We start from the raw sequence: 142,426 nt of genomic DNA on the forward strand, positions 1-142,426 counted from the left end.
CTCCCTGCAGCCCCCTACCCAGACATTTTTTAGTGTCCTCAGATCCAGTTCAATTTCAGTTTTGCATGAAAGAGTGAATAACAAAAACGAACGAAAGCAGTGCAGAGCTCTGCACTAGGGAAGAGCTCAACAGTGACACTTGGCAGGCAGGCAGAAGCATCTTTAAGGAGGGCCGCCCTAGCCCAGTCACTTCTTTGCGCTGGGGCTTCCCTTGCTGTCCTCCCTTCTGTCTTCACTTCTGGGCTGCCCCCTGGTTCCTGCAGGCATTTGAAGAAGCAGAAGTGGGCCTCAGAGAGGGTAGCTGACGGTGCAGGTGCAGCAAGCGCAGATGTTTAGGACCCTCTGTGCAGGGACACTTCGGGTCCATTTCCTGCTGTCCACGAGATTGCAGTCCACATGATCATTTTGAATAGGATTTTAAGAGTTGGAGACCTCAGAAAGAGTACCACATACAAGGCAAATGGTAAGACCTTCTGGCCATGTCTCCTTCTGCCTAGGCAAGCTAGGCTGAGAAAGCAATGCCCAAGCTCTGTCTTACAGGAATCCTGTCAGACACTGATGAAAATGATTATTCTCCTGAGATTAAAAAGGCATTCGTGGTTCAGATTCTGTTAATTGTTTTGGGCTGGAGTCATCAACCATAAAATGTTGTTTTTGTTTTGTTTCGTTTTTAAACCATGAAAAGTTTTAAGGGCTTAGTTTGTTGTCCCAGGTAGACCTTCCTTTGTAGAGACAGGGAAGTATATGGGCCAAGTCAGACCATTCCACACACGGAAAATGAACACAAGCAACTTCCATGATGGCCACGCATAAGTCAGGCATGGTTTCTTAACCAAACATCAGAGAACAACATGATGCCAAGAGGCAGAACCACAGAGAGTATTGTGCTCTGCCAAGTACAGCTATGGCTGCAGACCAAGGGGTGGAGTACAGCAATACACGGAAGCATGTGTGCAAGGGCTCTCCTCTCTCTCTTCTCTCTCCTCTCTCTCTTCTCTCTCCTCTCTCTCTGTCTCTCTCCTCTCTCTGTCTCTCTCCTCTCTCTCTCTCTCTTCTCTCTCTCTCTCTTCTCTCTCCTGTCTCTCTCCTCTGTCTCTGTCTCTCTCCTCTGTCTCTCTCCTGTCTCTGTCTCTCTCCTCTGTCTCTTCTCTCTCCTCTCTCTCTCTCTCTCTCTCTCTCTCCTCTCTCTCCTCTCTCTCTCTCTCCGTTGAGTGTGCCCTGTATCTGTTTCAGAAACAAACGACAACAGGATTCTGGTTACTCCTAGAGAACCATCTCACATGGAAACTACGTTGCTCAAGAAAAACATGGGGAGATGCAGTATTGATGGAGTTTCTGGCATATCAAAGGATGAATTATTTGTGATCCTTATGCCTGGACAAATTCAACGACCTCCCAGATGTGTTTCTTTCCTAAATCAACAAACATCTACATGGTTCCCCACACACTGGGGACTATCTTAGATGCTGGACACTGAGATTGATTAACCACTGGTCCCTGCCCTCAGGCAGCTACCATTTGGGCGAAAACAACTGCTGTCCTGAGAATACACAGTCATGTATGTTCTGACCTGCAGGCTGATAATAATGTGACCTCCAAATTTTAGGAACCAGGGATCCGTCGTATTTCCCCTTTGCTTGGCACTGTTTTATAATCTGCCTGATAACTTCATTCCTGCAAGCCTCTGCTAGTCCTCCCAGGAACTCTGTCCACAGACTTTTGTTGACTCCCAACTAAATGCCTGAGAACATTTTCCCTTTACCTGCTTGCAGATTCTCTGCCCTCCCACTCACTTACCTGGATATCCATTCCTCTTGCTGCTCTTCCCTGACCCCACACTCTCCAGATATCTGTGCTGAGATCTGAGCCCCGCAAATCTCTTACGTGAAAGGAGGAAACCATGTCTGTAATTACAAGACTGCTTGAAAGGCTGGAAATTGTGACCTTTGAAGAGTTGAGGTCGTATACCACAGGGGCCCATCCTCAGGTCAGGCTGTTCTGCATGGCCTTGAGAACTCAGGTATTCAACTGGGCAGCCTCTCTGTGGACGATGCTGGAGAAACAGAGAAAATGTTTTGTGCTTTTGCTTCCGTAGTTCCAGGTTCCACCTTTTTTCTTCTTTCCACAATTTATTAGATTCTAACTTTCTTTTACTTTTAGTCACGCTTTGGCTAGATTAGCCCCTCACTTTAACTTCTTGTTCTTAATTTAATAATGAACAATTGTGGCTTAAGAATTCTGCAGAGAACTAACATGATCTATTAGTGTAGACTTAGCTGGTTATTGAGGAGGGGGGCTGGAGACATTTCTGATTGTCATGACTGAGAGGGTGCTACTGGAGTATAAGGAGCAGAAGTCAGGGATGCTTCTGAACATTCTGCAGTGCACAGGACAGCCTTCTAGAACAAAAATGTATCCGGCCTCAAATGTCAGTTTTGCTGAGGTTGAGAAACCCTGGACTGCAATATGTTCAAGAGGCCAACGAAGAGTTACATAATTACTTCTCTGTTGCGTGGAGGTTAATCTCGGTGCTCTGAAATTATCACTAACACCTATAATGATTTGGCTAACTCTAATGGTTGAGCTTCTGTTTGCGGGCTTTTAAACACCGCCACCTTAAAGTTTAAGGTTATTGCTCACTAAATACACTATTAGCCAGTTATCCTTAACCAGTGTAAGTATGGACTCAGCTATCCTACACACTCTATAGACCATTCCTTATTGTGCACACATGAAGGCTTGACTTCTTTCGGAGTCGTTGCCAAAATTTGTGATGTTGGCAGAACTGAGAGGAAGAAAATAACAAGAAGAAAAGTGGAAGTAAAAATCTTACATAGTGTGAAAATCCACTGGGCTTGTGATGCCTTAAAATTTTTTTGAGTGAGATAAAGCACAAATGAATAGAGATTCTACTATGGATGTGAAATATGCCAGATTTGTTGAAGAGTTTCCTTTCTTCCTTTCTTTCCATAATCAAGAGCTAGAGAGTAAAAGTTATAGAACTGCAAGACATGAACAATTGGGAATTGTTATTATAATAAAGAGAGGTGTCCAGGGTTAGGGTGGAGGAGAGTACAGCGAGTCTTTTGTGGGAAACCCCCCAACCCCACAAAATCAATAATTTTTTTTTTTTTGAGACGGAGTCTTGCTCTGTTGCCCAGGCAGAAGTGCAATAGCACAGTCTTGGCTCACTGCAGCCTCTGCCTCCTGGGTTCCAGCGATTCTCCTGCCTCAGCCTCCCGGGTAGCTGGGATTACAGGCACACGCCACGACGCCCGGCTAATGTTTGTATTTTCAGTAGAGATGGGATTTTGCCATGTTGGCCAGGCTGGTCCAGAACTCCTGACCTTAGGTGATCGGGCCGCCTCGGCCTCCCAAAGTGCTGGGATTACAGGCTTGAGCCACCATGCCCAGCCAAAATCAATAATTTTTTTTTTTTTAATCTTACTCTTCTGACTTCTGGTGTTAATAGTCTCCTCTTTTCCCATTTAACCAAAAAGAAAAATGTGAGATTTTGATAGGAACTCTGGGCATGTGGACCTTTTAGGCCATACTGAATGCTGATTTTGACTGTAAGGAGGAAGCCATGGCAGGTTCTGAGTTTGGGGGGAAAAGCAGATGGTCCAAGCTGGAGAAATATATCTATAAGAAGAGTATGAATAAGAGAGAAATATTCCAAGCGGATGACAGAAGAAAAAAATCAGTATGAATTTGTCATTCATGGTCAAGTACCAGTTTATGAACTGGTTGTGTTCTTAAACGTTCATCTGACTGTTGGATGAACCGCCCAAGGAGGGCAGAGGGCTGCAGAAGTAATTCATTGGTTGCTGGATAGAAGCTTCAAAAATTCAGTTTAATGCTCTTGTTTTAAAGAGAAAAAAAAAAGCTAGCTCAGAAAAGTTGATCATCTTGCTCAAGACCTCCTTAAGAATTAGAAATAGAGGCTGATTACTGGGATTCCCCAGGCGGTCCACTAACTATTCTGTGTTGTCTCTAAGCAGGAAGGTCGTAAAAACAGTTACTTAATGGCAGTGTGCGGCAGAGGGGAAAGGGCAGGCTGTCCAGGTGACTGAGAAGCAGGCGGGAGAAGAGGAAGTGAAGGCAGTGAAGAAGGAACACTCTCCCAAAACAAGAGGCAGAAAGGGCACTCCGGGTCTGGGTCCCATTCTACCTAGAGAAAACATGCAAGCGCATATTGAGTGAGGGCTTTCTACACGGGGGGTTTTGATACCATTTGTTGCCCAGAAGATATGGTGTACAAGGACAGAAATGGCGACAGATGGAGTCTACAAGCTCTTTCCAAACGGTCACATTCCTCAGAACCTCACCCGTTTTCTCGGCCACAAGAAATTATTAATTTATTTGACAAATATATACAAAATCACTATTTTGTGCTAGATTTTGTCCCAGGCCACATGGCTGTATTATTGAACAAGACAACTTTTTTTTTTAATCTGAAAGTTGCTGGCTAGTGAGACAGATAAAAAGAAATGTATTTTCTGATCAATAATACGGAATAATATGATAGTGACTGGGGGACCAACCTGGAATTGGGTGGTTAGGAAAAGCCTCTTAGGAGAGATGGCATTTGGGCTGATACCTCAGCGATAACAGGCAGCTATGCAGAGAGCTGGGGATCCAGGTGTCTGGATAGAGAGCACAGCCCAGCAAGCCTGACAGGTTCAAGGAACAGACAGGAGACCGGCATGTCTGTAACTCGCATAGCAGGAAGATAAAAAGAGGTCAGCAGGGGTGAGCCAGGGCACATCAGATTGACACATGTACTCATTCGGCAAATATTTATTAAGCACCTACTATGCTCAGGACATTGCTGAGGACACATAAATTAAAAAGAAAAGCCACTGGCTCAAGGATTCTGTCGCCGGAGAGGAACTTAAGACTTTAATAACGTTGATAGAATACCCAAAACAATTCTGCTACAGGTTAGAAATTGATCCATTCCAGAGAGAACCACAATGCAGACATTAAGGGACACACATCATCTAAGGCCGTGAGGTCTGAGGTCAGAGATCCAGCCATCTGCTCCCTCAGGGTAGGGAGGTCAGGCCTCCCCGGGGTGAGTCACGTAGCCCACCTCTCCCTACCAGGCGAGCCTTCTCGATCTTGGTGCACGGGGCAGGTCCGCAGGAAATCCCCCAGCCTAAATCTGCCGCACTCAGAAAACCCAGGCAGGGGAGCCCCCAGGGACCAGGCCTCTGATTAGCACCTGATTCACGGAGGCAGCCGAGGCAGGGCAGCGACTGCTGGTAACCGGCCCCCGGAGTCGCCCCAGGGGAAAAGGCCAAAGGGGATCTGGACACCCCCGACCTTGGAGCGGGCTCCGAGACGAGCGCAGCCGCCCGGTCAGGGCAGCGCCTGCGCGTCCGCCAGGCCCCGCCCCGCAGCCTCGGGTGTCCCAGCGGAGGTGCTCGGGCCGCGCACGCGCTCTGGCCTCCGAGACCGGCCGCCTGGGGACCCCAGCCTCGTGCCTCCCACGCCCCGCGGCCGCCAGCCGGGGTCCGCGAGGGCGGAGTGGGGCGCGGCAGCCAGGAAGCCGGCTACCAGTCCCAGGGTGCGGGCGGGCGGGCCGAGGAGGGACGCTGGGCCTGCCCGGGGCGCACCGGGGCGGGGACCGGCAAGGCGGAACCATTTCCCGGCACGGGCTCCGGCGCCGCTGCCCTGCTCCCGCCGGGAAGCTCTAGGCCGCCGCACAGAAAGCCCTGCCTTCCACGCCGGGTCCCTGGCGCGCCCTGGGGTGCCCGGCCAGTCCCTGCCGCTGACTCGTTGACACTGCGAGCGCTCAGTCCCTCCCGCGCGCCTCGTCCCCGCCCGCCCCGCCGCTCCTCCTCCCTGTAACATGCCATAGTGAGCCTGCGACCACACGGCCGGGGCGCTAGCGTTCGCCTTCAGCCACCATGGGGAATGGGATGAACAAGGTAACGTCTTCCCTCGTTCGCGCCGGGTTTGCCTCCGCTCTCCAGCCTCCTCTCCGACGGGTGCCGGTCGCCCCGTCCTGGCCGCCCGACGACTCGAGCCCGGGGTGCCCCTTCCCGCGGTGGGGACGGGCGCGGAGGGAGGGGCGGCGCCCCTGGGCGGCGACTGCGGAGTCGGGGTTCGGAGGTGTTCCCGCCCCCGCCCCACCCGGCTTCCGGGTAGGCAGCCCCCAGCCGCCTGCCTCGCCAGCCGGTGCGTGTTTGTGGCTGAAACAAGCCGTGCCCTTTCAAAGCGTTGACACTTGTTCTGCCGAGAGATCAGCTGAGCCCCGAATGGATGTGGTTTCTTTTTTGCCCTCCTCTTCGCTCCCAAACTACTGAAGCATCACCACCCCCCTCCACATCATTAGGAAACGGGTGTGCTCTGTAATTTCCTCTTTCTCCTCAGATTCTGTGTGTGTGCCTGTGAGCACAGTAAGTTTTTCTTGTGGACAGAGAAGTTAACAGAGTCCTCCGTCCTGAGCTGTTTCTAGATAAGTGGGAAGGAGAGAAAAGATTCAGAGTTGATCAGGTTATGTGACTTCTGCAACAAGGGCAACCTGTTGCTGGCTGCTTGCGCTGATGAGGCCTTCCAGAAAATCTGTGTTGCTCCGTTTGTCCCGTCAGTTTCTGGGCCCCACCCCGTGTTCTTTTGTTTCCCGCACCTCACTTCCCGGGCCGTGGGATAGCCTTTCCTATCCAAGGAAGTTGCCAGATTCCAGCTCTGGCAGCTGAGAGTTGCCGGGGTGTATTCATGTGAATCACAAGGTTAAGGATTTTGTTACTTGGTACTTGGCTGGTTTCAAGGAAGGATTCACAAGACTTCACAAAGCTCGCAACGAAGACAAGTACCTTTTTACAGGTCTTTGGATGGTCCTGGATTCGATGAGTCGTCTTTCTGCCTCACTTTTTCATTGTGCTCCACCCACCCTCATCTCTACATGCTGTTAGCTTCCACACGGGGTGGGGATGGCAGTGTGGCTGTGTTTTTTTTCATGCCCCTCAGCACTGGGTCAGCAGTGGTTTGGGTGTTGGGGCTGGAGTATTGCAAATGCGGGTTCACGGTAGGGAAGGGAAAATGCAGGGGGGGTCAGTCCAGGGAAAACCTAGCTAACTTTTCACATGCCCATGTCATGTTTATTGTGTCCTGGTTACTCAGTTTGTGAAAGAACTATTGTGTGTTTGGGGCCTGCATATCAATACTGGGGTATTTTGGTAAAGAGAATTGTATTCACTTTTTTTTTTTTTTGGCGAGTGATCAAGTTTGGAAACAGACTATCTCTCTCTTGGATAAATACTTGTATTATATTCCCATGAGCACTGGAATCCATCAGCACCACGAGTCTTCTGCTTTTTAAATTAAAACAGAACACTAAAGATGGTCATCATAAGTTTGTGGGCTCCGTTTGCCTTCCCATTGGTGGTGCTATCTCAGCTTTCCTTTGGTTATTTCTACAGTTTTTCCCACTTGAGCTGTTCACTCTCCACCGTTTTCAGCATTTATAGTATTTGTATAATACAATTCAAAAAATATATTTAGGAATACAGATGGTTGCCTTTTCATGCTTTTCAACAAAAGCAGTAATATTCATATACTTTCTACCTTTCAAAATGGGTAATAAATTTCTTGACTTTTATTATCTTGTGAATAGAGACTCACAGTGTATAAATGAAGAAATATATGTATAGAGAGATTTACAGACTTCTCTGCTTCAACACTTACTGATTATGTACATACTATGAGCCAGGTGTTGTGCTAGTGGGTGGGGAGGGAGGAAAAGGGAGTGCAGTGGTAAATGACCCAAAGCTCCTTCACAGAACCTTCAGTATAGATCAACACTCGTCCAGCACTAATATGATGCGAGCCATATATGTAACTTAAAATGTTCCAGTGGCCACATTAAAAAATAAGCCGGTGAAATTAATTTTAGTAATATATTTTATTTAACAATATATTAAAAATTTGTTTCAACATGTAACCAATATATAAAGTTATTCATGGAAGATTTCATGTTTTTACTATGTCTTTGTGAAAGGAAAAATCTCAGGACCCCCAGATCACTTAACCTTCAAAGCCTAGCATGTATTTTATACCTAAATCACATCTCATTTTGGACTAGCCACATTTGAAGTACTCGATAGTCACTGTGGCTAATGGCTGCTGTGTTGCACAACACAGGGTGTGTATGTTTGTGGCAGTGAGAGAGAGAACAAACACAAGGTAGGGCTGAGTAGAGGCTCCAGAGGATAAAATAGGCAATTTCGGAAAAGTGGGGAAAGCAGAAGATGGGATGAAAGTGGCCTAGAAGGGGCGTTCAGCCCAGGAGAGGAATCCTGCTGCAGTGAAGATGTTTGCCGTGAGATCAGGAGGAGATGAAAGTGGCCTAGAAGGGGCGTTCAGCCCAGGCGAGGAATCCTGCTGCAGTGAAGATGTTTGCCGTGAGATCAGGAGGAACTAACCCAAATCGCAAGGTTAATTAGTGACAAAATAGATCACAGGAGGCCAGTGGCTTAAGAACCTTAACTAGAACTTTCCATATATTACTGTATGACTTGGAACGAGGCTTCATTTGCAAAAAAAAAGAAGAATAGTTGATTTGCAGAATCAGTGGAAGGTGCTAATCCTAGAAAAGGATTTCTAGGAACATTTATAAATATGTGCAGTGTCTTTGGAACTAACATAACTTGGAATGTGTGTGCCCTGAGGCTAGTGGGACAAGATTTCTTTCCAATCTCGTACACATTGGTCATTTTTGGCAAAAGAGCATTTCTGGTCTAAACAGTGCAGACTCCATTCTGACTGCTTTGGGACAGCAGTTTTTATTATTTCACATCCCTATGGTGGCTTTTCTTGTCAGTACATTCCGGTCTCCTGTACGGCAGAATATTGTGCTCGTGCCTGTAATCACAGCACTTTGGGAGGTTGAGGCAGGTGGACAGCTTGAGTCCAGGAGTTTAAAACAGCCTGGGCAACATGGTGAAACTCTGTTTCTACCAAAAATACAAAAAAAAAAAAAAAAAAAAAAAAATCGGCCGAGTGTGTGGTGGCTTGCGCCTGTAGTCCCAGCTACTTGGGAGGCTGAGGTGGGAGAATCACCTCAGCCCGGGACGTCTAGGTTGGAGCCAGTCGAGATTATACCACTGCACTCCAGCCTGAGCGACAGAGCGAGACCCTGTTTCAAAAAAACAAAACAAACAAACAAAAAACAACAACACAGCTGTGAACCATTTGTTTTTTTAACACTTTATAAAATCTCAGCCTCACGGTAGCCCTATGAAGTCAAACGACCTTATATTTGCCCAGGCTGGGGAATGGAGATTTGGAGAAGTTAGGTAGCATAAGTAATGCTAGGCAGGGCAGAACTGGGTTTGGACCCCAGTCTCCACTGATTTTGAAGATAGGAAAAGTCTTTCCTTTGAGCTGAGATGCTAATTCATCCCAAGTAAGTTTTAAAATTCCTAAAAAGTAACTTGAAAAGCTCCTCATAGCTTCGATTACTTGTCAAATGGCCAAAATCACCTCCTCTCTTCCTTCACGTTTGACATTGATAAGGAAGGGGGTAAAAGGCAAGCAACTAAAACTATTTTTTTATTGTTTTTGTTTGTTTGTGTGCAATTCCTAGGTAGATGCCCCACACTGGCCAAAATTATAATCGCCAATGAGTTTGTGGTGTGTTTTGAGTACTTTACCACATAGAGTAAGCCACAACTCCATGAAGTAGATCCTGTTATTTTCATGCCTGTTTTCTGGTTGTACACAGAGGCTAAGGGAACTGCCAGGGTCACCCAGCTGGTGAGTAGCAGAGCCTGGACTCAGAGTGCCTCACCACGCTGCTAAGATACTAGTCCAGTAAATGTCTCTGGTAAGATTAGGGTTAAACTAAACAGGGTGTTGCATGCAAATGTCGTGTTCCTGTGGAACCTTTGAAAACTCCTAGTTGACTCAAAGTTCTCTCGAGTCTGAACCCTCAAATCTTTTGGGGGAGAGCCTATAAACAAAACTCCTATCCTCACTGTCTACTTATTAGTCTCCAGTACTACAATACCCCATTAAAAACAAAACAAACGACTAGTCTCTAGCCAAACATTATGTCAGAGAAGGCTGCCCCAAATGCTTCTCGTGTGCAAGAAGTCTTTATCTTGATCAGCCTAAAAGTGGGCTGAAGCCTTGCATTCTAGGGCAGGATATGAGGACCCTCTGGTTGGCATCTTGCCCTCCACTGTTCGTTTAGCTCATCAAGCATCCGGCCTGCCTGGTCTTGCGGACTCTTCCTTTCTCCCTGCTGTGTGTCCTCTGAAAGCGGCCTGCCTGTGGGAATGGCTGCCATCCCTGTACTTCTCGGGAAGCCTCTCATGGTGCCGGGAGGCCTCACTTCAGTGGGTGCATCTTGTTTCCATGGGGAGCCCACTGTTGCTAAGAGGGGCTGGCTAACAAAAAGCCTGATCTGGGGCACCTCCACCACTGCTGCTTCATGGGTGCGATCCTGAACAAGTCACTTAAATGTTTCTAAGCTTCAGGATTTTTTTCCTTCCTGGATTCATAGATGTATAGAACTAAAAGACCTTAGGTGGTTAGCTAATCCAGTCTCTTTACTGGCTATAAAATGAGGGTAATGATACCTTCCCCAGTTACCAATTGGGTTATTGGGAGAAGCAAATGGGAATTTATTGGAACACATTTTTCCAAACTGTAAAGTGCAAATACAGTCTGTTTTGAGTGTTCTTGGATGTGACTGACACTTGAGGATGGCTCTTGCCCTGTTAGGAAGATGAGGGAGTATAGTTGGGAAAGGATTATAATTCAAGGAGAATGTGTTCCCTCTAGGCATAGACTGGTGTTCCCCAATGGCTGCACCTGTAGACATTTCAGGATAATTACTCGTGAGACTGCCATGTGGATTGTGAGAGGTTTAGCAACATCTCAGATCTTTACCCAATAGTTGCCAGTAGCACATCCTCCCTACCTGTGACAACCAAAAATGTCCCCGATGTTGGCAGATGTCCCCTGGGAGTGAGGTCATCCCCAGTTGAGAACCACTATTGAGGGCTCTTCCTCTCAGAATTTCCTGAGCCTGTGTGATCTGGAACGGGAGAGTTATCAAAAGGTGGAATAGGGCTTACAGGGTTGAGAAGCTCTGTTTTCATACGGGAAGGGTCTGGAAGGTCAGGCACCTTTGTGCTGCTAAATTCATTTGTTTCCACCTGGCAGCAGGTGACTTGGTTGCCTGCATAAGCCAGTCATCCATCCATTCACCTGTTCATCATATTATTATTGAACACAGTCAAGGCACTGTGTTAGATCCTGTAGTGAGTTATTAATATGAAAGACACGAAGACCCTGCCATGCAGATCAGTCCCAGGCAGCTTTGCAGGAAATGAACACTCGGCCACTGCTGCAGGACAGACAGACAGATGGCCACGTGCCGGTGGGCTCTGGTTCCTTTCCTCTACACCACCCCCCAAGGGCTCTCTCTTTTCTCCATTTAATATTACAGTTTTATTTCATGTTGAAGAACAGATGTTAAAGACAGTGTTCTAAGGGCCCAGGAGAGTATTCTCATATTCTTCCCTTTTTATATGCAAACTGGTTAAGTCCATGGCCAAATGGCATTTAAAAAGTCTCTGTGACATTTAACCCTTCAAGGAATCCACCAAAGTTTTCCCCTTCATCCCTAGCTTTGAAACCCAGAAAGTCCTTTCTGACATAGAAAGAATTAAGATTCCGCTGCCACCCCCACCCCACACATGGCCTTGTGCAGCTGCTTGCTCAGGAATTTACTTCTTAGCATCAGTTTGGGTGGGGTTCTTAGATGCCATGCATCCTGAAGGACTAAAATAAATGTTTAAAAAATAAACTCAAAATATTTCCTGCCTTAGAAGCAGTATTCTTTTGTGCTTAAGTGCGTTTTTGTGGCTGAGGATTTGTGTTTTTGCATTTCTGTGAAGCTGGAGTTAGCACAATGTAGTACGTGGGTGTGAAGCTGTCCATCAGGAGGAACCATCAAGCGTGGAGAATCTTTAGGGTGATTTCAAAGCATTTCTGCAGAAGGATTCTGCCTATATTGTCTATGCCCAGACAGTCTTGTAACAGGAAACAGGAATCTTTGACCTGCGGAATGCCAGAGACCGTCTTCCTCTGTGGCCTGTACTGTTTCATCACCACTTATTCACTGACTTCCTCTTAGTGTGTTAGACAATGGGCAGGTTTTAGGGACACATTAGGAGACAAGACAGAGGCACCCCCTGCTGCAAGATCAATCCGAAAGTAAGGAAATGAATACAGCCATTTAGCCACTGATAAATGTGGTGAAGAAAATAAAACAAGGCGATATGAGAGAGAGAGTGCCAGGGAGTTTGGTGGTCAGGAGAGACCTCCCTGGAAACGGTCATCTTGTGGGAGGCCACTCAGGAACAGCGTCCCTAGCAAAGGGAAAGAACAGCAGTTTCAAAGGCCCAAAGAGGATTAGCATCAATTCTGTGCTTATTACTTTAGCATAGTGGGACATTCCCAAGTTGCCTTTACAGATTTTTTTTTCCAACTTGTCCTTGCTTTCTACCAGGTGGTAATGATTTCATTTTCTCTCTGTTTTTCTTGCTTCTGGCTTGAGCTCAGCTCCTGCATGGGCTGACTGGTCAGCCAGGTTGTTCCAGATGAACACCTTGTTTTTCCCAGGTCTCCTCTATAAATCATCTCTCTGCTGGAAAATTATTTGATTTTATTTCTTTTTTTTTTTTTTTTTTTTTTTGAGACGGAGTCTTGCTCTGTCGCCCAGGCTGGAGTGCAGTGGCGCGATCTCCGCTCACTGCAAGCTCCGCCTCCCAGGTTCATGCCATTCTCCTGCCTCAGCCTCTCCGAGTCGCTGGGACTACAGGTGCCCACCACCACGCCCAGCTAATTTTTTGTATTTTTAGTAGAGACGGGGTTTCACCATGGTCTCGATCTCCTGACCTCGTGATCCGCCCGACTCGGCCTCCCAAAGTGCTGGGATTACAAGCGTGAGCCACCGCGCCCGGCTGATTTTATTTCATGTTCTCTTTCTCTGTACTCAGGGATTATACAGCCACAAAAATATCATGAAAGTAGATGGGTCAAAGTTTTTGGGTTTCAAGTCTGAATTATGAAGCTGACTAGTGTAGAAGTTGAAATATTCATGGGCCTTTTATTTAGTCTCCTTGAAACCAGCCCTGCTTAATCTTGTTTGTAATTCTGTATGGAAGAGAATCATACTGTGACTACAGAGAGGGATTGAGCAACCTGCTTTCTATTTCCAGTCTTGAAACTCTAGCTCAATCTCCTGGTCTGAAACATGAAGTTAAAGGTTGACTGACACAATTTGGTCTTCTCTTTACATTACTTAAAAATATTTAAAATGTATATAAAATACTCATCTTCAATTCCTTTTAACGAGTTGCCTCCTCAGATCAGACTTCCCATCCTTGCCAGGACGCTGCTGCAGCAGCTCCTCGGGTGCTGCTCTGCCCAACACCAGGCATGTGCCACAGGTGTGGCCAGGCACCGTCTCCCATGTGGAAATCCACTCAGGGCAGAAAGGGGCAGCGTTCCCTCTCCCTGGCACAGCTTGCATCAGGCTTCACTCATCATCATTTTTTCTCTCTCCTTTCCTCTCACCCTGTTCACACTGTCTGTCTGTTCACTCATTCATTGGAGAAATACTGACTTGAGTACCTACCCAAGGGAGAACCCATGAAGTTCAAAAATATATTTGAAAGAAGATACAGGCAGCAGGTAGAGATCATAGACTGGAGGTCCATGGGCCCTGGTCAGCCCACAGATGGGTTTAGTTTGTCAACCACAGTATTTTCGTGGTTTTTAGATTTAATTGACAATATTTGAAAATTGGGCTCTTTCCCATAAAACAGCCTGGAATTTGGGGGCCCTGGCCTGCATCTCTGCATGGCCATGTTGGTTGGTTGCACCGTGGTCACCTCCTTAGATGTGGGTGAGGTTGGAAAATGCCTTCGGGCTCGGGCTCGGGCTCGAGCTGAAGACATTTGAGGGTCCGCTCCTGAAAGGTCTCCCTTGCCAAGGTGTGTAGTATTTGGGTTTCATGCTGAAAGCTACATGGAGCCCTAAGCTGAAGAGTCACACAATCAACTTTGCACCTGGCGACGGTTTGAGGAATCCTTTGGAGGGACCACTCAGTCTGGAGGTAGGGAGCTCACTAGGAAGCTGCTGCAGGAATTCAGAGGGGAGACGCTAAGAAGCTGAGGCTGAAAGTTCAAAGAGGAGCACATGAGTGGGAGAGCTGCTGTGTGGAAGTAAATGGCAAATGAGCAGCAGTGAAGTCCAGAGAGGGCAGAGTCTCCTGTCAGAGTGATCTCTGGAGGGTTCCTGGTTGAGCTGGTCCTAGCAGGGTGGGTAGGTCTCGGTACTAGAGGCAGGGCAGGAACAGACCTGCTGTGCCTGTGACTTGCCTCAAGATCTGTGCACTCTTCTGCATTTATGCATTTTTCCAGGTTGAAAGCCCACATCAGGGTCCTTGGTTGTAAGCAACAGCATCCAAATGTGGTCACCTTAGGGAGAACAGGACAGACAGCCTGGGAGGCTGGAGAGCCACACTCACGGGCAGCCTTGGCAGGAGCAGATGCTATAACTGGTCAGTGAGAGCATTTCTGGGGCTACCACAAGATGCTGATGCTACAGCCAGTGGACACTGAATGTGCCACCAGCCCTGCTGCCTCTGTTGCCAAAGAGGACACTCTAGGCTGTCCCTGCAGCCAGCGTGCAGACTTGTTAGACACGGGTCACACCCATGTAGCGCAAGGGCTTATGTGAGCAGGTATCTGGCGTTGGCAGCTTCTATACTAAGAGCTGGGCTCTGCTTCCCAGCAAGACTCCCTGGGGCCAGGGTACCCGCAAACCTAGGAAAGGGTTTCAGAGACTGGAAAACCAACAAGATAAATGGCCATTATGGGGTTTGTGATTTTCGAGCATACCCGAGGGATAAAGGACCCCAAACAGTGGGAACCTCTTCCCTGTTTAGAAAGAATATTTAGGGCAAAGAAAGTGCTATTGCAAGGTGGGACCAGTAAGGGGTACTGGGAGAATGGGGATAACCTGGCTCAGCTGGACATAAGAAAGAAGTTGGGGGAAACCCTTCAGAGATTGGTTGGAGCCAACCTGCAGAAGCCATGCTGAATATTTAGTTGAATGTTTGGCCTTGATTTTTTAAGTAAAAGGGTTGTTACTGAACATTTTGAGGTAGAAAATCACCCAGGAAGAATGTGGCTTTAGAAAATTAATTTGATAGGACAGAGGAATGAATTCAGTGTTTACTACTGCAACCCCTGTGTGAACTGAGGCTCTGGGCAAGGCTGAGGAAGGAGACTGTGAGGGGCCTTCTAATTCCCAGGAGGAGGGGAGCAGAGAATTGAGAGAGAGGTGCCACAGCGGTGGGAGCCCTGGGTTTTCATTCGGGGTGACTGGGAGAAGGTGGCACCATCAGGGGCAGGAGGACTTGACAACAGCAGTGGGAAAACAGTGGTTTGCTTGAGGTAGTCCCGCAGCAAGCCAGACTCCAGACGATGAATATAGGAGTCAGAAAATCATGGTTCTACAACATTTGAATGTAGAGATGATCTACTCTCATGCCCTCATTTAATTTTAAAGATAATATAAAATTTATTAATTCGTGCTTAGTAGAGAAGGTAGTAGATGTACAAAGAAAAAAAGCAAAAATAGGCCATAATCTGTTTTCCAAATAATCCCTCTTGATTTAAAAAAAAACATAAATTGGCATAGTGCATGCACAGGACTAGAGCATCAGATGGCGTAGGCAAGCTCAGAGAGAAATGCAGAAGCCGTCCTCCAGGACCCCGCTGTCGCTGTCACAGAGGTGAACATGGTGACGAAGGGAGTGTACTTGCACACAGCTGTACCTTTCCTGTTTTTCATACCATTTTCAAGATATATTAAGTTAAAACGCGTAAGATTGTCTTCCTCACAGCCCCACACATCTTAGGCGTCTTAGTAGTATTCCATTTCATGGCACCTAACTTGGAGTCTGGATAGTGGCCAGTGGCCACAGTGTCTGCTGTGCAGGACCAGCTCCTTGCACTGGCGCCTGCCTTCTCTCCACCTCTCTCCCACTCCCCCCAGTAGAGACAGGACCCTTTCTGCAGGCTGACTGTTCCGCTGTCCCCTCCCTGTCTGCCCACTCCTCTTGGGCTGCAGGTCCCCTGAGTGTCACTGTCCCTAGGAAGCCCTCTGTGACCCCAGAGTGGTCAGGTCACCTCCACTTTCCCTATGTGAGCTGCTTCATGAGGGCAGGGTCCTGTCTCTCTCAGTCACACCTGTACCCCGAGTGCCCAGCATTGTGCCTGGGGAACTTTAGCCACTGTGATACGTTCTCTGACTTTGGGCAGATAAACATGCTTATAGTCTAGAAACATTTTGACTAGAAAATCGCCCAGTGATTGTAACTGTAGAGATATGGAGCCATTTGCAGTCACTGCTGTAAAAAGTGATTCTGACACTTGCTTAAGCCAGCAAGGAAGATTCTATTCAAGACTATTGCAGCAGGGGAAGACTCGACTCAACATGGCATGGCCAAGGGTGGATGGAAAGCCAAGGGCAGGGTGAGGGAGCGGGTGGAATACCCCTCAGGGGAACTGGATTAGACATCGGGGTGGAGGAAGAGGAGCTCGGTGGGGTCTTGGGGGATACACTTAGCAGGTCGCTACTCGCACTGGACTCGGTCGGCCAAGGACCAGGCCTTGTTGAGAAAAGGACTCAGAGGAACCTGACTAAAGTTTGGTCAAGGAGGGGTCATTGCACTGCCAGACAAAAGAGCCATGTGGCAATGATGCTCTCTGGTATCTACTGCCACATCCTAAAAAAGGCAGGAGAGACCCTCGGGAACGAGAGACTACACACAGCAAAGCTCTGTGCAGCCAAGCATTGCCAGAGAACATCAGTGGGATCCACGTCCAGGGCGAACTTGCATTGTTCCTGTGTTTCAAAATAGGAATGATAAAATATAGACTGTTGTCCTGGAGTAATGATTAGCGGAGCCTCTTTTTGCCTGTGGTCCTGGAATGATGATTAGTGGAGCCTCTTTTCGCCTGTTGTCCCGGAGTGATGATTAGCGGAACCTCTTTTCGCCTGTTGTCCCAGAGTGATGATTAGCGGACCCTCTTTTTGCCTGTTGTCCAGGAGTGATGATTAGCGGAGCCTCTTTTTGCCTGTGGTCCTGGAGTGATGATTAGCGGACCCTCTTTTTGCCTGTGGTCCCGGAGTGATGATTAGCGGACCCTCTTTTTGCCTGTGGTCCCGGAGTGATGATTAGCGGACCCTCTTTTTGCCTGTGGTCCCGGAGTGATGATTAGCGGACCCTCTTTTTGCCTGTGGTCCCGGAGTGATGATTAGCGAACCTCTTTTGCCTGTGGTCCCGGAGTGATGATTAGCGGACCCTCTTTTTGCCTGTTGTCCTGGAGTGATGATTAGCGGACCCTCTTTTTGCCTGTGGTCCCGGAGTGATGATTAGCGGAACCTCTTTTCGCCTGTGGTCCTGGAGTGATGATTAGCGGACCCTCTTTTTGCCTGTGGTCCTGGAGTGATGATTAGCGGACCCTCTTTTTGCCTGTTGTCCTGGAGTGATGATTAGCGGACCCTCTTTTTGGCCTGTGGTCCCGGAGTGATGATTAGCGGAGCCTCTTGTCGCCTGTTGTCCTGGAGTGATGATTAGCGGAGACTCTTTTCGCCTGTGGTCCTGGAGTGTTGTGGAGCTTTTTCCTGTGTTGGAGTGATTAGGGCCTCTTTTCGCCTGTTGTCCTGGAGTGATGATTAGCGGTTTGTGTGGTTGGAGTGATGATTAGCGGAGCCTCTTTTCGCCTGTTGTCCTGGAGTGATTGTGGGCCTTTTTCCTGTGGTCCTGGAGTGATGATTAGCGAGCCTCTTTTGCCTGTTGTCCTGGAGTGATGATTAGCGGAGCCTCTTGTTGCCTTGTCCTGGAGTGATGATTAGCAGACCCTCTTTTTGCCTGTGGTCCTGGAGTGATGATTAGCGGAGCCTCTTGTCGCCTGTTGTCCTGGAGTGATGATTAGCGGAGCCTCTTTTTGCCTGTTGTCCTGGAGTGATGATTAGCGGAGCCTCTTTTCATTCTTGGACTGTCCCAGTTTGGCCGATACATTACATGGCCCCTTGGCTGGTTGTCCCTCTGCACAGAGACTAGCTCGGGCCTACCACTGCTGCCCTGACGTGAGCCACAATAGATCCCCTGCAATGACTAGACATGAGCCATCGGTTTTTAGCGAGGCAGCCAGTGGTCAGGAAGATGCTTGAAGAAATCAGCAAACATGAAGAACCGTACTACAGGCTCTTTCAACTTTCTCAGTGGGAGTGAAGGAAGATAGGGGAGCTGCAGGGATGGCAGACAGGGGGGCGAGGCTAGGACATACAGGGATCTGTGGTGAAGCGTCACCAAAACGAGCTGGTTGTATGTGCTTGGAAATCGTGGCAAGTGATACAGTGAGCATACTTTAACGAGTGGTACTGTGTCCTTATTTAAATTTCAGAATGTCCATGCAAAGTGCTGGCAAGACAAGAATTTGCTTCCTATTTCGCAAATCATGGGTGTGAAAGAAACCACCCCCATTTCTCATTGCCAATCTGCTAAATTGTTCCATATGGGGGCTGGAGGTGGAGAGGAGGGCTTGCCCAGAAATCTGTATTTTTAAGATTCTGGAGTTCTGATGGGGAGTCTGGTTTGAGAACCATTGCCTTAGAAGAAGTTGACATTTTGCAACAAAGATGTGTTCTTATTAACTTGCATATATTTGGAGGTTGGATCATTTATTTAACAACCCCTTGTTGACTGTCATCGTGGCCTGACGCTGGGGAGGCAGCAGTGAGCAACAGGATTCGTTTGCTGCCCAAGGCGTTTTCCCTGACAGAAAGATAGGCCTTCACCTGGTCATGCCCTCGCAACAGCATTGCCACACAGGGGACACAGAGGGCTACCAGCACTGAGCCGGGGGCCAACCCTGGACTCGGGGCTCAGGACAGGCCAAGGGTGAGGTGGGCGGGAGTGTAACCGCCTGCAGTGGGCACCGTGTGTGCAGTGGCCTCGTGCAGCAGAGTGCAGAGCTGCGGGGCCGCCAGGGCTGCGGGGCCAGGGTGGGCAGGCGGGGCAGGGGACTTGGACCCTCAGAATGCCCACCAGCACTGCAGGGCTGCAAATGAGGATGACGGGGTCGAAACCAGGCCCTAAACCCAGTGAGTCGATGGGCACCAACCCACAGCCTTCCACAAGCCGCTGGGGATGTTGGGTCACCCATGTGTCTGTCAGGGAGGCGCTGTACTGGGGAAGCGCCTGGCCTTTGCAGGGATCCTGCTGCTGGATGAGGCCCCCTTCTGCAACACCACCACTTAGAGTCTGCCATGCTCATGTCTGTGTCTGTCTCTCTCCTAGATCCTGCCTGGCCTGTACATCGGCAACTTCAAAGGTGAGTTCTTGCTTTTTTATTGTTGTGATAAAATACACATAACATAAAATGTGTCATCTTGACCATTTTGAAGTATATAGGTCAGTGGCTTTAAGTAATTTGCATTGCTGTGCAGCCATCACCAACATCCTTCTGCAGGACTTTTCATGTTCCCAAACTGAAACTGTGTTCCTTAAAACACCAACTCCCCATTCGTCTCCTCCCAGCCCCGGGCAGCCACCATTCTGCTTTCTGCCTCTATGAATCTGACGACTCTCAGAACCTCCTCTTAGTGAAATCATACAGTATTTGTGCTTTGGGGACTGGCTGATTTTACTGAGCACAGGGTCACAGTTCATCATGTTGTAGCGTGTGTCAGAATGGCCTTCCTTCCTTCTTAAAGCTGAGTAAAACTCCATTGTGTGCATAGGCCTCATTTTGCTTCCGTTTACTTGTTCGTGGACACTTGGACTGTTTCCACCAAAAGTGAGTTTACTTTTTAAAAGATCAGCTTTAGACTTCTCATGTGTGAGATTGACAGGCAAAGTGTAGACTCAGTCTACAGTGTGTTCTGGGAGTGGCCCCCACTTGCACCCAGGCCCCTTGCTGGGTGCACCCCAGCCCCTCGACCATCACCTGATGGAGTGGTGTGAGGCTGTGCCCGCTCCAGCTCTGCCCTGGGTCTCCTTTGAACTCTCCACACCGTTGGAACATTATCATCAAAAGGTGTTGGACAACAGGCATATTTAGCAGTCACGTGACTTATTTATAACCTTTTACAACTTTCATTTTTTAGTTACTGTTGAGAAATTTTCAGAAGCCCGTTCTTTTTAAGTCACCCGGGAAACAAGAGTGACAATTTCATCTCTGGCAGATTCTTCTCATCTGGTGCTTCTCTTCTCACACATTTCCTGCCACTTATTCGTACTGATTGATTTACTGTCAGCTATTGAGTCTATTTCCACTCAGCTCTGGAGCACAGTGGTCACTGGGCTTGTCGGCTTCCAGGGAGGGGCCAAGTCCCCCTGCCAGGTGACATTCAGAGTTTGTGTAAGTGAATCACTCAGATGAGGTGGGAAGATAGAGATGAGGGGCCCGTAATAGCATGGGAGAGACCTGGGAAGCTTGCAGGCAGGTCCCCACTCATGTTAGGTTGGACAGAGCCAGGCCGTGTCATAGGCAGCTAATGCTCCTCCTTTCCCTAACAAGTCAGAACATGGCCACTCCTGTTGGCTTTCTGGATGTTGCTGAAATTTCTGAGTTCAGATTCAAATTGATTGTACAAATAATCTTTGTTATTTCTCTATAATGTCTATTTCCACACACGCCCCCATATCCCCCCAGCTCACTAATAGGCCTCAAAGAGAATTGAGCACAGAGAGCTGACAGCTGCTAATTGCTACAAGAACATGTTAAAAATAGTACTGGACTTGCTAAATTAGTAAGCTTCGTCGTTCTGAAAAAGCAGCAAACCCTTTGTGGTGAGTAGGCCAGGATACATTAACGTAGCAAACGTCAGAGTTATTTAGTGAGTTATTAACTGTTTTCATGGGGAAGGGAGTGTCTTTGAGAACAGAGTTTAGAATAAGGTCTTAGAAGTAGAATTGCTAGATGAAAGATTTGAAATTAAAAATTTTAATAAATATGAACCAAATTCAACACTTCTGACAACAGTATGTGAGAGTTTTAGCCTTAATCACGAAAGGTTACCTTTTTTGGAAGGACAGCTTTAAGGAAATATTTAAAACTCTTTTCACACTACAAGCTGTACCTGTTTTCTAAATATTCAGTGACATAGGGCTCCTTGCAAGTTCCTGGATCTTGTGCTTTGTGGTTTCATCTATGAGAGTGTTGTAAACAGCCCACCACCTCTCCTTGTTCATAGGGTTAATGCTGTGTTATTACCTTAAGTTATTCTGATATTGGTATGAGGTTGTGTTTTATTCACTCGTTAGCCAAATATTTATTAAACGCTTTCCAGGTACAAAGCTTATCTAAAAGAAGGGAATGAGAGTACAGTGAATTGGTGAGTGGCTCAAAGGAGAGGAAGTATTTTCCCCAATTGTGCTGTGAATTCACTTGTTCGTTGCACAAGCTTGTCGGGAACACACGATGTGCAGGGAGTTGAATGTGGACCAGCGTCCCTGTCCTCTGGCTCTCAGAGTCCAACAGCAGGTGCAGAACAGGAAGGGCCAGTGTGTGTCCTCACACGAGTTACACACCTGGGGGTGTAGACTGGGAAGATGGCGTCTGTCTCACAGGGCTGTAGCGGGGCTGACCCAGACAATGGGTGATGCCCTCGGTGGGCTCAGTGCCCAATACCTGGTGCCCTGCGAAATAAGCACCCACACACTCACTGCTACTGCCATGGGAGCCCGATAGATGCCAGTTCTGCAGTAGGCAGCTGGGTGGCATTGGCTGGCAAGGGTGGAAACCCAATGTGGAATGTGGCCTCTTTCTTTTTTCCTGGGTGGTGAATCCAGCTGTCATCTGTGCTCTTGCCTGGCATCTCATATAGTCATTTATCCAGCTCTTTTAAAATCACGACTAATATGTGTCTCTTGTAACACAAGAACCAGTAGAGTAGAAAGGAACGTAAACAGTCACTCCCTTCTTCTGTCCCTCCTCCTTCCTCCCCCTCCTTCTCTTCCCCTTCCCGTTTCCGCTCTTCCCTCCCCACTTCTCTCCCTCCCTTCCTTCCTTCTCCTCTTCCCTCCTTCCTTCCAGTAGGATCCCTCGCTTGTCACTCTGCAACCCTTAAAAAAAAAAAAAAAAGCTTTATAATGAATCAACAAATGGTTTTGCAGCACCTGGTGATTTTTCCTCCTGGAGAAGAACCACAAACAAACCCAGCTCTGGAGCCCGGTCTTTGGGTCTTCGATGCTTTGGTGAGAGCCTCTCTGTTGAGGCTCCAGGGTGCAGCAGGCAGCCTTGCCCAGACGCCAGGAGGGAAGGCAGGGAGTGGCAGCCAGAGAGAGCAGCCCCTCCCTGGGCCGGAGGGTGGGTCCATGGCTTCCTTACAACTTGGCACCAGCAACAGTGGATGTCAGCTGACAGAGGAAGCCCTCGTTGTTTGAAGTTGTCCACAGAATTCTAGAAAAGTGGGGACACTCTTAGGTACTGTGTGTACGTGGGTGGTGTGTGTTGAGGCCATGTTCGCAGTCTCGAGCTTGTGTTTTGTGTCTGCCAGGAAGACAGACAGTCCTGGTGGGTACCCAGTTGTTTGGACAAGGCCAGCCTGGTCAGAGGTAGTCTGCTGTCAGCTTACTGAGACAAAATCAGCATGCTTAACAGGTCAGCATATGTCCATCCAGACTTGTTTTTCCACATGAATTCTAACTGGTACCTTCCTGTTGGTTTTATGAATTACTAACCTGTTGCATTTGTGACTGCCAGTTGGGGAGGGGCCCATTGGCACCAGGCCAAAGGTCATTCCCTCCAGGGCTCGGTGTTAGGGTGCACACAACCTTCTGGGGTTCTTCTTAAAGTGCATGTTCTGATGAAGTAGACCTGGGGTGGGGTCAGCTCCAGGTGATGCTGTGCCGCGGCTGGAGGGCCCCAAGTTGAGCACCAAGGCGCTGAGTCCTGCCCCCTAGGTCTGCGCCGGGAGGAGCTAGTTTGAAATACACAAGCTTGTGTCTGTGCATAGTAGGAAACCGCCCTGAGCCTTACAGCTGGATTCCCAGCTCATTACCTCGCTGCTCATGGTTGTAGGTCACCTTCCAGGACAATCAATAATTTGAAGTCTGTGAGAAGTAAAGTTCCAGTGTCATCACCCAGCAGGTTTGATGAAGCATTTTATGCACTCTCAAGTAAGCGGGCAGAGCCTGAGCCTCACAGGAAAGGACGCATCAGCGAACATGGTGCCAGCGTGCGGTGAGGAAGAGGAGAGGCACTGGCCCCGGAGTGCTTCCCTGTGCTTTGGAGTCCAGCAGGCAGTGGGCTGTTGGATGATAGCGAGTGGTCTTCTCCGTTCAGAAATGTATACTTTTTTTTCCCAGGTCACTTTAAAAAGATTCACTCTGTATTATAAAAGCATATTTACCGGGTGAAGAAAATGTTCTAAAGTTATATATTGTGATGATTGTGCAGCCTTGTGAATGTATGAAACCACTGAATCGTACTTGATCAGGGTTCATATTATGGTATGTGAATTATATCTCAATAAAGCTGTTGTGAAAGGAGAAAAGTAGATTGAAACAAATATGGGTTGTTAACATTCAAATGCCAGGTGGAATGGGTGTCTGGAGGAGCCAGGTGGGAGGGTAAGATGAGCTGGCACCGTCAGGCTGCCCCGCCTCTACTGGGTCCCTGCCCCACCTCCTCCAGGTTCTGTGAGCGCCGAAGCTGTGGCTTTGTCTGTTTCACTGTTTGCCTAAAATGCCCATGCTGGTGGCGACTGGAAAATCCCATTTTGGTGTGAATGTGGGGACTGGCTGCCTGTGGCTTCCAAAACGATTCTAGCTTCTGCCTAATTAATTCTAAGCTAGGCTTGCTGGTACCCCAACTTGTGAGGGGTTCGGGGTTGGCAGTGAGTCCCCGTGTGCTATGTAGATGGCTCCCATCCATAGCAGGTGGCTTTGAGGTAACTATTTATTTAGCTCAAGGGGGAATGAAAGGAGACTGCTATTATATTATAGATGCCTTTCTGAGCCTGATAACTTAAAGGGCTCATGTTCCTCGTATAAAAAGTTTTTTTCTTTCTCACTTTGGGTCAAAAGATGAGCCGGTCAGAAATAAACTTAGGCAAAATACTTGAAAACAATAGCCCTAAATTTGAAGCTTGAAAATTTGAATCTGGGAAAGCGATAGCCTGGAATTTGAAGCCTGAGAGGTTGGAGCAATGAAGAGTCTTAAAACTGGTATTTTAATATTACTTAAATTTTTTTTCCTGACATTGCTGAATATTTAGAACAACGTTTCTTGATTTCTGCTTCATCATCAAGGCTTGTTAGAAATGGAGATTCCTCAGCCCCAGGGTAGATCAGGAATCCGCCTTTCTAACTAGCCTCTTGGTAGTTCATAGGGTGTTAAACTTTAGAGCCACTGATGTAGAATACACACACACACACACACACACACACACACACACACACAAACTATAGAGAAGGAAGAAAACCCTTGTAATTCCGTCTCTGAGCTGGGGCTGGCTTTGTACCAGTCCCGCCATGCTGCCTGCCATGTGTTTGTCTCTGCATTTTTATATGTTGGGTTTGTGTCGTATTTATGGTTTGGTACCTGCTTTATATTATACCCTGAGCATTTTCCCATGCCATGAAATAGTCTCCAGAACCATGATAATTAAACTTTTGCCTTTGTTTGTTGTTGTTGTTTTGTTTTGTTTGAGATGGAATCTCGCTCTGTTGCCCAGGCTGGAGTTCAGTGGGGCGAGATCTCGGCTCACTGCAACCTCCACCTCCTGGGTTCACTCAACCTCAGCCTCCTGAGTAGTGGGGATTACAGGTGCATAGCACCACGCCCAGCTAATTTTTGTAATTTTAGTAGAGACGTGGTTTCACCATGTTGACCAGGCTGGTCTCGCACTCCTGACCTCAGGTGATCTGCCCGTCGCGGCCTCCCAAAGTTCCGGGATTACAGGTGTGAGTCACCACGCCCGGCCTAAACATTTGCCTTTCGATCCATTTCTCCTGTATCATTTAGAAAAGCTTGGCCAGGCTGGGATGGGGTGTAGGGCAGTGGACCTCCTCATTTCCTGCTGGCCCCCTGTTTTGTAGATTAGTAGAAGGGTTCCAATTCAGGGGATCACACCATTCGCCACTTTTCAGGTAGGAACATTGGAAGGGAATATAATTTTGTTATCTTCTTAGTTTCATATGGAGATAATTTAATAGCCAACTGATAGCTGATAGTTCTGTTTGGAATTTCCAGAAAAAGTTTCATTTTTTAATTGTGCTTTAAAGTGAATATAGATGATGTAAACCACAGTCCTGTCTGAATCCAGAACTGTCCCTGCTTTTGACATCTGGGGAAAGAAGTAATGGGCAGGTTCCTTTGTCTTCTAGAGTTCGTGGTTTTGTATTTAGCTTTTTAAGAATTCTCATCATTAAGAGGCCATTGAATTTAAAAAATATATATTTTAAATATCCCTAATATTATATGTCTCATGCAAAAAGACTGAGCTAAGGTCATCTCTTACAAATGGTCTCGTAAATTTACCTTCTTGATGATGTAATCCATGTAATCCATCATGATTACAACGTTTATTAATCTAAGTGCATTTCAATTTCTAGATTAACACTTTTGTTGCCTAAAAGGAAGAAGCTGAGGCAAAATTAACACAGAGAGTTTATTTGGGCCAAGCCTGAGGACTGTAGCCTGAAACGCACTTTCAGGTTGCCTTGGGGAGTGCCCCGGAGAGCAAAATAGGGGCTCAAGTTTTTAAAGAAAAAAAGACGAATCAGGAGAGTGGCGATTACAAAAAATCGTTCAGCAGAAATTCTCATTGGTTTATAGAAATAACATTGGTTAATGACTGGCTATACGATATTGAACTATGATGTGTGGCATTTTATGGCTACTTGGCATCAGTCTAGGGACCACATAGCAGATGGCTTCAAGGTAAGCATTTAGCTCAAGGGGGAGTGAGAGGAGACTGCTGTTATATTACAGAGGCCTTTCTGTGCCTGATCATTTAAAGGGACTCTCCTTCCTTATAGAAAGTGTTTTCCTTTCTCACGCTGGGTCAAAAGATGAGAAAATCAGAAATAAAGTTAGGCAAGGCCGGGCACGGTGGCTCACGCCTGTAATCCCAGCACTTTGGGAGGCCAAGGCGGGCGGCTCACGAGGTCAGGAGATCCAGACCATCCTGGCTAACATGGTGAAACCCTGTCTCTACTAAAAATACAAAAAAAATTGGCTGGGCGTGGTAGCGGGTGCCTGTAGTCCCAGCTACTCAGGAGGCTGAGGCAGGAGAATGGCGTGAACCCAGGAGGCAGAGCTTGCAGTGAGCCGAGATCGCGACACTGCACTCCAGCCTGGGCAACAGAGTGAGACTCGTCTCAAAAAAAAAAAAAAAAGAAATAAAGTTAGGCAAAATATATGAAAGCAGTAGCCCTAAATTCCCTACATGTATGGTCAGTTATGAAGTTTCAGGAAAGAAATATGCAAGTCATTTTGTGGGTTTTTTTTTTTCTAGCTAGACTTTAGGAGTAATTAACTTGCGAAGATATCAAAATGTCCACCCCCTTTCTTCTCTGACAGATGCCAGAGATGCGGAACAATTGAGCAAGAACAAGGTGACACATATTCTGTCTGTCCACGATAGTGCCAGGCCTATGTTGGAGGTAAGAGAGCACCGTGGGGTGTGTGTGAGTGTCTTCATTTGTATTCCGTGGGAGTGCCTATGACGTTAATGAAGGCAACCAGGTTCTCTCCAATGCGAACGTACTCCCGTGATCTCTGGCAGCGTTCCCATTGCGTTCAGGCCGTGTTGATGTTAACGCGCTGTCTGTAGCATGGCGCAAGGGCGTGTGCTTTTTCTGATCACACTCCTGCTGCATTGCCACTTTGGCTTTCTTGGCTAAATGCCTAGGAATAAGCTGATGCTGCATTTCCTCTGGACCTTAAGGACATTTAAACCCCATTTTCATTCCTTTCAGAATTATCTCTGGTTTTAAAATCCAAAAAAATTCAGCCTGCTCATTTCCTGATTTTGTCCCATTTAAGCTCAAGTAGCTACCACTGGCATTCAGGAGTCAAAGAAAACAGAAGGTGAATCGTCCCTGGAGGTTTCCCAGGGTCGCTCTAATGTGGAGACTTTCGGTGTAGAAGCTGTTGTGTTTTAGGTTTTCGGGGTAAACAGGGTGTGTCTGCTTGTGCACTAATTCCAAAAACATCTTTAAATTTACCCTAATGGACGGTTTGAGCTGTTGGCTAGAGGTAAAATCTATTTATGTTTATTGGCCTTGACAGAGCCCCGGTTACCTCCTTTTAGAAAATAATGCTGTGTGGTTGTGATGTGTTGTGTTTTTCTATTTTAGGGTGGGGTGTTGGAAAGGGAGGGGTGGCTTGTTCTGAAAGAAATAATCCTGGTACAGGCTGTTTTCATTTAAATTTATATTAGGCAAGAGTAGGTAATGTTTTTTATTTTAAATGTATCTATTTGCTTTAGCCATTAGGGCTGCCAGATTTTAGTTAGTATAAAGCAAGCTAAAACTGACGAGAATGTAGAATAATAAATGATTCTACTAAACATTGTAGTACCAGAGAATCATAGGTGGTGTACAAACCTCAATTAATTTCTCCAGATCTCCGAGCTCCTACTTCCTTGTATTGTTTAGCTCATAATTTTTTTTTGCTAAGGTGCTGTAATTTGTGTTCCAGCATGATTTTATTGGAAATAACAACAACAACAAAACGTTTTTCTGGAGCCTAACAGTTCCTTTGAAAATAACCACTCCATTTTTTAATCTGTCAACAATAGTTTGTATTTAAAATACAGCCAAGCTATGGCCAAGATGGTAAGTTAAACTGCAAACTGGTCATGATTGACTTCCTCTTAAATCACAAGATGAGGCTTGAGGTTTCCTTTATTTTAATAAATTGCAGAGATGCCCTCTCCACCCTCAGCCCCAGGCCTGCCTCCCTGCTTTATACTCCATTTAATGGAACACACTGTCATGTGTGCACATGACCCTTAAATCTGCTCACATTGTAACTTCTGTGTAGATGGGAGATCTGCCAGTGTTAGAAATCAAAGAGCTCCAGCCCTTATCACTCGGGAAACCACAGGCTAGCGAGTAAAGCAGGTGGGGTTGTAACCCAGGTATAGAGAGCCCGCTGATTGTGTAAAACCTCAGAACTGTGGGCAAACTGTGTTCCCAACACAACACACTACACATTCTTTTTTATTCCCTGTGTAGCTCAGTCTGTAAGGACAAATTCTGCCATTAAAAAAAGAGAGAGAAGTGCTACCCCTTTTCTTCACTGGGACGGCTTTTACTTGGAGACACCCTATTGTAGTCTCTGGGTGCTATTATTATCTTAGCTTCATAAGTACTTCCATGTGACTTTATATTTATTGTTATGCCACTATTTTGTAGCATAATGTATTAGTATTGCCCCTCTTAGCATTTTGTCAATCTTTAATTTCACAAGTAATTCATGATATATTCTTATTTTAAAAATTAAAACAATAGCCTCTGATTGTACAGTGGGGAAAAGTGAGGGGCCAAAAGTTATTTGAATTGGTGGCGTCCACAGTAAGTTGTGGTATTAGAAGTTCCAAATCTTTGTTTAGCTGTCTGCCTGGGGCATACAGGCAGCCTTGTCTTCAGTTTCAAATCCAGATCCAGAAGCCATGTCCTCACGCAGCCTGAGATGAGTCAGGGAAATGATGTGTTTGGAGTCAGTGGGGAATCAGCGTACAGGTTTGGTGCTTCGGCAGCTCTGTGCTTTGCCAGCCCTGATCCTGGGAGAGAAATGGGGCAGGGATGAAGGTGAGCGGGGAGACCGTGCGGGGTCAAGCAAATGCAGTGAGCTGACCCCCCGGCTGGTAAGAGCCCCTAAGTGAGGGCGAAGGGATAAATGGTGGGAGAGGAGACAGCTGGGCCTCCTTTATTTTCTGAGATCTTCAAAACCATACGTATTTATTGAGTGGCTGCTGGCTTCTCTGGGCAGCCCCAGGCTGGGGCTTGTTAGGAAGTGGGAAGGTAGCTACTGTCTAAAATGGAAGGGTTTTAGTCCTGCTACATCCATGCAGGTGTCCTGTGAGCCCTGCTGCTGTGAAGCAATGTATTGGGCACTACACTGTGGATACTTCTTTGGCTCATTTCCAGCAAACATTTCAATGAGTTTAAAGCTCTGGGGTACTTAGCATCAATTACAAAGGGCTTTTGGAAACTCTAGTTCTGCCTTTATTGTGATGGAGACTAAGTGAGAGTGGGTATTCATATTGTTGGATGTGGCCAGGCAAGTTTAGAAAACTTAGCACTTTATTCCCCTCTGGAAAGTTCACGGTTGTGTCGTTGGAATAAAGGCTTGAGAGCCCTATTGTGCAGACATGTATCAGCCTTTGTGAGCCGGGAAACATTGTGTGTGCTTGCTTATGTGATTGCTTATGTGTGTCTCTTACTGAGACCGCCATGGAACATGTCCTGTGAAATCCAGGGGATCTAAATAAGGAGGCTCCCATTTTTACTTAGGAAGGAACTAAGGAACTTGTGACTTGGTTGCTTTTGGTTGGATTAGATCGGACCCCATTATTTGGGTAATTTATTGGGGGTTGGGGTCTCCCAAAATAGCATTCATAGAATCTTGTACTCTTCGTAGCAGCCTGGCTGGAAAAAGAAAATAGAAGGTACTGTTATCAGGCCTTCAGAGTGGCTGTGCCTTGCCTCTGGTCAGGGAGTGGCTGGGTGGTCTCTGATGCGTCTTGGGTGGATGAGAGAAGATGTGTTTATCCACTGGACCATGATGGGTGAGGTGGTCAGTGAAGGGAAAAAGGCCTGTGTCTCCAATTACTACCTCTTCAGAAGAGTAGCTAAGGAGTAGACCTTCCAGAATGAAGATCTTAGAAATGTAATAGAAACCTGGGGACCTTCAAGCTCTCTAATCAGCCCTAAATTCACATCTGAGATTCTGAGGAGCTGTGACCCATTTCTATGCCCCACCGCTCTCTGTCGGAGACAGAAATCCCAGCTAAACAGGGTCTAGAGATCAGCAAGCCTGACTCTATCATTGGGTGGACAAAAACCGGGACGTTGGGAGACATGAAAGGACTTGCCTGGGATTCCCATGGCTGTCTGGGTAGCTTGATGGGAAGCTAGGACTCCTCTCCCAGACTGGGGATTTTCCCAGCATGCCCCACTGCCTCTGTTCTCTCCTAGCATGACTGATGTTTCTGATATCCTTAGTGGTATCGGTAGATCTTACTAGATCACCCTTGAAAAAAGTTGTGCTATTTGTGCTTGTCCTAGCAATGTATGAAAGTGCCTTTCCCCGCCATGCCATCACCAGCACAGAGCTTTGCTCTTCTTTCCTTTTAATTAGCACGATTTTTGCTGTTATTTGCTGCAAATACCCTCTTCACACATTCCGTCCCTTTCCAGATAGTTCTTCCCTTTGAAGACAAAGGGTTACTGATTCATTCATTTCTTGAGCTCCTACTGTGTTCCAGGTCTTAGGACAGGTACTGTGGGTAACAGAAATGAGTTCATCCCAAGATCTTCCCCGGCAGAGCCTTTAGTGTATGCACAAGATATGTGTTGTAGCTGCTTTATAAATATTAATGACAGTGAGAGAAGAGCTGTGGCTGGGAGCAGGTGGTAAACCCCATAGGAACAGAGCCTGTGGAAGCCCAGGGAATGAGACCCTTCTTCTGCCGTTGAATCTGGAGACATTTGACTGGGCCTTTGGCGATGCCTAAGAATTCAGAAAATGTGATCCCTGGCATTCCAGCTGGTAGAGAATGCCAGGACATGACTTCCTCTGAGAACTCTGAGTCCAGCAAGGTGGATGGTGTTATTTGGTGCCTCTATGGCTTAACCAGGCTGGTTCTCACATCATCTGTCAGCAAGTGGCAGGGCCAGGGCTGGAACCAAGGCCTTCTCACTACAGAGGCAAGGGTCTTCCTGCCAGCCACAGCCCTTCAGGACTACACTTTTGGTATCAAAACTTTGGAGCACATGATGCTAGTAAAATGGCGGAAAATCATTGCCACGTATATTAATTTCAATAGAAAGTAAGCCCAGACCTGTTTAAGAGGAAAAAACAAAATCCTCCTTCGCCTTTTTCCATGCTTAGGACTTTGTCAGGAAGTTGCTCGTGTTTGCTCAAAAGTGTTCCCTTATTTGTGGGGATGGGTGGGAGCAGTGTCTTCAGTGTCTGCTGATGGCTCCAGGTTTGAGGGTTGGTGAAAACTCCTATTGCAAAGACAGTGCATTTTCAAATCAGAAACCCGATATTGTTTGTAGTTGCTGAGAAAATAATATTGAACAATGAAAGGTTTCTCCCTTCCCCTGAAAAAAAGAAACAGAACTCTTTCTAATGTAAAAATTTCGGTGTTTCATTTTTCATTTTGTGTATTTAACAGAGCACCTGCAGGAAACAAAACTATTTCTCACTATTAACAAAAAAAAAGTTTTAAGAAATATTCTCATGCCTTCACTAAGCTTCTAACATGAAGAACCTTACCCTTTTAAAAGTGACACATATTGTAAGATGATAGTGTAGGATCAAGTAGAGAAAAAATGATTTATACTCATTTATGAAGACCAGGGTATTGTATGTATACCAGGTAGATTTTATGAGCTAGAGTTCAGCTTGGATATTTTCTGTTTTCAGTGTGAACCATTTATGGTATTTTTAAAAGAATGGGATGTTTTCATATGCAGATATTTATTCTTGGTGATTATGTTTATATTTCTTTTAACATTGAAGACATTTTTTGAAGTGTTGGTGCCAAGACTTTAATTGTGTTAGTTTTGTTTGTAGTTGGCTTCTTCCTCTGGTTGTTATCTGTGTGCCCGTACTTCTGTCTTTGTTTACCTGCTTATTGATGAGGAAATTCACCAAGGTGAGACGCCCAGTCTGCTTGGACGGCCCCATCCTTTTTCCCCGGGTCAGTGCCCAGCGGCCACATGGCCCTGAGGCCAAGGGCTCCTGGAGGGACCCTGGTTTCCTGCCACATGTTCCTCTTGCTGATCCACCCCATTTCTCTTGAACAAAAGTTTTGTTGGCTTCCCAAATGTAAAGCAAGCCAGAAGCAAGATGATAAAGGGTGTTTAAAGTTGAAGAAGGCATGTATGTATTCTCTTTCCTCTCTTCCCACCCTCTCTTGCTCACATGAATTCTCCCCTCCCTCCGAGCTCAGACCCAGCTCTCCTTCCTCTGAGAGGGACACCGTCAGGGTCCTCCGAGCTCAGCCCCAGCTCTCCTTCCTCTGAGAGGGACACCATCAGGGTCCTCCGAGCTCAGGACTTCGGCCCCTTTTCTGTAATATCTTCAGTTTGTACTCCCAGTTGGGCCATGAGTCATGTATGCACTGTCACTGCTTCTGTAGGATATTAAGCATCCATTTAACCTGTGCTTGATGACGTAAGTGTTCCTGGCCCATGTCAGGCTCCTGAGCTGGCCTGCAAGCCCACACAGGCAGCTGCCATGCTGGGGTTTCTCTGGCCCTTGCAGCACTCAGCTTGGATCCAGCATACAGGGGCCCCTCTGCAGACGTCTGCTGATGAAAGGCGAGATTTGCACCATTTAGCCCCATTCCAAAGTGAGAAATCATGTCTCATCACGTCTTTGACCACTTGTGGCTCATTAGGATGTGAAAGTAGAGTGGGGTCAAGAGTAATTTCTTTATCATGAGCAATTTGTGAAGCCAGAGGATCGGTTAGTACAATGCAGCCTCGCTTATTTGGGCAGTCTGTGTAGTTCCTCACTTCCTTAGTAAGCAGCGGTGCCTGTGGCTGTCCTGTTCTACAGAGCTGCTGTGGGCTCTGGTTCAGAATGATCTTTTCCTAAGTTATTACAACCAGTAATGCCCTGTGCAGCTCCTGTGACTTTCTGATTGATCTCTAGAGAGCTACCTTTGCTTGGCATTAAAAGCTTGGCTCTACAAAGAGGACCATGCATCCAAGACACAGACAGTGACAGTCAATTAAAGGAGGATTTGCCATGGTCAAGCCCCATGCCAGGGTTGGGACACAGCTTGTGGAAACGCTGTCACAGACTTCATGGAACTTATCCTCATTAGGAAAAGCTGAGAGGACATTCAGGGCACAGGGACTTGTGTTCTGGTTGTAAAGGGAGAGCCTCATTGCCTGTGGCCCTCCTCTAGCAGCCACTGAGGCTGACATGCAGGCCGTCACCTCCAGCCCTACCTTTTCCCCAGGTGACCACAGCAGGCCTCAGCTCTCAGGACCCCAGGGCCTTTCCCCAGGTGACCACAGCAGGCCTCAGCTCTCAGGACCCCAGGGCCTTTCCTGTCCAGAACCTGCAAGTCACAGAAGCTATAGGTTGCCCTTCTCCAGGCACAAGGAGGATAAAGCCCCAAAGCCACACATCTCATACACACAGATGTGTACAGATGTTCAAGTGTGCAGCCATTCATGGCAGCCCTATTTGTAATGGCAACAAATTGGAGCCAACCCACATATTCAGCAGAAGGGGAGTGGTCAGTGCTGGTTCATCCATATTAAGGAATACTCGGCAGCAATTCAACAAGGAAAGGAAGACGTCTGTGTGTTCACAGGGTTAAGTCCACTGTTAAGAAAAAGAAGCAAGTTACAGGATGATACCCATCATATAATCACATTTATGTAAAGTTTAAATTCAATGGTGTATTTCTGTATTACATTTATATGCATGATAATGCACAGATAAGGGTTTGAAAGGACCAGGCCAGACTCCTCAAACTGGTGATTTCCTAGAGAACTAGAATGGGAGGGAAGGGAGGGAAGGATGATGCCCACTTTTTCCTCTATTTAAAAAAAAAAAAATTATTGAGTTTATTCGTCGCAATAAGATCATGTTCAAGTATCTATTCGAGTGAAGAGAGGGGGAGAAAGAAGGGAAGGGGGTCTGTGGGCCATGCTCTGGGTGTCTGGTAGTGACAGGTAGATTTCATCTGAGTGTTCAGGCCTGGCTGGAAGGCGATCTGTGTTTGTCTGCGCTGCGTTCATAGATGCGTGTGTGATTCGTGTTGTCAGGCATGCTACATCCTGTTGTCCACGGCCGATTGGTACAAAGCAAAGTATGTCATCCACTTCATTTCAGTCATCTTAATCTTCAGTCTTCAAAGGGAGAAGATGGCCCAAGACATGTCTTTACTGGTTTAGACTTTATTTCCTGTGTGCTCTATTTCTACCTGAGTGATTGGACACAAAATGAATCTGTGCCCTTTTTTAGGACTTGCAGATCCCCGGGGGATACACCTTGAAGCACTGGGCAAGATTTCCTATTTGTGTTGGCCGTTGTTTCCAGCGTGGGTGAATTCAGCTATCTTACCGAAAAACACTGTGGGTGTCAAGTTGGTAGAAAGGTCCAAGTCTTTTGAAAACCAGTTGCTGTTTGACCTGGAATGGTTTTCAGATTGACAGTTGTTTCCAGCACACCTCAGTTGTTTTCACCTCTCTAGGAAAACCTCTTTGAAGCCACCCAGAATCAGTGGTACTTGCTGTACCAGAAGCTTACAGCAGCTTTCTTGTGTTGAGGCAAATTTGTTTGAAGCCAACCCCAGATTTAAATAGATATGACTCAAATAGAAATGATTATAGCAGGGATCGAAAACTGTCTAGTAATCGCTGTTTCTTGAAGCAAGCTGTATCGAGGTTTCTTGTGTGGCAGTCAGGTGTGTGAGAGCGGCCCTCCACCGGCTGGTCCTGCTGCCGCAGACTCACTTGCAAATGGAGCCCTAGAACTCCTGCATGGCTGGACTCAGAGGGCTTGAGATCTTCCAGTACTTAACTGAGTCTAGGGAGGACACGGTTTTTTAAATTTCTAAATCAAAGAACTCTTTTGGCCTGGCTTCCTAGAGGTGCCCTGTCCTTCAGCTGGGGACCTTGTCTTTGGGGCTCATGCTCACTGACCAGCCTCTCCTTACAACTGAAGACTTCTGCAGGGCGCTCTTCCTAGATGTTGCCTTCATGTTGAGTCCCGGTGTCTGAGCGTTTCCTCCTGACTGCTGTACTTGAGCAATCACCTGGCACAGGTGTGTGGAGGACTCTGCGTTCTTGGAGTGGGTTTCCTGGTTTGCATCTCACCCTGTCCACGGTGGGGAATGTGTGAGGGGCAAGATCTGCCAGGATCTCCAAACCAAGGTCTTGGGAGAAGCATGTAGCGCGTGGGCTCCTCCATGTTCCGACTGAGTGTAGTGTGCATAGACACCACTGCAGCCAGGTTGCCTTTGGGTGCCAAAGTGCCTATCATAGATGGCACGGGCTCTGCCAGTCCATGCAAGGGCTGCATGGCCATGGGCTGGGAGATTTGGGGAAGACTTTGTAAAGAGAGGGGTGTTGAGGCAGCCTCATAGGACTAGTGCGGTTTGACTCAGTGGGGAGGGAGGGTGAGGGGTGTGTCTTCTGTAGGGTTAGTGCTTCAGGGCAGGTCAGGGACGGGGAGATGAGCCCCACCTGATGACAGAGTGGAGACGGTGGTCAGTACGGGTGAGGGTGGTGCTGTCTTCAGTTCTCCTTTTGGCTACGTTGGAAGTTGTTATCCCTCCAGACTCAGCAAACATTTATTGAGCACCTACCTTGTAGCAGGTATTGGGGATAAAATACAAAGAGAAGTGAGATGTGTCCCAGCATTAAGGAGAGACAGGCGTGTAGATCCTTAAAAATGCATACCAGAGGCAAGGGCCCTGGGCACCCAGAGGAGGCGGCTAACACTGCAGGGCAGACAGCAAGGCTTCACCAAAGGTGAAAATTTGGTGTGGTCCTAAATGATCATAGAGGTTTGCCAGGCAGTGATGGAGATGACAGTTGAGTTGGAGGTGCGATTCTGGGTAGAGAAAGCAGTGCGTGCAGAGGTACAGGGTGCACTAAGGGATGGGGCATGCAAGGGGAGGTGTGTCCTGGCACTCTTGAGAGCTCACCAGGGTGGCCAGACTGGAAAAGCAGGCTCAGAGCAGATTAGCAAAGACATTGTTTGTTAAGCTGTGGAGTCTGAACTTCATCTTGCAGTAAGCAGAGACCCAGCAAAGATTCATGAACAAAGCCAGGTGACACATTCCGATTTCTTTTGCAGGATGTTGCCTCAAGGTTAGAGTGGAGTGAGGGAGGTGGGTACCGCAGAGACCCTCGAAAGCTCTTGAAGTAATCCTCGTTAGAAGTGATGAGGGTCTGAACCGGGATGCTGGGGACTGGATATTTTTTAGAAGTGAAAGAGTCAGATTTGATCTGAAAATCTCCCATAAAGTGACATAACAAGGTTGAAAATGAAAGAAGGGGAAAGATTCTCTAGCAAGAATCAAGCAAAAGGAAGATGGCATAGCGATAGTTTTTATGAGATAAAATGGAATTGAAAGCAAAAGAAAAAAATAATTAAAGAGGGAAACTACATTAAAAAAAAAGGAACAATCCATTAAGAAGTTACAACAGCCATAAACTCATCAGACATCTTCAAAATACAGAAAGAAAGTCATTTCTCAAGCTGGGGAGTCAGGGATGCCTGAAGGTACAGCTAATTAGGCTGTAAGTACCCATGGCTCTGCCACCCAGGGATGTGAGTGCTCCAGGAAACAGCCGAGTGGAAGAAAGGGACCAAGCTCAGTCATGGGTGAAAGGTTCATGTGATATTCATCAGTGGATAGAAATACAGGTCCAGGGCTCAGGAGAGAGGTCTAGGCTGGACATGAAGATTTGAGCATCACAGTATCACAGTGTATCTACATAGGAAGCTAAGCCATTGCTCTTAAACCATGCGAGAAAATGCTAGGGCAGCATGACTGGGGAATGACGGTGGGGCCATCCTCCAGCGTCTTGCTTTTATGTGGTATTATGCGATGGAATTTGCAGCCTGTGAACACATGATCTTGGAAGACACACATCTTTGTTACTCCTGTAACCCCTTGTGTGGGTTCTAGTTAGTCTCAGCTCTTCTGAGTACAGTCCTTGGGGTTCCCTCAGGGCACTCTGGCCCCAGTGTAGAGCTTGTGTTTTGCTTCCCCCAAGCTGAGATTCTGCAGCTTCTCATTCAGACTCCAACCCGAGAAGACCCTCGTGTTTGGCTGTTTTAGGTGCTGTGGACACTGGGAAGGGGAGGCTAGGTGACATGAATAGCAAGTCTGGAATGCTTTCAGAGGAGGTGCAATTCTGTAAGGAGTTTGAAAGAGAAGACAGGCTTAGCTTGGTAGAAACAACCAAGGAGAATGTCCGTGGAGAGCATCCACGGAGGGAAAGAGTGTTTCTCGTTCTGGGTCAGGACAGCACCGTGTGTGGCTGGCCGACTAGCAGAAAGCTTAAGCGTCGTGGTGGTGGTGACGGAAGAGGACATCTACTCCAGGGAGATTCCGTGGGTTGTGGCTGCTTGGTGGGGAGGGCCTTCGAGTCTGCAGTCAGAAGTTTGAATGGGAAGTTAAAGGGGTAGGTTGGTTAAGACCCAAAGCCGGGTTAAAGGGCTCTCTGGGCACCGTTGTTGTTTTTAGCTGTAGGAAAATGTGCCCTAGTTTACCAAAGACTGGTTTAAGCAAACTGCTGTTTTCAGGTGCTCTGAATAATCACTGCCTGCCAGGCAATGCAGGTGGACCTTGTGTCTGCCCACACCTGCAAGGGAAGTGCTCCAATCTTATTTTAAAACTCTGAGAGTGAAGCAATAGCACCTAGCTAGTTTCATCACCTCATTACAGGCTGTGAACAAGCTCTGTCCATGCTTTTAAAAATGTGTTCCCCTCTGTGTGGCCAGACTCCCTGGGATGTTTTAAAGACGTGTGTGTGTGTGTGTGTGTGTGTGTGTGTGTGTGCGCGCGCGTGTGTGTGTGTTGAGGTGGACAGTATCAAACCCTAGGTTTGAATTGAGAAGTTATTTCCCTCCTTTCAGTTGTCACCGCAGCTACTGCCAGCGTCAAGTTTCAGCATTCATCACTGAGCAGGGGCATCGCCAGCTAGCTCTGGCCTTCTTTTCCCGTGGGAGAGCAAATGAAATGCATGGTGACAGTTCTGTGCATGGGAAGGAAGTAGGCGCATCTGAAATCTGAGTTACAGCTTCTTTCTCTTGAGGTCCAACTTTTCATTCTCAGATTTTTCCCCAGCTAGTGGGGGTTAGTCCACAAGGCCCTTGGCTCCTTCCGTGAGAGGTGCAGCCACTACCAGTGCAAGGAGAGGATGGGGGGAAGTGGCTCTTAGGGTGTCCCTTTGCCATCTTAGGATGGCTGCAAAGGCACAGATTTTCCTGTCAGTTTGTAACTCTGGGGTGAACAGAGCAGAGCTCAGACCTTGGCGTGAGACTCGTACTGTTGGAAATTATTCCTAAGCAGAGTTCAAGGATCATTTCAGCTGTACTGACCTGGGAGGAGGCAGAGCCTAGCTGGGGTAGAATAGGTACACATCAAATGTATCTATTTTATGAACTACCTTGTTCCAGGAGATCAGCCCCACAGCAGCCAAGTGGAAAGCAATTCGAAATCTCCTTTAGATGATTGTCAATGAGAGTAGATCTAGAATGCAATTAAATTGCACTATGGAATGGCTCCACCCCATGCCCTGAAGAAGAAAAGATCTCATAGCTAGCAAAGGAGGATAACATTTCCAAGTGTTTTTGGCTTTTGGCTTCCTGGTTTTTAAAAACTGTTCCTTGAAGCTGAGGTTTCTGCCTTTTCGGATGAAAACCTCTGCAGCTGCCCCTACTTCAGCAGTGGGCTTGCAGCCGCGTGGCCACCCCAGTGAATGTCCTCTGGCCTGCTTGGTGGCCGGGACACTCTCTTCTCCTGTGCTTCCACATGTGGGCTCTGACTGAGGTGACCTAGGGCCTCCTTCTGTGCCATGGTGCAAGAGGATGCAGCTGTCAAATAAAAATTGCCCATCAGACTGCTAGCAATGGCAGGCAGGGAGAGGGTGGAGGGCTTGGAAGAGTGCCGCCCTTCCTGGGTAGGCCTGGGAGCAGTGACCCACTCATCCTTAATCAGAGCAAGGAACACGCTCCCCCACCCACACCTGCTGCCGCGAACATCAGGCAGTGGGTGCCGCAGAGCACAGGAATGCAGCACATCTCTAATATTAACTTGCTGCGTAACAGAGGGGTGTCCCTCCTGGTGTTGAGGAGAAACAGAAGAGCCGCTGTTCTCACTTCTCTCCACTCTCCCAACCCATGGACATTCTTTCTGCCCTGAACTCCCGTGGCCCTCACCACGTCCAGCCTCTGCATGTCTTGAGCCTCAGCCCTGCCCATGCAGAACTGGCCAGCCCTGGAGGGCAGCACCCTGCTCTGGATCAGTGTTTGCCTCTTTCTCAAAACAGCTTCTAGAGTGTGTTCCCAGAGGGAGGATGTGGTGTTCAGCTGGAGGGATCGTCCGTGCTGTTTAGAAAGGGCTTCCTAGATGCTGCAGATTGTGCCCAAGCCTGAAGACAAGCGGCAGTCTACAAAGCCTGTAACCCATCTGCAGCTGATGGACCCATTCCATCACCAGCGAGGGGCTCTGAGAGCTCACTGACTTAGCCAGCTGCAAAACAGGCACAATGTTCCCAGCAGCACTGTGTGCCTCCCTGAGGGAGGGAGCTGTGTTTAAGGCAGGCTGCCGCATCCTGCCGGGAGGGGGAAGCTGGCTCAGGGAGGTAGGTACAGCATATAGCTTGAAGAGCAGTGTGGCCCTCTCCCTGCTGGTGCCTGGAGAGTCATCTGCCCTGGGCTTCTGCATCCTGGTGTGTGCAGTGCTGTATCTGCCGGTAATTATGCAGATGGGATTGCCCTTGAGGGAGAGTTGCTGGCAAATCCTGTCAACTACCATTTATTGAGCATCTACTGTGTTCTGGCATTGCACTTGGTATTTTTCACATGTCACATTGACTTTCCTTGTTTCAAGTCCTGTGTTCAAGGGAAATCCTTGTGTCCCTCTCTGCATCAGAGCAAAGGAGAACTGAGCACAGCTGCAGATTAAGAATGCTGCAATTCTAAGAAGGTGGTGTGCTGTATCAGATGTCATTTAAATGGAGAAGACAAATGGGATGTGCAAAACAAGCTGTCACCATCAGAATGACTTTGTGCAATGGGACTGTCTAGACCGGGGCTTGGCACGCTTTGGCTGTCAAGGCCCAGGGAGTATTTGGGGCTTTGGGGACTTCTGCTGCAGCTACTGTAGCCTCCACCATGAGGTGAGGGGCCACAGACGATACGTGAATCAGTGGGCACAGCTGTGCCCCGTGAACATGGGCCCTAGTTCACCCACCCTGGGCTTCACTGTTGGGAGCAGGAGTATTACTGAGAGGAAACTAAGAGCTTCCGGGAGCCCAGCCAGGTCGAAGCTTGGGGCTGGGTAGCCCCCAGTTTAATGCAGCCCCAGAAATGCCCAGGATCTTTGCCTTGTCTTTGCCTGTCATGGTTTTCCGTGTGGGAGCGTGCACCCACCGCGTCCAGCAGAGCCCCATTTACAGCTGCAGGAGAGTGAAGGTGGAGGCATAGGCCTGATGAGGCCTGGCACTGGCCAGCCCGCACTGGACGGTGACTCCAGGGCTGCCTGCAGGTGCCGTGGTCAGCCTGGGAGCAGTGCTGTCGGGGCGCATTGGGTTGGTGGCCACATGTTTAAAATTCTGAAATGGCATGTCCCTCCTCGTGCATTCCTTTCTTCCTTTGGAACCGTTTACAGGAGAGAGGTACCAGGAGACTGACAGACGATGACCACAGCCCTGGGCGTTCGAGGGATCTGGGTAGTCTAGTGAGAGACACTGGCCCTTCACACGCAGTGCCAGTCCTCTGTGCCCGGGCCATGCACCTGTGTGCTGCTGGTGGTCTGGGGGCCCAGCGTGGGGCTGAAGTCTGCTAAGGGGGAGGTCGAGGAGGCGAGGGAAGACTCCACAGAGAGCCTGGTGGGTATGTCAGGGAGGTTTTACCGAGAAGAGCCACACAGAAAGCCTGTTCCAGAGAGAGAAGACCACAGGGACTTGGGGCAGGAAAGCACAGAACGTGTGGGGAGACTAACAGCAGCCCAGGGTTGCTGGAGTTTGAGGAGCGAGGGGTGGTAGGAGGGAGATATCATGGATGTGAGGTCAGGAAGGGGGTTGTGGACAGATGTTGAAGCACTGTGAAAATGGGTCTTCCCTACTTTGCAGACAGAGAGGAGCCACTGAATATTTTTCAGCAGCTGAGATGTGTGATCAGATAATGTTTGTAAAAGATAAATTTTTCCCTAATGATACATATAGAGAATACTCCTGGAATATCTACTGCTGATTTCTAAGCAGCAGCTTTCACTCATGGCAATTTTTTGAGATGGGTTGTTCAGGATTCACCTTCATTAAGTAATACCATGGAATGCCTTGGTGTCAAGTGACTGCTGAAACTGGCCCAGTTTTCATGAGTCACAACTGTGTGCAACAGCAAGTCCTCCAGCTGAACCGAAAGCACCTGATAGGGCTTTCAGTGGTGAGATGGAGCTAGAGTGAATCTCCCTTGCTGCCTTCCCATAACCCAGCCCGTACTGGCTGGAGGAAATCCAACATTCTGACCGTGCCCACTTTAGTCTTGCACTGAAATATCTTGAACAAAAATAAGCTTTTGAGTTCTCATCTGTTGATCTGACAAGTCAAATGTATGTTGGTTTTTGACTAACCTGAAAGAAGTCACAGGTGTTGGAAGTTTCTCATTTGCATTTTGTCTCACAGTATCAAACCAGAGGCTAAATCTTGTCTCTCCACTCTGACCTCCTGCTCCCTCCCCTCCCCATCAGTACCACAGAGTTCTTGGAAGTTATTATTTGTAGTATGGTTTCCTAAATTTAGCTGATGCAGGAAGAATCAGTGGCAAATGGGCACTTTAAGAAAATACATCTGCAGTTTAGAACCTGGACTTAAAACATGAATAATGCAGCCTAACTAAAGGAGCATATTTATCTGCCATGGCAGCTTTCTGCAGTAATTTATTTGGGACTTTTGCTGTGATGCAAACAAAAAAGAGAGGAGAGGTCTTGTCTGCTGGACCTTGCCTATTTTTTTGTGTTGACTTCCAGTACTTAGTCCATAGGCATACATTAGTTTTTCCAGGTGTAATCTTCCTTGGGATGGGATTTCGAATTCTGCTTTTTCCCTTTAACCTTACATAATTTCTACAAATGTTATAGGCTATGTGAAAGTCATACCTGGAGGAGAAATAATCAAAATGCATGTGCCAGGCACCGAGGTGGGCTTCCACGCACGTAAATGAGCATTTTCACATGCTTTCTGTGGAATAAAGACACCTTGCAAAGAGGAGACAGCTCATCAAACCTGCAGTGTGCATCGAAAAGCAATTTCAGGTCCGTGATTGCCATCTCCTGGGTCTACGATCTTCAAGAGTGTGGCCAGACGGTTTTCACAGTTTGCTTGCCGTGAGGTTTATATGAAAGTGCAGTAGTCAGATTCATAGAGATAGAAAGGTGAAAGGCGGTTCTCAGGGGCTGCAAGGAATGAGGAGTTATTACTTAATAGGTGCAGAGTTTTAGGAAAATGAAAAAGTCCTAGAGATGGGTGGTGGTGATGGTTGCACGACAGTGTGAATGTACTTAAGGCCACTGAACTGTACATCTTACATGGTTACGATGGTAAATCTTTTTTCTTTTCTTTTTTTTTTTTTTTTTGACACAGAGTCTCGCTGTGTCCCAGGCTGGAGTGCAGTGGTGTGATCTTGGCTCACTGCAACCTCCACCTCCCGGGTTCAAGCTATTCTCCTGCCTCAGCCTCCTGAGTAGCTGGGATTACAAGTGCATGCCACCACGCCTGGCTAATGTTATTTTTTAGTAGAGACGGGGTTTTACCGTGTTGGCCAGGCTGGTCTCGAACTCCTGACCTCGTGACTCACCTGCCTTGGCCTCCCAAAGTGCTGGGATTACAGGCATGAGCCACCACACCCAGCCTACGATGATAAATCTTACATGTATTTTACCACAAAATAGTGTAGAGAGAGGTTGTCTCCAGTGAGAAAGTCTTCTGCTGTGTGTTTCTCATCATAATGTTATAAGCTGTGAACTTGCTTCTGATCAAGGAGGAGTGGTTCAAATTTAAATTTGGCTTTTAATTCTTTTTTTTTTTTTTTCAGGGTCAGGCTTCTGGGAATGTGGTGAAAGTAGCTCTTGAGGGGTCACTGGCTGGTTTCACTCAGTTGTTAATTGTGGTAGAGGGTCAGTGTGAATACAGAGTGTTTGTACAGGGGCCACACAGGCCGGTGCAGCAGGGCACCCGGCACCTCCCTCATGGGACTCATGGTCAAATAGCAGACACCATTGCTGGAGGAGGCCCCTCCTGGGCTCGCCCGTACCAAATAGCAGACACCACTGCTGGAGGAGGCCCCTCCTGGGCTCACCCATACTGTCACTGCTGCCGCACAGGCTGAGATGAGAAACTGGGGCTTCTAGTGCTGACATGTTTATTAGCAGCCAAAATGACGTTTCCATTGCATGGTTTCCTGATCGTGGCCCTTAAGAACTTGCTCTCCTCCTCCTTGTGTTTTGAACAGGCTCCTGCAGGGATCCAGTTCTGTCCTGTAACTGGTTTCTGTTGGCTTTGAGGGGAGAGAGACATGGCTTCTGAAGGGCTTATCTTCCTTGTGGAGAGTAGAATGTCAGCTGGGCTCTTGAGAAGACTCTCCTTCTTAGAACGCCTCAGAAAGAAAAGAACAGTGAATGTTAGAATCACACTTGAAACAAGCGAGAGTTTGATCTCTTTCTTTACCAGTCGTGAAATCAGAGCCTTGGCCCTGCTTTTCAGGGACCTGCCTCCGTATCGTTTTAAGTGTAATCTTTAGTTTCAGGCCCAAAGAAAGGTAAAAACCTTACTTTTGGTGGTTACTATGCTTGTTGAAACAGAAAACTGAGAAGTATTTAGAACTTTTGAGAAGATGGACTTAGGCAGCTCTAAGCTCTGGTTTGAAGAACCTCTGGAATACTTTCTGAACTTTCTTCTCCTCCAAATGATGTCTGTTGTTTCTTTCAAAACGTAAACACAAAACCTTCACTAGAAAGCTTTCCTTAGCAGATCCCCCATCTCTCCTGCCTCTTTCCTGCATCTTCCAAATTTTTACATCACATGGCTTTATACCAGTTGTTTTATACTAATTGTTTTATACATGCTGCTTGGCATAGTAGTATTCAGTGTACACCTGATCCCCTCAACACGGGTAGAGACTGTTCCTTACCTCTTCCCCCTTGTCCTCTCTCTGGTGCTCACTTCGTCATGTTACGCCGCTTAAAGTGCCGTAATCAGCTGCTGTTTCTTTGTCCTCATAGAAATCATGATGGTCTTGAAGCAGACACAGAGCCTGTTTTTCTTAACTGAGCTTGTTTTTGCATTTCAGTGTACTCGAGATTGAAGCACCATAACTTGACATTTAATAGCCTCATAAAACTGTAATGTTAATTGGCTTTCCACCAATCCACTTTTTTGGAACATCATGGAAAGTGCTGAATTCTTATTTATTTAGTGAGAATTTTATTGCAACAGGGAGACAACCCGTTTTATCTTTACTTTTTCAAATATTAGAGGTAGTATGAAGGAGTGAATACCTTATAGCAAACACTGTACTAATGGAAACATTGCTGCTATTTTTATTACTTACAAATTTTTCAGATTGTTCTAGAATTTTTTTTTTTGTTTGAGACGGAGTCTCGCTCTGTCACCCAGGCTGGAGTGCAGTGGCGCAGTCTCGGCTCACTGCAAGCTCCGCCTCCCGGGTTCACGCCATTCTCCTGTCTCAGCCTCTCCGAGTAGCTGGGACTACAGGCGCCCGCCACCACGCCCGACTAATTTTTTGTATTTTTAGTAGAGACGGGGTTTCACCGTGGTCTCGATCTCCTGACCTCGTGATCCGCCCGCCTCGGCCTCCCAAAGTGCTGGGATTACAAGCGTGAGCCACCGCACCTGGCCTGTTCTAGAATTTTTATTGCTTTTTTTAACCTCCAAGTGTGTTATACTTTCCATAATTTATCTAAACATATCCTATCCTTTATTTCTATTTCTAGAAACTTCAAAACCGGAGAGTGGTCCTATCTCGAGGACCTATTTGGTGAAACCTCCTATTCCACATCACATTAAAATATTTGCAGAACTTATTCATTAGTACTAGGATACTTTTAAGTGGGCCCAGCTTTCTTGTGGCACTGGGGGACTCATGCTGCTTTCTGAATTAGTAATTAACTGTCATGTGTAGTAATACACATGTGCAGGTATCTGAAGCTGTTTTAAGGTAACTCAAATTCTGTAGTCTGTGGCTTGGAAGAGACTTTTCATGCTTTGTTAATAACTAAACCAAGATAAATAGATGTTCTTAGGTGGCGAGCAGCTGAACCTTTTTGACAGTTTTGACTCCTTCCTTGACTGAGTTTGCATATTCTTATTGAGGATCACGCCAACCGGCTCTCAGCTGCGTCCTGTTCCAGTGACCAGGAGGGACGCTGGTGTCCCTCGAGCATGTGTGGGTGGCTTGCCGTTTGCATGGTGTGGGCTGAAGCCCAGCTCTCGTGTCGTGGTCACTGGGACAAACAATGGTGCTTTACAGTATTTTTCTTTCCTCACACTCATCCTCTGTCTCATCACTCCGCAGACATTTCACTGAGTGCCTGCTGTGTGCCAGGCACCCTTGCAGGGAAGCTTGTTATCATTGCTGTTGTGATTCTGTCTTGGGCAGAATATAATCTTGACTCAGGTTTTCTATTTTTATCTGTCCTGCCTTAACAGCAGGGGGTCCCCGAATTGTGGTTGGGAGCCATTTTTTTCCTCTTTAGAGGATTCACAGATGGGAAGCTGCAGCTCCACACGCCCACCCCAGCAAATGTGGGCAGGGGCCAGCATGGCCAAGAGCTACCTCCTCATCCTGGGTGGTTCCCAGATGGAGAGATAGCCTTTGCCATCTTCCTGTGGGTAGATTCTCGTGCCCACCTGACAAGGTGCTCCTACCTCATGGGACCAGCCTGAGTTGGTCCTTTTGTGCATCAGGTGCCACAAAGGGGAACACAACCACACATGGAGACTGCCCATAGGAAGCACAATACTGTCCAGTCCCACAGCTGGTATTTACAGCCAGCAAAGAGCTATTCAGCAGACCCTCTGTCCATTCTCTTCCTGTCCTTCTTTTTTTTTTTTTTTTTCCTTCCTCTCGATATATAGACTAGGCTGATTTTAGATTCTGCTAGAATAAAGTGGCTGTCAGTCAACATCTGTGACAGGCAGGCATTTCCATCTTGTCTTAAGCTTCCTTGCCAGATGGAAGTCGCTGACACTGAAGATGGCACCAGAAGGGAAGGTGGGAACTTGAGACTCCTTCTGGTCTGTCTGGAGGTGCTGGTCTCCAAGGAGGGTGGAGGAAGAGTGTGGAAGGAAAGGATTTCACAAGCTTCTGGACTGATCGACTGCCAACTCTCACTTAAGAGTAAAAGGAAAGAAGTGAATGAGTCATTTCAATGGTGGCTGCAGGAGGTGATCAATGTATGTGCATCTATACCAACAAGCTTGTTTGGCCTCCACAAAGAAAAGGACTGAAATTACTTTTAACAATAATATTTCCTGTTCCGTTTGTTTTCCCTTGAAGTCCCAGCTGTAAAACCTTCTAGATTTGAAGATACTTTCGAGTGTGTTCCCAGCAGAGCACAGCCCACAGGCCCAGGAGAAATAAGGACAGAGACAGGAAGAGGCAACTGGGGATGACAAAGTGAAGGCAAAGTAGGGCAAAGGAGGGAGAAGCTGCTGCCTCACTTTCCTCTTCCACCAGCAGATTCTAAATTAACCCTTGGCATGGTCGAAGCCCATTTGGTCTTAAGTGAGATGTTCCCATGTGGGATAAACAGCAGTAAAACTCATCTCCTTCGAGACCCAAAAGGGCCTTTATTGGAAGGTGTAAAGATTGATTCAAAGCTGGAAACAAATATACAGAAACTGGGTGGGGGAATGTTTTTCTGACCCCTCATCATTGTGGACGAGGCAAGCAGGAATTCTCTCACTTAGGTCTTAGTTGCGGTGAACAGATCCTGCTCTGACCCAGTTTCAGCAGGAAACTGAGCTCTCACTAAGAGAGATTCAAAGCTCATGGTTCCCTCAGAATAGATGGAGAACAGGCTTTCGGCTGAAGTTCAGGAGCGATTCCCAGAAAACTGGCCCCAAGCTCAGCGCCCACTTTGCCCTGAGCCAGCCCACCCCTGCCCCAGCAAAGCACATGTGCTCTCCCCCGCCCTGCGCCCACGGAGCCCACGTGTGCTTCCTGGATCCCACTCAGTAGCTGCCGATCCGACTCCTGAGGGTGTTTCCTTGGATCCATGAAGCCAGGTGGGGAGTTCCTAATCGCAAGGGAGGTTGGAACATGAAGTGTATCTGGCGCCTGTATTGGAAAAGTAGGACTCACAATGTCAGGAACTATTAAAATGTGTAGGAGGCGTGGAAGGATTAGGGGCAGCTACACATTTAGTTGTTCCTAATAGCAAATACAGCACAGAAATTCCTAACAATAGGAGTTCATGGTAAAAGTTTAATTAAATGCAAAAATTATTTGTGACTCGTTACTGAAGATGTGTTGCGTTGTAACTCCATCTTCTGGGAAACCTGAGGTTGTCTGTGTGACTCTTCTACCTATCTGTGCTTTTATTCTCCAAGATTGGTTACTTTTCCAGTGTCTGATGTGCACCCCTAATATTGTCTGTGACGTGGTGGCAAGATGCTGTGAGATTAGGCAGTTAAGAGAGGAATAATTTAAAAATGATTCATCTAATTCTTCATCAGGCTATAATCTCTTACAAAGAGAATATCAGATTTTTATGTTTTGTGTTTCTACTTGACAGAGCTTTTGAAACATTCTTTCAGTCCCTCTGAGCCAGTTTTTTTTTAATACATCTCAAATTTAGCATGCCTGTTGTAGCATGGATTTACATAAACCTTTTTCTGAGTTTTATAGAGGAGTATATGAAGTTTATTTTTTTCAAATTTGGCCATTCTTTAAAAAAGAAAAAAGTATTTTTGTTTGATATATAAACCTTTATTGTCCTGAAAAGCAAGCAAAATAAAACAAATTATCCCTAGGGTAAAGGTTGTATTGGTGCATCAGTGAAATTGTAGCTGTCATGATACTAAAATTGATGTAGAAAGCTGTCATGTGACATTATAGTTTTCACTCATTATGTTAAGGTTTTTACGAACAGTGCTTCCTTTTTGAACATTCAGAATCCTAAATGAAATATATAAAAAATTTAGAATATATAAACTAACATCTGAGATGCTGGTTTTGAAAGTAGTTGAAACTTACTGAAAAGTACTCAACTATTTCACTTTTTTGATGTGCCCTTTGAATTTTGCGTAAACCTACAAGCTGTTTGCAAACCAAAGCAGGATTATTTGTACGCATGGTCACGGAAAATAACCAGGAACTTTAATTAGTTTTTCTGCAGTTCCTTGGCAACAAAAGACGAGTGAGAAACTTCTCCTTTTTATTTTTTTATTTTTTGACCTGAGTAAATAGTTCCTTAAATACTTTTCTCCACTGAGTTTCATGTTTTTATTTTTATGTATTTACTTTTTATTATTCTGCAGGGAGTTAAATACCTGTGCATCCCAGCAGCGGATTCACCATCTCAAAACCTGTAAGTTTCTTTTTTCTGTATTATTTGGAGACATTTAAAAAAATGAACAGAGGATGGTAAAGTCAGAGAAGTAGAAGATTGTGAAGCCGTCAGAGCTCATGGGACCCTTGCTGACCCTGCCAGGGAAGAGGCTGTGAACCTACAGAAGTCAACGCTGGGCAGGCTGGGATGAGCTGTGGCAGGAGGCTCCTTGTGGTTGACTGGTCCTTCCATTATGCAGAGAGACTCATGGGATGTCCACAAGAAGGATCTGATGTTTAAAAAGAATACCTTAAACCTTTAGTATGCTCATCTTTCCTCTGGAAATAAAACCGTAAAGGATTTGTTGGGTTCTGTCTAAAGCAGCGCTGTCCAATAGAAATAGATAGTGAGCCACAAATGGGCAATTTTAAATTTTCTAGGAGCCACATTTTAAACAGCAAACAGAAACAGGCAACATTAATTCTAATAATATATTTTACTTAATCCAGTCTATCTAAAATATTATTTTGATATGTACTCAATATAAAAAATTAATGAGCAAGTTTATGTCCTTCTTTCATACGAAGTCTGGGGACTCTGGTGTGCTGTTTCATACTTAGCACATCCCAGTTCAGACCAGCTGTGTTTCCAGGGCTTGAGAACCCCAGGAGGCCGGCGGCTGCCTTATGGGACAGCGTGCTGCTGAGGCCTGGCTGAGTTGAATGACTAGGTCGTTCTGGCTTAGGAAAGTCCAGTCCTCTATTTCTTCATAGCCGAATAAACCTTTGATGTCATTTTAACTCTGTTTGCACCTGTAGAGAGATTCATAATTGCTCCCTTTTCCATATTGGAGAAACCGTGTGGAGACAGATAGGGTTAGGATTTGGCAAGATAAGGGATAGGGCTCTGGAGACCCATGGCAGCTACGGCTTTAGCAATCCCTCTTGGCTGTATAGAAGGGACCTGGAAATACCATGATGTGGAGTAGATTACAGTTTTCCTGAAGCACAAATTTGACTTGTGCAGGCTGAAAGGCTGGGGCTGGAAGTAAAGTACTTAGCAGCCCATGCCGCTGAGTCCGGCTTCTGATTCTCAGGTTGGCCCAGTGCTATATGCCACAGGTCAAAGACACAGCAACCCTCCTAGAACTATGTGTTACTGCATTTCACAGGGACGTTGTAGGCTGTGGTGAAGTTTGTGAATTTGGGAGTCCTCAGGCTTGTCTGGATTCACCTTTTATGCCCCAAGCATGCACACCCTACGAATCAGGAGTGCAGACCGTGTGCCCCGATGTTCAGGATCCTTGGTGTGCCACCACCCTGGGAGTTACTGAACGCCGGCCATCAGCCGACCTTGAGTCTTCACTGGGGCAGAGCAGAGAAATCACAGGTTATGCAATAATTTTGTGAGATCTACCTTTTTGGGAAAAAAGAATAGAGCTGGAGTAAGATGGGTTGACATGGGAAAAGTGAGGCGGTAGATCAGGAGGGGAATGGGAGGTGGGAAGCTGGAGCCGCTGTGTGCTCCCCCGGGGGGTAGATCAGGAGGGGAATGGGAGGTGGGAAGCTGGAGCCACTGTGTGCTCCCCAGGGGCTGTGCTTCCACATGCACTCTTGATATTTCACAGAAAGGTGAACCTTTAAGATTGAGGATGGTGGAGGAGGGATTTTCCTAGGAAAACAGAGTAGCACTCTAGGCCTGGAAGGAGGAGACGCAGCATTAGAGAACTTCCTTGGTTACTAGTCGTGTCAAGAAACAGAAGTGGTTGGAAGGCATGGTGCACACGGAAGGAAGTGAGCCACGGCCTTTCTCTGAAGACCATAGCAATCTTCTGCCCATGTTTTGGTGGCTATTTTTAGAATGGTTGCTTTGCTCTTATCTCAAACCGAGATTCTGACATGCTGTTGAACTTGTCAGTACCTGATTGGCAATTTGATTCTTTAGAAGAAAAACTCAGATGTGACCCACTCTGGGCTCTGGACATCTGCTGTCAGTGCAGGTGGCTACCTGTCCTTGAGCTGTCCCCAATGCGTCTCAGCTTTGCTAGGAGCCGAGTGCCGTCTTTGTCTGTGACAGTGACCTGATTTAAGCGTGGAGTGGCCCCTTGCACTATAGACAAGTAAGCAGTAGGTGTAGATGTTAGAAAATCTCAACTGTAAAGCCAGTTACACCTACCTTGGGCGGGTCATTTTAACCCATCTACACCTCCATTCTCCCACCTGAAAATGCCTGCCCTCAGGGGTTTTGGAGGCAAGGTCATGTATGTGAAGGTGTTCTCTGTGAACCCTGAGCACTTGTAAAAATGAGTCTGTTTTTACTCAGCGTGTATTAATCTATCTTGAGAGTTACAGAAAAGGTAGTTGCAATAACAAGTTTTGGTGCCCAGGAAGCCTGCTTCAGTTACTTGGGAGACGTGCTGACGTGGAAGGACAGGGGAGACAGAGATATGCGAGCTTCTTCTCTGAGTTCCAGGTCTCGTGGGTCACTTCAGGTCATCTGTCAAAACCAGCCTAATTCCAGGCACCTTTGGTGCTGAAGGACTAACCCATACTTTTTCTTTTTAAAATACGTATAGATTTAGGGGGTGCAGGTGCAATTTTGTTCCATGGATATAAGGCTTAATGGCAAAGTCTGGACTTTTAGTGCATCCATCACCCGAATAGTGAATGTTTTACTCTTTAAGCAATTTTTCACCCCCCACCTCCTCCTACCCTTTTAATTAGTTCCCTCCTATCCCAAATATGGAAAGAGGTCCCGTTAAGTTATGGTTTGCCTTTGTAACTCTTTCTTTGTATCTGGATGACTGGCTCTTGGCCTTTAATGTATCTGGATGACAAAGAAAGAGTCACAAAGGCAAACTATAAATGTAGGTGGGCTTAGGGGTTAGGTAGGTGTGGCAGTGCCGTGTCTGGGGCTTATGTGTGGAGGATGCGCTGTGCTGCACTCTCCAGTGAAGCTACGACAGTAAGACTTCTGTTTCAGCTGGAAAAGGAAGTCAGGACCGTAGCTCACAAAAAGGCGGAGAAAGGTGGACACTCTGCTGTTGGGAGTCATGCTGTTGTGTGATTTTTTGGGGAAACGTTTATTTTTAACCCATTAGTAACAGCAAATCTTATGAATAAGTAAGGCTTCGACACACATATGTCCATGACTCTAAATATTGCTTGCTGTATTAAAGTTATGTGGAAATGGTGGAGTTGACTTCGGAACTTTAAGTGACTCAGCTTGTTAAGAGGCAGGCGATGAAATAGCTTGAGTTTCTTTTTACCTCTTACAAGTGTTCTACTGGAAGGCATAGTGTACTTTTTAATGGTGAGCATATTTTCACCATGTAATCAGATGACTCACCTCAAGTTGGCAGGCAGAAAACCTACCTCTCTCAGGGTATTTATTAAGGTGTTTATTACCAAGTGTCAGGTGCTGACAATCAACTTTTGCTTTCTGTATCATCAACCAATGAGGATGGTCAGACGACAAATATTCGTATTTCTCTAGTTAACAAAAGCAAAAGAAGTCTTACCTGTCACTTGGAAAATGTGTTCTGCAGGACCTAAACAATTTGAAATAGTAGCTCTTCAGCCACTTAAAAAATTCTTGATGCTTTTGAGTTTCTCTATTCAATGATAAAATAAATTCTGGAAAACTATGTTGCTCATTGTTTTAAACTTAAGTACAGATTTTAAAAATGAATGCCAGCTTTGATGTAATTTAACACTCTATATCTTAAAATTTTCCCCACAAATCCCTGCACTAACAGGAATTCTGGCTAGTTATGCTTAGTAAGAGATGTGTGACCTTTGAGACTAGCTGTTGTCACTTGACATTCAGTTGCTGCAAACTGCCCAGAAAGGTCAGTTTTCTGTCTTGGCCTATATCCTCTCAAATCTCCCTCTCTGATCTTCCAGGAACTTAAAATGCAGAAACCTGGTTTGAGATAACATTAACATGTTAGAATTTCAGCTCAGTTCCCCAACCAGCTAACCTTGCCAAGTCAGGAAATGTAAAAGTTCAAGTTCTCAGAGTTGTAATAACCCCACAGACCTATTGTGGTGTGTTTTGCATGATTTTGTCATAATCAGAGGCATCCTAGAGTTTGTATCAAACGCACGCACTGCGTGTTCCCCAAGTGGCCAGCGTAGTATGGGTTAGTGAATTGAGGGCTTTGGAAATACTTATTTGCTTTTGCTTTCTCCCTGGGATTTCTTAGAAAAGTCATTTTAACCTCTCTTCTCTCTTCTGTAAAATGCCTATCTCACAGGGTTTTTTATAGTATTAGGTGAGATGATATAAGTGAAAGTGTTTTTTATGAACACTAAGCATTTCTGGAAATGTGATTATATTTTCTGTCTATTCAAGTAAAGAGTATTAATGTATTTTGAAAGTGAATGGTTAGATGCATATTAACTTATATTTACTCATCTTGTTTTAATATATATTACATTGGCGTTTTGTACTTTGACATCATGAAGCAAGTAATTATAGATTTTTTTTTCTTTTTCTGTGAAGTCCAAGGGCATTTGATCTCTGCCAGGCTATGGAGTCGGTAGGGTTGCATCATTGCAGTAGCGCCTTTGTGACATTCAGTGGTTTTAGAATCTAGCAGGTCTGTAAATTTCTTGAGGTTTTTGTGGGGAGAAGAAGCATTAGCAATACAGAGAACCTATATTGAAAACAGGTAAAACGTCCTTGCCTTATTCTGTCTCCCTATCTTTTTGTCTGTATTTTCTTTAACTGACACCTTCTGTACTTTCACCTCTCTTTTTCTCTCATTTACGTTTTTCTTTATTTTATTATAAAGGAGCACTTTTGCAAGATTAGAGCTAGATGGGCCCTTGGACTACTGTGGTCCTGCTTCCAGACAGTTCCTGAGGGCTCTGCCAGCCCATGGCGACGTTCTCCTGCTCAAGGAGAAAATGGGAGCTGAAAGTGGCATTCAGTTTTCCATAAGACTTCATTTATCCAACTTAAAGAATTACCATTTAGTCTTAGACTATGTCCTTCTTTTTGTTGTTGAAATATTCTTCTGGGAAATGATGTTGAGGTAAGTGGTAGAGAGGCCTTTCTTTGTTTTAGTTTGCTTTTAAAAAGACCTTATCTGGCAAAATGAAAAGTACAATGTATGCATCCCCCAATTTTATTTTTAATGTTGACAGTGCATGAAATATCAAAGTTGGGGAATCACTGATACAAACGTGGGCTGGTTTTGTGTGTAATGCTGTGCACTGACAGAGCAGCTCCACCATGTCTGTCTGGTGAGGAACGTTCTTCCCACTTACCTCTGGGTGGAGTGGAGGCTGCACCCTCAGCCCTCCAGCTGGAAAGCGTGCTGGGGCAGGGCCTGTGGGTGGGGGGCCGTGGACAGATTCTGCCCGAAGAGGAAGCAGCTCTCTGTTATGAAACCACCTTCCAGAGCCTGGACCCAGATAGAATACTCTACTCATTTGCTATTAGAAAACAAACAAGCAAAAACATTTTTTTCTTAGCAAAAACATATATATTTACATATGTAATGTATAAAAATACAGATTTTTTATATATAAAGATGCTTGCCCTTTTTGGATTTGTCCTTTGCTTTCATTTGCACATACACTTTTGTATCATTTGAAGGAAGGAGGAGCACCCTGTGTTCCTGTGGCCTTTGCTGCTGTTACAGCCTGGTCTGGTACCATGGGCTTTTGGGGTAGGACCAGCTGCCCATTCAAGGTGCTCAGCCAGATCTCTGGGCTCCCACTCCAACAGGCAAAGTCCTTTTGAGCAGGACAGGACCATCTTAGATCCTACAGTGGGGATTGAGGCCTCCAAATCTTGCAGTCCTGGAGTGAGAAGTAGTTGTTCAGCCTCAAAAGTGAACACCATGTAGTGTGATTTACAAGCTGACCCACCATCTTTTCCTAGACCCTCTGAAGTCAGTAGAGCCCATCTGGGCACTGGCTGTTGGCCTTTGATGCAGAAAGGAAGGGACCCAGGCAGAGGGTGCTGGTCTGTGAGGAGGGAGGGAGACAGCTGCGGGTGGCTGGCCTTTTGCGAGTCCCCTCTCCCTGGAGGTGCCCCTGCTGCCCTAGGTGTGCTCCAAGGACCGAGGACAGGAGTGGGCATGATAGCCCCAGGCGCTGTTTGGTGAGTTTCTAACGCAAGCGTAGTCCTGTCCGTGCTTGCTGGTGCAGCATTCGCTGGCTCTCTGTGGACCGAGCCTGTTCCACATGGCTGTGCGTGGACGTAAAGGTGAACTGTCGATGAAACGGAGAGCAGGAACAGGGAACTTGTGTTCATCGAAACAGCTTGCGGTAGGATAGTGCTTCAGGCTCGCGCTTCTGCTTCTAACTGCAGTTGAGCAATAGGAGGACCAGGACTGTGGGTATTTCCCACTGTGGGGGAGGGAGTTTAATGACCAGAGTTGGGGCTTCTGTCATCAGCTTCCCTGGAAATAACACCCCCACACGCAGTCCTGCACCAGAGTGGCAGTGTGCTCGCCTGCCTCTGGGCTTTTCTTGGAAAAGGCATTTCTAGGAATATCTCTCTCTGGCTTGGCCTTGTGCCGAATTGTGTCCATGAGTCAAGTTGCGCCGTGGGGCTCTGAGCAGCCGCCTCGTTGGCATCCTTCCGGCTCCTGGGCTGGCGCCGCGAATGGCTCCGTCATGATGCCTGCACAAGGGCTCTGCAGCCCAAGCCCCCAGTGTGGTGGTGGATTGGAGCTATGTCCTGTGGGCTCTACTGGACTTAACTCTTACTACAGACGGAAAGAGCTACCGGGGGGTGGTGGTGCAGGGTGGGGTCACCTCTCCATAACCTCCTCAGCTCCTTCACACGCCCACTCGGCTCCCTGGGCACGGGTGGGTTTGGATGGTGCCAGGCTGAGCACACTCCCCTCTTGTATTTGGAGATGTGGCAAGGCTGACTCTTGAACCCAGGTTCAACCCCACAATATGTAAGAAGCCCGGTTTCATTGTGTCTGTGGTTGGGGACGTGCAGATGTCAAAGCCAGATATAAGAAGTGGTTCCCACTCCAAGGTTTCAGTGAAGGGATTCAGTTGTCCTCTTTACAAGACCTTGATGAGGTTCGTAGAACTGAATGTGACCCCAATCCTGTCCCCACTCAGAGGGGCACCTGCTAACTTTCATGTTGCTGTGTGGTCTTTGCAGTGTGTTCTGACATGCTCTGTGGTTTTTCATTTACTCAGGCGGTCGTCATTCATTTCTAGATTTGCTTTTGCTTTTTTGGCTGCTGTGCGTACAGACACGGCTCTTTCTGACCAAAAAGAGACCCACACAGAACAGACCAGAGCGGGCACTGCAGGCAGGGACAATGTCTCGGCACCCTCGGGGGGCCACAGCAGCGTGAGCAGCCTGGGGGACCAAGGAGAGTGCCGTCCAGCTGCACCCCTGCAGCCAGCCAGTCAGCTGCCCCAGCCTGTGCACTGGCCTGTCTACTGTGGCCTGCAGGGAGGGCAGGCACCTGGTGTAAACCACCAGGCAAATTGCAGACCAGCAGTCTGGAGCCACTTCTGGGCCAGATGAGTTGGCTCAAGGTTTTAAACGTTGTTGAACTAGTTGCTGATATCAGGTAGCATGAATCTGGCCATGAGTAGCAGAACACCGTGTTTGATTGACACATGGCATTCTAAGGGAGAGAGACACTTGGCAGCAGGTGGTGCAGCTCTGAGCATGGCACTCGCTCCCAGCTCCATGGCCGGAGGTCAGGGGCAGAGATAGATCACTTTCCTCTCTTCGGGAAGGGAAAGGTTTTCCAGAAGTCCCTACCCATGGCCTTTCCATTGCTTCAACATGGACAGAACTGCAGGAAGACAGGATGTCCTTCCCAAACAAAATCAGTGCAGCTGACATGTCTTGTCCGGTTCCAGTACCTCCAGGCCAGCAGGCTTCTCTGCCAACTGCAGATGGCTAGTTGTGCTGAAGGGGTGGGGAGCTCCCAGCTGGCTGCCCAGCTCTTTGCTGGGGGCCAGGCTCCTGCCCAACAAGGCACCCTTGGTGCCCCACTCTGCTGTATACTTGGCTTCACGGCCTGGCTGTAACGGGCGTCTGCTCTGGAGTCTCCCTCAGCACTGATACCTTGGATTTCGGGATTACAGCAAGAACCCTTTCTTGCCTGCTGTGTACGAAGCCACCTTATGAGTTTATATCTGGGAGCAGTTGTCCCTGGGAAAGTTAACAAAAGCGGATGTGCTAGTGAGAGATGTCAGGTCAGAGTCCAGAGTCCTTGATTTGGTCCCCTAGGGATTTGCACTTGTGGTGACCCTTGCAGTTGTTGCAGAACATGTGTGTGCATGTTTGCATGTGCATGCCTGCACATGGACAGTTGCTGCTGCTCCCTGGCTGTCCTCTCATCTCACTGAGCACCTACCGTGAGGCCACTGAGTTTCTTCTGCAGTCAGTACCTGGGTGAGTTGGTTAGGCCGTGCCTGAATTTCTCATTCTTATTACATTCATGTGCCCTGGCATTCTGAATGTCTTACAGTTTATCAGAGTCCCTGGCAAATTGTCAGTGCTCAATCAGTGTTTAAAGAGAAGTCAGTTTAGTCCACGGGCAACTTTTGCTGCTTTATAAGCCATTCAAAGGTAGAAGACATTGGAGAGGTACATGTGCTATCCGTCCCCTGAGGTGTCTGCACTTAACCCACAAACCAGTCCAGAATGAGGTCTGAGTGGCAGGGGACACACATGCTGGCTGGGAGTGCACCAAAGTGGGGCTTGAGTCCTGCCTGGCTTTGTGCCTCAGGGACTTGGCACAAGGCCGTGCAACCAGGCACTCCCTGAACGGTTAGGGGCTGAATGAGTGACAAGAGAAAAGGGCAGTCTGAAAAACTAAGAGTTAGAAGAAGAAAGGATTAAGGCATGTGTCGTCATTTAGAACTTATTTCAATTATTTATTTATTTATTGAGACAGGGTCTCGCTGTGTCGCTCAGGCTGGAGTGCAGTGGCATGATCTCGGCTCACTGCAGCCTCAACCTCCTGGGCTCAAGAGATCCTCCCACCTCGGCCTCCCAAGTAGCCGGGACTACAGGCATGCACCACCACACCCAGCTAATTTTTTTTTTTGGTATTTTCTGTAGAGATGAGTTTTGACATTTTGCCCAGGCTGGTCTCGAATTCCTGAGCTCAAGTGATCTGCCCACCTCAGCCTCTTCAAGTGCCAGGATGATAAGTGTGTGCCACCGCGTTCAGTCCGTTTAGGACTTCAGAGTTTGCAGAGCATATGGGCATGTATTACCTCATCCACCCTGTGAGATACCAGCCCCACTGTATAACTGAAAAGATAAATGGCTTGTCCTGGGCCACATGGTCCAGTAAATGGCAAAGAGGAATTGGAGCCAGAATTTCCATTTCCCCACAGCTCTCCACTGAGCTGCAGACAGGACTGCCCAAGTCCAGGGAGACCAGTTTGAGAGAATGCTTTTAGATTTTCCAGATTGCCAGGAGTAAATTAGCTTTTAGGACTTGGAAAGCCCACACGACGTGGACACCTTCCTCACCTGTGTCACAGTGGCCTGCACCATCCACAGCCGGTGTGAGGGTTCCTGTGTGCTGCTGGGGCATTGAGGGGCTCAGATTGAACATGGGGGTCTGTCCAGAACCTCCCCCAACCCCAGTCTGTGGTAACTGTGTGTTCCAGGGATTTCTTACAGAGAAATTCCAAAAATTCCAGACAACCCACAGCCTTCCCTAGACCTCAGCATTGTAAATAATGGATTCTAAGGCTGAGACAGCTCCAGCCACAGACAGTATGACCAGGTTTTGATGGCATGGGACTGGGAGAGCTTTCAGTAAACCACAGGAAGAATAAATTCTGGTTTCTTTCTTTTTTCTGTATTTTTTTTTTTTTTTTTTTTTTTTGCTCTGTTGCCCAGGCTGATCTCAGCTCACTGTAATCTCTGCCTCCTGGGTTCAAGAAATTCTCCTGCGTCAGCCTCCCCAGTAGCTGGGATTACAGGTGTGTGCCACCACACCCAGCTAATTTTTGTATTTTTAGTAGAGACAGGGTTTCACCATGTTGGCCAGGCTGGTCTCGAGCTCCTGACCTCAAATGATCCGACTGCCTCGGCCTCCCAAATTGCTGGGATTACAGGTGTGAGCCACCGCACCCAGCCATGTTCTGGTTTCCATTACCTGGTGGATTATTTGATTATAGCAAATAATAATGTAGTATATGTTTCAAGATAGCTACAAGAGAAGCTTTTGAATGTTATCACTACAAAGTGATAAATGTTTAAAGTGATTAAGCATTTATCAGGTAATTATCCTGATTTGATTATTATACAATGTATACATGCATTGAAGTGTCACACTGTAGCTCATAAATATGTAGAATTCTGTGTCAATTAGACAAAAAAATCAATTAACATTTTAAGAAAGAAGCCTCAGGTAGAATTTTCTTTTCATCATACATTGAGTAGAGAGATGTCATTTCTCTTTTTTTCTTTTCCCAGGACAAGACATTTCAAAGAAAGTATTAAATTTATTCACGAGTGCCGGCTCCGTGGTGAGAGCTGCCTTGTACACTGGTACGTGTGTCTCTTGCTTTAGCATGTTCCGGTCGGCTTGGCTTCCTATCAAGTGTTTTTCCGTGTGTGAATAACGGTTTCTGTAAACCCTAAATCTCAAACGCGTGCTCCGTTTGTCCAGTGGTATGTGTTAGTCACCCTTTCCTTCTGTTGAAGGAGAACCCTAACTCGTTTTGCTTTTGTTTTTTTTCCATTTCTGCTGCTAGGATTTCTGTAGGGACTGTGAAGGTTACTGGACAACAGAAACTTCCCTTCGCTGGCTTGCCTCCAGCATTTCATCAGAACAGCCTCTTACAGATGACCCAGATTCTGTAGGCTCATCCTTGAAACCTCAGTGGCTTTTTGAAGACACTGTTGTTTTTTCTTCAGGAGACTTGATTGCAAATGTGGATTTTCAATATCGCACTACTGTAACACCAAAATGACCCAGTTCAGTGACAGCTGTCTGTTTGCGTCCTGCTATATTTTGTGTAGATACACACACACACACACACACACACACACACAGTGAAAAGAAAGCTACTGTATCACACTTAACCCGAGGATGATGCATCTGAAGCTCTTGGCAGTGTGCCTGGCACATAGAGAGTTCTTAGTGAAAGTGGGATGGCATTTTTATGACCACTCGTAATCATACTAATAACATGGCTAATTTGTTCAGGGAACCAGTAGCCAAAATTCTGGAGCCAAGGCTCTGTTGTCTAAGTGCTGGGCCAGACATGTCCCCTCTCTGTCTTGAATGAAGTGTGTTATTAATTAACTGAAAGCCTAACAATCTTTTGACATTCCCCGAAACAGTTACTCTTGCACTGTAAGCTCTGTAGGACTGTGAAGTGATAACTCCTGGGGAATATTGCTGCTGAGGTTGGTGGCAGCCCTGCCAGGACAGAGGGGACCCAGGGACCCAGTGCATGACATCCAGAGAAGCCACTTATGAGAACTGTATTGTGTTCTGAGGGCCGATAACCCATAACAGGGAGGACGCTAGATAATTGAGGTGTTTTTAGAATGATGTCTGCAGTTTCATACAGTTCTTGAAATCACATGATTTTTCATCTCACTTTTTTAAAGAGTAGAAAGTGTAATAAATACAAATTGTAGGATTTTAACGTTCATTTCTGTTTGGCTTTAACATACCTTGGGGGTTCAGTTGGAGCCAATTAAAGCGGAATTCTGGAACTCCCACTCCTGAGCTTCTCCTGGCTCCTAGTGAATGTGAATCTCCAGGGTTGCAGCCCCAGAGGATCTGTCTTTTAAAATCTCTCCTAGTAGTTCTAATCTAAAACCCTAGTGAAGAGCCACTACTTGAGAGTGGGGTTTTAAAATTATTATTTATATTTGAATATGTGTAGGCCTGATATTCTAGGAATTAATACTTCATACAGTTATGTACATCTAAAGATAGGCTTTTCTAAAAGTGAGACATTTGCTGAACTTCCCTATCTTAACCTGTTGCTAGAACTCTCTAAGTCTGATGAAGCACAGCCTTTCTGTGACCGCCTTCATTTGCATGTACATGTAAAACGGGTCTCACTCAGCCTGCTCCAGGTACCTGACCCTAACCGTTACTGCCTGCAGGGTGCCTTGCTCCCACCCTGCGGACGCAGCGTGCCTGCTCTGTACTCTGCATATTTATGTCAGGAAGAGTACAAAAGTAAGACTGGCTAAGGGCTTCTCTACATCATGGGCTTCAAAAATTATCGATCTAGCCCTCATATAGCTAAGAAAACTAGACTTTTAAGGAACATGAAGCATTCTAAGCAAATGTAGCTTGTAAATGGGTTTGTCGCGTAGGCCCTGGAAGCCTCAAGTTTCCTTGGAGTACCTCAGTTATGTCGTTTGTCCGGGGAAATGGGAAAGACCTGAGGAGGGGCTTAGGAGCAAGGGAGCATCTGGAGCCACAGCCCGTAGAAAACCAATAAATGAAGCTCAGACAGCGGAGGAAAGCATGCGACTCCAGTGCCAGGAAGCAGAGGAACCTGGTACGTTGAGTGCTGAGTGGCTTCCTGGTAGTGAGCTTGCTGTCCACACAGAATCCAAGGCAGGAAGACCTTCTAAACAAGGTCCTTAGAATCCCCTGCTCCACGTGGATTGGGCGATGGACCCGGGGATCTGAAACTGCCCTCACATGTGTGCTTCTCTTGGCCCTGCAGCCTGGCTGGGGTCTCCAGGAGCGTGACGCTGGTGATCGCGTACATCATGACCGTCACCGACTTTGGCTGGGAGGATGCCCTGCACACCGTGCGTGCTGGGAGATCCTGCGCCAACCCCAACGTGGGCTTCCAGAGACAGCTCCAGGAGTTTGAGAAGCATGAGGTCCATCAGGTAAGCAGTTCTTAGGGGACATCAGACATGCAGGCAGGTGCCCCTGAACGGTGCCCACAGTCTTTCCGTACACAGCCAGCATCATGGCGTTTGCAGTTGAAAGGCCCGCAGAGGACATCGGCTCCCAGGGCGCCCAGCTGCACCCCCTCAGAAGTCGTCACGATCCCTTGTGCACCTGCTGAAGCCACAGGCGCCTACCCTTTGTCGTTTTCCTTGTGCCTGGTACCCCCTGCTAGCTCGTTTCTCTCCCTTTGGGTGACACACCATTTCCTTGGTCTGGCCTGTTTTCGTGTCCTAGGCCAGCACCTTGAAGGAGCAGTTCCTTCTCTTGCTTGACCCTGGCTGGCCAACCACAGAGCTCTGATTTCCCACTGCTGTTTGTTTCCCTGGTTATGTGTGGCACCATCTCTGCGGTGAAGTCACAGGTGCAAGCCCGCGTGGATGCAGGTGTGCACGTGTGTGTGACGTTTTGGGTTTGTTTCCATCTTCTCCAGTATCGGCAGTGGCTGAAGGAAGAATACGGAGAGAGCCCTTTGCAGGATGCAGAAGAAGCCAAAAACATTCTGGGTAAATATAAGGAGCAAGGGCGCATGGAGCCCCAGCCCGGCGCCAGGCGGTGGAGCAGTTTTCCGGCACTGGCTCCGCTGGCCTACGATAATTATACGACGGAGACCTAATGCAAGGGACCTGCTGCCTTCCTTCCCACCGCTTGTCTTCAGGGTGCCCGGCTGGGCGGGGGGTGCGGCGGTGTTGGCCGCTGAGGACAGGAAAGGGAGATAGCCAGGGTGAGGTGGGATGCTCAGGGCTCCTTCCAAGCAACACTGCCCAGCCCTGCTCCAGGCCCCTGCGCTCCGCCCACCCCCACCCTGGCTGCACCTGAGCTTGCTGCCCCCGGGGATGTTGCCCAGTGGCTGTGCCCCGCTCTGTGCACGTGGGTGTGTGTAAGTGTATGGATGCATGTGTGTGCCTGTGTGAGTGAGGGTATGTGCACCTAAGTGTGTACATGTGTGTATGTTGTAAAAGTGTGTGTGTGCACATGAATGTGTGTGTGTGTGAACTCTTCCTCACTGCTGGAAGTCACAGAATTCATATTGCTGTCTGGGTTGGTGTGGCCACCTTTCCCTTTGTCCAAGACTCCACATGGAAGGCATTTGAGCTCGACCTCCGAAAAGCTACCCAGCAAAGAGCAGTCTGTGCCTGTGAGCAGACCGTGAGAACTCAGGGGATGAGTGGCTAAAAGCACGGCCTCTCCCAGAACCCACTCAGGGTGGTGTGGTGGGGGCAGCAGGGGCCAGACTCCTCTAGAGGGAGGGTGGCTCTGGGGCCCTGGAAAACGTGAGAGGCTGCCCTCAGCTGGTCCAGTGGGCCAGTGCCTTATACCAACTCAGCATTTAAGGGAAGTATCTTAGATTGCCTCAATCTCAATGTGAATGCACCAGGCTGAGGGTTCCCTAGCGCCTCGAGTCAAGGCCACTTTTCAGCCCATCGAGCCCTGAGTTCTACTTGGTGTTTGTTCTCTGGAGCTGATCGCACTTGAGCTCTGTGGTGGGCAGGCGCACTTTAGCCTAAGTGGGGTGCGCCAGGGCGCCCCCTCCTCTCTGCTCCTTGCCAGCTTCATTCACTCCCAGCCTCTTGCTGTGCTCACTTTGCAGGGGCCCCTCCTCAAGGTTCGCATGCACCTGCAAGAATTGGGAAGAAAGAGCATTTATTAGGCACTGTAGCAATTTGCATTTTTAAATGCCTGAGCATTTATTAAGCTTCTTGGTGTTCACTTGGGTTTGATAACTGATCTGAGCTACCTCATTGAATGTTTTTGGAAAGGTGTGTTTTGGTATGCGAGTCAGCTTTGCCTCGCAGTTGAAAATGTTCGGTCATGATTGCTTTTGAAACCAAAGGGGAAGGTACCAATATCATTGAGCTATTTAAAGTCGCCAGTTTGGGCTCCAGTAATGCTTTCTGGTGGGTAAAACTCCACATTCAGGCCACGAGAGCATCTACAGTTTGTACTTTGGGGCTGCAGGCATCCTGGGACACTGTACACAATTGGGTGGTCTAGTCCTTTATACCGACTCAAATTCCTTAAGCATGCAGAGTCACTCGAACGAAAAAACGTGCTCGACCTCTCCCTCAAAAGATGTTGCAACCCAGTTTCTCTGAATTCCACCACAAAAAGAGCCCCTGAATAAGAAGAGCAGTTCTCCCGTGCATATAGAGGGTGTGTCAAAGGCGAGCTTTTTGGGAACCAGAAAAACAAAGTTGCCTGATTCCATGCACGTGCACAGGCCCCGGATGTGCACCCGGAAAGGGGAATGTGGCTGTAGAATCGTCCATCTATCTACAGCTAAAACAATTTGCCAATAAAGTACATGTTTTTCCTAAGCCAAAAATAAATATAAATATGTTAACAGAAAAATGATTTAGGATATTAGCTTGAATGCTTAAATATGTGCACCTTTACAAACCTCTCAGTGTATACTTGGAGTTCTTGAAGTGTTGTTTTAATATTTGTTGCCAGTAATGTTCTTTCTTCACAGCCGCTCCGGGAATTCGGAAGTACTGGGCCTTTCTCAGAAGACTGTAATGTACGTGAAGTTTCTGAAATGTTGCAAACCCACAGAGTTTAGGCTGGTGCTGCCAAAAAGAAAAGCAACATAGGGTTTATTTTTAAGTATCCAGTAGTGATTTATAAACTTGTTTTTCATTTGAAGCTGAATATATACGTAGCCATGTTTATGTTGAGAACTAAGGATATTCTTTAGCAAGAGAAAATATTTTTCCCTTATCCCCGCTGCCGTGGCGGTTTCTGTACCTCGCCTGGATGCCTGTAAGGATCCCAGGAGCCTTGCTGCACTGCTTGGCGCTCGTGATTGCTTCCTGTGAACGCCCCCCAAGGACGAGCCCAGCGTAGTCGTGTGGCGTGAACTCTGCCCGTGTGTTCTCAAATTCCCCAGCTTGGGAAATAGCCCTTGGTGTGGGTTTTGTCTCTGGTTTGTGTGCTCTGTGGTGGAATTGACCGAAAGCTCTATGTTTTCGTTAATAAAGGGCAACTTAGCCAAGTTTCAGGTCATGTGCGATGCATTCTTCCCTAGCCAAGGGGCAGTCACCACGCGCCCTTCTGCCTGTGAGGGATTCCAAGGCAAGTTGAAGCCTACTCCTGGTGTTATTTTAGAGGCTACTGTTTTCCTCCAGAAGGCGCTATAGCAGATGCTACAAAAGGTGAGTTCATGTCTCCAAGAAAGAAAAATAGGCCATCAGTGTGAGGTGAAAGAAATTTGGACATGAGAGTTAGTTATGTTTTGCCTGCACAGAGTGGGAACCGCATATTTGGCGCCTGGAATGAGCTGTGTTTGCACAGGAGCATGCAGCCAGCCATGCCGTGTACGTCTGCTGCACAGCATTGAATACAGTTACTCTGATTCCATCTTCAGCTTTTAATCTGAAGGAACATCACCTGACTCGAAGAAAAGTTTAAGTCAATTTGTAAAATTTTCCTTCTCTGATCTGGTGGAGGAAAAGGGAAATTTAACTCTGCTAGGTTAAGTTTGGCTCGATCTAAAGGCAAGTGAACTCATGAGCTGATTGACTGTAGGTGGCAGACTTTATGTAGTTTCTTATGCCTTGAAGCTCCCGGCAGTGGCTCAGGGGAGCGGCTGGGGGCCACAGGAGAGGCAAAGAGAGGTAAGGCACCTTGCCAGGTTCCCAGAGGTCAGACTCCTGAGCTTCTAGCCTTTGCAGCAGTCCGATGAGCGTGAGGGGACACTGATCAGTTTCAGGCAGCAGAAACACCTCGGGTGTGACAATGCTTATCCTGACGCAACATGCGTGCCTGGTATGGTACAGGTGGCTCTGTCCTCAGTGCCTCGAGTGTTTTCATGGGCCAGACCAGCGAGCCCTGGATGTGTCTCCTGTAGGACCCACTCAGGAGGCAGCAGCCAGGCCCCAGCACAGCCCAGGAAGACGTGGGTGTGTCTCCTGGGGTGTGAGGCAATGGCCACGGCAGGAAAACAGGTTTTCATCAACAGCCGCCGTCTGCAGGGTCACCCAACTCTCAGCCAATGTCACTTCCCACTACCATGTCTCACTGCAGGATTGTATCTGACACCAACACCCATCATCTCATAATTGCGTGCTGCTCTGCAGGTCCCCAACTGTTGCCCCTAAGCTTTTTAAACCGACAAGAGAAGGTATTTCACTCACTCGAGGCTCAGAGGGGCTGTGAAATGCACCCCGGAATGCGCCTGAAGATGTCCACATTGCTGGGACTGGAACCTGCTGGATCTTTTGGTCCCAAATCAGTGGGCAGGGAGGGAAGGAGTGAGGGCACGAGGGGCTGCCAGCTGTGGCTGGAGCAAGCAGCTGGGAGGAGCTCAGCAGAGTCAGTTATGGGCTCCGGCCCAGGGCTCTGGAGGGTTCCACTGAGGCAGGGCCAGGCCCATGCAGCGGTGTTGGCACAAGTGTTGAAACCAGGAACCTCTCCTTGCCTGCCCTCTCCAGGCTCTGGGAGTTTGTTTTGGGCCATCCAGTGCGGGCAGTCAATTCCTGACCTCTGTCTGGAAGCTCAGGGCCATATGCTGAGATGGTATTGACCATCTTAGATGTTACAAGCCAAAGATCTCAGTCTGTTCACAACCAGGCCAGGCCTTGTGGGCCACCCTGGAGGTGGGAATTGGCAACCTCTGAGCCCCCGTGAAGACCTGGGGTGTGTACAATGAGGTGGGTTGAGGTCCACGGACTTTCCGTTATGCTGTTTTTTCTTCAGTTTCTTTGAACACAGATCTTTTCTAGCCTGAAACTCAGAATCACAACCTATAATCAGAGGAGACTTAACTAGGTCAGCTGCCTCTCCATTCATTCATTCATTCATTGACTTGACAAATTTATATTCATTTTAACAGGCACTGTGGGATCCAGCCAGGCCTCAGACACACTCCTGATTCTCAGAAAGACTGTGGCCTGGTAGGGTTGGCAGTTAGGAAAGTTGTCACTCACAGCAGGGTCCCCAGCCCCTGGGTCACAGACCGGTACTGGTCCATGGCCTGTTAGGAGCTGAGCCACACAGCAGGAGGTGAGCTGCGGGCGAGTGAGCATTACCTCCTGAGTCCCGCCTCCTGTCAGATCAGCAGTGGCATCAGATGCTCATAGGAGCACAGACCCTACCGTGCACTGCGCATACGAGGGATCTAGGTTGCATGCTCCTTATGATAATCTAATTAGTGCCCAGTGATCTGAGGTGGAACAGTTTCGTCTTGAAACCATCCCTGCCCCACTCTGATCCATGGAAAAATTGTCTTCCACGAAACTGGTCCCTGGTACCAAAAAGGTTGGGGACTGCTGGCTTATAGGACAGCATGGTAAGGACTATTACAGCTGCCCCTGGTGCCATGTATGGGGGAAAGGGATGAAAAGACACATTCCAGTGTGAGGAGATGGGAGCATGTGAGGGAAGTGTCTTAGAAAACGCAGTACCTAATTTAAGGCCTGCAGTGTAAGCCCTGGAATGAGCTGGGCATGGTGGGAAGGAAGGAGAGTTCAGGTGAAGGCCCAGCACGTGGGCTCCCAGCAGGCATGAAAGACCTTGGAGTCAGGAACGAGAGCCACTGCAGAACTAGAACAGCCTCCCCAGGACTGGGCAGTGCTGAGATTGTGCCAGCAAGGCTGTGAGCACAGCCAAAGCCTGACCAGCCAGGTTTACTTCTTAGGCCAGCCCTTGGAGCTAAGCAGGCTCAGAGAGAGGCCGCACCTTACCATGTTCTCAGAGGTCTGACTCCTGAGCTTGTAGCCTTGTAAGTGGTGCAGCTGCAATTCTGCAGACGGTGGGGGAGTGGGGGACTTGCTGAAGGGTGCTGAGCCGGTGGGACGCATGATGGGTGTGCAGGCAGAAGGCTCACTCAGGTGCCCAAGTGGGGTGGGGCTGCATGTTGGGGCCAGTCAGGAAGCTGCTGCTAGGACCATGCCGGTGAGGAAGAAACAGCAGCCTGACACGGGTCATGGTGGTGGAGAGGAAGAGGGGCCCAGCAGGCAGATGGACTTGATGGAGGGTGGGGAAGGACACGCATCTGTTCTTGGTGACTGATGTGCGTATTGGGGAGTGAGGGCCCAGTGCCCTGCCTGCTCCCTGGGATCTTGCTAACAGTGCGGTGGCTCTTTTGTCCCAGCATCTTCCTGTACTGTGTGGTGTGTGCGCCTCTGCAAAAAGGTTTAAGGAAGATGCTACAGAAGGGGCTGGCTGGGTCCCAGATCAGGGGCCTCCAAGCAGGGCTATGCTTGGGTGTAACCTGGCTCTGCAGTTAGGTACTCATGTTTGTCCATCATCCAGGACACATTCCCAGGGACCAGACTCATGAAAATGAAGGTTGAATTCAAATTTCCAATTTCCTATTTTACTGTGAAGGATAAAATATTGGCTCCTCAGAAACTAATACCATCTCCTGGTCAGGCTCTGTGTCTGTCATTAGCAAGATTTGGGGAGATCACCTTAGTCCTGGGGCATGTGCAGTGAGCATCAGTGGTCAGGACCTGAAGCTGGGTAGCCAAGGCTCTGTCCATACCTGCCGTGTGCCCGGGCCGGGGCGCCGCTGGTGCAGCAGATGAAGCACATGTGGTCTGAGAGCAGGGCTGCCTTTCCTGGGTCCCAGGCAGACCCCTACTGCCCACCTGTTCTCTCTGCCCGTGGTGATGATGATGATTATTTTGTGTGTGTGACAGAGTCTCACTCTGTTGCCCAGGCCAGAGTGCAGTGGTGCAGTCTCAGCTCACTGCAACCTCTGCCTCCCAGGTTCAAGTGACTCTCCTGCCTCAGCTTCCCAAGTAACTGGGACTACAGGCGTGTGCTACCACGCCTGGCTAATTTTTGTATTTTTAATAGAGATGGGGTTTCACCATGTTGGCCAGGCTGGTCTCGAACGCCTAACTGCAAATGATCCACCCGCCTCAGCCTCCCAAAATGCTGGGGTTACAGGTGTGAGCCACTGCGCCTGGGCTGCCCAAGGTGATTCTTTTCTCAGATCACCTTCCTTAAACCTGAGTGTTTCCACATCTCCTCAGCGCCATTTGTGCTTTTCCCTGGGTTCCTGCTAGTGGCTTGTTTTGTTTATTGGGTGCCAGCTCTTTCTAGTTTCAGTCTCAGCAGAGAATTCTATTTCCAACTTCTGGAGCTGCCTTATGTTATTTGGACACAAGACAGCCATAAATTCTGCTGACTAGGGTGTGCATGTGTGGGCAATGTATATTTTATTGTTTAAATTTTATTTCAAAGAACACCTTAGCCTCTAGGAGAGTCACGTGTGCAGCATCTCAGAGCGTGCTGAGCTCAGGTTCCTGGCCATTGAGGTAGCTCAGGCAGCAGGTACCTGAAAGCACTCAGGGAGATGGCCAAGCGCTCATCGTACAGCCAGAGCTGGTCACGGTGCCACTCTGCACACCAGCCTCTAGTCATAAAAATAAGGAACACACTAAGAATCACACCCCTGTGATCCCACATCAGATGTCTCCTCCCATCCTGAGTTATTAATAATTTTATTAAGAATATGTTTTCAACACGCTTGTATTTATATATGTACTTAACAAGAAATCACCAAGACTGCAGCGGGCAGTTCCTCTTCCCTTTCCTTTTCATTGCCCAGAGAAAGGGAGAAAAAAAAAAAAACACAACACCGCATTTGACTTGTCGCTTGGAGGCTTAATTCCCTTCTTGCAGGCAGCGGGGTCTCCTTCCGCCCTCAGGCACAGCTTGCTTTGAGGCTTGAAGTATCACAATTAGTGTTCTCCTGCAGCTTGGACTTGCATCTGATTGAAGGGTGCAAGTGCTTGGTCTGCATGTGTTTCTTTCCATCGGGGGAAAGATTTGCCAGTGCGTGTTTGAACATCTGCAAGTTTGGGTTTATTTTGGCTCCAAATCTGTATGCAAACTGTTGGTCATAAAAAGTTAGCAGTTCACGGCGAACCTTCCTGAAGCCTCTAGTTCAGTTTTTAGAGCTTAGTGTTGGAAGAGACCTATTTCAGCAGGTGCCTGAAAGTATGGGGAGTTCAATATTCTAATTGTGTGTGGTGGCAGCTATTGGTTTAGGGGTAGGTTTAGCAGAAAAGACATTTTGGATGGGGTCATTTCTGTGCATGTCCTGTGTACACAGACCTGATTTTAAAAGCTATATAGGCCAGGTGGGGTGGCTCACGCCTGTAATCCCAGCAATTTGGGAGGCCGAGGTAGCTGGATCACTTGAGGTCAGGAGTTCGAGACCAGCCTGGCCAACATGGTGAAACCCTGTCTCTACTAAAAATACAAAAAATTAGCTGGGCGTGGAGGCACGTGCCTGTAATCCCAGCTACTTGGGAAGCTGAGGCAGGAGAATTGCTTAAACCCAGGAAGTAGAGGTTGCAGTGAGCGGAGATCACACCATTGCACTCCAGCCTCGGCAATAAGAGTGAAACTCCGTCTGGAAAACAAACAAAAAAACCTAGATGACAGGGGTGAGGTTGGGGGATGCTTTTTGGGTTAATAATTCCTTCAAGGAATAATGTTATGGAGGACAGGGCTTGGAAAAGTGCTAATCCCAGCAAGAGCCACCTTCCCACCTTGGCCCGAGCAGCCACATCACCACGCAGCAGCCCTGCTGCTTGAGCGCACAGCCCCCACGATGCACAGTAGTGGCAGAAAGGTTGGCCCCTCTCTCCCCACAGAGGCACGTCGTCCATCGTTCTGCCCTGGGCCTCGGGCACCCACCCCCAGCAGCGGCCCCATCAGCACAGACAGGAAGTGCACCTTGCCGGTGAGCAGGTTCGCTGCTTGTCAGTCGGCGCTGGGTTTCCCCAGACACTGATGGGCAGCCTTTTTGGAAAATAAGAATCAGAAGACTCCAACACGTGCACCCAAGAAATGTCACCTTCTGCTTTACGAAGGGTGTGCCCTTCATGGCAACAGGCCCAGCCCCACAGAGCTTCCTCAGAGCCGGTGTCCTGGGGCCTGTCATGTGCCAGGGTCAGCTGCTGGGATTCTCCTGGGTTTTGTGTTAAGCCGGGCCGATGTGGTGTCACAGGGAAAGCCGGGAAGGTGTGAGAGGAGAGGAACCGAATCTTGGCTGTTACAGCGGCTGTTTGCAGGCTCAGGTGTGGCCAAGGAGGGTGCAGAAGGGTGGGCTGCCATCATTTCATGCCTGGAAAGTCACTTCCACAGCAAGAGGCCCGCTCCATGCCTTGCCACGCCCTCCCGTCACCATGACCCTCCAGCTCCCAGGACCACCAGGAGCACAGGTTGGGGCGGAGGTGGTATCAGCAGATGAGAGCCTTGAAGTGGCTGGGGCCAGGCGGGCCTGGCTGAGGTTCAGTTGGGTCCTGATTCTCTGGAATACTTTGGGGAAGTCCCCGAGGAGGCAACACACTCATGTGGGGAACTTCTCCCCTCCACTGCCATGAAAAAAACTCCCTAGAAGGAATGAGGGGTGCAGACAGCACCCGGTCTGCTGGCATTTGATGTGGCCAGAGCCAGCCTCTGGGTGGCATTTGATGTGTCTGGGAAGGCCCCTTCTATCCCTGAAGACCTTCCATTAGATGGCAGGGTGATCAACCTGAGCATGGCCAGCAGCCACTGGGCACTGATGCATGGCGAGAACTGGCAGAGGACCTTTTCTTTTGAAATCGCGTCCTCACAACCATCTTGTGAGACAGGTTTTACTACAATCCTCGCTTTCAGATGAAGACACTGGACTCTAGTCTGATAGCCAGGAGGCAGCCAGGTCAGGACTGGACTGCAAGCAGGCTGACCCCAGTCACAGGCAAGGTGCGCCTGCAGTCACCCCAGTGCCTTTGAGGTGCCAGTACGGTGTGGAGGGTGAAACCCATGCAGTGCAGCCATCACGTGCGGAAGGTGAAACCCATGCAGTGCAGCCATCGCGTGCGGAGGGTGAAACCCATGCAGTGCAGCCATCACGTGCGGAGGGTGAAACCCATGCAGTGCAGCCATCACGTGCGGAAGGTGAGACCCATGCAGTGCATCCATCGCGTGCGGAGGGTGAAACCCATGCAGTGCAGCCATCACGTGCCACCGCGTTGAAATTCTTTCCTGAGGATGGGCGTGCATTCGATTACAGGCCTTATAGAGGGTGGGAAGGTAAAGGTGGAAGGCAGGGAGTGACAGAACGTGATTCACTTCTTCTTGCAACCGAAGGGTGCTCGTATGTGCAACAGGACGACCATGCACGCTTCTGCCTGGACCTTTCTGCCTTAGCCTGCAGTAACTCGCTGAGCGCTGGGTGTCCTGGGCCCCGGGATGCCCCCCGCAGGAGTATAGAGTTGCCTGTGTGTGCAGTGGTGGGGGCTTTCTGTACTCGATGCTCCGTCTCTGTGAAAGATGAGCTCTGCATGTCCCACAAGGTATCTTCAGAAGCACAGAGATTTGCTGTGCTTGTCCAAGAAAGCACCCTATGTGTCCAGAGTGGCCGAGGCAGGACCTCTCCCACAGCCTGGCACCAGGTCCTGGCAGGAAGCAGCTCAGCCTGAAGAACTCAAGACGAAGAGAGGCTCATCAAGAGCAGGCAAGAGAAGCAGCAGTGGGTGTCAGAGCAACCGGACTGGCGGGAGCTCCCTCCAACCCCTGAGGCTGAGGGGCAGGGCGGGGCGATGGTAGCACCTGAGCCCATTAGGACCTGAACCCTGGAGGGAGCCAGCAGGCCCTGGGCAAGGCAGGCCTTAAGAAATGCAGCGAGGGAGAGTCTGTGTGGGGTGGCCTGAGTGGTGGGCACGGAGCAGGGTGGTTGCCTTTCACGCAGGCAGCCCTGGCCCTCAGCCATGGGTGGGGCTGGCACCTCAGTGATTGGATGGAGGAAGTGCTACCAGCTTCTGAGAAGCATCCGAGTGTCAACAAGCTGACACTAAAAGGGGGTCTGAGTGGGGAGTCTGCTCTCCTACACAGTGTGCTCCAGAAATGTGCTATTTGGAGCTTTGCCTGTGACCCCCTGCTTTTGAAGCATTCCTGCCCATGCGCCCCACTGGTCTCTGCTTTTCCTGGCAGCCTGTCTGGAGAACCGACCCCTCCCAGGGAAGGTCATCTGTGTTGTGGGCGTGGGAGCATTTGCTATGAACTGTGTCCTCGTAAGAGACCCCCATGAAGAGGGGTGGCCTCATCTGCGGCCCCATCAGCCGCTGTGCCCACAGCCCACGGTGAGAGCAAGGTTGGCACCACACAGATTGCCATGAGGGAAAGGAATATTTAATCTGGGCAGCCTCTGTTCGGAGGAGGTGGGGAGAAAAGGCAGTCACTCCGGAACATTCCGTGAACAGAGTGGAGCCTCGAAGCCTGGAGCACAAGCAGGGAGTTGCACAGGACCCACTCTGTGGAGAGTGCGCCAGGCGGGGAGGCCCACAGGGGCTGCTCGGTGGGGGGTACCCTGGGCGGGAAGGGGGGTCTGGGAGGAGGGGTGAGGGCACCGGGGCATGAATGGCCTGCAGGTAAAGGCCCAGAACTGGCATGGCCTTGGCATCACACTTGCAAACGCTGAGGACCTGTGCTGGGGAGACCAGAGACTAGAAGGCAGGAAGGGCTGGTTTCCAGGTGCCTGCCCAGGAAGCTCCCGTGCTGTGAGCTGTGGGCGGCTGTGGAAGGCCCTGGGGCTTGATTTAGGCCTGGTGAGGCTGGGCTGGCGGCTGCGAGGGAAGAGCAGTCAGGAGCAGGCAGGAACCACCGCCTGGACTGGACGCCTCAGGGACCTCTCCATAGAAGAATTGAACAAATGAGGCGACGATGTGGGGGCCGTCGCCATCCTCTCCTTGTTGTGACTGGCTGTGGTGGCTTGGGTTCTCCAGAAGCAGAAGCAGCATTGGGGTGCAAACGGCACACTGGGGGGTTTACACCTGTGACAAGAGCAGGAGGCCGCTGGGTCCTCCAGCTACAGCTCGGTCTCACCTCCTCTCCACCAGCCCCATGGGCGCTGCCAGCAGGGACTGCCCTTCTGAGGAGCCAGGGTTGGGGAAGGCTGCAGAGATGCCCGGCCCTGTACCCCAACCTCACCTGGGTGTGACCAGAGTAGCACGTACCGCCAGAAGAGGGTGGAGCTCAGGGGCACCCACCATGCTCTCAAACTACCTCTACTGCAAAAACAAACAAAAGACAACCACAGTGCTCCTCTGCTTAGCGATATGATCTGATTGAAATATTTGTCATGCAGCATGCCCTCTTTCTGTGCCAAGAATCGCCACGTGCATATCCCTTTTTTACTGTAATATTTATTTTCTTGGTTTTTTTTTACTGGTATGATAAATATTAAATTCAATAAAAGAAAATTTTTACTGCATGCATTTTTTTCTGTCCCTTATTTATTTTATCCCATGATTATTAATGATTGTCATATAGAAGGGTGTCATTAATCAGATTTCCCTGACGCCTGACACTTGCCAACTGGTTCCATTTCATTTTTTCTACAGAAACAGAAGTGAAAAGGTCTTGAAAATTATCTGACTTTTCACAGCTTCTTTCATTCCTTCTAGTCCTTTCTTCAAAGATAACTGAAGATGACTTTGGTGATTGTTGAGGACCCTGGATGAGAAAGCTGCTTTGTTTTTCCTGAGTGTGTTCTGTGGGTATCCCTCCCGCTATGAGACTCAGCATAGGAAAGTCTGCGTCTCACGGGAGGCCGATAGAGGCGGAAGCTTCCCCGTTGCTCTTTGTCAAAGAAACCCCTTTAGGGTGTCTTTAAATTACTGTTTCCCCGAGTGCGTTTCAGAGTCAGATTGATAATAACGTGTAATAATTTATGTAGATACAACTTGTGAAGACTACCTCTACTGCAAAAAATAAAAATAAAAAAATCACAGAACACCTCTATTTGATTATGTGATCTAATTTAAATATTTGTGAATGTTTGATGAGACCAGTCGTGCAAATGCCTCTTACTGTACTGAGAATCACCATTGTACAGTTTCTCTAAGGTGGGGCTCCCGCCTTCCTGCCAAGAGACCTTAAGCTTCTTGAGGGCAGGGCCTGGGGATTTTCTGCCACTTAGAAGGGACTGGTGTGCAGTAGGTGCTGGGTCACCTTCCACGCGGACCCTCGGACCCTTGTCAAATCATTGGTCCTGGGCATGTCTCTGCTCCTCCCTCCCTTTGCCTGTTGTCAGAGCCTCCCTGTGGCCTTGCTTGTTTCAGGAAGTTGCTGCACCCCGCGGGCCAGCAAGGACAGCTGCGGGGGCCCAGCTCATCCCTCAGAGCTGTGGATACAAAGTCTGTGTATCCTTCACAGAAAGAGTGCAGTCTTGGAGCACGTCTGCACCACGCTGTTACCAGCGTGCCAGCCGAGTGCCTGGCTGAGCCATCTGCCTGGGAACGAAACTCCTGCTCCCCAAGTCCTCACTCACCCCACCTTTAGAAATACGCTCAGCCCTTCCTTGCCCCTCACACGCTGTGGAATAGGCAGGGCCAGCTTTATCCCACCTGGAGCTTCGTAAGCTTCTCCACATGTGGACATCATTTGTTTCTGGGACTTTCTGTTAAAAAAAAAGTTTTAGGAACTGACTCTTAGCCTCTTAAGCTTTCTTTTTTTGCTTCCTTAAGCTTAAAAAAAAATCATTCTGTCACGTTCATTCCCTTTTTCTGCATTTAAATCAGATCATCAAAATTACTGTTGGCCCCACTGTGTCCCCAGCTGTGTGCCGTACGCCCACCCAGCTGATGTCACGTACCCACCTGAGAGGGTGGGGTTGCATTTGGAGGCGAGGGAAGCCTGGTGTCAAGCTGATTTGTCTCCACCTGTGTGAACTGCACCTGCAGCTCCACCCTCTAGCTTTGTCCACCTTCTGGTTTGGGTTTTTAAACTATTATCTCTTTCTGAGCATATCATTGACCTGATTCTTGTCACCTTTCACTCAAATCCATGCACTTACTATCTGATAGCCTTGTCCTATTTCCTGGATTTTTTCTTCCACTACCTTTCTCACAATGTATGCTCATTTCTTGGAAGAGTTTGATGTTGGCTGTTTGCTGTGAAACTAGCTCTGAACAAAGTTCACTGTAGCAATTGAAACAGTTGTTTAAAGCAACTTTTCTTTGAAAGATGCACAGCTTCTGATACCAGACTCCCGCACTGCTCTGTAAATTGCCCAAGTTAACATTGAACAACTTGAGCCATCAATCCCAAGCCACTGGGCTGACCACCACATCCCTGCTGTGGACTCCCGGCCTAGACTTCACAGTGCCTTTGTGAACGCTTCAGGGCCACACGTGGCATTCAGGTTTACAAATCTGTTTTAGTTTGCAGCATCTTTTATGTAGTTCCTTAGGGAAAAAAAAAAAAAAGATTCTCTAGATTTTCTGTCCAATAGTTTCTTTCTGAGATCACACACACAAAAAATGTTCCTTCACCTATGTCAGAATCCAGAAAACTACTTTTATTTGGCCAATTCTAGAATGCTTTCAAAATGTTTTCTGCTTACAGAGCACTTTCACAAAAATAACCCTTTTTCCCAACAAACCTATAAAATAACTAGCACACATTTAGTTCTGAGCAGCAGAGCCTAATCTAGCACTGTTGCCTGACTCTGGGTCCGAGGCTCTTTGCCCTAGACTGCATTGGAACCCCTGGAAAAACGAGCTCTCCAAGTCAGCAAAACAAAGCCCTTTCAGAGTAATTTAGAAGCAAAGGTCAAGATATCCTAAACAGATGACATAACTGATTTGAAACGGATTTGTTTATAAGTTAATAAAGATGACGAGTGGAGGGGACCACAGTTACCTAATCCACAAGACAGTGTTGTCACCACACAATACAGTCATGCAGGAAAATGATTTTCCGTGAGGATATGCCTTGAGGCTATAGGACTTTGAAGTCATATTTGAGGCTCATAGTAGGCATGAACTGGCGGTGTGTGGGATCCCACTGAGGAAGTCTGGACACACAGCTGGGTGCCATCTTGATGAGATGGCAGTGAGTAGACATGGATTTGTCCGGGAGAGACATTGCTGGAAGAGGCAAAGACAATTCCAAAGTCTCCCAAATTCTTGGAAGGTTCAAGAAAGACAAAGGTACCAAAAAGAAGCAAGAGGCCCCGAGAAGCTTCATGGGAGGGCAGATGAGGCTAGTGGCCCAAGCACGGAGCAAGCAGGGAGGAGGAAATTTGACCTGGGTGACTGCCTGGGAGCAGGTGCAGATGCTCCAACAGAAGGGTGTGCTCTGGGGAGCACTTGAGGTGGACAGAGGGCGCTGCTTCATCCATGGTTGGACAGACCAAGCACTGAATTATGTATTCTAAGAAATGCCATTCTGAACCAGTGACTGCTATTCAGTCTAATGCAAGTCATCAAACACAAATGAATATACTTTTAAGGCGGTGCAGCCACTGTCCTCTTGCCCCAGAGGTAAGAATTGTTTTGCCCCAAAACTTTTACAAAAAAAAAAGAAAAGCTTGCAAGTCCTTGGAAAAGAATGATCTTCAAAAGAAAAATTGCAATCGGAAAAGAAGCAATGGGGCGATTAAAAAGTGGCTGTGACAACCACCCGTTTAAAGAGACAGTGATTCAGTGGAATGGTGGGCGTCCTTCTGACTTTCTGAGCCGGGCTGAACTGAGTCAGCACACCACCACCACCGCCCTCTTCGACGTCTACCAGCTTCAGACTCAAAGGTTAGGAAGCAGAAAACCATGACATTCTTCGGAAGTAAAAAACAACTTGAGATTTGGGAAATTAGCCTGACTGGCATCACTTGGGTGGTGAAGATTTTCTTTTGTCCCAGATGTGTACTTTTTGATCTGATAATAGCACTAGACAGATGTTCATGTGTGGAAAACTTTTCAAAACAACCTCTGAAGCTTATATTTATTTATCTATTTGCCAAAAGGAAGCAGGCAAGATTTAAGGTAAAAAACTGTGGCTTCTGTAGTGACATCACCTTTTTCTTACTTGCATATTTTATGAGACCCGTGTTCTTAGTGTGCTTGTTGCTCAAATCTCACTCAAGGAGACCTCACTGTAAAATCCCCGATGTGTATTTCACAGAGTAGACACTGCTATCCTGTGACGCTTCAGAGCCTGCTGGTCAACACAAACCAAAGAGAATGTTCTACACGCCGTTTTCTAGGAAACGAGTGGGATCTGATCAGGTGGATCCTGACCTCCCACTTGGAATTATTTGTGACTTTGGTAGCTTTCCCTGCAGTGTGGCCAGGTGCTGCTGGGCGCATCCCCTGCGTCACTGTCCTCCTGCCCAGGCTCAGTGCAACCCCACAGTTTCCCAGTCCTTAGGGTAGGGGCAGGATTTCTCCGAGTTTTCTCTTCTGTAACATATCAGGTGGAGAGTCATTAGAAGATAGAAGTCTCTTTTTGATGTGTGGCCTTTGGGAGAAATTAGAATCATGAAAACTATTTCCGCTCTTCATTGTCGCCACAGCAACATGTCTCGAAAATGATAGAATTTTCTATTATCACCTTTCTTTATCCAAAACTTTGCCAGATTGGGGTTCCAGGATAATTTATCCCAAAACCCCAGTTTCTAGCCCACCTCTCGCGGTGCTTGGCTCCATAGAGCTGAAGATTCCTGAAATGGCACGTGTTGCCTCCCTCAAGGCTGTGTGTGCAGCCACCTTCATGTTTATAATGTGGCAGGAAACTCAGGGCTGTGTGTTCAGCCACCTTCATGTTCCTCAGGAATCTTTTAGAGTAGTAGTGGACAGACACCCACCTCGTGGCTCTCCAGACAGGTCATGAACCCCCTGAAAATCTCTAGGTCTCTAAAACAGTGGATATTTTTTACAGTTAATTAACAGCAGCTGAATTCTCCAAGAAGACATGGGTTACCCCATTTACACTGAGTCCTCAGAATTTCTTTGAATAGCAACAGCAGCTGTTCTGAATGCAAACCAAAGGACAGAGAAACTTTTTTTTTTTTTTTTTTTTTTTTTAACTATGGTAGAGTTTTGAGTGGGCAATGGGGAATTCTGGGTGTCTGAGTGGTTTCAAGCCTTTTTCCTCTTTAGACAGCAGGTCACACTGGGCATGTTTCATCGCTGATACCAATTGTTTTATATCCTAACAGGCAACACAGGCTGCCTCACAAGACACGCCCGTGCTGACCCCCGGCCCCGCCCCTGGCCATGTTGAACTTGGGTGACCATGCATACACATTATTTTCCACAGAAAGATACACACCAGAGCTCATTAGACAGCCCATTGGGTTGCATCAGGTGCTAACAGACACTGCAGCTGTCTGACCAGCAAAAATATTGTGGGCTTGCTGTAACGGTCATTTGGCTAGCTAGAATGTGGGGAATCTGATCTCTGTTTTTAGGAGATGATTTCCCATGGTTAAAGGAAGTCACTGGGATTGTTTTAACTCCTATTTTGATTTTCTTCTCCTACAAAACACCATCCTGTCCTAATTTTTTTAATGCTTTTTGAAAACAGCTTTATTGAGGTAAGATTTACATACCATAAAATTCACCTGAGGTCAGGAGTTCGAGACCAGCCTGACCAACATGGAGAAACCCCATCTGTACTAAAAATACAAAATTAGCAGGGCGCAGTGGTGTGCATCTGTAGTCTCATCCACTCGGGAGGCTGAGGCAGGAGAATTGCTTGAACCCGGGAGGCAGAGTTTGCAGTGAGCCGAGATCAAGCCATTGCACTCCAGCCTGGGTGACGAGCGAAACTCCACCTCAAAAAAAAATAAAAATTCACCCGCCTACAGTGTACAAGGATTTTTAGTAAATCTACTGTGGTGTGCAGCCATCTCCATCATCTGGTTTCAGAATATTTTCATTGCCCCAATAAGGTCTCGCGGCCTATATGCAGTGGATACAGTGAATTCCCGTTCCCACTCCCCATATTGACAACCACCAATCTCCTTTTTGTCTCTATCAGTTTGCCTTCTTAGGACATTTCATATAAAAAGAATCATGCAGTCCTTCATGTCTGGCTTTCTTCACCCAGCATACAGTTTTTGAGATTCAGCCCCCTGGGGCACGTCTGGGCGGATCTTTCCTTTTGATTGAACAGCCTGGTTTCTTATTGGAGAGCAGGACTCATCACCGTGAGTTGGTTCTCAGTGGTTCTCCACTGGGGCTGACTGCCCCCTGGGGACATTTGTCTGGAGACATTTTTGGCTGTCACACCTGGGGTGGGGGCTGCTCCTGACATCAAGAAGATAGGGGAAGCTGCCAAGCCCCCTGCGAAGCTCGGGGCAGCCTCCGCAGCTGGGAATTACCCGGCCCAAGCATCACGAGAGCCAAGATGGGGGATCTTGTGTTAGACTTCACCGAATTTTCACTTACCGTCCGGGTGCCTGTCTAGAACCGAGTGGTGCGTGGTGTAAACCTCCTTCCCTTTGAGAGTGCTGCATGCCACTGTACTGGAGTTTTTGTTTAATGTCTACATATACTTGAAATACAAACTCTTTTGTGGAATTGATGACTTTTCTTACCATTTGGGTAAATTCTGGAATCTCCTAAAATACTATTGGTAGTATGCACTGTCCACGAGAGGAAGATGAGGAGAAAAACAGTACAACTCTTGCCTCCTGGTTGAGATATCCACACAACCTGGTTTTAGCAACAGAAAAATAGCAAGTGGTTTGGCTAATGCAGGCTAAGTTCCCATGAAGCTGCAGAAACAGGTGGGAAGCTTAAAGTCATCTAATAAAGTAAATTCAGTTTATTCAGCAACAAGTTGCATTTCATTTGTTTTTGTGGTGTGAGGACCAGTGTTCCACATTCTGGTTATATTTTGCCACTGCTGCTCCAGAATTTTGGATCTAATGTTATTCTTAATATGAAGGAATGAAGTTCACAGTAGGGTAGAGGTTAAAAGGAAACAGATCTAAAGAAACAAAACTAAAGAAGTTCTTATCATCCAGCATTTGGCACAGCATAAAATCCCTTTAGGAGCAAGAAGAAATCAGCTTGAATTAAAATATTTTGTTTTATCTGAGACCAGGGACTGGCTGACTGCTCACTTCTTTTTCTCTGGGGTGGCTGAGATGCCAAGACATGAAATTCCATCTCTCAGTTCTGTGGAGCTCTGTATGTTGATGAATTAGAAACAAAGCACTCTGTTTGGAGCTTAATAACATAAAAGGAGACTGCTGTGATGTGAGTCGGTAAACTGTGGTTGGCAGAGGGTACCTTTGGGGATTTGACAAATAAACAATGTGGCATTTCAGGTGCCCAGGCAGTCTCCTCTCCTGACCCCTCTTTTGCTCCAGTGGTCAAATCTGCCTCGGCCCTGCGAGGAGGACATGGGGAGGTCGTGGGACGCGCTCCTGCCTCGGCCCTGGGAGGAGGACATGGGGAGGTCGTGGGACGCGCTCCTGCCTCGGCCCTGCGAGGAGGACATGGGGAGGTCGTGGGACGCGCTTCGGGGGCTCTGCTGCAGCCTCTGGTCCCTCATCAGCCTTCCTCTTTGTTTTGACACAAAGAATAACCGCACCAGAAATATATGGTGAGAGTAAACTGAGGTCAAAGCACACACACACACACAGAATGCACGCATGCACATGTGTGCACATGCACATATACACATGTACACACAACACATGCATATACACATACGTGTGTGCATATGCATACACAATACATGCAGATACATCCACACATCCACATGTACAGAATGCTTGCATACACATACTGTGTGTGTACACACACAATAGCATGCATACACATATAGCATGTGCACACAATACATGCATACCCACATACATGTGTGCACACACATGCAGGCACGGACATACATGATGCATGCATACACATATACAACATGCACATGTGTACATATACGCAATGCATGCATACAGACATATACGATTCATGCACATACACAAAGTGTGTATGCACACTCCTACAGGACTCATACACACACACACATTCTTCAGAGTTATTGCAGGCACTTGGACACATTCTTTATTCATCACTGCCAGATCAATATTGTGTCCCGTGTTACAGAGGAGGAAGCTGATGCTAAAAGAGGTTAAATAATCTGCTCCGAACCACATAGCAGGTAAGTCATAGAGCCTGGGTCGAAACCACGTTCTCTCCAAATCTGAACTCCAAAGAGAGAAGCAGCACAAAGGAAGCATTGCCTTTAAAAAGATGATGCACCTCCACACGCGGGTGTTCCAGCCCAGCCATCCCAGCACCACTGAGCACGACTTCATCTCTCTCTCTCTCTTCCCCCCGCCCCCCGGAAAGAAGGAGATGAGCACAGGAGTGTGATAATAGACTTCATCTCTCTCTCTCTTCCCCCCGCCCCCTGGAAAGAAGGAGATGTAAGAGAAGCCCCCTGCTCCCCACCACATGTTTCTCTCAACCATTCCAGGAATAAGTAGTTTGCCTTTTGGCTGTGGGAGGTGGTGGTGATGGGAGGGCTTCTGAATTCTCTGTGCACATCTCCTGTCTCCAGAGTCGGTGAGAGGATGAAGCTCTGAGGATCCCAGGGAGGAGAGTGGTTAGTGGGTGCTGTTACAGTCCCCTCAGGAGTGTGTCTGTTCTTCCCTGAAGGTGACATTCTGTCCCCCAGAAATGTTTGCGGCTGATGGAGGCCTGCGGACTCTCCAGGAGCGGGAAGCTCCCAGCTCTGTGAGAAGCTGCTACCTGTGAGAACTTGACGCCCCAGCTCTGCTCCCTGAACCCACAGGCTCCCTGGGCAGAGCTGGGCTTATGGCGCCCAGGACGTCCCTTCTCTTTGTTTCTGTGATCGCGTTCTCATCCTTGGGTCTTTGCAGACATTTTATTTTGTAAATTCGAGGATTTCAATTGCTATTATTATTATTATTATTATTATTATTATTTTTAGGTGAAGTCTCACTCTGTTGCCAGGCTGGAGTGCAGTGGCGCGATCTCGGCTCACTGCAAGCTCCAGCTCCCTGGCTCAAGCGATTCTCCTGCTTCAGCCTCCCGAGTAGCTGGGACTACAGGTGGGCGCCACCACGCCCACCTAATATTTGCATTTTTAGTAGAGACGGGGTTTCACCATGTTGGCCAGGATGGTCTCGATCTCCTGACCTGGTGATCCACCCACCTCAACCTCCCAAAGTGCTGAGATTACAAGTGTGAGGCACTGCACCCAGCCATTACTATTATTTTTAAAATGGGGACTCTGGCACTCAGGAAATGTTTATCCCAACTTTGGAGACATACTATGGCCTAGTGCGCAGCCAGGGAAAAGTGACATCAGCCCTAAAAGTAGTGAAATTCCTCAGGCCACTTAGCCCTCGCCAGACGCTGGCTTCCTGCACAGCCGAGTGGCTGGACTGCGAATCTATTCCACGCTTATTGACCACCTTCTCTACCAATGAACGCAAAGCATTTCATTTCTTCTTAATTTCAACAAATTTTAATGGACAAAAATTGTATATGTTTATGGTGGACAATATATTTTGAAAATATGTCAACATTGTAGAATAAGTACAAGGCATCCATTGTACAATTCAGTGAATATAATAATGTATTGTAACCTAGAATCAACTACAAGGATGAAGACCTCTCAAGAAAAAAAACTGCTCAATGAAAAAAAAGATACAAACAAATGAAGAACATCCATGCTCATGGTGAAGAATCAATATCGTAAATGGCCATACTGCCAGTAATTATAATCAATCCATCAAGTACAATGACTTTCACAGAATTGGAAAAAACTACTTTAAAGTTCATATGGAACCAAAAAAGAGCCCGCATCGCCAAGTCAATCCTAAGCCAAAAGAACAAAGCTGGAGGCATCACGCTACCTGACTTTAAACTATACTACAAGGCTACAGTAACCAAAACAGCATGGTACTGGTACCACAACAGAGACATAGATCAATGGAACAGAACAGAGCCCTCAGAAATGATGCCGCATAGCTACAACTATCTGATCTTTGACAAACCTGACAAAAACAAGAAATGGGGAAAGGATTCCCTATTTAATAAATGGTGCTGGGAAAACTGGCTAGCCATATGTAGAAAGCTGCAACTGGATCCCTTCCTTACACCTTATACAAAAATTAATTCAAGATGGATTAAAGACTTATATGTTAGACCTAAAACCATTAAAATCCTACAAGAAAACCTAGGCAATACCATTCAGGACATAGGCGTGGGCAAGGACTTCATGTCTAAAACACCAAAAGCAATGGCAACAAAAGCCAAAATCGACAAATGGGATCTCATTAAACTAAAGAGCTTCTGCACAGCAAAAGAAACTATCATCAGAATTAACAGGCAACCTACAGAATGGGAGAAAATTTTTGCAACCTACTCATCTGACAAAGGGCTAATATCCAGAATCTATAATGAACTCAAACAAATTTACAAGAAAAAAACAAACAACCCCATCAAAAAGTGGGCAGAGGACATGAACAGACACTTCTCAAAAGAAGACATTTATGCAGCCAGAAAACACATGAAGAAATGCTCATCATCACTGGCCATCAGAGAAATGCAAATCAAAACCACAGTGAGATACCATCTCACACCAGTTAGAATGGCCATCATTAAAAAATCAGGAAACAACAGGTGCTGGAGAGGATGTGGAGAAACAGGAACACTTTTACACTGTTGGTGGGACTGTAAACTAGTTCAACCATTGTGGAAGTCAGTGTGGCGATTCCTCAGGGATCTCGAACTAGAAATACCATTTGACCCAGCCATCCCATTACTGGGTATATACCCAAAGGACTATAAATCATGCTGCTATAAAGACACATGTACACGTATGTTTATTGCGGCACTATTCACAATAGCAAAGAGTTGGAACCAACCCAAATGTCCAACAACGATAGACTGGATTAAGAAAATGTGGCACATATACACCATGGAATACTATGCAGCCATAAAAAATGATGAGTTCATGTCCTTTGTAGGGACATGGATGAAACTGGAAAACATCATTCTCAGTAAACTATCGCAAGGACAAAAAACCAAACACCGCATGTTCTCACTCATAGGTGGGAATTGAACAATGAGAACTCATGGACACAGGAAGGTGAACATCACACTCCGGGGACTGTTGTGGGGTGGGGGGAGGGACAGCATTAGGAGATACACCTAATGCTAAATGACGAGTTAATGGGTGCAGGAAATCAACATGGCACATGGATACATATGTAACAAACCTGCACATTGTGCACATGTACCCTAAAACCCTAAAGTATAATAAAAAAAGAAAAAAAAAAAAAAAAAAAAAAAAAAAAAGAAAATACCGTTGCCTTTGAGGCTAAATCATGTCAAGATATAAGAATCAGGAATGTCCAGATGCTGTTTATCCAATCGTAATTAAATTTGGACTTCTTCAGGAGAATAAAAAAAAATAATAATAATAATAATAATGTATTGTATGCTTGCAAATTACTAAAATAGTGGACTTTAAATATTCTCACCACTAAAATATGTGTGGCAATGCGGATGTTAATTAGCTTGATTTAACCATTGCATGAAGCATTTTGATGAGTTTTTTAACCCTCGTCCCATTGTCCTTAGGAAGAAGGGCGCTTTTCACCCTTCTGAAAGGAAAGGAGATATGTCTCATTTTCACTCCAGCAGGATGGCCACTAGAAGAAGGCAGCAGCTGCTGCCTCCTCCCTGCCTGCCCACTTGCCAAGGATTTTTCAAGCCTCACATCTTTCAGCGTCAGGCTGAAGCTGCGAGTTCCATCCTCAGACTGCTGGGAAACTTGCTTAGGGTCACAGAGTTAGAAATGGCCTCGCCAGGTCGCAAACAGAGCCCTGGTCCTGAAGCTGTCTGTGTGGTCCTGCCTGGCAGACCCCAGGTTTTCTGTGGCTTGCTGCCCTGTGAGGGTCCATGGAAGCCCTCCCCAGAGGGGCTGGTGGAGAGCGTTCTGAATTCCCGGGCTTTGGGATGTGAAGGGAGCGGACTGCAGGTGAGGGGGCTGTCAGATTCCAAAATGCTGCCGGCATAAATGTTACTGAATGAGTGATTCATTCTGGGAGTGTGGGGTTTGGGTGACTCTGAGTCCCTGTCCTCCAAACATTTACACACTGCACCTCCATGTGGGCAGGGGGCATAGGTGCCCACCTCCCATCCCCTGAGATAGGGTTGACAGCACTGGCTAAGACCTTAGGGTGAAACACACGCCAACATGGGGTTCAGCGTTGAGGACTGAAGATGGAAATCCATATTCAAATAGCCGTTCTGAGGATTTCTCTTGCAGAGGTGATTTCTGGTCAGATCTGGTCGGCACTTCATGGGTTTGGCCTGGACAGGCAGCTGACCAGACCCGTGCTGGGCCAGGGCCTGGCTCACCATTTTTTGGGTGGCTCTTTATTGTATTATATTTCTTTCAGTTTTGTTGCTGAAAGATCTTTTGGGGGTTTTCTGCTTAAAACTAGAACCTGCAAATCCACATAAAGGGGCTCCCTACAGTGGGCTGTGGCAGTGGCCAGGAAGGTTCCCTGCACACACTGCTGTGACTTCTGCTAATATGAGCACTACTAGCTGGCACTCTAGGCTTAGCATGGCTTCAGCTCATTTCTAATATTCTAGATGCAAACGCATAAAGACGGATGTTCTGACATATTATTTTGGAGACTCTTCTTGTGCTCTGCCTGCCCCGATGTAGGCACTGAGGGGACCCTGGAGGCATCTTCCCCTGCTGTACCCCAGAGCAGTGCTTGGCACAGGGTGGGCACTCTGCATATGCCTTTAGAGGGAGCAAGGCCATTCGGGTTGAAATCACCTTCTCATGAACCCAAGGCTGACACAGTGGCAGGGAGTAAGTACATGCGGAGTCACAGCCTCATGGTTGGCTGTGAATCGGAGCCTGTCCTCTCCATGCTAGAGTTCCCTACAGGTCAGACCCCCTGGCACACTGCACCCATCCAGTTTGAACAACTTTGCTGTAGATTAGCAGAAGGCTTATGGAGGAGGGCCAGGATCCAGTTTGGGGGTCCTCAGATATGCAAAGAGCTCACTGGAAAAAGAATTTTGATTATAGCTTCCCAAATGGGAGTTAATGACAAAGATACAGAGAAGTAGTAATAACAATAGTTACACGAGCAGTGGCAGGAATCGTAGTGGTGCTGTAGGAGTAGTACTCATATTCGCAGAAGTCACAGCAGTAGCAGTAGCAGTAACAGCAGTAGCAGCAGTGCAGTAGCAGTGGCAGGAATAGTAGTGGTAGCAGTGGTTGCAGTAGTCATAGGAGTAGCAGCAGCAGCAGTGCAGTAGCTGTGGCAGGAGGAGCAGCAGCAGCAGTTGCAGTGCAGGAGTAGCAGCTGCAGCTTAGGTAGCAGTCGCAGTGCAACAGCTGCAGCAGCAGTAATAATAACAATAGTAACAGCAGCAGCCACCCTTTTTTGAGCCCCTCCTACGTGGCAAACACTGTAGTAGGTATTAGTTCATTTAATACTAGAAGGAGCCCTGTTGAACACTTTTCATGGCTTCCGTTCCCCCACGGCCTCTAAGCCCCCTTCACTGGCCTCACAGGAACCCCTGGCTGCGGCCCCTGCCCGCTACTCAGCCCTCCTCTGGCCACACACCCCACCAGCACGTAGCCTGCATCCTCCTTTCACTTCCTCAAAGGTGCCGTGCCCTCTCCCCTCTGCACTTTCCACCCCGACCCCACTGGCCTGCCTCCCTCCCCTCCATGGACCTCAGGTTAAGTCATGCCTGGTGAAAGCTCCTGCAGCTCAGACATGCTGGTTCCCCGATACTGTCATTGTGGCTCATTCCTTTATCTCCCCGTCCAGAAAAGAAGGATGTGCTGGAGAAAGGACAGGGCCCATGGAGGGGCACCAGTGCCACCTGAGGGAGTGCCCAAGGCAAGAGCTGGAGCAAGCTGAGAAAAAAAGATGTACTATTACATTCTAACCCACAGAGCAAAATAAACACCCACAAGCCCAGACTGATACAGAAAATGCAAACCCTGCGGGAGGAGCGCATTCATCGGCCTTGCCCACCACTCACTGCTGTGCCCCTCCAGGCCCTCGCAGGGAACACGGCACATCGCAGCTGCTTTATAAAGGACAGTGGAGTGAAGGTGGTGGATGTGTGACCGGCGAGGGTGGCGGCTGGAAGGTCTGCTGGTGCCTGAGGGAAGGGCAGTCAGTATCAGAGTTGGAACTCTGCAACTGGCTTTAAACTTTGCTTTGTTATGACTCAGTCGGCTTCCTTGTTCTCACATCCCAAAGACAGTCAGGAACCAGGACTGGCAGCATTTTACAGAGGCTGACCTGTCCTGGAAACTGTAACAGACTGTTCTGTACAGTTTGTGATGCCACATTTCATGAATCTGAGAATCCATGCCACAAATGGCCTTGCTTTACCAATGCAAAAGGGCAAATCAAAGGGTTCTGGCCCATCTTGTGTCATTCAAACTGTAGTTTTGAAAAGTTCAATTAGAATGTTTTGCCTGTGATAAGAATCACAAGAGGTTCTTCAAGTGCTTTATCCTGGGAGGGTTGAGTGGCGCTGCCCAGCAGCAGCGAGAATCTTCTCACGTTGCTATTCGGTGGCCCCTGCTCCGTGGGGTCCGGAGCGGTTCACCGCCTGGCTTTTGACTGTTTATAAATTTGGCATAGGCATGCCAGTGGTTCTACAGACTCCATGTAAGGATTGCACGTTACATACCAAGCTTGCCGGTGACGCACTGGCTGACACGTCCCACGGCGTGTCCCTGCTTCCTGGCCGCTGCAGCAGCCTGAATTCAGCTCTGCAGAGCAACTTACGCTTTCCTGAAACTTATTTCCTTAAGAGCTATTTTTAGAAAAATTAGGACTGAGGTTTGATTCCTGGTTTTAGGCTCCCCAGGCTGGCAGAAGCTGGAATTGCTTCAAAGCCACCAATTCCTTCTTTGGCCGCTCACCAGTACTCTTTCTGCTGAGGGATGAGGGGCCACCAAGGGGGACAGAAGTAAGCCGAGCTCTGCTCGTTGCCCTCACACTGGCGAGCTCCTTAGCGTGTCAGCGGCGGCTCCAGGTAGTGTGGGCACAGCCAGGACCAGAGAGGCCAGCTCCCTGCTTGCCAGGGACCAGCATCTCCAGTGGATTCGAATGCAACCGACTGTGAAATGGATTAAAATATGTGAGTACAGGTTTCATGGACAAGTGACCGATCCCTGGGCTGGAGCAGGGAAAATACCAGAGGAGCCTCAGACACCTTATGGGGCAGAACATAAAGAGGTGCTTGAAAAAGAAAGGGTATGTCAAGAAGCCACATGACGAACCTGAAGGAGCTTCCAGCGGCCAAAAGTGGAGCAATTTGAGCAAGAAAATAAAAAATGAGAATAATGGATTCTAATCCACAGAATAAAAATAAATATTCATAAGTCCAGATTGATGTAAATAAATAATTGAATAAATAATAAACAACAGAGAAGAGACTGTTCTTCCTTATAGAAGAACCCAGGTTAACGATTGTGGAAGTAATGAGAAAAATACAAAATCATCACTAGGCAAACTTTACAGCAGCAATTGCTGTCGGCAAGAGCCACGGGTGGACGCTGAAACCACCGGGCAGGGCTTTGAGGAGAAGCAGGACATTCGCATTGTTGCAGCTGATGGGAAGTCCTGCAAACGCCACCTTAACCAAGTGATCCAGGGAAACCGCACCACTCCTAGGACCACGGACATCACATCCCCCAGACACGTGGCCGTGAGGAGGACACATGCTCCTCGGTGGGATTCCTGCCAAACGTGCACTAACCTCAGTGCAGCCGGAGGAAACATCAGACACACCCAACAGAGCGGCAATCCGCAGAGTGAGTGACCAGCACTGCCAGTGTCAGGAGCATGAGAGATGGGGCAGCTCTTGGACAAACCGTTAAGACTCTACTGATCTACTCCCCTGTGGAATAAAGTGAAAAGGCTTGGGATTAAAACATACGTTTAGCCGGGCGTGGAGGCTCACACGTGTGATCCCAGTACTTTGGGAGGCCGAGGCGGGCAGATCATGAGGTCAAGAGATCAAGACAATCCTGGCTAACATGGTGAAACCCCGTCTCTACTAAAAATACAAAAATTAGCTGGGCATGGTGGGATGTGCCTGTAGTCCCAGCTACTCAGGAGGCTGAGGCAGGAGAATTGCTTGAACCCGGGAGGCGGAGGTTGCAGTGAGCCGAGATCACGCCACTGCACTGCAGCCTCCAGCCTGGTGACAGAGCAAGATTCCATCTAAAAAAAAAAAAAAAAAAAGACACTTTTAAACCCTGGCAGCACTCAAGCATCATGTGGAAAGCTTGAGAACCACGTAAAATGTGCAATAGCAGTGAGGTCACTGAAGGGGCCAAGCGAAGTGGAGAGGGAAAAGGCTGCTGAGTCTGGCCAGTGTCGATGGATAGTTAGAGTAGTGCAGACCAGCATTTCTTATCTTTATTTAATAGCAGGTTTTTACAAATCAGCCTTATTTGAAAAACTGCCTAAACTCTCTTCTGCCAGATGGGTAGCTTACTTTGTGCACAGCACTATTTTAAGTTCTATTAAACATAATGAAGAAATAGAAGAGAAAATAAGAGATTACAGGAGAAACGCACAAATCAAAGATCAAAAAGCATGTCCGTCAAAGAAAAGAGAACCCTGGTACGCTGTGGGTCAGAAGGTAAATTCGTGTAGCCATTATGGAAAACAGTGTGGAAGTTCCTCAGAAGATTAAAAATGGAGCTACTATATAATCCAGCAACCTCACTACTGGGTGTATATCCAAAAGATATTGAAATCAATATATTGAAGAGATGCCTGCCCTCCCATGCTCACTGCAGGATTAGTCACGATAGCCCAGATCCGAAGTCAATCTTAGTGTCCCATCAGTGGACACACGGATAAAGAAAATGTGGTAGATGTGCACCATGGGGTAAGGTTCAGCCTGAAAGAGGAAAGAAGTCCTGTCATTTGTGACAACGTGGATGAACCTGGAGGACATGATTCTAAGTGAAATAAGCCAGGCACAGAGAGACAGATACCACATGATCTCATTCACATGTGGAATCTGAAAACGTCCAACTCATAGCAGTAGGTAGTACAATGGTGGGTACCGGGGCAGGGGTGAGGGGCTTAGGGGGATGTTGGTGTAAGGATACAAAATCTCAGACGGGAGGAATTAGTCCAAGAAGACCGTGGTACAGCGTGGTGACATATTTAATCACAGTGAATCGTGTACTTGAAAGTAGCTAGAAGAGTAGATTTTAAATATTCTGAGTGCACAGAAAGGGTGAGGTTATACATACATGTTTGATGTAGCCATTCCACAATGTGTGTGTGTATATACAAACATATTGTACACCATAAATATACACAATGTTTACTTTTCAATTAAAATAGATAAAAAGGAAGATTTTCTGACCAAAGTGAGTAGCTGATATAATTATATTATGCTGTTTTTAGATGCTAATTACATTACAGAAAATTTCCATTTGGTTAGGAAATGCGTTTTTTAAGTGCCCATTAGATGCTACATGTATTCTGAGCTACAACTTTGCGCAGCCCACTACAGGTGAGCGGGTCGGAGAGGCCCCGTCCAGGAAGAGGAAGCTGTGCTTTAATTAGAGCTGGGATGGGGGCTTGCCTGATTCTGCTACAGACGGAGACTTGAATCATTAGGAGATGCGAATAGGCTGAACGTGAGAGGCAGCAGTGAGGTTTGTTTTCTGTTGTTTATCTTTTTTGGGCTGAAGAGGGCAGCTAGGCCACTGGGCCCAAGGTTAGGAGGACAACTGGTGTCATGATAAAGATCTTTCAGGGTTTTGGTCAGATAATTGGGGTTGATTAATGTCATGGTGGGGCCTAGAGATTCTGAGGAGGAGGAGAGGAGTTCGGTTAGATGCCCAGCGGGTCACGAGGAGTGTGACTATGTGTGCAGAACACCCCCAAAGCCCACAGTGGGAGGCGACTTGAAGGAGGGGACCGTCACCTTGCAGAAGGCCGAGAGGCCCAGAGGCTCAGAAAAGGGATGAGGCCATTGGATTTTTGCCAGGAAAATGTCACTGGTGGTTTTGGTAAAAGTAGTTCCTCCAAGGCGAAGACCGAACTAGAGCTACTCAGCTGAAAATGTATTGAGGGGAGGAACCATGCCGTCGTGTATCTTTGTATTTCCCAAAAACATCTAGCCCAGAATATCACCTTCAAATTTTTGACACTGGGGTTCTGTGTTTTCCTGCTGAAAAGCTTCAACCAAAGCCACATTTCAAGCAATTAAGAAAAAGGCATCTTGGGAGGCTGAGGTGGGCAGATCACGAGGTCAGGAGTTCGAGACCAGCCTGGCCAAAATGGTGAAACCTCATCTCTACTAAAGATACAAAAAATTAGCCGGGTGTGGTGGTGCGTGCCTGTAATCCAAGCTACTTGGGTGGCTGAGGCAGGGGAATTGCTTGAACTCAGGAGGCAGAAGTTGCAGTGAGCCAAGACTGTGCCATTACACTCCAGCCTGGGCAACAGGGTGAGACTCTGTCTCAAAAAAACAACAACAAAGAAAGGCATCGATGTGAAAATAAGTAAACAGCATCAAGATGCATTTAAGGAATACATTTTACAGTGCAAAGGAGAAGAATGGAAGACTGGCGTAGAGGGAGGCATTGAAAAAAAGTTAAGGTCAAGAGATATTGTCCTAGGGTTTGACATAAATCAACATGATTCGTCAATCCTAATGTGTGTTTCTGTTCTTAAGAAAATATCTATATGGTTTTGCTAATAATACATGTTTATCCCCCCAGAAGTATAAAATTCGGGGAAAAAACTGAGACCAGAACAATTTATACCGATAACGTGTGACCCCACCACCTATGTTGGTAACATGGTGGGGATTTCCCCGAGGCTTGCGGAGTTTTCTCAGAGTTAAGATCCTATCATGCATGCAATTTTGCGTATGCTTTCTTCCCTTAACCTCATATCATAAGCATTTTCCCCAAATTAACCAACATTTTCATATCGTTTTCCTAACTGTGTAGATGTGCCACTGCATATTTAATGGTTCCCCCATGTCTAGATACTTAAAATATTTCTAAGTTTTACAGTAACCAATGCTGAGATGGACATCTTTGCAAAAGAATGGTCCCACTGCTCTCCAGAAGGGAGCACGTGCATTTTAGCTGCGTGGTTATTGTCCTGTGTGTTCTCATTTAAATGGGTGTGAATTTGCTTTTTCTTTTTAGGAATCATTCACTCCTTTATTCATTTATTTGAAAAGACTTTATTTGGAAATCGAATACGTGGGAACACAGTTCTCGCACGGGCAGTCTCAGAGAGCAAGAGAGACAAGGTCCCCCAGCCCACGTGGCACTCACAGAAACAAACACCGCGAAAGAGAGGCAGAGGTTGGCCAGCACAGGAAGAGAGGCGCTGTGGGAGAAGCGAAGGCGCCTGAGGTGTGGGAGTGCCCGGGACACCGAGGGCCTCCCTGAGATGCAGCCTTGGAGTAAAGACCTTAATGAAGGCAGGGAGCAGGCAGGCATCCAACAGGGATTATTACTGAGGCTGAAAATGTTCTCAATATTCATCGTATTGGGCTCATTCCTTAATGAGACGTGTGGCAGAGGCTGTCCTCCCTCCCCAGCTGCTCCTGTTGGCTTCAAGCAATGCTACCAACCCGTCCCCTCCATGTGTTCCTCTCTAAATGGAATCACAGTGCCTGCTTCACCTCCCCACTGGGTTCTGTGAAAAATTAAAGGGCTGGTGCAGAGAATCTCACTAAGTCAGCCGCAGACCAGACACGAGGTTGACCCTCTGCAGCTTGTCACTGAATGCCAGTCTGATGTGACTCCTATGTGGAGTCCTCTGACCTCCTTGGGGGCCTCAGTGTGTAAACAGGTGCCAGGCTGAGCCACCCCCTCGAGGCTCCCTCCCCCTCGCATGTGGCTTCATGTTTCAAAACCAGTTTTGGAGAAGAATCCTCCCTGCGGTGGCTGTGCTCCTAGGAAGGACCCGGCAATCCCGCCCCTGCCCAACAGGCGTGGACACCTGCGGCACTTCCTTCCAGAGCCCCGCAGCCTGGACAGGAAGTTACCTCACTGTTCCCACCCAGGGCCACTCCAAAGCTGTGCTGAAGAAAACCTGCCTGCAGGGAAGTGATCAGCGTTATGGTCAGAGGAAACCTAGTTCCTCCTGACCTCCCCTTGGCCCTAACCTGAGACGCCTGGGGCCGGAAATAGAGAAGCCTGCTGTTAACCTCAGTGTCCCCGGCATTCTGCACAGGTCACGAGCCCTGTGTTCCCTGTGTGTCTGCCCATGAGTGCCATATTCGCACACCCAGGCCAGGTCCACCGACCTAGCCCGCTTTGGGAGTGAACTGCCAGCTGCTTTTTACGGGACAGTCCTCCAGAACATCCCTCTGGTGCTGCAAAGCCATTTCTCAGCCAGACTTGCTACCTTCCATCCCAAGTGCCACTCCCGGTCATGGTTTCCTGTCCCCGGTGATGGCGCCGCGGCCCCTGGTCCTCAGCGTCTCTGGGGTCCTGCCTCCCGGGGCGTTCAAAGACAGCCTCCCTGAGCAGCACCCTCCCTGATCCCCAGGGCTACCCTGGCCCAGCAGCATCCAGTCCTTCCACTGGGGCTCTCTTGCGCCTCCAGTCCAGCCTGGAACCCCTGGCACAAAATGTCTAATGTGCCTCTCTCAGCCCCCTGTTTTCTCCAACTGTGTTGTTCAAAGACTGTGGTTCTCAGACCCCATAAATCAAAATCTCACAGCTGTCTGATGGAAGTGCAGATTCCTGGGTCCATTGGCTGAAGCCAGATAGCTGGTTGGGGCCTGCAAGTGATTCTGACATCCAGTGATGTTGGAGAGCCAGTGACCTGCCCGTGGAGTACAGACTCCTTTGCTGGCTTTGAGGCTCCCCACGGTCTTCCTGGATGGGCTCCAAACCTCCTTTCCGGCTCCTATGCCCTGGGTCCCACCCCCAGCCCAGACTACTTGCTGTTCCACTGTCACACGGGAGGAGTTACTGTCAGGCTGGGCCCTCCGCCTAGAATTCCTGCTTCTATGGATTGAAATCTCATGACTTCGAAGTTCAGGGGAAACGCCACCTTCTTCATGATGCGTTCTCTAGTTCCCCCAGCTGCCTCCTCCCCTTTCCACTGTGTCATCAGTGTCTTTCATTCCACCTTCAGCTGCCCTGGAGGGTGACAATGTCCCTGAGTGAGTTGACGTGCCCCCAGTGCCAGGCCAAGGGACTGTGCGTGTCCCCTCACAGTGGCTCCGTGTCCTAGCCATCCTTGTGTCTTCCTCCATGACGGTTCTGTGCCTCACAAAAGCTATTGGGGTGAAAGAAATCACAGAACCTGAGAAGAAACCCATGCTTTATTCAGACTCAGGATGCGATTCTAGCTTGAAACCATTGCAAGAGGAACGCCACCAATGTCAAGTTCTGCTTTTGCGAGCCCCCTTGCCAGAAGGGAGGGAGCATGTGCAGTAGAATGTCTCCTCACTTCACAGGCCAGGGCGCCACTCCGAAGCAGAGACTCAGGAAAAGGCAGAGGAGTGTTCACTGGCATGTGGGGAGTGCAGCATGGGATACCAGTCAGGAGGGGTGGAGGGGAGGAGGGCGCGGCGCGTCAGCAGGACGGACAGTGGCCCCGCACCACGCAGCATGGCTCCTGCTTACGTTTCTCTGAGAGGCCTGGTCACACCATAGAGTCCGTGGTCCCTGGAAAAGTAAAGTCCCTCCTGGGGTTGCGCAGTGCGTGCTGGGACACCATCCTCCACTACACAAATGAAAAAGCCAACAGAATCTCGCTCCGACTGCCACAAGGGTGCCTTCTCTGTAACTCTCAAGTGTCCTTCTGATGCCAGATGGCCCCGTTTTAACCGGGAGATCAAAATGAACACATCCTGGAACTTAACTTTGCAACTGGAACTTGAACTTGATTTTCAAATGGAATTCGGAAGTTTCCATGAATTAAAAAAGGAGGATGGTTTATAATGCATAAGCCAGACTGGTAGAGGAGAAGAATGTATCAGGGGCTTTTTATACAGACAGTATAAAAAGAAGTCAGGAAAGAGTACAAACTTCACCCCCAAAAGGAAGGTAAATAACTTATAAAATAAAAAGTTCACATAAATCACAAATTAGCAACATTTAACATTTTAAGCTTCCCAAAAGTTCTGTGCAGCTCATCCTTGATGAACATGCCCAGATGGAACCTGGAAGAATTAATTTGTGAAACTGTGATGGTCTCATCAGAGACTCATCAGCCTTGAACATCAGAGTGCTCAAGGTAAAGCAAAATACATCTGCCAAAGAAGCGTAATTAAAATACTCACAGCATAACTCCTGAGATCTTATCTTTGATATAAGTTAGCTCCATTTACACTTAGCGGATAATACCAAATTAAAACAGAGATTAAATTCAGTGAGCAGAGAAAACAGCCTAGCCCATGGATTTATTCTCAATGCACTGCCTCCTGGCTTTGGTGCTTTTGCAAAGAATTGAAAGAAAAAGCACAACATTCAGAATAGAAAGGGAATTTCTGAAGGGAGTTTCATAACTGAAATTTCAGTTTGAACTGGATGAGGGACGCTGTTTAGTTCAGTGACCACTGAGGACCTCTGGCAGGCTTCGGGGTGTGCAAAGACAGCCAGGATTCCGCCCGCCCCGGTGGAGGGCCCCATAGCACAAAAGGACCAAGAAGCGATGGCGAGAGGACAGCCAGGGTGCTCACAAGCTCAGCAGGAAGGAGGCCACATCTCCATGGAAGTCTCAGGATGGTTCTGGTAGAATTGTCCTCTTGAAACCCTCTGCTGCCATTGTTGGGTGCTGTCCAATATGCCTTATGCAAAACACTGACAAAAGCATACACCTTTCTGGAATGCTGGCACGTGCTGTGCAATGCCCAAACTGTCCCTGTGAGGTGAATGCCCCGGCAGGATGCATGTCCACTCCTGCAGGGCCATGGGTGCCTCCCTTGTCTCATTCCTGTGCTTCAACCCTTCCCAGAACTCTGCAGGTTTGACATGAACTGACCGAGCCACACCTAGTGCATGAATGAGCAGCAGGGCCTCTCTGCAATGGCTGCTTCAAGGGCCACAGAATACGCATTGCGTGGTGCCCCCAGTTATTCCCTCTTTTGCTCATTGGACCACCCTGATAAGCTGCAGGGAGGCAGGAACCTCCTCTAAGGCAGCAGGAGAGGGGTGGATGGTGCAGCTGACAGGTGCATCTCACGCCTCCGTGTTCTCCATGGGGAGGGAGGTGGGCTAAGAGACGAGTGGGGCAGAGGCCTGGGCCAGCGTGAAGTGTCAGGAGTAAGGGGGGAGAAGACTAGAGGGGGCAAATCCAGGAGGCAGCTGAGGCTGCACTGTGCAAATACAAGCCTGGTTACGTCTGTGTAGCTTAGCTTCCCCGGCCCACCTGAGCCAGAGCTGGGTCTGCCCGTGCTCCCGCTTCTATTGACATCCAGCATCTCCAAATGGCCTCTCCCATCTCAATGGGCTCATCTCCGAAGCCGAGTCTTACAGCCTGCTTCTCCTCCCCACCAGGCTATAGCGGGAAATCACTGAGGAAACTATGGTTGAATGCATCGCACGGCCTCTCTGGTGCCTGAGAGAGGCTTCACAGCCAGCAGGCTGCCGCTGGTGGGCAGGTGCTGCATGGAGGTACCGCGCCTCCCATTCAGTGAGTGGGAAGGGCAAGGAGAGCTTGTCAGGGGAGTGGGCCAGGCTATCACATCAGATGGGCCAGGCCTCGCGTCGCTCTCTGCATCATAAGAAATGTCTGGACTTGAGTGCATGGGTTTGTGGTACTGCAATGCCACAGTACCTTGGGGAGCCCCCCAGGCAAGCCCAGAAAGTTCTGGGAGGCCACCGCCCTTCACTCAAGTTCAAAGGTTCAAAGCAGGGATTCCGTGTCACACTTGCGAAGGTGCCCACCCCAACAGAAGCTGTGGCTCTGCGGGACACGTGCGGGGCAGACCTCTAAGGCCTTGTCCCAGTGGAACCGCCCTCCCACTTGGCCTGGGTAGCCGCTCACGCTTCTGAAACGGGAAAAATCAACTGCATTCCTGAATGGGAGCCTCAGAGCATTAGAAAAGGTAATGTTCCGATTTTTTAAAGCTAAACGTACGTGGAGGGAAGCTGAAAGAGGACTTTTGATGAGTCACCTAATGTTGATGTTGAAATAAACCTAATGACCCTCTGGCTAAAATCTGTTCTCGCTCGGGAAGCACCTGAACCCTCGTTCTCCTGCCGCTGCTCTGACCTCTGGAAAGCAAGCAGCAAAGGCACACTCAGCAGCTCCCGCTCCAGAATGCCCTCCCGAGTCCTCCCAAGCAGCCAGAGGACAACTCCACACCCAGGACCCAGAGTGGGAACCAGGCCTCAGGTTCCTGGCCCATTTGTCATTGCCCAGGGTCCTCCTGCCAGGAATCCTCCTGCATCCTGCCCTGCCTAGAGAAGCCCAGCTCTTCCATCAAAGTTCTGCTCAAATGTCACTGCATGTTACGTCTTCCTCACACACGCCCACTAGCCTAACTGCATCATGCTTGGTCTGCTGAGCCATGTGTGGGGTCTTTCCTTCCCAACCCTTCTCTCCCTGAGAGGTGCAATGACCTCATATTGAGGCTGTCCACTCCCCCACTCCCAACCCCATTCACCAAACCTGGGAGGCACTAGCTTAACGCATCATGGTTAAAAGAAACAAATGGTTGAATTGCACAGAGAAGACACTGTTTCCCAGGAGATGTGCCCTGCACAAGATCCCTGCAGCACATGCTGGGAGGCTCTGCCCAGGTAGCGCTTGGGAAAGAAGGATGTATGCCCTGGGCTGCTGGGAGCACTGTGGAAACTCTGGGATCCCCCTCCTCTTAAGGGCTGTGCTACCCTCATTTGGAAACAATACAGAGGCTTCTCTCCTGCAAGAAAACATGCCCCCTGCCTACCCACGATCCACCTGGCTGGGGAATCTGCCTAGCTGGGGACCAGGTGGGCATGCTAAGGAGGAATGGGGCTGTGTCTGAAAGAAAGAGATGCCAGCAGGATCCGGGAGAGTGCTCATGGTCCTGGGATCTGAGTGCTGGGCCAAGGAGGTGTGGGGAGCATGGATTCATGTAGGAGAGAGTGGTTCAGTCTGTGGCCATGCTCCTGGGACACAGCACTGAGCATCCAGCAAGGCCCCAGGAGATGCTGAAACACACAGCTAGGATGGCTCCCAGGAACGTGAGACAGCACTGACTACAGGAAGCCAGGCAGAAGTGCTGCAGCCAGGGCGTGCTGCGGGAGAAGGGCTGGGAGGATAGAGCTCGCGCACTGCGTCAGAAATCTTCACATACTACTTGTCCTCAGTACGAGCCAAGGTGGGGGTGAGGAACAGCTCACTTACCAAAACTCTCGAGACCCCTTGGGGAATTTGTGCTTCTCGTTTCCGCAAATCTGGGCTCTGCAAGGTTCCAGGAGACACAGCAAGGGTGCCACTAGACTCTAAGCTATGGGAGGCCTCTGGGAGGCTCCTTGGGTGGAGGTTGGCAGCAAGAAGGCCCATGTTGACCCTGGTCATCAGGAGGTGTGGAGCTGCTGCTGTACAATGGGGCAGGACCCCGGCAACCCATCCAGGCACCTCTTGGCTCTCCCTGTGTGTATTGATGGAAAATGGTACGTGGAGGTGCCGCGCCCCTGGACCAGGAAGGGCACGGTGACCAGTTCAAAGCCCTCAAGGATGAAGGCGTGGGTCTGGCCACTGAGCTGTTGAGGAAAGGTGGGAGCATCTAGAAAGGACAGAGCAGGAGGCACTCGCTGAGTCTTCACTGGGGTTCCAGCTGCAGTGGCTGAGGCTGGAATTTGTTCCACTAACTTTCCTCTTCTAAGTTTTCTCCAGGATGAAGTTGCTATTTGAATTTCAGATAAACAACAAGTAGTTTCTTTAGTGTAAGTACATCCCAAATATTGCATGGAATACACCTACACTAAAACAAGCTACTCAATGTTTATCAGAAATGCCAATTTAACTGGGAGTTTTGCGTTTTTAGTTGCTAAAACTGGCAACCCTCCTCCAGGGATGGAGGCCAACTGGAACCAGGAGGAGCTGCCCTCAGGAGCTATGGGAGGAAATGGATCACAGCAGAATGAGGTGTAGACTTGGGTGGATGTTGCTGTGCACTGCTTGGATTCCCACTTGGGAGTGAGAGGTTAATTCCCTCGGGTACTGAGACTACTCCTGGGAGGTGGTTCTCAGCAGGCAGCCTTCTGTGGTGATTGCTCCAGGTGGAGAAAACCGCCTTCCCAGGTCACGTCTCCTCTAGAGGCAGCTAGCACCCAATGCCGGCTCAGTCAGGGATGCGGGGGCCCTATCCCTTCACTCCATGTTGGAACAGGCTCGTCCTAGTTCCAGAGCTTTCTGCAGCGTTGACTGGAGTCCATTTGGCTTGGCATTGCATCACAGGCACCTCTCGGCCCAGTTCTGCTCCCTTCCCCTTGACTTCCAACCAAGCATGCTCCCTAATCATACATGCTAACCTCCATCTCAGAGTCTGCCACTGTCCCTGTTAAAGGCTGAAGGAGGACTAGGATCACTGTCAACAAAAGCACGAGCCAAGAGGCAAGACATAGTCATGTTTAGAGCTTATTACTATGAGCCACTCACTACTTCTAGATGTCATGGTTCAAAGGTGATTGAAAGACAACTCTGTGTTTCCCAATGCCTGCCGGATAAATAACTCAGCATGGATGGTGAGACAGCATCTCTAACTTCGCCTGTCTCCCCGGTAAACTTGTTCCTCCTCCTCAATTCTTTATCAGGTTCTTGGTAATAGTAGTCCCCCCTTATTCTCAGGGGATAAATGTGTTCCAAAACCCCTAGCAGATGCCTGAAATAGAAGATAGTACTGAGCCGTTTATAGACTATGTTTTTTTCTGTACGTACATAGCTAGGATAAAGTGTAACTTATAAATTAGGCACAGTGAGAGATTAACAACACTAATAATAGCATCAAGCAATGATGACCATACGCTGTAATGAAAGCAATGATGACCATATGCTGTAATGAAAGCTGTGGATGATGTTGCCCTCTCTAGTGTCTCACTGCATGGCACTTGCCCTCTAATGGCCTGACGGCTGCCACATGGCTGACGGGCCAGCAGCATATACAGTGGGGTCTGCTGGACAACGCAGTGGTTCACTTCCCAGAAGGGATGAAGCGGGACCCCGTGCGATGTCACCACCCTGCAAAGAATGGCATGCAACTTCAAACACGAAGTGTTGATTTCTGGAATTTTCCATTTCTTATTTTCAGACTGAGGTTGCCCTCAGGTAACTGAAACTGTGGAAAGGGAAACGGTGGATACAGGGGACTCCTGTGTCATTCCCGATCCTGGAAACCCTCCAGCAACCCCTGACTCCCTGACCGCCTCACTCCCTGCCGAGCACGTCCACTCAGCCCCGTACCTGCTTGTCCTTCCCTCCTTTGCCACCCATGCACCTGCCCATCTGAGAGCTCTCTGCCTCACCCCCGAGGCCTCCCCGGCCTCCTGACCATTGTTCTCTCTCGGGCAGTACCCACACTATGGCCAGATAAGTCCTCCTTTACTGTAGTTCTTACCTTATTACGGGGGAATATGAGCCAAAGCCATGTGACTCGCTGCCAGGTAGGAACTAACAGAGCCAGCGCATGCTTCTCCCGTATCGTTCTCTCCATCAGGTGGCCAGGAATGTTCCGGATCCCCATGGCTTTGCCATGGATATCTCATTTGAACAAGAAGTAATCCCCAGAATCTCAGGGGGTCTCGTTACCACAGCATAACCTAACCTTTCTAGAAAGATACACTCCTCTCTCCAGCATGCCCAGAGTCTTATGTGTGACAAGTGACGGTATGCTGTTTCACAAAATTTCGCTGAAAGAGCCATTGATGAACTTTAGAATGACCCAACATTAGGAGCTGTTACAAATGGGTGGAATTAGACAAAGCCATTTGCCTTTCACCTCTTGCTTCAGTTTTCAGAAAATTGCCCAAAGGTATTGCAAACCATTTGCATTTTCATTGGCTTGGTTAAGGAGTTGGCAGTATCAACTGGCCCTGTGTAAAGCCACGTCACTGCTTCTGTAGAGAGCATGACACGTCAGAGAGGTGGGAAGTGTTACCAGGACTCTTCTTAGAATGCTGGCAAGAAGAGCAGGCGAAAAGGGAAGAGCTGTTTATAAACAGGAAAAGGAGACGGCATCACCTTGTATCCTTGGCTTCTCATTATGTCATCGATTACAATCACAAGTCTCATTTCCTACAAGCCTGAAAGTGGGTTCTACTCTGCATCTAGGAAAAAGCCCTGCTTACTAACTCTGTGCCCTCGAAGAGATCACAAGCTGGTCCTGAATACCCTGTGTCCTGGGAATGCTTACTGTCGAAGCTCTGCAAATTTCTCATTGAAGGCACTCAGGGCATTCTGCAAATTGAATTAGGAAAACGTATACAGCTCTACATGAAAAAATCCAGGTTTATGCTCTGTATTGTATTACCAAAGAATTTATCACTTTTCAAATAACATTCAATTATTTTAAACTGAGTGTGCAGTGAGAGCATTTATAATATAATCTCATTTCCAGAGTGTTCCATCCCAACTCCTCTCTGGTATAAGTAGCTTCGAGGGTTAGATTTTTTTTTTTCCAGAGGATTAAACATTCGAGAAGAGTGGCTAAGAGGCAGCACCGGGTTTCTCTCATTTCCTCAGAGTGAATTTAGCCTGTGAAGAAGAATAAAGTGAAGGTCAATGGTTAGATCCATGGCTTAAAAAAAAAAAATGCAGCTTTCCTTACTCTGAATTTACCATAACCAAAAAGGCCACAAGGCAGCCATTGATGATCCTAAGTTACGACAGAAAGAAGAAAACACCTACTTAGGGTTAAAGGAGGATTCGGTGGTCACCTGCTGCCAACCTCCACTTCACAGGGGAGGAGGATGAGGCCAGGGAAGATGTTCTTACCCACGCTGACTTGACCAGAGGTGAAGTGCCCCCTCCTGTGACAGCCTGCACTCGGAGGCTGATTCTGAAATAGTCATGCCAAACGCAGCCAATCCCTGTGTACAAGGAGAAAAAACAGTTCCTCAGAGCTGTGTCCTTGGGCCAGCCATCTGGACCTCTCACAATCTCTTTCCTTCTCCCTACACTTGGGCTGAATCCCGCCTTCCCTGACTGCCAGGTTTGGTTTGGGGGCCAAATGAGTGAAAGTCTGTGAGATGCCCCTAATTATTGAAGTGCGTAGTAAATGATAATAGCCCTGATTTGTTGAACATGATGATGTGCCAGGCATTGCGCAAAGCATCATTTCACCATCACAACAAATACTGCTGGGAGGCAGGGACACCCCCACCCTCCTTGTACACCCAGAAGTAGGACTTTGGTTAAATGGTTCTCCCAAGGCCTCACAGCCTTGAAAACTCAAGCACTTATTTAATCCCCAATGATACTACCTTTTGGCCATGCAATGTGTCATGGCCAATAATTAGATTTGCAAACACATATAACCCAAGAGGATTAGAAGAGACATGTATTCTATATAAATTACATGAAAATAACACTTTCAGTATTTTTCTGATTTTTTCTGGTAATTAAAAATGATTGCCCTTTATATTTCTTCATGGATACTGTTGCATCGTTTTTAGCCAATTGTAGCCCCTCCCCCTTTTAAAGAGTGAATTAGTGAGAGAATAGTGTTATCCAAGATTTTAAGAATCTATTGTGTGTGTGTGTGTAGGGTGGGTTTTTCTAAAATATTTTACTTGCATGTGAATGTATAATTTTAAAGATTGGCTTTTAAAATACTGAATTGAGGTAAATTCAGCTTTTCTTGCAGACTCTTTATGATAAATGTGAAATTGAAAATGGAAATGCTCCATTCAGATGGTGTGCCAACTATAATCTCAACATACGGATAATTCACTAAATAAGTAACTTCCTCGTGGAATATCACAGTCAGCCTTTGTTTTGGGTACACATTCAATGGACTGATTTCCTATTAGTTTCTGCTTGTCAACAAGTTGTGTCATTTGCTGATAAATATCCAGCCTTTTACTAAGGAACACCGATTTTCTCAAGTCTCAGTGTGTGCAGGGGGTGGGAGTTTGGTGGGGAAGATTTTCAATTTGAGAACCTTTGCCGTTTTTTGTTTCAATCATGACTAAGATATAAAAGTCCTTGGTCACCATTGCCAGTTGCTACCTGTTCACTGCCTCCCTGAGGGGTAATGAGGCCATCCAGAGTTTCAGTGATTAAAATGTTTTATTATTTGTATTCACATCATCGTTAAGAAAAATAACTTCTAGTGGATAAATATGGCAAATGAGTAAACCAGAAGATGGCGTTGAAGATTAGCAATTACATTTAAAAACAAGGTAGTGGTGTGAAGGCTCAGAGTTTCACACGACTGTTGTTCTGAACTAAAAGCAGAGGATGTGGATGAGTGAGGGGAGGGTATGTTGAAAATGACTAAACCCGGTGCAGAGGACATGTGTACGAAAGTGCAAAATGCTCTCATTTGCCATTTTTGTCCTTAGCAAACTCCTCTCTGGCATGTTTGTGAACGTTTGAGGGAAAGGTAACCACTGATTAAAATATAATGCAATAAGAAGGCAACGATTTTTGCTTTGTTCACTGATGTGTTCCAAGTGCCTAGGATGGTTCCTGACCAGTAGTAGGTGCTCAAAATATATTTGTCAAATGAATGAATCTGTGAAAGGAAAGGAAGAAAAACAGGTTGTGACCAGAACTTCTTGTGAACAAAACCCTGTTGTTTATTACACAGACTTTGGTAATGGAAAACTTACTTGGGTGAAATAAAAAATGGCATCCTGTTAATTTCTGAGAATGTCTGCTGGTTTTAGGAAAAGCACACCTATCCATACCTCACTACCTGTTTTCCTCTAGCCTAAACATAGTTTCTTCTTTGGTTAGGAGACATTGACCCAACATATAAGATTAAAACAAAAACTGAGAAATAAGTGAAATCAAAAGCTTTTCAAAAGTTGCAGGTTGACCTAAGGTGGTGGTGGTCTAAAATCATATAGAAACCAGTGATCTGATGGTTTACCTGAAAATGCGAAGTAAATACACATACTCGGCATCCCAGACGATCGAAAGGTCAACGGGTGAAAGCTCAGGGGGTTAATTTTGCGATTAAAGACATCTTGGAAAAGTATGTAAAAGCCCTGGTCCACTTAACTATTATTCCTATTTTGGGCTTTTATTTATTTATGTTGACATGGAGGCTTGCTCTGTCGCCCATCTCGGCTCACTGCAACTTCAGCCTCCCGGGTTCAAGCGATTCTCGTGGCTAGTCCTCCCAAGTAGCTGGGACCACAGGCGCCCGCCACCACGCCCAGCTAATTTTTGTATTTTTAGTAGAGATGGGGTTTCACCGTGTTGGCCAGGTTGGTCTCGAACTCCTGACCTCAGGCGATCCACCACCTCAGCCTCCCAAAGTGCTGGGATTACAGGCTTGAGCCACAGCGCCCGCCTATTTTGGGCTTTTATACCCCACTAGTAAACTGCTTTCCTCCAGGTGGAGGTTAAAACGACATCATTTTAAGGTGAACTGAAGTCTGGAAGTGATTAAGCACTTGGACCTCTGGGGAATCCTCTCCCCGCCCCCATCTCTTTCATGCTAAGATAATTAAAACTTTGGGTCGGGGCATTGCCTGAGTCACTTCAATTCACCAGCCTAATAGATGCAAAAGGATGTAAGCATGTCAGCCACGCAGAGACAGTATCTGAATCAAGCTTAACTCCAGGGAGCTGGGCCATTTCCTATTTTCTTTTTAGTGAGCGCGATGTTCTCTAAACACCGCGGAGAGGCAGGGTTCTCGGCGATGGCCTTGCCAAGGGTGCTCCCGCAACCTCCACCTCCAGTTCTGTTTGGACCATTCCTCCGTCTTCCGTTACACGCTCTGCAAAGTGAAGTCCCCTTCGCCCCGGATTCCCGCTACTACACGCCCCCCGTTTCCCGCTCTGGCCACACGGCTGCAGTTTAGCTGTTGTTAGTGATTGACTGGCCTCCCGAGGTCCTGGCGCAAAGGCGAGATTCGCATTTCGCACCTCGCCCTTCGCGGGAAACGGCCCCAGTGACAGTCCCCGAGGCGGCGCGCGCCCGGCTGGAGGTGCGTTCCCCGGGCGCGGCGCGCAGAGGGTCGCCAAGGGCGCGGGAACCCAGCCCGGCCGCGGCAGCCCCCAGCCTTCACGCTGGTCCCGGGGCTCGCCCGCCCGGCCGGCCCCGGCTCTCGGCTTGCAAAGTCCCTCTCCCCAATCCAACCCCCGGCCCCCGCAGGCCTCGCCGCTCCGCCCCGCCCCGCCCCAGGCCCCGCCCCAGAGAGTTCTATAAAGTTCCTCTTTCCCACCTCACACTCTCAGTTTCACCGCTTGGTCTTGGGACCCACCGCTGCCCTCAGCTCCGAGTCCAGGGAGAGGTAAGGCCTGGAGTCGGGCAGGAGGAGGGCTGTGAGGCTGATACCAGACAGGACCGGGAGCGCGAACCAGAGGTTCGATCTCCAGGGCAGCGCAGGGTACCCCGGCTTCGGAGCGGGAAGGGAGCGCGCCGGGTCCTGGAGCTCCGACTCCCACCCCATCTGCGCTGAGCCGGGGGCGCTGGTTTGGGCTCCAAGGCCCGCCTCCCAGAGCGCTGCCGGAGCCTCCCCGCCTGCCCTCCTCGCTCCTGCGACGGGGGTCGCCACAAGCTGGACGGGATGAGCTAACGGGACTGTCGGGGCCCCAGGAGTGGCTGAGGCGGGGCCGTCCAAGGCACACACACAAGACGGCATAATTGCCCGCGAGAAACAGCCCCGGCCCTGTGGACCCCAATCCGAGGCTCCTTCCCCTGCTCTTCGTTCCTAAGGGGCCCAAACGCACGGCGGCCTCCAGCGCGGCGCTCACCCGCTAGCGCAGGGGAGGAGGAGCTCCACATTCGGGTCGCTCCGAGCCTTGCGTGCGGTGGCCTAGCCGGCCTGGCGCGGTCCCTGCCTCCCAGGCCCCGCAGCTGGCGTCGCCCTCTCCCGCGCCCTCCCCGCCTTCGCTCTCCCGGGCCTGCTCCGGGGTCGGGCGGGCGCTCTGCGCGCGGAATCCCCCGCTGCTGGGCTGCAGCCCCCGCGTCTGCACCACTTGTTGTTTGCGGAGCCCACTTAATGCTCGCCAGCTGGGCAGGGATAGGGGTCCTACTGGGGGCGAAGGGTCTGGATGCGAGCAGGGAAAGCGCAGGGCGGAGGAACCTAGTGCTGCGCCCCTGGAACGCCCGGCCGCAGGCGAGGTCCTCCGCGCGTGGAGGCCGCCAGGGGAGTGGAAACTGACAGAGTCGCGGGGAAGGGGCGAGAAACGGTTTGGGAGTGAGCGAAGAGAAGGGAGAGCTACAAGTGAGTGCGGACGGAGGGCCAGGAGGGGTGGCGGCTGGATTGGGAGAGTGTGCAAAACGAGCGGCGTGTGTCGGGAGCCTCTGGGCTGCGGGTGCGTTACAGGGGGGCAGAGGTAGAACAGGAGGGTAGGGGCCTTCGGGGGGGCCCAGCTCGGAAGGCGGACGACTGTGCCCGCCCAGGGGATGCGCCCGGGCCGGCCGCCAAGGTGCCTTCTTCCGGGGGCCTGGACGACCCCGACGCGGCACGCGCGCGCTTCGCAGCCTCAGAGACGCCAGGGCCTCGTGGTCACTGACACAGGGGATCGGGGCGGGGTGCCCGGAGTGCTGTGCCTCGTGGCTGAAGGGCAGCTCTTCTCCCCGCAGTGCCGAGCAGAGCGGGCGGAGGACCCCGGGCGCGGGCGCGGACGGCACGCGGGGCATGAACCTGGAGGGCAGCGGCCGAGGCGGAGAGTTCGGCATGAGCGCGGTGAGCTGCGGCAACGGGAAGCTGCGCCAGTGGCTGATCGACCAGATCGACAGCGGCAAGTACCCCGGGCTGGTGTGGGAGAACGAGGAGAAGAGCATCTTCCGCATCCCCTGGAAGCACGCGGGCAAGCAGGACTACAACCGCGAGGAGGACGCCGCGCTCTTCAAGGTCTCCGGCCTCGGAAGCCGGCGGGGGCGCGGCGGGGAGGGCCCAGCGATAGAGCCCGGGGTCCCCGGGGACCGCGCGGGGCGGACGGGCGGGCGGGCGGCGGAAGCATCAGGTGGCGCCGCGGGAGCCACAGGGGGAGCAGCGGGGGCCTCAGCTCCTAGGGGGCCTGCGGGGGCCGGGAGCCGGGTGCAGGGAGACCCCTGGAGGCTCGGCCCGGCCCGGGGAAGGGCGGCCAAAGGCTTGAGGGGTTTCGGTTGTTGGTCTGTGCGTTCTCGTTTCCACGCGAGCCTCCCGCCCTCCCTCCGGATTCCTGGCTGCCTCCTCCGTCCGTGGGTCTCTGTCGGTGCGTCCGCGCCTATGCCGGCTTCTGTCTTCGTCTCTCTCCCCGCGTCTGTCTCTGTTTCTCTTTCGCTGCTTTTCTCTCTGAGTCTCTCTCTGCTCGTTTTTCCTGAGGTCAGCCTCTCTCCTCTCTCCGGCTGGCTCTCTTCGGGTGGTCCCACCTCTGTGTCTTTCTCTTTCCCCCATCGCTCTGGAACTCAGGGCCTCTGTCTGGATCTGTCTCCCTTACCCTTTGCGCGAGTGCACACACGTGTGTCCCTGTGGCGATTGTTCTCCCCTAAGGCAGTTTGCCCAGAGAACTACGCGTCTGGGCCCAGCCCCACCTGTGGGCAGAGAGGGGAAGGGGACTTCCTCCGGGAATTTGGTCTGAATTTGCTCTGAGTGCCTCAGCTGTGCGGCCATCCAGATGTCTCCTGTGGGTGGCAGCTCACACCGCAGCTGTCCTTAGTCCTAGGCCGGCTCACCTCAGACACTGGGTGGGTAGAGCCCCCTCAAGGAACCTCCGCATCTCACTCTCCCTTTTATAAATACCCAGAAAATGTGTCTTCAACTCGACGGTGATAGGGTCCAAGATGGAAAATCATTTTCCTAGAGGATAGCTGGGGTCTTTCAGTTTACATTTTGAGCAACGGTGTAAATCTGAAGGACCTATGTACCATTCTTTCTTTTAAAAATACAATTTCAAGATTCCTTATAAAATATCTGTATTTTGGGTTTAGCGTGGTGGCTCACACCTGTTATCCCAGCGCTTTGGGAGGATGAGGTGGAAGGGTGCCAATGCAACACAGTGAGACCCTGCCTCTGCAAAAAATAATCATAAAAAAAATTAGCCAGGCATGGTGGTGAACACCTGTAGGCCCAGGGCCCGGCTGCTGTAGAGGCTGAGATAGGAGGACCCTAGAACTCAGGAGTTCGATGCTGCAGTGAGCTATCACCATGCCACTGTACTCTAGCCTGGGCAACAGAGCAGGACTCTGATTCCAAAAAGAAAGCTAATAAACCAGACCTGTATTTTGACTTTTCATTCTCTTCATTCTTTCCCACCAGGCTTGGGCACTGTTTAAAGGAAAGTTCCGAGAAGGCATCGACAAGCCAGACCCTCCTACCTGGAAGACACGTTTACGATGTGCTCTGAACAAGAGCAATGACTTCGAGGAACTGGTTGAGCGGAGCCAGCTGGACATCTCAGACCCGTACAAAGTGTACAGGATTGTTCCTGAGGGAGCCAAGAAAGGTAGGGGCTTTCCTGAATTTGGGTCACCTAACAGAGGCAGCCAGACCCTTGAGGCACCTTAACTTCATTCTGAGCATCACTTTCTAGCTTTCTTTTGTATTGCCTGCCTGCCTGCCTTCTGCCTCACAGTGAAGCCCAGCCTCCTTGCCTGAGTTATGTGGGTCACAAGTTGAAATTCCTGTGGTGTTTAGCATAGGAGAATTAATCACACTGTATGCCTCAACGTATATGGGGGTGTGTGTGCACTGAATGTGTGTTTTCCAGTTAGTATTTCAAAAAGAAAAGAAAAAAGAAACCTGGATAACTTGTTAAAATTTACTTATCTAATAGTCTTTAGTGAGTAACTATTTTGCAGAAGAGGAGTAATGAGAGGAATATCTCATTACTATGCATGGTAATAAAACTGTCAACTTTTAAAGTGTAACATGGTCAGCTGAGGTGTTTATTAAAAGTCAGGCTCCTGGACCCCTCTTTTCAAGATTCTGACCAGTGTGTCTGGAAGAGAGCTCAGGAATCTGCATCTCGAACAAATCCTTCAGGTGACCTCACTTGGGAAACATCTGGCTGGCGGGGTTCTTTATGTCACAAGGCACATTCGCATGCTATCTGTCATGTATTTCTCTACCTGTCCTATACAACTCAGACCTTGTAAAAAAAAATCAGTTTAGTAGCATGAACAAATAACTTCCCAAGGGAGTTGCTGAAAAATACCTTATTTGTCAACACCGTGTTATGCATTCTAAGAATTAAATGCTCAGGTATTTTTACAAGATTTGACATTTAGTTAGGTCAGTTCCTGTTTTTACTTTGTGCCATTTCCCTTTTCCCCAAACATGTAGGAGCCAAGCAGCTCACCCTGGAGGACCCGCAGATGTCCATGAGCCACCCCTACACCATGACAACGCCTTACCCCTCACTCCCAGCCCAGGTATGGTGGGGGCACTGGGCTCCCCGAGGGCGAGGCTGTGTGGGCCAGCTGCCCACATGGCCAGAGAACCACAGCAGCCTAGACAAAAGGACTTGCCATTTGCTATGGCTGGTCCAACAGCCCAGAAAAACCCCAGGTCACTGAACGAACGTCTCACTCTCCACATGGTGCTGCCGTTGGTGTGGGTTTTAAGCAGGGGAGGGTCGGGCGTGTCCGCCTGTTGGAATATGCGTCTCAGGTCTTCTGGGGAACAGATGCTTTGTGGAAGTGGAAGATTTTGGAAGTAGTGCCTTATCATGTGAAACCACAGGGCAGCTGATCTCTTCAGGCTTTCTTGATGTGAATGACAGCTTTGTTTCATCCACTTTGGTGGGTAAAAGAAGGCAAATTCCCCTGTGGTACTTTTGGTGCCAGGTTTAGCCATATGACGAAGCTTTACATAAAACAGTACAAGTATCTCCATTGTCCATTATGATCTTCCGTGGGTGTTTCCACTTAGTGTGATGAACGATTCACTCCAGTCTTTTCAGATGATGAAATGCTTCGGCTGTCAGTCTAATAAGGGATTCCTTGAGGGGTTTGGAGGCTATAAGAGCACCCCCCGTCTCAATGCCAGTGCTTGTTAGTGCTTCTCATCTCAGCCTCTCCTGCACTCCTTTAGCAGGTTCACAACTACATGATGCCACCCCTCGACCGAAGCTGGAGGGACTACGTCCCGGATCAGCCACACCCGGAAATCCCGTACCAATGTCCCGTAACGTTTGGACCCCGCGGCCACCACTGGCAAGGCCCAGCTTGTGAAAATGGTAAGGAGGATACCAGGGCAGGAAACAGAGGAGCTAATTGCTAATTTGGCCATGGGCCACGGTGAATCCTGGTCTGTCCTGGGCAGCACCAAAGCTGTTTCCCCTTCTTAGAGGCTGCGTGTGCATCTCAGGGGACAGGAGGGTTTTCTCACTCCTGTGGGATGGTGGCATCCCACAGCCAAGTTTACTCTCAGGATCCATGCTAGGCACTGCCCTTCATGGGATCTTATTTAAACACCACAGAGATCACTCCAGGCAGTGGAAAACAGCCCCCACTTTTTATATAGAGAGGAGATTGTGGAAGCTCATAAATAATAAGTAGGGATGCTGGGAGATTATTGAGCTGGTATATTTCTCTCGAATAGTGGTGTGTTCATTGTTGCTATTGTTGGTGTTAGAGGAGAGGTGATACTAAAAAAGGAATGGGAAAATACCAAGGCAAACACATAAAACGTCTCTACAGGTGCCTACCTACCATCGGGTCCCAGAGAGATTTACTGATTCTGGATTAGATGTGGTCCCCTGCCCTCAGGAGTTCCCCACACATCAAAATGAGCTCCCTCAGCAGAAGCTCTCATTAGCTGGGTGCAGGGAGAATCTAGCAATGCAGTAACTCAGGCCTTCAGGACTTTTGAGTTAGTTACTTAAATAGAAGTCCTGAGACAGGTCAACACACTGAACCCTTTGGATGTTTTAGGAATATTTGTTCCTTTGCAATTTGGCCTTTTTTTCCCCAGTCATGTTCAGGTTATCCTTGGCTGCAGGTAGTGAAGAGGTGTACCGCTCTTTAATGTTTGTACTGAGTGGCATGTTCACAAAAAAGCTCAGAATTCAGTTGCATTGGCTTTTCAAGAGGGATTTGCAGCAAGGGCTGGTTTCCAGTATGGTAGTGGAGGAATCGGCTAACATAAAACTAGTTCCTGAAATTCCGACTTGTGTTCAGTGCTGTGGCTCTATGGAATTGGTAACCATGGGAAAGAGGCGATGCTTGGATATATGTAAAGTGATGGAGTAGGTAGAGACCTGTCTTGAAGCATCGGTAACAGTAAATTAAGCAGCAGCAAGATCAGGTGTTCTGTGCCACGTTCTTTTTCCATTCATGTTTCATACAGCATTGTCTTCAGGAACGTGGTTCAGTCTTCTCCCAACCACAAGAGACAAGCAAAATAAAAATGGACTAAACAATTTGTTAGTTTTTAACTGGGCTCTTTGGCACAGACTCAAGTAGACCTGAACTGTCAGCTCTGTTGTGAACCCGCTTTGTGAACAAGGACAAATCATGTCATCTGTCTCTGAGCCTCAGTCTCCCTGTTGGTCAGTTACAGAGAGAGCGCTCCAGGTTTCCTTCCAGAGCTGCGCACTGGCTCGTTTCTCCATCAGCTTTGGTTTTCCAGTGGGTCTCCAGCTCATCTTTGCCTCACAAGAGTGTGCCCTGCTAGTCGCTGGTGCTGGGAGTGGGTGGGAAGGTGATTGGGCGCCAGCCCCTTCCTTCCCAGACTTCACACACACACCCCAGGAAGCCCCGCAGTGCGTCGGACTCTCTGTCTAGACATCATCTGATTTTTATTTGCAAATGCAGGTTGCCAGGTGACAGGAACCTTTTATGCTTGTGCCCCACCTGAGTCCCAGGCTCCCGGAATCCCCACAGAGCCAAGCATAAGGTCTGCCGAAGCCTTGGCGCTCTCAGGTGAGTGCAGGGTTTGGTTCTGGAGGCACCGCAGGAGGCCAGCCTCTGCTGCCAGCTCTGTCATCTTTGGGCAGATTCGATGGGACTCTAGACACTTGCTTTGCTCCCCCTGGGGTCTGGAGTAGATGTAGACGCATCCTGTGTGTGACGTGACCAGAGTGATTTAGGAGCACCATTAGAAAACCTGGCATCACTGCTTGTGGTTCTGCTGACAGTTTCAGCCACTGGCTGGAATGGAGTCATTTTGGCTTCTTCACCGGCACCTCTCCAAATTTCTAGGAATGTGCCTTTACCTTTACCAAGGGCCCCTCTTCAGCCAACATTCTCACAATGTGGAATAATTGCTTGGAAGTGTAGAAGGGCTTCTCATTTTGAGAAGCTGATCATCCTTCCAGGTTGAGCCACAAATAAGTCCTCCTCCTCTGCCCCCTGGGGACATTAGTTCTGGTCCCTCATCTTTAAAACATTGATGTGCCTAAAAGTAATACACATTTTGGTCTTCCTCTGAACTTCAATATAGCTTGCAAACAAATATGGATTCAATCTGATTTTTAAAGTTTTATTTCTAAAAAAAAAAAAAAAATCCCTGCACCATGGAGATCTTACCTATTACAAAGAAGGCACCTCTAGGCTTGCCAAGCATACGTGCTATATGTATATTTATTTTTTAGATAATATTTTGGATTGTTTTTAAATGGGATTTGTTTTTATATTAAAACCAAATAGCTTAAGGTTTGGAATTCTCATCTTGCCCTCTGGCATCTTTAAAAATCAGTGATGAAAAATACTAACTAAATTCTGAAGGTTTCAGGGAGGCGAGAGTTGTGGCACTTTTGCTGCTCAGAGGGGAGCTGGAGTTTGACCTGCCAGCTCTTTCTGGTTGCGAATGAGGCTTGCACCTTTTTTCTGAGATGCTCTTGAGTAACTGAGGATGCCCTTTGGGAGGAGGTGCTTCTGAGCAGGAAGGCTTGTGTTTGTTTTCAGAAACTTTCAAACCCTTGTCTTGAACACCTAAGACTTGTGTGGGTGCCTAAAGAGTAGGAAATAAACAGCTATTTATATCTCGGCAACCTCGTGATTTCTGATGACATTAAATGAAATGAAACCTGCCCCGAGAATCACCTCGAATGGCCAACACCCACTCTCTTTGGGGCGCACTGTCTGACTCGCTTTCAGACAGTGTGTTGAAGCAGAGAATTGAGACAGTGATGTGGGTTAAGTCTCAAAACCTGCTATTAAGGAATAAGATAGTTTTGTGGGTTTCTTTTTTTGGTATGCATGATACAGATTAATTATCAGCCATGAGCGCATTTATTAGATAACTGTGATTCCCATTGATTTTGGGGTTCCATGCAGTTACCAGTGGCAGCTGCCTCCTGTCTGTGCCACTCCCCTGCAGTCGGGCTGAGGAGCTTGTGCAAACCTAGCCTGGTTCTTTCAACTCATGGGTGATATTTTAAAGAGGTTTCAGAAATCAACAAAACGTTTGTAAATGGATTCATGTTGTTTAAAGTTTCAGAGAGCACAGTTTTAGAGTTCTTTTCTAACTTAAACACAAAGCCCAGTGGGAAATTCAGCAGACTTTACATGAACTTTTAGAGTACTTTTCTCATTAATTTCTTTCTTTTCACAAGAATTAATTTTGTGATAAAAATGTCACATATCCAGTGTGGAAAACTAATTTAAAAATCAGAAAAACAAAAATGGAAAATAAAAACATCACATTCTACCACCCAGAAATCATTAACGCCTCAGTGCTAACCCTTTAATGTGTATATGTGTGTGTGTTTATATATAAATTATGTAGACATAAATAATTAAGCACCTAATTATATGCATAATTTATATATATGTACACACACATACACACTCGTGCTTTTTACGTAAATGATGTCATGTTATTATTTTGGGGACCTTTCAGGTATGTGGACTGACTTGCTTCTTTCTGAAACACCTTTATATTTTTTGCTAGTAGAAATTAAACTTAGGGTTCATTTCCTCCAAAGTAAAAATTGATTTGCTTAAAGATGAATTTTCGTTCAGTGACACATGACTTAAATGACATCACCACTATCATCATCATCATTCACAAATAAGACTTAGTAAGTTCTTAATAGTGATGCTCTATAATAAGAATTCAACTTACATTTCCAGAAAATTAATGAAAGATACACTCGTCCCTTAAAAAAAGAGTCAGTGGCCACATACATTTGTAATACACTGGTTTAGACAAATTAAATGGGTTTCTTTCCACGGGACTCCTCTAAGTGTTGACCCAGCTCATGCTGCCTGTGGATCTCTGGAGGAGACAAGGGCACGCGGCGTCTCCCAGGCCTCCTTGATGCGGGAACCTTTTGTTCCCCCACGGAGCATGTGGGACACTAGAGTTCCACCACGGGTGCTTGGCTCTGTGGAGTCGCTGGCCTCGAGGTGGTGTTCTTGGCCCCCAGCACTGACTCCGGAGCTTTGTGCCTGCAGACTGCCGGCTGCACATCTGCCTGTACTACCGGGAAATCCTCGTGAAGGAGCTGACCACGTCCAGCCCCGAGGGCTGCCGGATCGCCCATGGACATACCTATGAGGCCAGCAACCTGGACCAGGTCCTGTTCCCCTACCCAGAGGACAATGGCCAGAGGAAGAACATTGAGAAGCTGCTGAGCCACCTGGAGAGGGGCGTGGTCCTCTGGATGGCCCCCGACGGGCTCTATGCAAAAAGACTGTGCCAGAGCAGGATCTACTGGGATGGGCCCCTGGCGCTGTGCAGCGACCGACCCAACAAACTGGAGAGAGACCAGACCTGCAAGCTCTTTGACACACAGCAGTTTTTGTCAGGTAAGGCGCCTCATTATCTCTTAGAATGGAGGTGGCGATGGCCCGCCTGCCACAGGGGTCAGAAATGACAGGGCCCCTCCCACCCCAGGCTGCGGCCTTCCTCCTGTTGACTCTGGTGCCCACCGGTGCTTGGGCCTTTCGCCAGTAGAGAGCTTCTGTCTGGCACTGTTGTGGGCAGAGAGTCCGAATCAGATGGTCCAGGTGGACTGTGGCTCAGGCTGTACTCTTGCAATTCTGGTTTTCAACAGTCACCTCTTAACACAGTTCCATTTTATTGCACTATGATCTCAACAAACACATCTGCTAATGTGGCGACTCTTTTCAGGTTCCCAGAGAAATCATAAAGGTTAGAAGCATATTGTTATCATTCTTGGTTGTGGGATGTGTCACCCTCATGCAGATGCTGCCCCACGAGTGAGACGGAGGGTGGAGTGGACTGGACTGGTTTTGCACAGGAGAAGCTATAGGAGAGTGCTATGAGTTGGCTCTGTGATATGAACATTTCTAAGCATATTTTTCAGAACCAGTGAGTTTTGTTTTTCTACCTTGGATTTCATGACAATTCAGTGAACCTCTGGCTGGCTTCTATGAAGCCCCTCGCCCTGTCATGGTGGGCTTCCTCCCAGGTTTTGTGGGGCTGTCCAGGTGGGGGGAGCCTCCCATGTGTGAGGGAGCTGCTGTACCCGCCACCCCACCGCCAACTCTTCCTGCCTTTTCCCAGCCCTGGGCCTTCCTGAGCCCCTTCAGAAATTCCTGTGTCTTTGATTTTTCATGTGCCTCCCCTTTTCTTGACTGTACTTCTTCATTCAACTTATTTAAAATAAAAATATGACCCATCTGTGTGCTCTGGCGCTACTGACATGTGCACATACTTCTGGGTGTAAGTGGCCCAAGTTTTTGTAAACTCATCCAGATTTTCTTTTGGCGCCCAAAGCAAATATGTCCCCAGATAACTAAGCTTCAGACCAGGTGTGGTGGCCCGTGCCTGTAATCCCAGCACTTTAGGAGGCTGAGGCGGGCAGATCACTTGAGGCCAGGAGTTCAAGACCAGCCTGGCCAACATGGCAAAACCCCGTCTCTAATAAAGATACAAAAATTAGCTGGGTGTGGTGGTGGGCGCCTGTAGTCCTAGCTACTCAGGAGGCTGAGGCACAAGAATCCCTTGAACCTGTGGAAGGCAGAGGTTGCAGTGAGCTGAGATCGCACCACGGTGCTCCAGTTTGCAGGACAGAGCGAGACTCCATTCCCCCCTCCCCCTACAAAAAAATAACTAAGCTCTCACAGAGGCTGACAATAGGAAGAGGGAGAACTGTGCTGGTTCCCCGAGGCGGCGGCAAGTGAGGAAGTCACCTGGGGCTGGACACCTCTCATTCTAAGGGCAGAACCATCCCCAAGCCCCAGCCAGGGCGGTCCCATCCTTCTTGGGGTTGGACATGGTGTTCATGGGGGGCCAAGGAAATTGAAGGGCAACTGGGGGGACCCCCCTGTCAGCATCTCCTGTGTCTGCCGTGGGGTCTGGAAGAGCTCACATGGGCCAGGAAGGCTAAGGCCCCGAGGGCTTTCTAACGAAAGTGTCACAAGGAACTGGCACTGGCTTCTCTGAGTGCCTCTTCCTGGACGTTTTTAGGGAGGTAGAGCCCCCGTGGTGACTAAGCTGGAAGGTGCACTTTGAGTCACAGGTGCACTGCGTGAGAGACGGCACAGGCAGGGGGTGGACGCCTGTGAGTGTCCTGGGCTGTGGACTTGCATGCCTAGAACTTACTATTAATGTGTGAGCAAGAGCTGGTCTTGGCTTTCATTCCTTCCTCTGTAACCAAGGGCTGTGCTCTTTGCCCACTGCAGCCTGTCACCTCAAAGTGTTCACTGAGATTCAAGGAGGATGCTGTGAACGTAAAAACTGCAGCTGTGCCAACCAGCTTCTGCATAATTAAGGATTCCCACCAAACACTCTCATGTTATCTAGGGTTGGAGGCATGCTTTTTCAGAGAATTGTGCGAGCTCGCCATTCCGATTAGCCTGTGTAGGTGTAGTCTCAGATCACGGCAGTGTGAATGTGTTTTACACATTCTGACTAAGTCATTTGGGTTTGATTTGAATTCTGGAAAAAAAAAAAAGCAGGAAGTCAAATAGTCCTGTAAGTTAGCTAGAAACTTCTGTTCAGTTGAAGAGAACAGTGGAGATCTCTGATATCTTCCTATTCAGGTCTGCACAGCACTAGGGACAGCCCCTGGGGCCCGGCCCAAGGGTGTGTATCTGATAAGGACGCATCTGTTCTGCAGAAGCTTTAGCGGCTCCTGTGTCAACTCGTTTCTTTTGCGGGCATGACATTTTATTGTAGCTACAGGCAGAAGATTTGTCTTGGGTACAGGGGAGGGGGCATGGGCTAAAGTCAGGGGATGGGCGCTCGTCTTTCCAACAATGTTCCAGTCCGTTTCGTATCTTTTGGGTAGCTGTGGTGGCTTCAGGATGTATATGTGTATATCCACAAGCGGGAGGCCAGGGGGACTGCCCCACTCCCCTTCTCAAGTCAACTTACTGTTCTGTCCTGGAGACAGGCAAGAAGTCTACTCAGAGTCACACAGTTCAGGCATAGTGACAGTGGGACTCAGCTGCTGACGGCTGGTGCTCAGTCAGCACCTTGACGTTACATATTTTCTGTGGTGCCCACAGTAGCACAGATACTGGGTTATGTGGGCTCTAGTGAGGGGATGAGGCTTTAAAATGATCCTGGGATGTCAAAACATTCTGATTTTTTAAATGAAAACTTGTCCATGGCATAAATTAGTCTTTTGCCATTGCGTGACTACGTTTCTTGTTCTTTATCTCCCAACTTCACTGCGGTCTACTACCTTTTGAATCTCCGTGGGTCCAATGCTGCAAAGCAGTGTTCTTTAGCTGTCGACTAGTTCCTCTTGAAGAATCGAGGGAGACTGAGGGCCCTGGGGGTAAAAGCACACAAAGGAATGCATACATGCTATTTTGTCTCTGAGATGTTCACATCAAGAGCCCTACTCAGGGAAGTAAAGAGTGCTCATTCCTCTTGCAGTGTTCAGAATCACAGTAAGCTCTTGCTTCCTGTTTAACCTGGTGTGTTCGGTGATGAGGGTTTCTGAATATGGTCTTTTTCTTGTGGGCTTCTGCAGAGCTGCAAGCGTTTGCTCACCACGGCCGCTCCCTGCCAAGATTCCAGGTGACTCTGTGCTTTGGAGAGGAGTTTCCAGACCCTCAGAGGCAAAGAAAGCTCATCACAGCTCACGTGAGTCCTCAGTTACGCTCCTACCATAGTGGCTTCCTGTTCTTTGTAAAGGCCAGAGTTTCATTTAGAAAAGTCCCAAATGAAAAGTAAATGTCAAATGACCTGGAAAAATAAGCATAACCCTTAAACTAGTGAGGGAGGAAGCATGGTCCAACGAGCAGCACAGTCTGAGGACCCACGTGCTCCTCCCAGACTTGAGATCTGCTCAACAAAGAACCAGGGAGGACAGCCTCAAAGGAGGGTGCCTCTTTCCCCATCTTTTTTAGGAAAGTTGTCATATTTCCATTTTATAGGGATTGAAAAAGATTGATGGTAAAAGCTGCCCTTTAAAATTCTCCATGTTAAGATTGCTTTAAGAATGCTGTCTAGCTAGTGGATCTTCATTCAATGGAAAAGCTTTTCCCAAATGGGAAACTATCCATTCCCTGGAGGCATTTTGTAGGTCTCTGCAGATGTGTCCTAGCACCTCTTTTATTTCTGGAATTTTAGAAATTATTTAATTATTGGGCATATGATATTTGAAAGAGGCTAAATCTTTCAAGGAATTCAAGTAAATCAGACCCTCTTGTAATGTTCTCTAGCATAGTTCAAGATGGGTTCAACTGTGGCAAGTAACGCTAAAGGGTTAGGATTAGGGTTAGAGTTTTCTTTTTTATGAGAAAAGGTTTCTATAGACAACATGAAGCATTAATTTGCCATGGAAGACAGAATCTTGAACCCTTAAGACTTTTGAATTTGAAAACTTCACATTGCTACATACTTGCAAGCATTATTAATGGGCTTTGCATGCTGAGCAATACCAGGTAAAAGTTACACCCCCTACCATCAAAGTTCCCATCATATTCTAGCTCTGATGCTATTTCTCATTGAGAACTGAAATGAAACATGGTTTAATCTTGAACATACAACCCCCCTTCTTGATTTTAAAAATAAAGACCAACCAACCAACCAGTATATAATCCCATAGACTCAGGAGTTTTCTCATGAGTTCTCTCCAGTGATTGATTTAATAATTGATATGATTGTTGAAATAATAACTGATACGTTGTTAACAACAGGAATTGCTAAATGACTAAATAAACTTGGCATTGATAAGCAGCATTTAAGAAGTTGATGATCGGCCGGGCGCAGTGGCTCCCGCTTGTAATCCCAGCACTTTGGGAGGCCGAGGTGGGCAGATCACGTGGTCGGGAGTTCGAGACCAGCCTGACCAACATGGTGAAACCCCCTCTCTACTAAAAATACAAAAATTAGCCGGGCGTGGTGATGCACACCTGTAATCCCAGCTACTCGGGAGGCTGAAGCAAGGGAGTCACTTGAACCCAGGAGTCAGAGCTTGCAGTGAGCTGAGATTGCACCACTGCACTCCAGCCTGGGTGACAGAGTGAGACTCTGTCTCAAAAAAAAAAAAAAAAAAAAAAAAAAGTTGATGATCATTTTGATGCTCAGCTATCACATCAATCCAGTTTTAAGGGTGACATGGATGATGCAAGTCACTGTCCTCTAAGTCAGGGAAAGATGGATCCCCAGATGATCCCCTCATGCTGAAGACAAGGCTGTGTGGTCCATAAAATGAATAAACACACGTGTATACCTATGAGTTCCACTTTTAAAAATCATTAATTTAATTCATTTCAGGTACTTAGGAGTTTTGCTTAAGTCGTTATATATAAAATATAGACTCTAATATCATGACTGATGGAGAGCATTCAGCTTGCCTTAGATGCTATAAATTCAGGAAAGCTGAACATTAAGGCGTTTTTGTGTTTTGGTGAGTGTGATCCACGCTACTAACCAGACGGGATAAATTTGAGGCCAGTTGACTTCTCTTTTTCCACAATAGTAGTTTTGTTGTTGTTTAACTTTACTTTTTATTTCTTTGACCTCTGGTTTAGAACTATACAGATTACCTAGAAATAAGATCATTCAGGATGAGCTCCTTGTCTCTTTTGAACTGCAGTTGTGGAAAAACAAAATCATTGGCCTAAATTACCCTGCAGACTACCTCAGACTTCCTTTTAATTTGATCACTTTACTTGATTTGATTCAGTTTTAGTTAAATGTACATTTTAAGTGGCAGTTGATTTGAAAGTAACATCTTTAACCCAGAATTAAGTCGCTTTGGCTGTTTTCTTACATGTTGATCTATGGAAGGACTAACTAAAAAATTGCTTTTTTAGATGGCTCCAAATATGAAATGTTTTGATGGGTTCTAGGACGTAACTCTGGGATTTACGTTACTGTCTCCTTAGAATCTGAGCGCTATTTAATAGTGAGCCAGTTGCAGGATATCTCAGTAATGTCTTTTTAAAATCTCTTATTAAAGGTAGAACCTCTGCTAGCCAGACAACTATATTATTTTGCTCAACAAAACAGTGGACATTTCCTGAGGGGCTACGATTTAGCAGAACACATCAGCAATCCAGAAGATTACCACAGATCTATCCGCCATTCCTCCATTCAAGAATGAAAAATGTCAAGATGAGTGGTTTTCTTTTTCCTTTTTTTTTTTTTTTTTTTTTTTTTTTGATACGGGGTCTTGTTCTGTCTCCCAGGCTGGAGTGCAGTGACACAATCTCAGCTCACTGTGACCTCTGCCCCCCGGGTTCAAGAGACTCTCCTGCCTCAGGCTCCCTGGTAGCTGGGATTACAGGTGTGAGCCACTGAACCCACCCAAGACAAATGGTTTTCCTTGTAAATATTTGACTTTAGTGAAAGCATCCAGTTGACTACCCTCTTACTGTTGTGAGGAACGCAGAAGTGGAGATTTCAGTTCAGCGGTTGAGGAGAATTGCGGCGAGACCAGCATGGAAAATCAGTGACATCTGATTGGCAGATGAGCTTATTTCAAAAGGAAGGGTGGCTTTGCATTTCCTGTCTTCTATAGACTGCCATCATTGATGATCACTGTGAAAACTGACCAAGTGATGTGTTTACATTTACTGAAATGCACTCTTTAATTTGTTGCAGATTATGTCTTGCTGGAAGACAGAAAACTTGCCTTTCAGTATTGACACTGACTAGAGTGTTGACTGCTCGTAGGTATGTCTGTGCCATTTCTCAGGGAAGTAAGATGTAAATTGAAGAAGCCTCGTACATAGAAGAAATGTATTAATGTATGTAGGAGCTGCAGTGCTTGTGGAAGACACTTGCTGAGTGAAGGAAATGGAATCTTTGACTGAAGCCGTGCCTGTAGCCTTGGGGAGGCCCATCCGCCACCTGCCCGCCGTCTTCTGGTGTGGGCCCCTCTGCCCTGCCCTCCTTCCCATTAGCTTTCTCTCCTTGGCCTTCCCTGGAAGCCAGTTAGTAAACTTCCTATTTTCTTGAGCCAAAAAACATGAGAGCTACTCTTGGATGGGACATTTTTGTCTGTTCTACAGTCTAGTGATGTCTAAGCAATGGTTAATTCTTTTTTCTGTGTCTTTTTGACCCTCATTCTTTAGAAATGCTAAAATTCTTCGCATAAAGAAGAAGAAATTAAGGAACATAAATCTTAATACTTGAACTGTTGCCCTTCTGTTCAAGTACTTAACTATCTGTTCCCTTCCTCTGTGCCACGCTCCTCTGTTTGTTTGGCTGTCCAGTGATCAGCCATGGTGACACTAAAGGAGGAGGAGCCGGGGACTCCCAGGCTGGAGAGCATTGCCAGGACCCACCACTGGAAGCAGGATGGAGCTGACTCCGGAACTGCACACCCAGTGGGCTGTTTCTGCTTATTTCTTCTGTTCCGTGCTTCCTTGTGCCAATTATAGTTTGACAGGGCCTTAAAATTACTTGGCTTTTTCCAAATGCATCTATTTATAGAATCCCAAAGACCTCCACTTGCTTAAGTAAACCTGATCACTTACATTTTTGTGGTTTTGAGAAAGTACAGCAGTAGACTGGGGCGTCACCTCCAGGGCGTTTCTCATACTACAGGATATTTACTATTACTCCCAGGATCAGCAGAAGATTGTGTAGCTCTCAAATGTGTGCTCCTGCTTTTCCAATGGATATTTTAAATTCATTCAACAAGCACCTAGTAAGCGCCTGCTGTATCCCTACATTACACAGTTCAGCCTTTATCAAGCTTAGTGAGCAGTGAGCACTGAAACATCATTTTTCAGTGTTTAAAAAGTTTCTACTATTAAAGTCATATGTATTAACTACAGAAAAGACAAACAGTAGAGAAGAGCAAAAAAATAAAAAGCATCTCCTTTTTTCCCAGCCCAAATTCTCCTAAGAGTGTCCACAAGAAGGGGTGTTTATTCTTCCAACACATTTCACTTTTCTGTAAATATACATAAACTTAAAAAGAAAACCTCATGGGGTCATCGTGCACACACTTTCATGCAGTGCTCTTTGTAGCTAACAGTGAAGATTTTACCTCGTTCTGCTCAGAGGCTTTGCTGTGGAGCTCCGCTGCCATGTACCCAGTAGGGCTTGACATTCCATTAGCCACGCAACACGGATATGTATTGGGCAGCAGACTGTGTTTCGTGAACTGCAGTGATGTATACATCTTATAGATGCAAAGGATTTTGGGGTATATTACCCTATGGGACGGTAACGATGATATTAAGAACTGCGGTTTCACGGGGCCCTTACCTGTGGCCTCTCGCTGAAGAGTATTTAACCCCACACAGCACGTCAGAGAAGCCGTCTCAGAAGTCTCTCAGGAGCACTCTGTCTTCTTAATTCTCCAAGCAGATGCTCCATTTCAATTGCTTGGTGACTTCTTCTTTGTTTTTTTAAATTTTATGCTGCTTTAACAGTGGAGCTAAATTTTCTGGAAAATGCTTGTTGGCTGGGGCCACTACCTCCTTTCCTATCTTTACATCTGTGTGTCTGTTGACTTTTTAAAATTTTGAGTGATCCAGGTATGACCTAGGGAATGAACTAGCTATGAAATACTCAGGGTTAGGAATCCTAGCACTTGTCTCAGGACTCTGAAAAGGAACGGCTTCCTCATTCCTTGTCTTGATAAAGTGAAATTGGCAAACTAGAATTTAGTTTGTACTCAATGGACAATGCTGTTGAAGATTTGGGGACTTGTTAAAGAGCATTGGGTCATATGGAAAAAATGTATGTGTCTCCCAGGTGCATTTCTTGGTTTATGTCTTGTTCTTGAGATTTTGTGTATTTAGGAAAACCTCAAGCAGTAATTAATATCTCCTGGAACACTATAGAGAACCAAGTGACTGACTCATTTACAACTGAAACCTTGGAAGCCCCTCAGTCCTGAGTGAAAACAGGAGAGTTAGTCGCCCTACAGAAAACCCAGCTAGACTATTGGGTATGAGCTAAAAAGAGACTGCGCCATGGTGAGAAAAAATGTAAAATCCTACAGTGGAATGAGCAGCCCTTACAGTATCGTTACCACCAGGGGCAGGTAGGTATTAGTGTTTGAAAAAGGTGGTCTTTGAGCAAGGGCATAAATACAGCTAGCCCCGGGGGCGGAACAACACTGGGAGTCTTGGGTACTCGCACCTCTTGGCTTTGTTGATGCTCCACCAGGAAGGCCATTTGTGTGTGCGTGTCAGTTACTTTTTTAGTAACAATTCAGATCCAGTGTAAACTTCCTTTCATTGCTCTCCAGTCACATGTCCCCACTTCCCCACAGGTGAAAGGTTTTCTGAAAGTGTTGGGATTGGTTAAGGTCTTTATTTGTATTACGTATCTCCCCAAGTCCTCTGTGGCCAGCTGCATCTGTCTGAATGGTGCATGAAGGCTGTCAGACCTTACACACCATTTTGCAAGTTATGTTTTACATGCCACATTTTTGAGACTGATCCTCAATGTAGGCGGATCTCCTTGAGATCCTGATAGCCTGTTACATGAATGCAGTAAAGGTCAGTTTTTGTTGTATTGATTTTCACAGCTTTGAGGAACGTGCATAAGAAATGTAGCTGAAGTAGAGGGGATGTGAGAGAAGGGCCAGGCCGGCAGGCCAACCCTCCTCCAATGGAAATTCCCATGTTGCTTCAAACTCTGAGACAGATGAGACTTAACAGGCAATGGGGTCCACTTCCCCCTCTTCAGCATCCCCTATACCCCACTTTCTGCTGAGTGAACTGCCAGCAGGTAGGACCCTAGAGGCCCTCAACTGAAAGCTTGAATTTCCCCTACTGGCTCTGCATGTTGCTGAGATCTGTAGGAAAGGATGCTTCACAAACTAAGGTGGATAATGCTGTGCTGCCGGTGGTATACGTCATGAATTTTTATGTAAATTGCTCTGCAAAGCAAATTGATATGTTTGATAAATTTATGTTTTTAGGTAAATAAAAACTTTTAAAAATGTGTTATGGAATGTGTGTGTGTGTGTTATTAAACACGCATCCTGATAGCTTTTAAAGCACTTTCTCCTGCGGTTATGTTCCTTCAGAGAGGCTGCTGTATGTGTCCCTGAAATCAGATCTCCAAGTGTTCACCTTGTTAAAGAGACAAATGCTGGCCAAGTGCCAGGCAGCTCCTCCCACACAGAGGAGTGTCTGTGAAGAGTAATCATCCTGCTCTCCCATTAGCATCTGCCTCCTCTTCCTTTACCTGTACTTTAAAAGGTTTAGGGCTTTCAAGGAAGTTGTTTTTAATGTTTTCTTTTGTTTATATTCGAAGCTCCTCTGATTTTGGTCATTGCTAAAAAGAAGGGATATAGGTTAACTAACATTCCAAATGTGAAAACCGAATGGAAAACTAGATAAAGAGAACAGGATTTAGATGGAACCCCTGGGGATCCATACGTCTGCTGTTGACCTCAGCTCCAAACTCTTCCTCTCTCTGAGCAGCCAGGCAAGGGAGTCTCCTTTCTCAGCTTCATTGCTTCTACTGATTACATGGCTCAGCTCCTATGCACCTACTAACTTCCAGTCCAGCAGAAAAACTCAAAGAACCAGGCTGCAGCTGCTGGTGCTAAAATCCTTGCAGCTGAAGGTTACATAGAGCTGTTCACAAAAGTTTGTAGTTTGGATCTAGAACCCCCCTAGAATAGTAGATTAGCATAATGTTGATTTGCTAAATGGTAAAATTTCTTTTCTAAACCCTCATAAGTTCAGTTGAGAAACTTTCCTGAAAACAAAAGTCAGATTAACAGAAAAATCAGCAGGTGGTGTGTGCTGTACTTATCACGTGAAAGAGATCTCAGTTCAAAGGTATCTCTCTCAAGGCAGTGGTTTCAGGGTCTTGCCTAAATGGTATTTTAACAAAGATCAATAAATCTTAGCATAGTGATAAGACAAAGGAGACAGCAGCTGCAGTGTTTTAAAAGGAGGCAAAATGAGAGAAGGTAGTAAAATCTGTTCCCAGATTCCACTGCTGCCTTCTCTGGCAAGTGCTGTTCTCAGGAAGGAAGGATTTATGTCCCGATCTCAGGAGACAGGCTTAAGCAGAGTGCTTCCCTGTGAGTTCGGTGTTACTAACTTAACAATTCTCAATATTTTGGGGAGAAATATTTTGGTTTCCTTCGGTCCTCCCTTGAAACTTTACTTTCAGAAAGTTTCACGTGTTAAAACTAAGTTGGTAGTTTTGGAGAGATTTGTGTTAGAAGTTTTAAGATAAGAGATTTGGCAAAGGAGGAGAAGAACATAGTTTGGAACAAGCAGAAAGGAACCAATTTGGGTACATTGTTCCATCTCTTATTGTATCAGTCTTTCAGTCCTGAAAATAGGTCAGTTCTGTTAAATAATTGCATCCCATTTCAGAGGTGGTGTAAGTGGGCTTCCATCAGTTAGGTCTCCATATGGTGTAGGCCCACAGGTACTTTATCAGAGACATTTCTATGGAAGCAAAAAGAAAACAAAGGTCTATGTTTCAAGCAGTCTATAAGCTAGTTTCTGGAGAGCAACCAGCTGAGATTTCTAGATTTGGGTTCAAACAATTTTAAGTTGGAGTGGACAGGTGGCGGGAATCTGACAGATTTTTCTGGATTATAGTTTGCATCAGACGTTCCAGTGAAGTTTTTGTCCATAAATAAATTGTGATGATTTCTCTAAAGTTTACATCAAGTTGTTCAGCTGTCGTTTGCAGGGCTTCGGGAAAGGCACGTTTTAATTTCTAGTGATTTCAAGTCAGAAAGGTGGGAGAAAGTTGGGAATGTTAGTCTGAGGAGCCACAGCAGATATTAGAGGAAACTAAAACTTCAGGATTCAGTCCAGATAATTTTTAAAAACTCTAGAACAATGGACAGGGCCAGAATCTAATAACAGCTATGCTATAGCTGTTCTGAAACATGTTTTTTCTCTTTATAGTCACCTCCCTGTTTACCAAAGATAATCACAATAAGTCCAATTTACTTACAAAACAAGTTCAGTGTCATTATATTTAACCTGATCATTTACATAAGTACAGCAAGAACAGTGATTTAACATATAAGCTCTTTTTAAGTCAGCTTTGTTGGAACTTTTCATAAAGAATTTTATTAGATTAGAACACTAAAACCCTTTCCAGGCTAGGAAGCCATGCCACAGACTTACCAACAGATTTTATCTGAGATACCTGGGTAAATTTTTTTTCTTGAGGTCTCCAAAATGTTTTGAGGTTCCTGGGCTTGTCAGAAAATGACATTATGTACTTACTGCAGGGCTAGAAATGCTGGAAGGGCACCACACAGTTCAAGAACAAAGTGCCAGGCCAGTTCTTTCAAGGTTTTTATTGGCTCCTTAAAGTTAACGTTCATTCCTTAAAGCAGTCTGGTCATATCTGGAAAAATGACGTCCCAGTCATAGCCTTGCTGATATAACCTGTGTTTCCAATTGTTCCAGTCCGAAGAGAGCAGATTCCTAGTGAACTTATGCAAATAGCTATCTTGCCATAAAAATGAAATTTCTCACATACAGTTTCTAAATCCTGGAGGGCTCGGGTAAAGAAAAGGATAAATGTTTCAATATTTGTGCACAAAAATATACTTTACAAAATTACTGTAAAGCTGTAGAGGGAAAAAAGTTTTCTCAACTATGGAAAGAAAACAAAAAGAATCAGCAAATGTTTTAAACAAAAAATGTTGCAAAAAATCATTTTAGTCCTTCCTTGGTTTAGTTTCATGTAATTCTTGTTTTGCTTGATTTGGGGTTAGTAATTTTGTGAGTCCAGTTTTTTTTTTCATTAGCATTCTGGGAATTTTTAATGACTCCAATAATATGGTCTCAAAGTTGTCAGGAACCTGTACTCAAGAGTACTTCTTGCAGTCCTTTCTATGAACCTTCTTGAAGATGCAACACTTTAGGATCTGCAAAGAGCTTTTAGAGAAAGTATCATAAGAAAGCAATTAATAGCAGATAACAAGACTTAAAATGGACATAGTTAAAGACACAATTGACATGGAAATTTGGTTACTTTCTGTGGCCTACAACAATTTAACAATACCCATAATTATAACTAACAACATTTACCAAAACATATCAGATTTTTGGGAATCTCATACAATTTTAGAACACATATTAATAACATATCCATATGATTTGGTTTGGATCTGAGTCCCCACCCAACTCTCATGTTGAAATGTAATCCCCAATGCCAGAGAAGAGGCCTGGTAGAAGGTGACTGGATCATGGGGGTGGTCCCTCATGAGTGGTTTAGCACCATCCTCTCAGTACTGTTCTCATGATGGTGAGTGAGTGCTCTCAAGATCTGGTTGTTTAAAAGTGTGTAGCACCTCCCCCACTTCCTCCTGCTCCTGCCGTATAAGATATGCTTGGTTCTCTTCACCATCCACCATGACTGTATGTTTACTGAGGCCTTCCCAGAAGCCAAGCAGATGCTGCCATGCTTCCTGTACAGCTGGCAGAACTGTGAGCTAATTAAACCTCTTTTCTTTATAAATTACCCAGTCTCGGGTATTTATTTATGAAGTGCAAGAATGCAGTAATATAGAAAATTGGTACCAGTAGTGGGATATTGTGATAAAGATACCTGAAAATGTGGAAGCGGCTTTGGAACTGCATAACAGACAGAGACTGGAAGAGTGTGGAGGCTCAAAAGAAGACAGGAAGATAAGGGAAAATTTGGAACTCCCGAAGGACTTGCTGAATGATTGTGACCAAAATGCTGATAGTGATATAGACAATGAAGGCCAGGCTGAGGAGGTCTCAGATGGTAATGAGGAACTTATTGGGAACTGGAGTAATGGTCACTTTTGTTACACATTAGCAAAGAGCCTCCACTCGAAAGATTTGTGGAACTTTGAACTTGAAAGCAATGATTCAGGGTATTTGGCAGAAGAAACTTCTAAGCAGCAGTGTTTAAGATGTGACCTGGCTGCTTCTAATAGCTTATGCCTATATGTGTGAACAAAGAAATAACATGAAACTGGAACTTATATTTAAAATGGAAGCAGAGCATAAAAGTTTGAAAAATTTGCAGCCTGGTCATGTGGTAACTTAAAGAAAGGAAAATTTCGCTAGCACCCCTATCTAGGGTCTCAGGTTCTCATCTGACAAAGTACACAAAGGCCTTACAACCCCATGTGTCCATAGATAGAAGAATTAAAAAAGACAGTCTAGTCTGTAAGAGAGGAAATCAAAAGCTGTTCATGGTGGTAGAAAGGATTACCAATGGGTAGCACAAAAAGTCAAGACTCATATAAATAATTAAAAACAAGGCATTTAAACTAATTTGTATAAATATTTCTCTCCCAAGCTATTTACTAAGGAAATCAATTTGGTAGTGGGTCTAAAGAACTTTAACTCTGTGTCAAATCCAATCTCTGCTTGAATGCTGCTTAATTAATTCCCTGAATAGCATTTCAAAAACATGGTAAGATTAACATCTTCCACGGGCTGAGAAAGGCTTAGAGAATTAGGCGGAAGAGCATTTTGTCAATCTTTCAATGACTTACAGGCGCTTGAAAAGTGAACTTCTCTAAAAGAAATTTACTTTAAATATAGCCAGTCTAATTTATTTCAAAGTGATGTAAACCAGTAAGCCAAAATAAAAACACCAGAGTCACTATATCCAGAGCCAATTTATACAAATAATTTTCTCCTATTAATTTAAATTTGGAAATGAAGGAAAAAAGAAAAAACTGTTACCTTCCCCTCTCAACTGAGCACTAAAAATAGAGATGTGAAGAGCTGACATTGGTAAGAAACTTTACCCTTTTCTGCTGGTTTCTGTCAGATCTCTCAGAGCTCCATCTATTGGCCCTAGTGCAAGCAAAGTGTTCTTTTGTGGTTGTCAAATTGAAGGAAAGAAAATCTGATTTATTTTCTCAATCCTCGTATTTTCTTACCTGAGACACTTTCCTGAAAAAAAAGTCAGATTAACAAGAGAAAAGCCAGAAGAAATTTATTGATGAGTATTGTACCCATCACATAGAAGAAAGCCTCAGTTCAAATGTATTTCTCTCTCAGGACAGAGTAGATGAGGAATCTTTCTTAAGTAGTATTTTAACAAAAAACAATAAATCTTAGCACAGAGACAAAGCAAAGGAGGGGGCAGTTCCAGTCTTTTAAAGACTGGGAAAATGTGGGAAGATAGTAAACCTTGTTCCCAGATTGTTCTGGTGCTTGCTGATGCCTTCTCTGGGCCAATTTCTAGTAAGGAAGGATTTATGTCCTGACATCAGGCAAATAGAGGTGGGGCAGAGTGTTTCCTTGCATTTTCAGTGTGTTTAACTTAATAATCCTCAATATTTTTGGAAGAAGTATTTTGGTTTCCTTCATAATGAAATAGAAATAATGGACAAATAATCTTCTTCTTGGGGTTCCGTTTGCTTCACAATTACAGGTGGACTCAAGTCAGTATACATACATAGGCAAGTTTTTCTTCAAATAATATATCAACTGGTTATATCTAAAAGGGTATTCCAAAGGGTTTTGAGCCCTTCAGATTGCTCTGAAGTAATTTTATGTACCAGTATTTATTCTCGTAAACTGCTCTGTAACTGCAGCACAAGTTTGACTGTATTAGATTTGATTTCCTAAAAACAATTATCGCCTGACAAACACGCTTGTTCCAGTGTGCCACCAGTGCTCCCCTAGGCCAGAAAGACATGTTGGGTCCTATCTCATCTCTCTGCAAAGGAGCTCTGGGCAGGCTATACCTAAATTAACCCAGGCAGACATATATTCTCTGTATTAGTGTAGCATTATGAATTATATGGTGTTTGAAGGCAAACCGGTCTTTTCAGTGACCCCTCCTCCTGCCAGGCTGGTAGCGTGTTGGCAAAATGTCTGTCCTTAGGGGGTCCTCAAAGCCTCCTTCTTCTCTCCCCTCTGCCATCTGCCTCTGCTCCCCTGGCTAGTCTGCACCCACAGGTCTTGGCTGTGGCACACTCCCCTTCTGCAGGCATTGCTTCCCTTCTTATTCCACCCTCTGTTTGGGTCTCCAAAGTGTGATATTTGTATTAAGAAACACTTTCCCCCACTATGTCATTCCCCTTTCCTTACTCTCCAAGCAGCTGGGTCACTGGCGCTCAGGACTCAAACTGGCTGGGAATGTGAGAAAGATAAGCCCCTTTCCCCTCCTGGCCTCCTACTTGACACTAAAGCAAAATGCTGAGGGTTGAGGAAGGGAGAGCGAGTGCTCGCTGAGAAAGGAAGAAATGAGTGTTTAGACTTCAGCCACTCCCTGATAAAGGGGAACAATCTTCTGCCTCTTGGGAAAAGCCTTGAGGAGACAGCAAACTTGAGAAAAGTTTGTGGGAAGGAACAGTGAGAACTGCAGGTTACGAAGGGGCCAGGTGGGCAGGACTGAAGGATGACTCCACGGTAACCTGTGTGGATCGATGACCATGGGGCCAAAGAGTGGGCATGCCTGGGTGTGTCTGAGCAGAGACTGCATTGAGGACAAGACCCCTGTCCCCCACCGCAGTCTCTGGCTCTGTGGGAGCCAAACAGCCCCAGTTCAAGGGAAGGAGGGGGATCCAAAGTGAACTGAACTTGAATTTGCATCACCCTAGTGGAATATGAGCTTAAAATTAACAATTACATTGTTAAAGAAAATATGAAGTATATTTCTTAAAAACTTTGGCTCTGGACTTAGATTTCTACCCATGTCCACAGCATAACACTGCCCATTCTTCATTGTAATTGTCTGTTTATTAATTTGTCTTCTGTACTATAAATTCCTTGAGGAAGGGAGCTGTACTTTCCAGTAAATACCCAGTACTGGTGCAGCGCCTGGCTCATAGTCAGCACCATCGAATCCTCAGGAAATGCCACAGTTGGCGAACTTAGATGTCCAACAGTGTCCAATAGGATGCTGGCTAAGTGATGAGTCACCTATGCATGAAATGCTATAGAACCACTTACAAATTGTGCAGTATACAAGTATTTCATGGCATGGGGAAATGGTTGTTACTTTGTAAAGTAAAAAGAAACAGGTTTCAAAATAATGTGATATATTTTTTAAATTTTATGGAGCTCATACATAGAATTTTTTAAAAAGAACATTCAACAGTGTAAATTATACCCCTGAGATGTGGGGTCATGGAGATTTTTAATTTTCTTGTGTGCTTTTTTGTGCTTTTCAGAATTTCTCCTGAGACCACATATTTTCTTACTAGAAAGGGGGAAAAGCACAAATGTAATCTTTCTAAGTTGATATGTCCCTTTACATTTTTTGGTGGGCTTCCAGTTTCTCAAGCTGCCTTGTGGGGTCCCCAGAGCTCTGGGGGTGGGACCAGCTCTGAGATGAAGGGACCAGGGGCTCAGGGACTCAGGGCTCATCTCCCAGTCCTGTCTCCATTAATTTCTTTTCCTATCATTTCCCCTCCATACGCTTTCCCCCACCTCATCTTTCCCAAGATGCTTCTTTGTCCTCTGAGCTATGACACTGCGGATGAACGCTCTCTCAGCTTTCTGGCTGCAGCTGCCTCCATGCAGGGACCCCCAGCCTCTGAACTTCCCTCTGCCACCCCCACCCACCCATGTGGAAACTCCCTCGGCCACCTGTTCTCATCCCCAACCCACGTGGGACCTCCCTCACCACCAACACTCCCATACGGGACCTCCCTCCCCCACCACACCCCCACACGGGACCTCCCTCCCCCACCAACACTCCCACGCGGGACCTCCCTCCCCACCAGCACCCCCATGCGGGACCTCCCTCCCCACCAACACCCCCATGTGGGACCTCCCTCCCCCAGCAACACCCCCATACGGGACCTCCATCCGCCACCAGCACCCCATGCGGGACCTCCCTCCCCCACCAGCACCCCAATATGGGATTTCCCTTCCCTCCCCCATTAGCACCCACAAATCAGGATCTCCCTTCTCCCTTCCCACCCCCATGTGGGGATCTCCCTCCATCCCTAGCATCCCCATTGTGGGATCTCCTTTCCTCACCTCCAGCCTCCATGTGAGAACCTCCCTCTCGCTCTCACCCCCATTGTGGGACCCTCCTGAGTCTCCGCCCTTCCTCAGTCATCACAGCCTCTGTACAGCTAAGGATTGACTCTTTGCCTTTGGCCCTGCTGTTTCCCCTCATGCTAATGTCAGCATTTGGGGTTGCCTGGAAACAGGAAGGATAAGAACATTGATTCTTCTTTTTTATTTGTGGAAAATATGCATAACATAAAATTTACCATCTTAACCATGTTTAGGTGTACAGTTCAGTGGCATTAAGTAATTCACATTGTTGTGCAGCCATATCCAGCATCTATCTGCAGGACTTTTTCATCTTCTCAAATTGAGACCCTGTCTCCATCCCACACTATCTCCCCATTCCCTGGCCCCTTTGCCCCCAGTCCCCACCATTCTACTTTCTATCTCTATGGAACTGACTACTCTGGATACCTTGTATGTGTGGAATCCTACCATATTTGTCCTTCTGTGTCTGGCTTATTTCACTTAGCGTGATGTCCTCCAGGTTCGTTCATGTTGCAGCATGTGTCAGAATTTCCTTTCCTTCTAAGGCTAAATCATATTCCATTGCATGGGTGGACCATATTTTGGTCATCCATTTATCCGTCCTGAACACTTGAGTTCCTTCCATGTTTTAGCTATTGTGAATAACGCTGCTGTGGACATGAGTGGATAAATGGGTCTTCAAGACCCTGCTTTCAATTCTTTCATGTGTATACCCAGAAGTGGAACTGCTGGATCAGATGAAAATTCTATAACTAGTATTTTAAAGGTACCACTATACTGTTGACCACAGTGGCTGCATCATTTTACATTCCCACCAGCAATGCACAAGGATTCCAGTTTCCCCACATCCTCACCCACACTTGTTGTTTTCTGAAGAACATTGATATTTTAAAGAGGATTCATTCAACAAACATCTTCTGAAGACTCCCCATGTTCCCGACCCTCCCTTCTTTCCAGGGATAGCCAGCTTTAATTGCACAGCTCCTGGGTGGGTGCAGGAGGCCAGCAAGCACTGAGACAGACGCTATGGGCAGGGCATTTCCGAGAAGGAAATATTTTCATTCTCCACTTTTAAGGTGAGAAACTGAGGCCCAGGAGTGTAAAGCCATTACCCTAATATACAACTACTAAAAGGGGAAGCCAGGATTCACATCCAGGCCTTTCTGGTTTCATAGCCTTATCTCTTAATTCTGATGCCTGCCTGCCTTCCCTTCCACCATTGACCGACCGAGAGTCAGAGAGGTGGCATGGTGTACCTGTATCCACACCACTGGTGAGCAGCCCTCCAGCATCACACCCAGACTTCCTAAGATGCTTGGTATCCCACGGATGGGAGCCAATTTCTTTAGGTGGGGAAAGAGAATGGGAGCAGAGAGAACAAGCCTGTTCCACAAAGAAAGGAGAAGAACCAAGGGTTTGGGATTAGGCATGAAGGTCTAATTAACATTTATTAGGTGCTAAGTGCACTGCCATGTGTCAACTCCTGTAATCCTTGAAGTAATCCTGGGAGACAGGCATTTCATTTCTCACCTTACAGATGGGTGCACAGAGCACAGGGAGGGATCTTGCGAGGGTCCCATGGTCAGCAAGTGTTGGTGAAAGGATATCATCCTGGCTGGTCCTACCCAGGCACTCCATCTTCATCCTATAAAACTCTGTGCTTTAGTTTCTTCTATGAAACAGGACACCTATTTCATAGGGTAGTTGTAGGGATTAGTGATAAAGTGCTAAGAGTAATAGTTGGGGCACAGTTAATCCTATGTAAATATTGGCTAGTTGTCTTAGTCTGTTGCCTGTTGCTATAATGGAATACCATAGACTGGGTAATTTATAAAGAAAAGAATGTATTCTTATGATTCTGGAGGCTGGGAAGTCCAAGAGCATTGCACTGGTACCTGGTAAGGACCTCCTTGCTGCATCATAACATCACATGGCTGAGGGTGTCGCATGGCCAGAGGGCATGGGCATGCCAGCTCGGATTTCTCTTCCTCTCCTTATGAAGCCACCAGTCCCATCATGGGGGCCCCGCCCTCATGACCTTATCTAATCTTCATTACCTCCCAAAGGCCCTACCTCCAAATATCATCAGCAAATCAATGTGGGGATTAAGTTTCCAACACATGAAATTTGGAGGACACATGTAAAGCACAGCAGCTATTACTATTATTAAGTTGGTATTCATTAGAAGCTCCTTTGAGAGTAGGGCAGTATCTTCTTACCTCAGTGTTTCCTAAATTTTAGTCCTATTTACACTGCCTTCAAACTTTTATTGATTATTTATTTAAATATTATTTAATTTAAAATATGATTTATGCATTTAGTATCTGTTATCTATTTAAAACATTACTTCTTAAAATACTTTAAAAAGTATTGTTATTTTCTTAAAACTGTTGGTTTTAAACATTTTTCTTTAGACAAAGTCTTACTCTGTCACCCAGGCTGGAGTGCCATGGCACCATCTTGGGTCACTGCAACCTCTGCCTCCTGGATTCAAGCAATTCTCCTGCCTCAGCCTCCTGAGTAGCTGGGACTATAGGCATGTGCCACCACACCTGGCTAATATGTGTATTTTTAGTAGAAATGGAGTCTCACTATGTTGGCCAGGCTGGTCTTGAACTCCTGACCTCAGGTGATCTGCCCGTCTCAGCCTCCCAAAGTGCTAGGATTACAGGCATGAGCCATTGTGCCTGGCCTAAAGTTAAATATCTACTTTAGCATCATGTTAAGCAATAAAATGTGTAAAAGCCACAAGTTTGATGGGCCAATGATATATCTATTTTCCAGTATCTTTTTAAAGTAATTAATAAGAATTAAAATGCCTTTAGATGCATCTGAAGTCCTCTGGATTCCACCTGTGGCAGGTGTAGTACTACTCCTTAGACACCAAATTCCTGTCTGCCTCCCATGGTGCCTAGCATCTGCTTTTGGGGCCTCAAGCTTATCAGATGAATAGAAAATTTAATCAATTAAGAAGAATTAATTACTTGATTATTGATTTCAGGGGAGATCTTCATTTTTACCCTGTAACTTTAATCAGTAGGTCAAGTTATAGACTAGAGGGAGGAGTTTCCTCTTTCTCTGACCAACCGTTTTCTCTGATCAGCCATAAATCTCCAACAAGCAAATCTCTCTTTGAAACCTGGTGACTGGATGCCTTCCTACAATTTCACAGCTTTGTTGGGAAATTCTGCCTTCCTTCTGGATAAGGAACATAAAGTCCCTGTCCATGGCCAGTCTCATATATTGATTTACATTTTTTCCATGTTGCCGAAACATGACTTTTCTCTGTAAATGATTACATGTTGGAGTCTTCCCGGCAAAAAAACAAAAAAAAAAAAAAACAAAAAAAAAAAACCAAGAAATGCAAAGAACTGAAGCTGAGACAGTCACTTCAGAAGCGCTCCAACACTTTAGTCATCCCTGTGGCTGTGTTTGCTTGGGTGACCTCGCGCCGGGGCTTACTCACCACCGTGTGATTTTATGACCACATCACTTTTGCTCAATGTTTTAAAGGTTCATGAAACAACCAAGTGGCCTGCTTTCCCCCATGTTCATAAGCAATGGCAAAGCAAAATTCAGTTTTTTTTTTTTTTTTTTGACATTTAGGACCCAGATCATGATACAAAACATTAAACTTTAAAAGATGTTTAGGTTGAAATTTTAAAAATAATTTTAACCGTCCAAAGGAGAGAATAAGCAGAATGACGGATGGAGTGACGTCCCCTCTCAGCGTGAGCTGCCTGGCCACATGCGGCCACCCTGGACCTGGCTGGCTGGGCACTTTGTTCTTAGTCTCCTCTGGGCTGGGAGGCTGTCGCTCCCCTTCTACCTGGTTCCTTCCACCTGGAATCAGGCGCTAGTTCATGTCTCCCCTCACCAGTGACCACAGCCAGAAGAGGGAGGAAGGTGAGTGGAGGGGCCATGGGGCTTCCAAGGGCTTGTGGCCTGCCTGGACGGAGTCCCTGCTCTCCCACTGCTCTGTCCAAGACACTCCGGGTGAGGGGCAGGGAGCCCTTGTGCCTCTTACTCTTGATTCCAGACTTTCTTCAGCCTCGAGAGACTGTGTGTGGCACAGGATGCCACCTCCTCTGCAGGATGGAGGCAGGGAGCCCTCAGGAAGAAAGAAAAAGGGAGCACAGAAGAAAACTCAGCTATGGAACCAGGTAGAGAATGGAAGCACGTTAGTGCTACCACAGTCTGCCTGAGACCTGGGTAGGTCCCCAGCATTCGGGACAGCTGTTTTTGTCCTGGAGACTTTGAAAGAGAAACCCCTGAAAGATGGGTGTGGCCGCGGGGCCCGTGCTGGGTAGCACCACCTCCAGGAGCCCGTGGGTGCCCGGGAGAAGGGCAGGAGGTGCTGGGCCCTGTCGCGGAAGAGCATCGGTAAAGAGTTGCATGTGACTTTGCTCACCTGTCCTGAACAGGGAACAAGGAAGGCTTCCCAAAGCCGTCTCCTTGCGGCCTAGCTCCTGCGGGCCCCGAGCCCGCCCTTCCCGGCCGGCCCAGCAAAAGCCCCGCCAGTCCGAAAAGATGGAGGAGAACTGCTTCGCGATGGGAAGCCGACACCAGCAGCAAAAAGCACAACTTTCGGTCAGGGGAAAAACACCTCCAGCCATCTGACGCTGGGCCTCGGGCTCTCCGGTCGGCAGGGTCCTTTCCAGGCCGCAGCGGGCGCTGCTGAGCCCCGGACCGGGGCCGTCCCGCCCTCCCTGCTGACGGAGCCTCCCTGGGTCTTCCCTTCCGCGCTCCCCTCCCCGTGCTGGGCCTGGCGCCTAGGTGTCAGGGCGTCCTCCTGGGACATCGGAGGGGCCGGGCTCCCTCTGCGGGCAGCAGCTCTGGGGCCTGCTCCGTGTTTCCAACCAGCAGGGCACGTAAACCCGCGCACCCAAAGATGAAAAGCGGGCACAGCAGGGCAGAGGTGAGTGGCAGCCAGGGAGTGGGAATGCAGAGGCACTGGAGCAGGGATCTGGGGGTCATAGGGGGTCCGACCGACGGTCACAGGGCAGAGGGCCTGGGCAGAACCCTGCTGAGGCTTGTCTTGAAGCCAAGGAGCGAAACTCTCAAAACCAGAAAGCTCCCGGAAGTGCCTCCGCGGGGCAGCTCCAGGGCTACTAGCGCTATGTATGGAATTGGTGGGTTCTTGGTCTCACTGACTTCAAGAATGAAGCCTCGGGCCCTCGTGGTGAGTGTTACAGTTCTTAAAGGCGGCATGTCAGGAGCTTGTTCCTTCTGATGTTTGGATGTGTTCGGAGTTTCTTCCTTCTGGTGGGTTCTGGGTTTCCGCTGCCTCAAGAGTGAAGCTGCGGACCTTTGCGGTGAGTGTCACAGCTCATAAAAGCAGTGTGGACCCAAAGACTGAAGAGCAGTAAGATTTATTGCAAAGAGAGAAACAACATACCTTTCACAACGTGGGAGGGGACCCGAGCGGGTTACCGCTGCTGTCTCGGGCAGCCTGCTTTTATTCTCTTATCTGGCCCCACCCACGTCCTGCTGATTGGTAGAGCCGAGTGGTCTGTTTTGACAGGGCGCTGATTGGTGCGTTTACAATCCCTGGGCTAGACATAAAGGTTCTCCACGTCTCCACCAAACTCAGGAGCCCAGCTGGCTTCACCCAGTGGATCCTGCTCCAGGGCTGCAGGTGGAGCTGCTTTCCAGTCCCGGTGCTGTGCACTCGCACTCCTCAGCCCTTGGGTGGTCGATGGGACTGGGTGCCCTGGAGCAGGGGGCGGTGCTCATCGGGGAGGCTCGGGCCGCACAGGAGCCCACGGAGTGGCTTGGAGGCTCAGGCATGGCGGGCTGCAGGTCCCGAGCCCTGCCCCGCGGGAAGGCAGCTAAGGCCCGGAGAAAAATCGAGCACAGGGCCGGTGGGCTGGCACTGCTGGGGGACCCAGTACACCCTCCGCGGCCGCTGGCCCGGGTGCTAAGCCCTTCATTGCCCGGGGCCAGCAGGTCCGGCCGGATGCTCCGAGTGCGGGGCCCGCCAAGCCCACGCCCACCCAGAACTCCAGCTGGCCCGCAAGCGAGGCGCGGAGCCCGGGTTCCCGCTGGCGCCTCTCCCTCCACACCTCCCTGCAAGCTGAGGGAGCCGGCTCCCGCCTTGGCCGGTCCAGAAAGGGGCTCCCATAGTGCAGCGGTGGGCTGAAGGGCTCCTCAAGTGCCACCAAAGTGGGAGCCAGGCAGAGGAGGTGCTGAGAGCGAGCGAGGGCTGTGAGGACTGTCACCGCTCAGTGTCACGCAGCCTCCTTGCAGGCGGGAGAAAAAGAGGCTGCACGGCACGGCTTCCTGCCAGTCAAAGGCCTGGGAGCAGCCCTGGGCTCTGCGCTCTGTGTGCGGATGCAAAGGCACAGGGGGAGGAATCTGGCCAAATGCAAGCGCCCCTCAGGGCATCTCTGCCTCCTGTCCTGCTTATGCCGAGGCAGGCCTGGGGTGGGGGGGCCAGGCCCCAGGGGCCAGAGCCAAGTGTCTGCTTCTCTGCTGTTTTTCAACAGAGCCACCATAACAAATACATTACGTAAACTTCTAATGAATTATATTAGCAACAAAGGTAATCCATACTCTCAACTACTCATTACTTCCTGATTTCTCAACTGCATTTACTAGCATCTCTTCTTTAGAGGCGGTTTGTGTGTATTGCCTCTGTGAGGTGAAGGGTGTGCTGAAGTGCAGACTTTTCCAGCCCTGCATTCAGAGGCATCAGGCTGAGAGCTTGAAGGTGGTGGGCGTATTTACACCACAGGGATGGGCAGAGACTGCGCATCAAGGCTTGCCCCACCCACTCCTCCATGTAGCTGGCAAGCCATGCATCAGCACACCCTGGGTGGGTTTGGTTTGCTCTTCTGCTCCCCATTCCTTCCACCTCTGGTCTTAGCAGCTTGGGGCTATTAGGGTGAGAAGGAAGGACAGTAGAGATGGAGAGGGACTGGGGTCTCTCCCTTTCTGGTAGTGTTATAATACAGCTTTTTCTTGGACAACTCTGGCTGGCAGAGGTGTCCAAAGGCTGGCTCTGGTGAATGAGTCCTAGGTGAGGCAGAGGAAAGTCCCCCAGGAGCTTGGTTTGTAGGGATGGAAGGAGAGCTCTTGGAAGTCCCATCCCTGAAGGCCCTGCCCAAGGCACTTTTCCCAGGATGGGCCAACTCAGCCAGGCCAAGCGACTTCTGTTGGGTCCGCTCTTGCCTCCTCGCACCGGGGCTGCCCCACATCTGTCTGTGTCTCCCTTTCCCTCTCTCTCCAGGCATCTTTCCCCACTTCTCAGACATCGAGGCCAGGGAGATGAGCGTGTGAGCCTCCTGCGTGCAGCTGTCTGCAGGCTCTCTGTGTAGGTCTCGGAGCACCCCCTCCTTTGGCTGTGGCAGGGAAAGACAGGCCACCACACTGGCCTTGGGAGGTGGGAAACCCACTGGGTTCTCTCCAGCCACGGACACTCCTTGCTGTGAGTGTGTCTGACCCTCCCTGCTTCCCCCTCCCCCCACCAGGCATCTGCCTGGCCAAACCAGAGACCCAGTGCTGACACTGGATCTGAGGAGTCTCATGCCATCATCTTCAGATTTCTTTCAAATCTGGCTTCTCCTTGCCTCTTTGCCTTGGTTACGCATGGCAGGCGATTCTTGAGCAACAGCCAAGGCTCTGCCATCCCAGTGCACCGCATTTGCAGAAGGAGCTGCAGAGGGTTGGAGTGCACGCGTGTTTGCTTCCGTGAGGACTGCCTCTGCCTCCTGGGACAGTGGGGTGGAGACAGCTGCATTTGTCTGAGTTGGAGAGGGGTGGCAGGACAGAGTCTCGGCTAGTGTGTGCAGGGTTTCCTCTGCAGAACCAGGATAACCTGCTATAGGCTTAGCCAAGAAAAAAACAGGAGGCCCCTCCCACACTGCCCAACACACAGAAGGTGCTCAATAAACGGCAGCCGTATTCAGCATGGGAGAAGGAGCACCAAGGCACAGGGACGTGGCCACACATGTGCAGCTGCCCTCAGTGGGGAAGATGCCCAGCGGGCTCATGTGCATGTCTTTGTCTGCATCTTGGGGCAAGAGTTGTTTCTTAGGGACCAGTTTGCTGCATAGCCAGGGTAAATGCCCACTGCCCTCATGCCCATGACTCACGAGCCCCTGGAAGTTGTGGGAGGTGAGAGCACCTTTCTGCAGGCCCTGCAGCCGTGACAGGAGAGGGCCCAAGGAGACCTCAGTTGTCCGGACCTGGCACCTGTGGAATTTCTAATGGGTCCAAGCAGCAGCACAGTCTCGAGCCCTCTACCTGCCGAGACACCTGCTGCACTGGTTAGGAAGTGGCTTGAGGGGAGGCAGCGGCACGGCAGCCCTTTAAACTTGCGTCCCTGCTCTCCTGCTCCTGCTGACCCTTCTTTTCTTGAAACCCAACGTTTTCACTTCCTCAGGGGCAGGGAGGCATGAATAAATAAAAATAAAATCTGAAAAAGTAAAAGGTAGCCCAAGTGGTAGCCTCCGTCCCCATCTCCCTTGGGCCGCTGCCAATATCCCACAGTTCCATTGGACTGTCTCTACTGGGTTCAGGTGTGTCATCTCTTCATTATTTCTCTCATGCATGTCACCCAGGCTTGAGAAGGATTTCTTTAATACCAGAGAAGTCCTGTGGAAATGAGACCCCCGTCGAGTGGTATAACTCTGTGGGAGTGACGACTGTCTCCGGCCGTATCCTTCATCCCAAGATGAGCAGAATCCATTGAGTGAGTCGTGGCACTGCAGGAGAGAAGCAAGTGCTGCCTTCACTCCTGTGTCCTGCTCCTAAAATGTTGAACATCAAACACAGTTCTGCAGGCGCTGAGCAGAGCACACAGGGAGGCAACCACCTTGCCTTTTCTAGATGCTGGCTTCCACCAAGGCAGCTGAAAAAATGGGCAGAGTACTGTATAAACAGAGGGTGCCTGCTCTGGAAGCTGTGAGGCTGGAACCTAAAGGGAAATGTTGCAATGGGTACAATTGTTACCCTGCATGTTTATGCCAATGATGTTATTCTCTTCATTTAGTCATCTTAAATTCAACTGTTAAGTCATTATTAGTAATTCTAATTTCTTGTTTAATTTCCATGCAAGGTAGGACTTCCCTGTAAATGCACAGATAGAGGCATTGTTCTATATTTAGTGAGAGAGATATTATCTACAAATTACAGGGAAACAATTACATCAAGGTCCTCCACTGATGAAATAAACCACAAGAAAGAAATGAAGAGTAGGAGAGGAACACTGTGCTAAAAATGGCTAAGAACCAAAGCCAGTTGACTCTCCTACATCTGATGATTCCTTTACCTCCACGAGTCCCCCCAGTGAATGAGAAGCATGGCCTTTGTGCCCTTCAGGGTTAAGGGAAGAGCATTAGCATCCTAACAATTTCCTCTAGACCCTGAGAAAACCATTATCTTCTCTGCTGGACAGTGATGTCTCTAAACCACAAACCACCAGGGTCATTGGCTGTGTTCTTAGGAGAGACAAGAAGCAGGGCACGATGTCTCTTTGGGTGCCTAAAACCAGGCATCCAGAGAGAGCTTCCTGCCTTATGCCCAGTGCAGTCTTTCACATTCTTTAAGAGGGAAACTCAGGTAGCGTGCGGGAAAGGGGCCTGCCCAGGGCTGGATGGCTGACGGAGCACAGACTGCCCAGGTCCTCAGCGTCCCTGACATGTTCTTCCCTTTCAGAATAGGAAACTCTAAGTTTCTCCTAGCAGTTAGTGTCCCATAGAAACTTGATACAGCCTGCAGATGAGAACTCTTCTGGGAAGTTCTTAGTAGCCACATTCAAAAAGAGTACAACGTAACAGGTGGAATCAATTTTAGTAGTCTATTATAGTAA

The 142,426-nt window shown here is 47.8% G+C and overlaps 2 protein-coding genes across 6 annotated transcripts; both read left to right on the forward strand.

The window, feature by feature from the left end:
- The first annotated feature begins 5,432 nt into the window (after positions 1-5,432).
- On the forward strand, positions 5,433-74,224 carry DUSP22 (dual specificity phosphatase 22). Of its 3 annotated transcripts, none has more exons than XM_003272176.4 (8): positions 5,433-5,936; positions 19,406-19,439; positions 26,640-26,722; positions 48,566-48,615; positions 59,020-59,094; positions 61,248-61,419; positions 61,914-61,986; positions 63,954-64,479. In XM_003272176.4, the coding sequence occupies exons 1-8, from the start codon at positions 5,916-5,918 to the stop codon at positions 63,998-64,000; spliced, it is 555 nt and encodes a 184-aa protein (XP_003272224.1). In that variant the 5' UTR covers positions 5,433-5,915; the 3' UTR covers positions 64,001-64,479. The 3 variants fall into 3 exon arrangements, with proteins under 3 accessions (XP_003272224.1, XP_012364639.1, XP_030673081.1); XM_030817221.1 differs by lacking the exon at positions 63,954-64,479 and adding an exon at positions 73,894-74,224 and having other exon boundaries at positions 5,668-5,936; XM_012509185.2 differs by having other exon boundaries at positions 61,914-64,479.
- A 31,390-nt stretch (positions 74,225-105,614) lies between these two features.
- Positions 105,615-124,610, forward strand: IRF4 (interferon regulatory factor 4). 3 transcript variants are annotated; one of them, XR_004031328.1, is made up of 10 exons: positions 105,628-105,679; positions 106,978-107,248; positions 108,635-108,821; positions 109,661-109,749; positions 110,414-110,555; positions 112,135-112,242; positions 114,721-115,074; positions 118,218-118,330; positions 119,969-120,101; positions 120,657-124,610. XR_004031328.1 is itself a non-coding variant. In XM_030817222.1 (9 exons), exons 2-9 carry the CDS (start codon positions 107,033-107,035, stop codon positions 120,798-120,800), a joined length of 1,353 nt encoding a protein of 450 aa, XP_030673082.1. In that variant the 5' UTR covers positions 105,615-105,679; positions 106,978-107,032; the 3' UTR covers positions 120,801-124,610. The 3 variants fall into 3 exon arrangements, 2 of the variants coding, with proteins under 2 accessions (XP_030673082.1, XP_003272225.1); XM_030817222.1 differs by lacking the exon at positions 119,969-120,101 and having other exon boundaries at positions 105,615-105,679; XM_003272177.2 differs by lacking the exon at positions 119,969-120,101 and having other exon boundaries at positions 110,411-110,555.
- The last annotated feature ends 17,816 nt before the right edge of the window (positions 124,611-142,426 follow it).

This window comes from Nomascus leucogenys, chromosome 8 (assembly GCF_006542625.1).
Source record: "Nomascus leucogenys isolate Asia chromosome 8, Asia_NLE_v1, whole genome shotgun sequence".
NCBI classification, from domain to species: domain Eukaryota; kingdom Metazoa; phylum Chordata; class Mammalia; order Primates; family Hylobatidae; genus Nomascus; species Nomascus leucogenys.

Bases quoted from the DNA above. Each gene is read 5' to 3' on its own strand.
- DUSP22 (XM_012509185.2), top strand. From the start codon at position 5,916: ATGGGGAATGGGATGAACAAG. The intron at 5,937-19,405 runs GTAACGTCTTCC...TCTCTCTCCTAG, and splicing joins TGGGGAATGGGATGAACAAG to ATCCTGCCTGGCCTGTACAT. The intron at 26,723-48,565 runs GTAAGAGAGCAC...ATTATTCTGCAG, and splicing joins GTGCCAGGCCTATGTTGGAG to GGAGTTAAATACCTGTGCAT.
- IRF4 (XM_003272177.2), top strand. From the start codon at position 107,033: ATGAACCTGGAGGGCAGCGGCCGAGGCGGAGAGTTCGGCATGAGCGCG. The intron at 108,822-109,660 runs GTAGGGGCTTTC...CCAAACATGTAG, and splicing joins TCCTGAGGGAGCCAAGAAAG to GAGCCAAGCAGCTCACCCTG. The intron at 118,331-120,656 runs GTGAGTCCTCAG...CTCTTATTAAAG, and splicing joins GAAAGCTCATCACAGCTCAC to GTAGAACCTCTGCTAGCCAG.